The sequence below is a fragment of the Diabrotica virgifera genome, chromosome 5 (genome assembly GCF_917563875.1).
Source record: "Diabrotica virgifera virgifera chromosome 5, PGI_DIABVI_V3a".
NCBI lineage: Eukaryota > Metazoa > Arthropoda > Insecta > Coleoptera > Chrysomelidae > Diabrotica > Diabrotica virgifera.
The window spans coordinates 216263083-216382548 of record NC_065447.1 but is presented as its reverse complement, the minus strand read 5'-3'; the positions used below and the strand labels follow the sequence as shown (position 1 = coordinate 216382548).

Below are 119466 nucleotides of genomic sequence, written 5' to 3'. Positions count from 1 at the left end.
CAATTTTTGCTCTATAACTCCAAAGATTTTAACTCTACACCAAAAACACCCAAATAAAAATTCACCGCAATTAAATTCTGCATAGAGACGTGTTTTTCCCGATTCACTTCAAAGAAAACTTTCCTCGGAAAAAGCGGGTTTTTCCAACAAAATCTTTAATTTTCATCTAAAATTTTAGATAAGTAATTGTTAATCAATAATTAAATAACTTGGTAATGTAAAAGCCCTTTTCGTATAGATTACAATTCCAGAAGCCGATGGAAATTGAATAAACAGTTTAGAAGGAAAATTGAATTGTTAATTAAAAATTTACGGTCGCTATAATAACGACAATAATTATGATGCATAAGAATAACTATGATTTTTTCATAAAACGACACTATACCTATCTAATGTACTTTACATAATTGAAATTGGAGTATTCAAGTGGCCTCAGGAATATTTTAAAATTATAAACAATTTTTTGGATTATAAACAAATAGAATATCTCGGGAACTATTAAACTAAATTAAATTATGAAAACGGTATTCGAAAAAGAGTGACAGGACGCTTCTTTTAAAAGAAAAAACGTTTAATTATGATGAGTGGTTCCAGAGAAACAACCGGTAAAAGTTGACCGGAATTTACGGCAAAGATATAAACAATAGGATCATAATTTTTAAACCATCACCTTTTTATTTTTGTCCTCTTTCTCCCCACCAATTTTCATATCTTTAAAATGCTCATAACATATATTATTATAATAAAAACTATCGATAATACGCGTGAAAATTGCCAAAAATAGCAAAATTCCAATCAAAAATTAGATTGTAGAAAATGTAACCCTCAAAGTTCAAAATCGGTATACGTTAAAAAATGCATTTTCTCGGCTTCCCATGGAGCAATTTCCTTCATTCTTTTTTTATTCCCTAATAACTCGAGTAGAGCCATCGAACTAATGCATTATTAAATGTCAAACTTGCTTTTGTTTTGTTATAATAGATTAATTTATTTATAAGAACAGAAAACTACATATTCTTTCCAGTTGTAGGCTTTTTTTTTAGATAAACTTACTACAGGTGTACTTTTTAAAGTTAAAAACATAACTATTCTCATTTGAAAGCTGTATCATTATTTAAACAATTTTTATTTAAACAAATTAAAATTTTGTGTTATAATAAATAAATAAATTTATTATAACAAAACAAAAGCAAGTTTGACATTTAATAATGCGGTAGTTCGATGGCTCTACTCGAGTTACTTGGGAACAAAAAAAGAATGAAGGAAATTGCTCCATGGAAAGCCGAGAAAATGCATTTTTTTAACGTATACCGATTTTGAACTTAGAGGGTTACATTTTCTCCAACCTAATTTTTGATTGGAATCTTGCTATTTTTGGCAATTTTCACACGTATTATCGATAGTTTTTATTATAATAATATATGTTATAAGTACTTTAAGGATATGAAAATTGGTGTGGAGAAAGAGGACAAAAATAAAAAGGTGATGGTTTAAAAATTATGATCCTATTATTTATATCTTTGCCGTAAATTCCGGTCAACTTTCACCGGTTGTATCTCAGGAACTGTTTATCATAATTAAACGTTTTTTCTTTTAAAAGAAGCGTCCTGCCGCTGTTTTTCGAATACCGTTTTCACAATTTAATTTAGTTTAATATTTCCCGAGATTTGTTTATAAGCCAAAAAATTGTTTATAATTTTAAAATATTCCTGAGGCCGCTTAAACAGTCCAATTTCAATTCTGTAAGGTACATTAGATAGGTATGATGTCTTTTTATGAAAAAATCATAGTTATTCTTATGCATCATAATTATTAACGTAATTATAGCGACCGTAAATTTTTAATTAACAATTCAATTGTTGCTAAACTGTTCATTCAACTTCCATCGGCTTCTGTAATTATAATCTATACGAAAAGGGCTTTTACATTACCAAGTTATTTAATTATTGATTAACAATTACTTATCTAAAAGTTTAGTTGAAAATTAAAGATTTTGTTGGAAAAACCCGCTTTTTCCTGAGAAGGTTTTCGTCAAAGTAAATCGAAAAAAACACGTCTCTATGCAGAATTTCATTGCGGTGAATTTTTATTTGAATGTTTTTGGTGTAAAGTTAAAATCTTTGGAGTTATTGAGAAAAAATTGAAAAAAAACACGATTTTCGGGCGCCATTTTGTTAATAAAAAAGTAGCACACTATCTGCGGACTTTGCATACCTATATTATTAATACATACAATAATAAGATTCGATTCCAGAAATAAAATTGCTGGTAAATAACTTTTCCCAAAAATGGCCTATTCTCCGATAATCAGCCCAGACTATTTCTCCACAGAATTTTTTTAAGTTAGGAGAAAATACAACGCTTCCATTCACCCCTGTATAATGCCGTGCAACCAAAATTTTTGTGTTACCGGAATAATATCACACGATATCAATTCATGTACCTACAAACTGGTGCAAGAATCTTGAAAATCGGAGCAAAAATAATAAAGTTATAAATTGTCAAACTTAATCAAAAATTTTTGGTAGCGGAATTTTGTGCCGGTGAGTGTATAAACTATGTAAATCATGATTTGGGATTTACAATGCAAATACATACATTATAAATCATGATTTGGGAGTGCTCCGTGTAACATTCAACGTGTCTTCGTTTTCTAGTGCATCTTTATTGTGATTTTAGTATAGCGCACTATGTAAGATTATAAAAGAGTAAACAAAATTAAAGTTCATAAAATAAATCTTCTCGTGCGTCGGGAGTTTTCCCGGACTTGGCACTGTCTTTTCATCAGGAAGGAATTTGACTACCGGGTACAGCACCATAATAGGGCCATGAAATCAAGCGATTGCCAAACTAACTGCGAAAAAGGCTTTCAACGAGGGACCCACCAGCAGCAGGGTAAACTGCACCCATCAGGTAGTTATAGTCACTGTCTAACGCCGGAAAAGCACGGAGGGGTGGACAAGCCACCTTTATCCCTGGGGTTTACCCCCCAGAACACCTTGAGGCTGAGGTGCCCTCCGATCGCTAGACTTGCATCTTCCCCCATTTGTCATGCCTTCATCTGTAAGGTCCGTCAGCTCCACCCGGTCGCTTCGTCCTCGGACGACGACCTCGACAAGCGTTGCCACCACCACCACCACCACTACAGCCACCACTACAGCCAACCAGTTTTCTTCCTTGCAACAGGAAGGCACTGTACCCCCATCCAGAGGCTACAACCGTCTCACGGCGGAGCTGGACCTCGAGACGCTTAGCGCGGAGATGCAAATCGTCCGCGATAAGTATTGCGAGGCCTACCTCCGCATCGAGCGGGACGACGCCTCCAACCCCCTTCTGCAGCGATATGCAAACGATTTTCCGCCTCTAAGAACACCAGCACAGGCTGGTCCTCAGCGTCAGAGCGCTCGGAATATACATGGTGCTATACCAAAAATCCCAACCCAACCGTCAAAACAAGCACCCCAACATTCGCAACAACAACCCTCTTCTCAACAACAAGCATCCATCAGCACTTCAAACAATCCTGAACCCAACGATTTCGTCTTCCAAAGAAGACAACTAAGACAAATGTCTTACGCCAATGCCGCAGCCAATCCACGCCCCAAAACCCAAGCCAGAAACCAAAACGTCATTAACGCCATAAACGATCCTACACTGTCCGAATATCTAATCAAGGATCTCCCAAAAGATCTTTGTAACAAACGCACCTTCTTTCGGCAAATAAATGCCACCACTCTCTTGTCCAACAAAATTCATTCTTGCAAAGTACTCTCACATGGAATCGCACATCTTCGACTTTTCAATCCGATAAATGCAGGGGATATAGAAAAAGCTATCCACACAGCAACTGGCCAAACCATGGTTACGGATCACAACCGTAGCAGAAATGCTAACACTTCCACAAAAGAGCCCACCTACCTCCTCTGCATTACTGGAATCGACGTGGATTACTCCGAGCAGGAGGTCACCGACTTGCTCACAGAACAGCAATTCCCGGTCGAAAGACTGTGGAGAGTCAAAGCTTACAAAACAGGCAAGGACTCCAAAGTGATCAAGGTGGTGACCAAATCCTTGGAGAAATTCACGTCAGCATTGAGCCGAGGCATAACTCTAGATGGTGAAGTCTATAATGCCGAACTTCCTCATGGCTCCGACCCTACAATCCCCACCCCAAAATATTGCAGCAAATGCTGCATTAACGGACACTCCATCGACGAATGCCCTCAAAAAGCATTCGTCTGCCCCCACTGCGGCGGCAACCACAAATCCAGCGCCTGCACCAAACAGCAGGAACCCAAATGCCCGAATTGCGGCGGTGACCACCCCCCATACTCCAACAAGTGTCCACAAAGACACACCATCCCCTCCGCCCAACATGAAATACAGCCACTTACGATCGAAAGATCATTCCCCCCTTTCGAACTCCCTACAGAAACAAAGAACATCTTGTCTATTCAGACTGCTCTGTTGCTTAACTTGTTGCCCGAACTTCGTGAACATATCGCTGCAATCACGGCTAATCTGATTAGCCAAGTCTACGACCACTCGACAGTGGTCCACGGGTACGGGAGCAATGTCACGGTGACATTCCGCTCCAACCACTAAACACCCTCCCTTTATGGATTTCACCCTAGGCACAGTCAACTGTCAGGGTCTCTCCAAAAAGAGACCCCTCATCAAGAATATCCTGTCGAAGCATAACATCCAGATCCTCGCACTCACAGATACTCTGTCGAAAAACGATCCACACTTCGCAGGATATTCGATCATCCATCGAAGCCGCTGTCAGGTTTCACGTGGGAATGGTATTCTCGTGAAACACGGAATACCGCACAACACACACACATTCCCACAAAATTTTCGTCCCCCTGATGTGGACTTCCTGGCAATTGACGTGCATATCCCCAATAACGAAACCCTCACGACAGTCTCTTACTACAAACACCCGGATCAACCACTCAACAGGCATTTGCTAGAGTACTTTTCGAGGCTCGGCAAGGCTGTGTTGATGGGCGATCTAAATTGTAGACACACACAGTTTGGTGATCACCGTCAAAACCCAGAAGGCATCCGCCTCACGGATTATCTACTAGACCTTCCCATTTCAAGAATCACCAACACTGAATTCACGTTTTTGAACGCCAATGGGGCCTCTATTGTCGACCACATCCTAGTTACTAGTAACATTCTGGATCGGTTCGGGGATAGATGCCACATAGGCGATTCAATAACGTCAGACCACGTACCTCTTCTTGTCGACACCGACATACTCATTCCAAAACAACCAAACCCTCCAAGATCTATAAGAGACTATCGTCACGCTAACTGGACTGAATTCCAAAACTTCATCACACAAAATCTCCCTATGTTAGGCGAACTCGATACTAATGATAGTATCGACACCAGTGCAACCGATATCGAGAACCTCATCACTGAGGCGATCACGCACGCAATTCCACTCAAACAACTAACCTATACATCACCGGCACTTCCACAATACATCATTGCCAAAATCCAACAAAAACGACGTCTTCTACGTCAATACAAGGCCAACAGAAACCCACTAATCAAAACAGAGTACAACCGGATCTGTGCCAGGATAAAGAGGGAGATATCTGTCCTAACGGCTCGCCGATGGGAAGATGCTACCTCAAAACTGGACTACAGAGACGGAGGAAAATTCTGGCAAAAATTCAAAGTCCTAACAAAACAAAAACTATCTCAACCATCCCATCTGTTGGTCAACAATCACATAGTCAATTCCCCAGAAGGGAAAGCCGAAGCATTCAGAAATTCGCTTCAAAACAATTTTCAAACGCCAGATAACCCGAACTTTGATCGCATATTTAAATTCAACACAGAATACATAGTAAATGTTACTCTCAACCACTACATTCCAGTCTATGATCCTATCATGGACCCCCTCACAGACAGGGAAACGGAGAGCTTTTGCCAAATCGGCAAAAACAGCGCTCCCGGACCTGATGGCATCAACCGAAGGTGCCTCAAAAAACTTCCAGAGAGTATCATTCCTCTTCTAACTAAAATATTCAATGCATGTCTCAAAAACAGCCACTTTCCTACTCCTTGGAAAGTGGCCAACACCATCATGCTTTTGAAAAAAGGCAAACCCCCAACCGACGTGGAATCCTATAGACCAATTTCATTAATCAATACTCTGGGTAAAGTTCTTGAGCTAATCCTAAAAGAGAGGCTCAATAACTTTCTCGAAAACCACAATATCATACCAAAATTCCAATATGGATTCCAGTCAGGTAAATCTACTAAACATGCATTAATAGATTTCACTACCAAAGTTACTCAAACCATCAACGACGGTTCATTCGCCATAGCCACATTTCTGGATGTGCAGAAGGCTTTCGACCAGGTCTGGCACGACGGGCTTGTTCGGAAACTTCTGGACATCGGGCTACTATTGCAATTTACCAAAATTGTACACTCCTACCTCCACAACCGTACTGTCAGAGTTAAAATAGGCGATCAAAAGTCCACCCCCTTCACTCCACAAGCTGGAGTTCCCCAGGGTTCAGTCCTAGCGCCGCTGTTGTACATCATCTACAACAGCGACATCACTAACCAAAATATCCCAGGTACTCGGCTGTTTCTCTATGCAGACGACACGACTCTGCTCTCAACTACCTCTCGATACAACCCAAGACTCCTCTTCAGAAGAGCCCAGGCTCTGTTGGACGGCGTCGGCGAATGGTGTTGTAAGTGGAGAGTCACGCTGAACGCGAACAAAACAACAACAATTGTGTTTCGCGCCCCTTCTGTGTCAAATAGAATCATTTGCAATGAAGACGACCAATATCCTCTGAGTCTGTTGGGAGAAAGGCTTGTTGTTAGCCCGACTGTGAACTATTTGGGAGTACTGTTTACCAGGACTCTCAACTGGGACGCAGATCTAAAGGCAACTTTAGATAGGGTAAGGAACAGGGCCAGACTTCTCAACGCTCTCTCGGGAAAAATTGGCAAGACATACAAGAAGACTCTCATTCACACTTACAAGACCTTTATTCGACCCGTCATGGAGTACAAATCATGTATCTACTCTCTTTGCTCAAGACAAAAACAAGAGAGGTTGCTGAGGACAGAGCGTAGAGTCTTGCGTAGATGTAACTATGAGCACTGGCGATATCCCTCAAACGAAATCCATAACATCTCGAACACCCCCAAAATCACCGAGAGAATAAACTCTCTGAACAGGAACTTCACAATCAAAGTAATCAACGGCCCCCCTTCCGACACACAAGAATCTCTCAAATGTTCCTGTTCATCTTCCGGCCACGTACTCCACCGAAAGCCCAAACGCAAAAAGATTCATGTACCGTCCGCTCTAATGCAAACATGCATTGACGTACTCCCGGTGGAGTACGAAAACATCCTTGAGGCTACCCCGTTAGCCTACCGTACCCACCTCTAACATTTCCTCTTCCCTACCCCGAACAGGGAGAAGTTGGTTTTTTGCGGTTTCCCAACTTCATTGCACAATTATACCTGTTCGTCCCAAGAAAATAGCCGCAACTATTTTCTCCACTCGAACGCACACTGTCCACGCTCCGCTCAATGCCACCTCCTGACCGCCGACGAGGGACGCAGGTTCGCCTGTCGTTGTACAATGGTTTCTAGGGAGACTGGTCGAGAGCAAAGCACGGACAGTACACATAAATGTCTATGGAACCAACAACAATCCATCAAACTTTCTTCTCTGTTGACTTCTTAGCCTTCTGGACACCACCGTCCGGCATAACCCAGGATCCAAGAACACCAGGACACGGCGCTTGCCCCAGTGTGTTTTTCGGACTGTTTGCTTTTGCTGCCAACACTAAACATTCACCTCAAACCCTGAAGAGGACAAAATCCTAAACGGGGAAGCACATTGAACGCATTTCTTCTAAGCATTTTCTAGACAAGCAAATCAAACAATGTGATGATGAAGCGATTAGAAAGCAACTTGGTGGAATAAGGAGCTGTCTGATCTTATAAGACAAAAACGGCTCTTTAATAGGGTGATGAAATCAGGCGATTGGAAAGCAACTTGGTGGAATAAGGAGCTGTCAGATCTAAAAAAAACCGCTCTTTAACAGGGCGATGAAATCAGGTGATTGGAAAGCAGATAAGGCTAAACTTAAAATCTATATTAAGATAATTCTATCCGCTAAGGAAAGATCCTGGAGAGAATTCGATGAAAACATTAGAAAGGTTTGTGGCACCGTAAATGAAAAAATTCTATGGTGTTGAAGATATAACTTTAAGTTATACCAGCTATACATAGATCCAGATATTGTAAAATTTATTAAGATGCAAAGGCTAAGATGGGCTGAACACATTTTTAAGATGTCAGATAATGAGTACAAGAAGATATTAACCCTTAAAAACTCAGAGGCAGAAGAAGTAGAGGACGACGGCGTAAAAGATGGATTGATGGTGTTAAAGAAGACAGAAGACCTTATACTAAAATCACAATAAAGATGCACTTGAACTAAACAAACGACATTTGAATATTACGAGAAGCACTCCCAAATCATGATTTACAATGTATATGTTACAGTTCAAGTTGATTCTCAGTTAGAGTTGACTCCAACTAGTTGGAGTCAACTCCAACTAAAACGAGCAGTAAAAGTTGATTTTAAAAATTTAAACCAACTTTTACTAGTTGGAGTTGACTCTTCCTGGATCGATTCAGTAAATGTTGATTATACGAGAATCTCAAGTGCATTTTTGATGAGTGTGTGTTTCTTTGTTTTGACCGTTTCAACTACTTATTAGTATAATCTGTAACGTCGCCCCCGTTAGGTAAATTATTCTGATTCGATTTTTTGCACAAACTTACCCAAAGAACTACATCCGTATAACAATCCTTATAACAAATACACAGGGTGTCACGCGGTACCGCGGTCGAAAAATTGTTTAACCAATTTTTGTTAACCAAGTTCACAAAAATAATTTTTATCTACTGTATCTCATATTATGTAAAGCAGCGGTTCTCAATCTGTGGTACATGTACCACTGGTGGTACATATCATTATTTGCGGTGGTAGGTACACAAAACACACAAAAACTTAAAATAGTAGTACATAGTAAGCCTTGATTATACAATCTAAAAATATAGAAATATAATAAAAGAAACTTTAGATGGTACATGACTCAAAAATATTGAGAACCGCTGATGTAAAGGTTTTATTGTGTGAAAATTGTAAATATAGATAGCAGTACATGAAGAGTTTAAAGTGTGTCTGAAGTAACAATGTATTTTAAATGAGTTTTACTTTTTCGCACTATCTTTTAGCACACTTTCATAAAATTAAACATCCTTAACTTTCGCCTTCGGGAGGAAATCAGACACGCCCTTGCAACGGCAACTGAAATGCTCACAAAACAGCGACCACGGAAGCAAAGATGGATGACAGAGGAAATATTGGATTTAATGGATGAAAGAAGAAAATGCAAACAGCACAAAGCAATGTACAAAGCATTAAATAGAACCATTAAAAAAAATAAAAATTGCAAAACAAAAATGGATGACAGAACAATATGAAGAAATCGAAAACTTATATAAAAACATGATTACTTCCATCTGTATAAGAAACTCAAGGAATTCACAGGCACGACATACTCACAAGGACCAAATAATCTAATCAACGCAGAAGGCAAACTGATTTCAAGCCCTGAAGAACAAATAAACATATGGGAAGACTATATAAAGGAACTCTTCTATGACATCAGAGAACCTCCTACATTAAATACCGAAAACGACGAAGGTCTTCCAATACTGAAGTTCGAACTAGAATATGCTCTACGTCAACTAAAAAACAACAAATCTGTAGGAATAGATGAAATACCAGCTGAGCTATTGAAGTTAATCAACGGGGAAAACTTAGACCTTCTTCTTGGACTATTTAATAATGTTTACAATACAGGGACTATCCCTAAAATATGGCTTGGATCAGTCTTCATACCACTGCCTAAAAAGAAGAAAGCCAAATTATGCCAGGACTTTCGCCTTATAAGTATATTAAATAACATTCTGAAGCTTTTCTTGCATATCATACAGAACAGAATATATTATAAAAAATGTGATGAGGTCACCGGTCAAAAACAATTTGGCTTCAGGAAAGGTATGGGGACACGAGAAGCAATATTCTGTCTTCAAACTCTGTCACAAAGATACAAAGATCAGCAAGCAGATCTTTTTATCTGTTTCATAGATTTTAAGAAAGCGTTCGATAGGGCGAAGCACAAGACCTTGATAGAAACATTAAACGACATCGGAGTCGACAAAAGAGATTCTAAAATTATAGAGGCTATTTATTGGAATCAGACAGCAATCATAAAGACCAATGGTAATACGTCAAGGCCAATTGAAATACAACGAGGTGTTAGACAGGGTTGTATGCTATCACCCATACTTTTAACGTCTACTCTGAGGTAATATTTGCGAACTCTTTATCGCACCCTTCAGAAGGAATCAGGATAAACGGTCAGAGAGTAAATAACATCCGCTATGCAGATGACACAGTATTAATGACTGATTCGGACCATAGTCTGCAGATACTGTTGGATAGGGTTACTGAGAGTTGTGAAAAAATGGGGATGAAGATCAATACTGCGAAAACCAAAGTTATAAGAATATCAAGGAACAAAAATTTACCTCTTCCAATAAATATGTGAAACACCAACAGCTTGAATACGTAAGCCAGTACAAATATTTTGGTTGCTGGTTCAACAATCAACTTCATTATAAACAAGAAGTCAAGAGCGAGAATAGAGGTAGCCCGACAGGGGTTTATCAAAATGAAAAGCTTATTTTGTAACAGTAGCATTAATATCAGCCTTAGATGTCGTTTTCTGCATTGCTATGTGTGGTCAATACTTTTGTATGGAACGGAGGCCTGGACATAACACAACACTGATGAACAAGTTGGACGCCTTTGAACTCTGGCTTTATAGGAGAGACTTGAAAATACCTTGGACAACCCACACCACCAACGAATATGTTCTGAGGAGAATAGGTACAGACAGGGAACTGCTAAAAATCATTAAAGTCAGAAAAGTTAGCTACCTGGGACACATAATGAGAAACGAAAAGTACCGCCTCACGCAACTGATCATCCAGGGTAAGATTGAAGGAAAACGGGGTCCCGGTAGGCGCCAGATTTCATGGATTAGAAATATCAGAGACTGGACCGGCCTTGATTCAACATTTTTGTTTAGAGCCGCATTGGACAGAGACAGATGTGCCAGTGTAGTCGCTAACCTCCACTAAAGGAGAAAGCACCACAAGATGAAGAACTTTCGCCTTGTCATGGTAATGACATGTGAGCAATAAATTCCAAAAAAGTTTTGACACTTTTGTGGTTTGACAGAAGTTTGAATTTTTAAATGTCAAAATGGTGCAATGATGCATCTCACTCGCACTCACATTTATAGCTGCGTCAATACGCTCCTACCGCTCATTATTAATAATTAAAAATATGTAACCGCTTAGTAATAAAATAATAACAAAAATTTCTTCAGTATCTTGTAGGGGAGTCGTTAAAATTTTATTTGGTGACTTTCGGACTTTCATAATAATAATAATTTTTAACTGAGTTATTAAGCCTTGAAAATGGTCATTTTCGTATTTTGCAAATTTTAAATCGCGTATAACTCGAGAACAATAAATTTTACAGAAAAATCACAAAAGACCTCTTTTGCTCCGAATGACCCAAATGATGTAAAGAAAGTTGTCGTAATTGAATTTTTTTGTGAGTTTGTTTAAAAAAATTGTTTTTCTACCACAGTACCATCTGACACCCTGTGGATTCGTTATAAGGACCTCTTTTTGAGTAAGTTTGCGCAAAAAAATCCAACTGGAATAATTTACCTAACGGGGGCGACGATACAGCCTAGACTAATTTGAACATATTCAGTAACATTTAATTTCTAGAATCGGCTGTTTGTGTGAATCAGAATCAACTTTTACTAAATGGCATTGGGAAGAGTATACTTTTCCTAGTTGGAGTCTACTTTTACTAGTAAATGTTGAATATAAATCTTCATTTTATATTTATAATCAACTTTTACTGAAACCAGCCGTTAGAGTTGACTCCAACTAATTGGAGTCAACTCCAACTGGATAATCAACTTGAACTGTAACATATATACAAAATTCCAAATCATGTTTTACAAAATTTATAAATCGCAAATCATGATTCGGGGTGCTCCTCGTAACATTCAACATTCAGCGTGTCTTGGTTTATTTATTTCTAGTGCATTTTACCATGTGCAGCTTAAATTTGTTTATAATAATATTTAAATTATCTATTTAATTGTATTTTTATTTGTGTAGACATTGCTAACTGTAAGTCAAATAATACTAGAGGTGTGCGTCAGAGATAGTTGTGCTAATTAAAATATTTAACAGATCTCATTGAAAATATTTAGTGTTGATGTGTGTAAAAAGATGATGTAAATAAATATTCCGTATTCCCGTACTTATCTATTTTTAGACCGTTTTTTAATAATAAAAAGTTTAATTATGTTTAACACCATATTTTTAGAATGATAAAAATGTTTGATTTGTCATAATAGGAAATATAAAAAATATATAGTTAGGTTTTTCTGAAATCGTAATGTATACAGATATTTAGATTATTTTGCTGCGGTATTGCAGCTTTCGCGTCTTGACAGTTTCCAATATTTCCATTCTTTTGTTGACTCCCCAAGAAGCAATTGGATGTAATATTACGACGTCTTAACGTTGGATTAAATGCCCCAACGTTAATACGCGACGTTGCGACGACGGTCAGAAAACCGCTATTTGCACCTAAGTGGGGAATAGAAATACGAGTTGCCTCGACGTCCCTCTCTCGATTTCTCAGCTCGAGATATTTTATTGTCAAATTACGTCAGTTTTTAGAACTTTGGTCTTGTAAAGTAATAGTACCTATAAAATTCTCTACCACAGAAGTACGGCCGACACACTTCATTTTTACCAAATAGGTTAATAATCTTGGAGGATATTAAATCATCAGAAACTAAGATGCATGACGGCCTGTTGATACTTATTTAAGTAGGTTCCTACTCTATTCAGAATATAACCTAAGTGACTTGTATAATTATTTTATTAATCATCTGCCTCATTGCATAATGCGGTCGAAAATTTACAAACGCAAGGAAGTGTACTGTTAAACTAGGTATAAAAATTGCTAAAAACTGAAAGCGCCTCAGAAATTTACAGGTTAAATCAAACAAAACGGTAAAAATAGAAATAACCATCGTAATTAAAAAAACATTATTATGTCTAGACCCATACAAAATTATCCTTGATTTATATATAAACAAAACTCGTTAATTAAAATCAAATATTCATTAAAATCTAGCAAAAAAATTGCCAAACATTATATTTCAAAAAATGGCTGAACCATGGCGATCTTTCATTAATGGCGGATTTGACTGGCGACCTAAATTGCACTACATTTTAACTGATTTGGACAAGGACACCCCCTGCCGACCTTTAGTATAACCTATTTTTACCTTGCACACCTCGAATTTACCTATTGGTATATCTAATACGTCCTAAAGTAAGCGCAAACAACCTGGTCTTGACGACAGACTCCCGACGACCGGTCGTCGTCGTGAACACGCCTTAATCTGGTGGACGATTTGAGCTTTTGTCTGTAAAAAGATGTTGAATGTCTAAAAGCTTTTGATTTCTTTTTTCCATGCATTTCCCCTTCATTTTGAGACATTGTTTTTCTCAAAGAACAACTACATATTTTTGTAACTACTTATATAGGTTTTTCATTCAATAAATTGTTATTGTTAATATACTGTTTATAGAAAAACCAAGTGTAAAAAAGTAGGTAAAGTTATGTTATGCAATATATACCAATATCTGTCATAAAATTATACCAATATAATATATACAGGGTGTCCCGAAAAGATTGGTCATAAATTATTCCACACATTCTGGAGACAAAAATAATTCGATTGGACCTAACTTACCTTAGTACAAATGTGCTCATAAAAAAAGTTACAGGCCTTTGAAGTTACAAAATGAAAATCGATTTTTTTCAATATATCGAAAACTAATAGAGATTTTTTATTGAAAATGGACACGTATCATTCTTATGGCAGGAACATCTTAAAACAAAATTATAGTGAAATTTCTCCACCCCATAAAAATTTTATAGGGGTTTTGTTCCCTTAAACCCCCCCCCCCAAACTTTTGTGTACGTTCCAATTAATTCATTATTGTGGTACCGTTAGTTAAACACAATGTTTTTAAAACTTTTTTGCTTCTTAGTATTTTTTCCATAAGCCAGTTTTTATCGAGATCCGTCTTCTTTTTAATATGTTTACATACAAATTTTATGGGGGTTTTGTTCCTTTAAACCCCCCAAATGTTTGTGTACGTTTCAATTAAACTCTTATTGTGGTACCATTAGTTAAACACAGTGTTTTTAAAACTTTTTTCCTCTTAATCTTTTTTCGATAAGTCATCTTTTATCGAGAGGTGGCTTCTTTTTCAAAATATACCTAAAAATGTAAATTATAAATAAATTTTCAGATTATTAACAGGTCTCTAGAATCGTACTTACAGTAGGAAAAATGAAAGAATACCCATGAACGAACATATAAAACACGCTGTATTTTTCTGTCACCGTGTCACACAAAAAATTGGCCAGCGCAAATACATGTAATAATTATTGTTACATGTACTTGCACTGGACAATTTTCTTTGTGACACGGTGTAACCATATACAAATATGTGTATTCGACAAATATTCAAAATATCTCGATAAACACTGACTTATCGAAAAAGTACTAAGAGGCAAAAAAGTTTTAAAAACATGGGGTTTAACTAATGGTGCCACAATAATAATTTAATTGGAACGTACACAAAAGTTTGGGGGGTTTAAGGGAACAAAACCCCCATAAATTTTTTATGGGGTGCACAAATTTCACTTTTTTTTTTTAAGGTGTTGATGCCATAAGAATGCCACATGTCCATTTTCAATAAAAAATTTTTAAGCGTTTTCGATATATGAAAAAAAATCGATTTTCATTTTGTAACTTCCAAGGGCTGTAACTTTTTTTGTGTGCACTATTGTACATAGGTAAGTGAGGTTCAATCAACCTATTTTTGACCCCAGAATCTGTGGTATAATTTATGACCAATCTTTTCGGGACACCCTGTATAATAGGTATATACATTATAATATATATAATATATATCAAATTATACCAATATCTGTCATATTATAGTCATATAAGTCAAGATGAGTCAAGTCAGATAGGCCCTAATCAGCAAATTTTTACGTTGTTTTGTAGTTGGAAACTAAACAACCAATTGTCGAAAATTTACTTTACGACGTTGGATAGTCGTCGACGTTTTTTAGTAAATTACAGGTATCTTATAAAAAAAACTTTTACGTCAGGTTAACGTATACAACTTTACTTAAGTACTACGTTGTTATTACCTACGTTGTATTGTCGTTCTCACCTTCCCGCAAGTACACGCAGCAATCTACCATATACCTACTGAGAAAACACCCGACGCGACGTCTCCTGAACGTTGGCTTCGATACTAAATAAATACTCTGTAATCCCCGACGTTGAGCAGTCGTTAAATATCTTCCAGTAAATTACATTGTAGTATAGAGGTTATACCCGACGTCAGCTTAACGTTAAACCTTAACCTAATAATTAACGTTGGTATTCTCAACGTTGGATTGTCGTTGTCATCTTCCCGAAAAATACGTCTACCATACTCGATAAAACACCAACGTCCTCTGAACGTTGGCATATATCCTAAAAAATACGTTGTAATTCCCGACGTTGAGTAGTCGTTGATGTATGCCACTTAATTGCACTTATACTACAGATAGGTTAAGACCGACGTCAGCTTAACGTCAAACCGTATCCTAATAATTGACGTCGTTATTCCCGATGTCGGTTGGTCATCAGATTATATTACTTATTAGCAGCAAGGTTGGTCCATAGGAAAAACAGACTTTGTCCTTGGTTAAGGTTTATTGTGAACCAATTTTGTCCTTAAATTTAACGTCCCATTAGGACAAAATTGGTTGCAGGTCGTAAAATTGCTACTTGGGCTTCTCATGACTTCGTTGTTTGTTACATGCTCGGTCCATGATATCTTCAGGATTCTTCTATACACCCATGGTTCAAATGCTTGGAACTTTTTAACAGTCGACGCATTAAGTGTCCATGTTTCTATCCCGTAAAATAGAGTCATTAAAATATAACACCTTGCTAGCCTAACTCTCAAGTCTAATTTCAGTTCTCTTGCACAAAGTATACCTTTCTCATTTTATTAAAATTTGTTCTTGCTTTTTCTATTCGAACTTTAATTTCTTTGGAGTAATCGTTTGGGTGATTCATTACTGCATGCCAATATGGTTGTAGTTTTCAACTTGTTCTTAAATTTTACCGTTAATTTTCAGGCTTTAATCATTATTTTGGGATTTTGATATCCTCATAAATTTAGGTGTCTTGATGTTTATTGATAATCCATATTCTTCTCCATACTCAACTATCTTCTTCATTAGCTTTTGGATGTCTTTGAGATTGCCCGCTATTATGATAGTATCGTCCGCATATCTAATGTTGTTAATTGGTGTTCCATTGACCATTATTCCTGCTGTTTCTCCCTCAAAAGCTTTTTTCATAATTTCTTCAGAGTATGCATTGAATAGTAGTGGTGACAATACATACCCCTGTCGCAATCTTCTTTTAATTTCGAACTCTTCTCATGTGTGTTCATTAATGCGTATGTGTACCCGCTGTTTATAATATAGATTTGTTATAATTAGAAGGTCATTGTATTATAATTGTTTTGCTTTGAGGACGTCCATTATCTCTTTGTGGCGGACTTTATCGAAAGCCTTGTTGTAATCTAGCACTAAAAACACTGGAATATATCGATTTTTAAATACAGCACCTAGAGACTTGCAACTGATGTTATCATTACCCAAGTAGCACTGAACGGGTTTATTAAGTATTTTAGGCAAGCCGCACACCAAAGAAACATGAAACGAAAAACATGAAACATGAAACGAAAACCATGAAACATTAAACGAAAAACATGTTTCATGAAAAGAAAACACTGCTAAACAAATCTCAAAGTCCGTCTATCAATGAAACGAGTGTGATTCATGCTCATGACACATTTTTATTTTCGGATAGTCTCATAAATGGCCGGACGTATATTTGTTTAGCAGTGGTTTATTTCCATGAAACGTAATTTACGTTTCATGTTTCTTTGATGTGCGGCCTTAAGAATGCTTTAAAACTGTAGAATAAAACTAAAATTAAAACCATTTGGTTTTTAAGTAAACCTTAAGGTTGCAATAAAACCGCTTTCAGCATAAATGGGCCCACTCTGAAAGAGATCAATAATACCAAAAATAAAAACCTTCTTAAAACTTTGTTTTCTTAAGCAACTGGTTTTAAAGCTGCTGTGATGGTGCTTTTAAAACCATGTTAAAAGACACTTTAAGTGCAGACAGTTTTATAGCAAACTTAAAAAGGTTTCTTAAATGGAGACTTTTAAAGACAATTTACCATATTAAATGATTCTTTAAACCCATATACTCCATATAGGTCAACAAATTTTTACATGTGTTATGGTTATGAGGTACATACGCATTTGTAATCATAAAATAATAAAAAGTACTTGGTTATTTCGGACTGTCAAGGTAGAAAAACACTTGCGCACCCAACTTTATTGATAATGTTAACAAAAAGATGTCTAAATAACTCACGCGCCCTTTAATTTCTGACTTTTGGCGATTAAAAAATTTTAATGTTTAAATGTTAAAATAAATCGAATTTATGTCTTCAAGTCGCTTATTTATAATTTTTATGTAAGCCTTATTGTAATCTATCATGGCTTTCAGCATCTCCAGAAAGCAATATGGCCGAAATCCAAATAAAACTACTTGGTCTATCAACAGAGAATTGTTAAGATCAAATGGATTTATTTTATACCTTGCCAAGAGCATATATCCTACATAAAAGCAAGGTTGTCTTGGAATTAAAACCGTTTAGTTTTAATGCTGCTGTCAATAATGCCACTGGTTTTAATGTGAAACTAACCTAAAATCGAGGCGTGCGTCGTAACGCTGTGTGTGTGTGTGTGTTGTATTTTTCTTTTAAAATGACCAGTTCGTTTATATTTTAAGTACTTGCGACATATTTCTTCCATACTAACTGTAATTCCACTTTTTACAACACACTACACCACTGTCTCGCTCTAAAACAAATGGCCGACCATTTTGGACATGAAAGAAGAGGGGATGGGTTTAGTTTTATTGTTTCTAATAAGAAGCATAGCTTAGTGCTTAGTCTATACGATAACCAAATCGATTCAGTTAAGAGCGTTTGGTTTTAATAAGCAACTTTAAAGACAACAAAAAAATCTTTTTAAAGCATATGTTTTACTGACATAATAGTCTTGATATCAAGTAGTTTTAATAATAGGTTTTATTAGTCATATTAGGAGAATCTTTAAAACTGCAATAAAACTAAAAGTTAACAAATTAGAATCTAACAAAACCAAACATTCAGGAAGTTCTTTATAAAACTGCTTGGTTTTAAAGTGAACTGAGAATAAACCATTTTAAAACTACAATAAGACAAATTATCTATTAGATTAATTAGTCTTATTTGATACTCTTATTAGATACTTTAAAACTGGTGACAAATGCTTAACAGTTTTAAAGTTCTGACAGGATATCTACAAGGTAACTTTAAAACCATTATCTTCTTATTTACCCCAATAAAACCTTTATACACCTTAAATAAAACTACAATGTTTTTATTATACTACTTGGGTATGTTCAGGATGATGTCAGAAAAAATCTACTATAGCAAAATGGGTGTACATGCATAATTGCATTTTAAAGTGCATAAAATGCATCTAAAAGTGCATAAACACGTCAAAATAAGCATACTAAGGGCCAGATTTTGTTACTCTGGGGTTTTTGGGGTCGCTAAACACAACTACGCCATTAGAAACCCTCGGAGCACTTGGTGCCCAGTGTCACTGCTAAAGCACGTCATCTTCTGGAGTTTCGCGGGTTTTCGGCATTCAATTGATACAAACAGATTTCTCGGGGGATATTTAGGGTTGCTGAAAACAGAGCACCTGTCGTCTAGGGTAGTGTTGCCCAAAATCGGTCTTGGTCTTGCAGTCTTGGTCTTGTTCTTGCGTTTTCGCAAGACCATGACCAAGACCAAGACCGCTATATTTTAGCAAGACCAAGACCAAGACTGACCGTGCAAGACCTGAGCAAGAACAAGACTAAGCCTGCGAGACTCTTGCGTCTTGCCGTTAGAATTGAGTGTCATTTTAGGGAATATAGTAGTTCGGGTGTATGATTAGAGACTATGAGACGCAAAAAGATATGTAGGCCACAAAAATTTGAAAAATTTAACTTGTGCGGATTATAAACAATACAATAAACATACATAGCGAATCAAAATATTTATTAAAAGAACACTTGACATATTTATTTGACACGTACTCAGAGGTCATAATAAATTATTACAATGTAAAAATAAAATATTTTGTAATACATTCTTTCCTAGCAGACGACGGCGACGGACGCCTTCGCTCTGAAATTAATTGTATGTTAAGTGTCTAGATTTTGAGAATAGCTGTCTTTTCATAAAATAATCTTTGTTGTGACGCCGACAGTAATATCCTATTGAAACTTTTTAAAGATAAATATGTCGCCTAAGTTGATAAAAAAATAATACGACACACACTCAATTGTTTTTCCTTATCAGTTAGTAGGATTCTAAATACCACATCGTATAAAGATTAAACATCGTACTTGTAAACTTTCTGCAGAGTGTGCAATTTTATATCAATGGGTCAAACAAAATTCCTTTCTAGACAGAGAATGTTCTTTAATATGTTTAAGTTCCTGTTTATGTCATTTATTTGGTTTTTTGTGTTTTAACCATGTTTTAGCACATATGTAATATAAGGTTCTTAAATACAAATTTTTAAAGAAACAGACTGACTCCCGTGGGATATGGTAGATAGCTCAGTTAGTGAGAGTATAGGCAGGGATAGTTTAGATCGTGGGTTCAAACTCCACCCGATGTGAGTTATTTAGACATTTATTAATTTGGTTGGTTTTTAATATGTCTAGAGGGTGAGGCAGATAAATGTCCTGTTAGAAATATCTCGAAAACTAAAGGCAACAGAATCATGAAAATGCAATCGAAGGGGTTTTAAGGAGTGATGTATTTAATGAAAGTATTTTCATTTATTTCCTACTTCAGATTATACCGGATGTTGCTTATAACTTCGTTTTTTTAATGGGGCACCCTGTATATTTTTACATATTTAAATTCTCCTCGATGTCTTCATTGTTAAAATATAAGGTTTTGTAATGTTATATAGGGTAGTTTAAAAAAGAATTACATTTTTTTTCTTAATTACGCAGCAATATTCACACCCTGTAGAATTGTAGTAGTTTGACATTAAAAACTCTATTTACGTTCATATGATTTTTAATATAGTCTACTATTGTTAAGAATTGTTAGTATAGCTAAATTTTTAATTTTAGAATAAAGGGTTGGTCGAAACTCGGAATGAGTATTTTCTGAGTTTTCATAAATGGAACACCCTGTATTTTAGTATTGTAATGAAATGATATGTTATGGTACTTTTTTATTTCTTAAGCATTCCCTATAACTAACAGCTTTAGTTTGTGAGTTATTGGCGATTCAAGCCAAATATTAATTGAAACAAAAAATTAGTGAAATTTTATTAGGTTGGGGTTGAAACAAAAATTACCAATAATGGTTGAGCTATCAAAATTCCTACGTAGCTAACATTGTTGGCGCGATTAACAATTAAGCACAAATTAAAGCAGTTCTTTCTTCTTCTTCTTCGTCTAGGCATTCACGTCCACATCTGAACATAAGCCTCTTCAAGTCTTCCTTTCCATTGTTTTTTGTTGTACGCTACTTGTAGCCAATTTTTCTTGGCAGTTCCTTTCAGATCATCTGTCCATTTCATAGGAGGTCTGCCTCTGGGTCTTTTGTGTTGGTATGATCTCCAGGTTATAATTATTGTTCTGTGCTATTTGTTTCGATCGCTCCTAGCTACATGTCCAGCGTATTCCCATTTCAATTTTAACGATTTTTGTACCACATCGGTGACTTTGGTTTTCTGTCTTATCCGTGTGTTTGTCTTCCTATCCTTAAGTAATATGGTAAGCATTGCTCTTTCCATCGCGTGTTGAGTGACTCTGAGTATGTTCATATTATTTTTTGTGATTGCCCATGTTTGTGCCCCATATATTAATATCAGAATAATGCATGCATCAAATTGTGCCCCATGTGTTAATATCGCAATTGATGCATGAATTAAAGTAGTTAGGTGTAGGGAATGCTTAAGAAATAAAAAAGTATGTATGTTAAGTGAAGCTGAAAATGTACCTATACTGTTACGTTGTTCTAAGATCTAAAGCAGTGGTTCCCAAAGTGGTCCAGGTGGACCCCCAGGGGTCCACGAGGGACTCAACGGGGGTCCACGTTGGCGTGAAATAAAAATGGGGGTTCACAAGTTGCAAGTGGGGGCCCACGAAAATTTTATAGCGATTTGATATTTATTTAAACAAATTTGCATTTTTTTATTATAAAATATCAATGGAAAAAATATTATTTTAATAGTAGTGACTCAAAAATGTTATTTTAATGATTCATAACAAGTTATTTTGATTAAAAACAAGTTTTTGATCAAATTTTAGGATAGAAAACATTAAAATATCGTTTTTACATTTTCCTCTATTCCCAAAACACATGTCTTTCGATTTGACTGAAAATTTGCCCACAGATAGCCAAAACACAGGACTTTAAGTGATTAAAAGAATTTGTATCGTTTTACAATACAAAAAAATACGTGGAATAATATCAGAGTCAAAAATATAGGCGTTTACTGTAATAAGTACAAATAATTCGGAAAATATCGACCATACAAAAAAAATGGTTAAGAAAATTATAATAATGATTGTAAACACAATTTACTTGGATCAATTTCAGTTCCTACCATTTTTGTCGAAAAGTTGAGAATTGCGGAGATATTGAACAAAAACCACTGCTATCAAATCCATAAGGGCTTATGCTTGCGCCTTTACAGCATACGTACTACCTGAAATATTGATTTTAGCAAAAACATGAAAGAGATCAAAATTGTATAAAATTTAATTCTCTCCATTTTTGTATAGGTACATTTTTGTTATAAAACTAATAATAAACGAGATAATTCAATAATTATGCTGTAATTGTCACTCTTTCCCCATAACTCGGAAAATATCGACGGCACAAAAAAAATTTATAATAGAATAAATTATAGGAAATTATATTTTTCACAACTTCAGTCCGTGCACTTGTTGTCGAAAAGTTAAATATGGCGGAGATATTGAGCAAAAACGGTTCTTCTTTATTCGCGATTTTAAATTTACACTACTATTGACCCCCTTAAGATTAGAAAAATAGAATCTTGCTTGGGTAGCTGGGGCATGCAAGATCAAATGCTAACCCGACTGTACTATATAATGTTGACTCTTTATTGCATGTAACTTTTCTTGTATTGTAAAACTATTCAAGTCCTGTGCTTTAGCTATCTGTGGGCAAATTTTCAGCCAAATAGAAGAACATGTATTTTGGGAATGGAGGAAAATGGAAAAAAACAGTATTTTAACGTTTTCTACGCTAAAGTTTGATCAACAACTTGTTTTTAAAACAAAAAACTTGTTATAATGCCTAATAATCACATTTTGGACTCCCGCTTCTATTAAAACATTATTTTTTCAATTGATAATTTACGATAAAAAATGCAAATTTGTTTAAATAGATTCCAAATCATTGAAAAATCGCTTAAAATGATATTTTGAGAAAAGAAGAGACCTTCAATATCTTATTTTTACCCCCCCCCCCCCATGTTTTTTTCACTGTAAGTATGGTAAAAATGTAGCAGCAGGGGGTCCATCGAAACCAGTATATTTTTGAAAGTGGTCTACGAGAAAAAATAGTTTGGGAACCTCTGATCTAAAGTAACGTTTAATAAATAGCAATATGCTAGCGGGTAACTTCGCGACTTGCAAGACTCTTGCTGCAAGACCAGGACCGGGAGTGCAATACCAAGACCAAGAACAAGACCAGGTGTATTGGTGCAAGACCAAGACCAAGACTCTCTAAGTCTCGTCTTGGTCTTGCATTTGGGCAAAACTAGTCTAGGGTCACGTCATCTTCTGGACTTCGGCACTAAATTAATGCAAACAGCATCAAGCAGGGGTAGCTGAACAAGAAGACGTCTTCTCAAGTTTGCTATGTGCAATTAATTAGCTCTCCAGTACATAAATCGAACCATTGATAAGTACATTGCTTTGACTGTAGTAGCTATAGTCCTATTGTTACAGCTTATTGTTTTGTTGTTGTTTGCTCAAACTATAACGGGGTCTAGCAAACGGGTAGGTATCCATTGTTTTTGAATGCAGCTTTTTCGTCATTTAGGTGTCAATAATACCTGCTGATAAAAGTCACATTTTTTATACATTGGGCATGTCCGGTTTCATTTTTGTTTTTTAACAAATAATTAATATTTGTTTATGGGAATTTTAATACTGTTTAATAACAATATTTAATGCATATTTGTTTTTGTTTGCTTTTTGTCTACCAATGTTAATACTGTTTTTTACTTTTTCTTTAGTATTTTTTTAATAAAAAAAAGTAAATTGTTTTGTGTACACGTACGTTTTTTTCTACTTTACTAAGTACATAGTAACTTAACATAGTAAGGTAACCTTATATTTTAGTTATTTTGTAGATAAATTATCCAATTTGCTAATACATATAGTACAGGACACCATTTCACTTCTTATGTATTTCTTTAATTTTCTCATTTATACATAATCATCGGATTTTCTTGTACCTATATTTGAAATAAAAATAAGGTAGCGTTCAACAAATTATCTTTATTATTTTTTAATTTTTTCTCTCCATTATTTATCTTGAAAGAGTTTTTATGAACATGAACAGTCTCCCGCAAACACTGCCGATATAATAATATAGACCAGGGCGCATCTGTAAAAATATTGGCACATTTGGATGTTGAGAGGTGACTTATATTTTTTTGTAGAAATTGCTTGAAAATAACTCATATAATAATATTTGAGTTACCCTCCCACTCAAAAACGTCCGTAATATTGTTTAAATAATCAAAATGTCAAAAAATGAAGGAAAAATTAGATTTTTTTCTTGGTTTTTTGATTATAACTTTAAAAGTTTTCATTTTCGAGAAAAGTTGCACCGACATAAAAGTTGCGAAATTAAATTTACTACAATATAGGATTAACTGAAAATTTTAAAAATTGTCACCCTTGTTGCAAAATACCAATAATTTCTAAAAAAACATAAAAAACAAGTATGCGCATTTTACGCTTTTCAACCATTTTACTACACTTAGAACCTTCATATTTTACCCAAAAAAACTTTATGATATGATAAAACAATACTGTAACGTAAATATCATTAAGATCGGTTTTATAGATTTTGCAAAATAAATTTTGCAGCTTTCGCAAATCCAGCTTTCGCAAAAAGAATTTATTTCTTCAAAATGTTGCAGCACTGAAAATAAAGCAGACAGCAAATTGAATTTTTTTGTTGCATATAAAGGAATACTGTACCTTTCATTTGCAATTTGCAAAATTAAAATTAGTAAACTACCACGGCGTCAGGAATTTTTTTAAATAAACATAATTAAACATAATTTTTGGTGCTACGCGCAGGACAGCGGATACGTTCGCTCTGATTGGGCATTCCAATGACCTTTGATAATGATTGATAAATTTTAATTTTTATTACATTTCGAAATAAATAAATAAATTTGTTTATTGCAAAATAAAAACACATACATTGTCCTTTGAAATAATACTTTTTTTAGCAAAAATTTCCTTTGTTCATATATTTTAACTTAGAAAATAAAAGTGTATTATTTTTAAACATATGCAATTGTTTAAACAATTTTTCACAAACAATAATCAAACTAGTTTATAATATAGAGTAAGAAAATAATATATTAGATGATAAAGATTGGAAGAAATTTTGGTGGAAATCAACTTGTGTGAATCGAACACCGCTGTCCTGCGCGTAGCACCAAAAATTAATGTTTATTTAAAAAAAATTCTGACGCCGTGGTAGTTAACCGATTTTAATTTTGCAAATTTCAAATGAAAATTACAGTATTCTTCTATTCGTAAAAAAAAATTGTCACTTGCTATCTTATTTATTTTCAGTCCTGCAACATTTTGAAAAAATGAATTTTTTTTTTGCGAAAGCCGGATTGCAAAATTTATTGAACCGATCTTAACTAAATTTACAGTATTGTTTTACCATATCATAGAGTTTTTCTGGGTGAAATATGAAGGTTCTAAGTGTAGCAGAAATGGTTGAAAACGTAAAATGCGAATACTTGTTTTTTTATGTTTTTTTCGCAATTATTGCTATTTTGCAACAAGGGTAACAATTTGAAGAAAAATTTACCAATCTTATATTATAGGAAATTTATATACGCAACTTTGATTTTAGTGCAACTTTTCTTGGAAGTGAATAATTTTAAAGTTATAACCAAAAAACGAAGAAAAAAATCGAATTTTTCCTTCATTTTTTGACATTTTGATTATTTAAACAATGTTCCGGACCTTTTTGAGTGGGAGGATAACTCAATTATTATTATATATGTTAATTCCAAGCTATTTCTGCAAAAAAATTAGAGTCACTTCTCAACGTCCATCTCAAAACAGATCCGCCCTGGACTAATATAGCGCCCAAAGTTTGAAGCTTTATTACGTTTAGTAGCTCGATGCTTCTTATTTTTACCAAAATGCGCCCCCAGGATGATGTGGGATGAGGCTCTCGTTGTATTAGCCTAACTGTTTCCATGTTCATTTTCATAACTTAACAATATCAATTGTAACCCGGGTCGGGTTGCTTACTGCATTATAAAAAGTGTGAGCGATACTAAATAATTGATTCATTGTCTATTTACATGTTCGCTTTAAATACGTGAACTGTGTTGTTTACAAAAGACTACGTAAATATTATAATAACAGTTCTAATTTTGTGCCTTATTCGGTTTCATAACGTCTTATAACGTTGTTCGACTCCCGGGTGGTGGGTGGGGACACCTAAACTATTTTTTCAATAAAAATAACACCGGGAATGTACGTATACTTTTTCAAACGGTTTTTTAAAAATTACTTAAAAAGTTACGCCAAAATTAAATGTTTCAACGTGTCATATAAAAAAAAACTAATTCATTTTATCAGAAAAAAAATATAGAACCTTTTTTATAGTGCTTGAAAAAAATATTTATTTTAATTTTGTTATAAAAGTCTCTAGCACCAATCCTCTAGAGAGTTGTAACAATATAAGGTTGGTCCGTATTTTTTGCGACAAAAAACGTGGAAATCACTCCATCATTACCAACTTAATTAAAAATAATATACCAACCTTATTTTTGTTATAACTCCCTTAGGATTGGTGCTAGAGACATTAAAAAAATAAACATAAAGATTATTTTTAGGCATTATAGACGAGGTTTTATGTAGTTTCTTCATGTTTCAAAGAACCAAATTTCAAAATGCCATATTTTCGCTTGTATTAGGCTGGATACACTGTTTATAGACACCCACCGTTCTTCATTAATGAAAAATTATTCTGTAATAATGATTTTTTTGATAAAATACATACTTTTTGAGTAATTCACAAAAATCTGTTTGAAAAAGTATTGTTTTGTGCGTACTTTCTGTCTAAAACATACTTTAAAAGCCACCATCAGAGCATGCCAATCGTCGATAAAAGTTACAATAAAAAAATAAAGTGTATTTCGACAATTTTATAAAAAATTTAGGGGTGGCCGTTTTTTGTGCCGGTCAGTGTATTATTTCGAATAAACTCATTCGTTTATGATTGTACATATAAATCAAATGAAAATATTCTGGTAAGTTGATATCAGAAGATTGACGCCCAAGAAAAATATATGTCACGTAGTTTTCACGGTAACTGGAACAGCAGATTGATAATGCGCTTATTTGAAAATATTTCATCAATCCTTTCAAGAGCCACTTGAGGTAATATCTATTGTAATTAGCTTTAAATCAATGCTTTGTACAAACTAATGAGATATCCTCGAGAGGTTAATAAAAATAGATTTATTGTGGTCTATTATCTCATTTCGAAGTGTGCTCTGTTTGCTTTGGTAGATATTAGGTACTACCTATAAGTAATTTGCCGCCGAGGATTATAGAGCAATAAAATTTTATTGTTTTATAATAACGTACATTTATCAGGTAAGTCGCTATTAAAGTACATGGATTTAAAAGATTTGCGAATTTGAAAATTACATTTTAATCGGTTTTATATACAAGAAAACTTATTCATCTGCTATTATTTCCTCGGTTTTTCATTCAATTTATCATTCTCTATTTTTCTTTGGTCGCTAGTACTTACTACTGCGTGGGTTCCCGGACTACGCTAGAGTCCTGGAACAATACATATTCCAGTCAGTATCTGTTGAAAAACGGACCATATTGGACCATAGAAGTCTATTTTTTGCTGGAATCACTTTACGATGTACATTGTATCAATACTCACGATATGACACAGTCGCAAATCTTGCGCTTAATTTTTTATTTAACGAAATCCGAAAAAGGTCGAAAATTTTTGCTTTATGTTACCTTATTTTTACCTATAACGCGAAAGATCTTGCCCCTTACAAAAAACATATAAGGAAAAAGTTTCCTTATTCAAGTTTACATAATATTTGATTAGCCAGAAATTGAAATTTAAATATTTATTATTTAAAAAATAGGAATAATTCGGAAAAAAGTGCAAAAAATGGATTTTTTCTTTAAAACTTTTAGACCCCTCAAGCATAATTTACATATTCCGCCTAGAAAAACTTTATACAGTAAAACCTGTGTTAACGGCCACCTGCCAACATCGGCCACCCGTCCTGACGGCCAGTTTAAAAATTTCCCAAACCAATTATATGTAGACTACAAAAACTGGCAATAGCTGCCACCTTTCTATATCGGCCAATAGTTCTTTCATTTTTAGTGGCCGTTACTGACAGGTTTTACTGTAATAAGACTGAATATTTATTAAGCTCAACAGACCTAGGGCTAAAACGTTTGTATTTTTCATTATATTTTATAAATTTTATAACATTATAATTAACTAATAATTAAATTTTAATGTATAATTATAAAATTAATTAATAATAAGTCTTATAAGTTTTATTTTATTTCACTTCAGTCTTTTTATACACTGCTTCGCCACCTCCCTCCATCTCCTTCTGTCCAATGCTAGTTCTTTCTACTCTTAATGTTGCTTTTCTTCAGGTCTTCGTACACACTGTCCTTCCATCTTTTTCTTGGCCTGTCTTTTTTTCTCTTTTGTATTGGTCTTCGTGAGAGTACCATTTTTGGCATCCTTTCACTTCTCATTCTTTCGATTGGCCCCAAATATCGTATTCTCTGTGCTTTGATTATCATTGTTATCGTTGGCTCTTTGTACAGTTCTTCCAATTCTTTATTGGTTCTTCTTCTCCACTGACCCACTATTTTTACACCTCCATATATTGCTCTTTACGTTTTTTTGTATGTCTCGCATGCGTAGTTAATTCCGAATTTAAAACGAAGATTCTCAATTTTGCGGCTATCATAAAAAATTAATTGTTTTAAACTTTTAATCGTCACTAAATTGAGAATTTTCATTGTTAAATTGGGAATCAGCGCATAGAAAAACCCTAAAAAAGCTTCTATTAACTTTGGGCAAAACAATTATACGGGAATCAAATAAACATATACCGGGTGTCCCAATAAGAATGGCTCTCGGCCATATCTCAGGAACCGTTTTTAGTACAGCTTTGAGAAAAAAAAAATTTATAACAAAAGTTGTCTCGGGAAAAGCCTGGAAATTCTTTTCATAATTGTAGGTTCACCGCTAGAGGGCGTAATTGAATATCAAAAATTAAAAAATCTAAATTTTACAACATTTGCCTAATGAAAATGCACTGGAAATCCGATCATCGTATTCTTCATAAAATTCTGCGCATATCTGATTTCACAAGTTTAGGTCTACCCTTGCAAATAAGAGGAAGGGGTGAGTGGGAACCTTGTTATGAAAAAACGGCTGTAAGTCCGGTTCTGCTAAATCGAATTTTGCAAACTTGGTCTTGTTGAAAACAAATCTTTTCCGTCAATGTAAGAGTTATAATTTCGAACCAGCCTAATAAGTAATATGCCAGCTAGGAGGCGTTATTTAATTTTTTTCAAAAATCTAGTTTTTTTTTGAAAAATATTAAATACAAGTATGCATTTTTAATCCTGTATTATAAAATAAGATTAAATTATCAATAGAATAGCGAAAACCACATGTCGATACCTTTTTTGTATCTCGAGATATCTTAAGAAATGTGTAAATTTTAAACATTTACTGTTACTGTCACCGGTAAACTAAGTTAAGGAAAAGTAGTGTGCTATGGAAAATACAAAGAAACATTTTCTAGATGTTAACGTATATAAATATAATCAATTAAAACGACAATAAGACAAACAACACGAATTACAACAAAGAAATAAACACAGCTACTTAGTGACGACCTCAATGTTCAAATTGTTGCCCATCATTTTCGATGCAAGCATTTACTACATTACTCGAGAAAACATTTCGAGAGCAGAAATGGAGACTGCTGTTCAATCTACTATTGAAATAGTAAATGCTTGCATCGAAAATGATGGGCAACAATTTGAACATTTAGGTCATCACTAAATAGTTGTTTAATTTCTTTGTTATATTTCATAGTGTTGTTTGTCTTATCGTTGCTTTAATTAATAGGTATTTTTAACGCTTCTCATTTGTTTCGAGCCTCTGTCATAATATCGTATAATTCGTGTATAATATATTAATGTACCACATACAACAGAGGTTCGAAAGAAATGAGAAGCGTTGGAAAGCCCTATTATATACGTTGATATCTGAAAAATGTTCCTTTGTTGTTTCCATAGCACACTACTTTTCCTTAACTTCATTTACCGGTGACAGTAACAGTTACTTTTTAAATTTACACGTTTCGTAAGATATCTCGAGATAGAAAAAAGGTATCAATATGCGGTTTTCGCTATTCTGTTGCTAATTTGGTCTAATTTTGTAATATAGGATTTAAAATGCACACTTTTTTTTAATATTTTCCAAAGAAAACTAGATTTTTGAAAAAAAAAATTAAATAACGCCTCCTAACTGGCAAAATACTTAGTAAGCTGGTTCGAAATTTTAACTTTTACATTGACGAAAAAGAACTATTGACAACAAGACCAAGTTTGCAAAATTCGATTTAGCAGAAGCAGACTTATAGCAACTTTTTCATAACAAGGTTCCCACCCACCCCCACCTCTTATTTGCAAAGGTAGACTTAAACTTGTGAAATCAAATATGCGCAGAATTTTATGAAGAATACGATGATCGGATTTTCAGTGCACTTTCATTAGGCAAATTTTGTAAAATTTTGATTTTTTAATTTTTGATATTCAATTACGCCCTCTAGCGGTGAACCTACAATTATGAAAATAATTTCCAGGCTTTTCCCAAGGCAACTTTTGTTATACATATTTTTTTCTCAAAGCTGTACTATAAACGGTTCCTGAGATATGGCCGAGAGCCATTCTTATTGGGACACCCGGTACAGTGATGAGCGCGCTAATAACAGGCAAAATAACGCAAAAGATGGAAAACACATTAAGTTGTGAGTTAAAAAGAAATATAACTAGTAGAGGTGGGAAATTTAGCGATAAAAACCTATAAATTTACATTCTATTGATTGTTTCCCACCTTTAGACGTATTGGACGAGTTTGGCAACTGGAACTGTGACAGTTTTAGTTGACATACTCCTCTGATACGTCTAAAGGTGGGAAACAATAAATATAATGTAAGTTTATAGGTTTTTATCGCTAAATTTTCCACCTCTACTACTGAAGACTAAAATTTGAAGCCTCAAAAAATCCGTTCAAGCTGCCCACTAGCTTCTATTTTAATAAAGAAAAATATCCAAAAATACTGTCTCAATGTATTTTTGTCTGTTCTTTTTCATAGAAGAATATATGATAAATGTGAAACAAATATTGATAGATCGCAGTTTGACTTTCGAAAACCTGTACTGGGATCAAACAGCAAATACAAGCATTGGCAATGAATTTACTGAAAGTGTGGAGATCAAAAGAGGTATCTGACAGGGGTGTATATTATTCCCACTACTATTTAATATTTATTCCGAGGAAATATTTAAAAAATGTATGGAAAATCCAAATGAGGGCATGAAAATAAACGGTTAACGAACAATATAAGATATGCCGATGATACGATGATCCTTGTCAGTAGCATAGATGAATTTTAACATGCAATGGAAAGGGTTAATTTAGTTAGCGATGAATACGGCCTGAACCTCAACTTCAAGAAGGCAAAATGGATGGTGATAAGCAAAAAGCACAACAACCTGCTCGACAGTTACGGATAAACAACATACTAGTTGACCATGTAGAAATCTTTTATATATCTTGGCACCAACGTAAATACCAAATAGGAACTTCTTCTTCTTCTTTAAGTGACGTCTCCTAATCGGAGGTTGGATATCATCATCACTATCTTTACTCTATCTACCGCTGCTCTAAAGAGTTCTATAGAACTGCAAAAACCAGTCCCTTAAATTCTTCAACCATGACACTCTCCTTCTTCCTATACTCCTTCCGCCTCTTATCTTTCCCCGTATTATCAGTCTTAGCATTTCATATCGCGGTCCCCTCATTACGTGTCCCAGATATTGTAACTTTCTTATTTTTATTGTGTTTATTTCGCATTCTTTGCCCATTTCTCGCAATACTTCCTTGTTCGTTTTCTTCTGTGTCCACGATGTTCTAAGCATCCTTCTGTAACACCACATGTCAAATGACTGTAGCTTATTTATGTGTTCTTGCTTTAATGTCCAGCTTTCAAGTCCATAATATTGTAGTATCGAGAACACGTAGCATCTCAAAGCTCTTACTCTCAGTTCTAAGCTAAGGTCTTTGTTGCAGAGAACTGTTTTCATTTTTACAAACGCATTTCTTGCTATTTCTATCCTGGTTCTTATTTCTGTTGATATGCATTAAAGAGTAATGGAGACATAATACATCCCTGCCTAACTCCTCTCCTGATTTCAATTTCTGCACTGGGTTCGTTATCTATTACAATTTGTCCTCTTTTATTCCAGTAAAAGTTTGTTATTATTCGTAAGTCCTTCTTGTCTATGTTTTTTGTCTTGAAAGTTTGGACTAATTTTTCATGTCTTACTTTGTCAAAAGCTTTCTCAAAATCAGCGTAACAAACATGCACATCCACATTCATGTCCATGCATCTTTGAGCTAACACATTAAAAGCAAATAACGCCTCTCTGGTTCCTAGTCCGCTTCTGAACCCAAACTGACTATCATCTATTCCTTCTTCTAGTTTTCTATTTATACGACCATGTATTATTTTCAAGAATAATTTGAGAATATAACTTATTAATGATATTGTTCTGTATTCACTGCAATCTTTAGCGTTTGTATTTTTAGGGATAGCACAAAAGGTTGAGAGTAACCATTGTTTTGGTATGTTTTCTGTTTTGTACACTGTGTTAAACAAGTCTACGATAATGTCTAAGGCAAGCCGCACACCAACGAAACATGAAACGTAAAACATGAAACATGAAACGTAAAATACGTTTTATGAAAATAAAACACGGTTAAACAAATCTTGATGTCCGCCTACCAATGAAACGAGTGTAATTCATGCTCATAAAACATTTTTATTTTCGGAGAGTTTCATAAATGGCCGGACGTTTATTTATTTAGCAGTGTTTTATTTCCATGAAACGTGATTTACGTTTCATGTTTCTTTGATGTGCCTTAGGTTTCATCATTTATGAATTTTAAGCTTTCTACTGGGATTTGGTCTGGACTCTGGACCTACTGCTTTACCATTTTTGCTGTTTTTTAATGCCGATTTAATTTCTTCTTTTAATGTCTTTAAAACCGTATCATCTTCTACTTCGACTTCCATCTGCTCTGTTCTATTGTCTTTGAACAATGTATTTATGTATATCTATTCTGTCCGTCTCTTTAATTTTTCGTTAGTACTCAACACAAGTTTCCCATCTGTATCTTTTAGTATTCCCGGTTTTCTTTTTCTGTTGTTCTGATTTAATTCCTTAATTTTTTTATGTGTGTTAAAATTATCATGTCTTTTCTGGTGTTCTTCTATTTCTGCGCATTGTTCTTTTAACCGTTGTTCTTTAGCCTGCTTAATTTTGGATTTTATTTGCTTATCCACATTTTTGTACATCTGCTTATCTTTGTTTTTATGCTGACGTCTTTCTTCCATTAAATCTAAGATCTCCTCCGTCATCCATTGTTTCTTTTTGTATCTGGTTGGTGTAAGAATTTCTTTTTGACATTTATTTATTTCTGTCTTTATTAATAACCATTTTGTCTCTGTTTCAGTATTTTGCTTGATTTGTTCTTTAACATTCATTAAACGGTTATTAATTTCATCTGTCAGGCTTTGTTTTATGAGTGGGTTTCTTAGTTCACTACTGGATCACTACTGGGTTGTGATCTGATCCTATGTCGGGACCTGTTTTTGAAGATATAATTGCGTTCTTGTATATTTGTCTAATTAATACATAATCTATTTGGTTTCTTACAATTCTCCCTTCTTGATCTGCTGGTGACTTCCAGGTATATAGTCTTGTCTTTGGCATTTTAAAAAATGTATTAGTTATGACAAAATTATTGTTTTGGCAAAATTCGTTAAGCCTGTCACCTCTTTCGTTTCTGTTGCCCAGACCATATCCTCCTGTACATTCTTCTACTAGGAATACGTCTAGTTAAATTGTTAAATGCTACATTTTTCCGATCTTACTGTATGGTGTGGAGACCTGGACGCTGACAGACACGATCATAAAAAACTAGAAGCATTCATTCGAAATGTGAGTGTACCGACATAGAGGTAATCCACAGAATCTGAAACGAGAAAGAAATCGTGAGCACAATTAAACAAAAAAAAACTTGAATATCTAGGCCACATATTGAGACACGATAAGTAGGTACCGTCTACTGCAATTCATTATACAGGGGAAAATATACAGTAAGCGAGGGCTAGGCAGGAAAAGAAACTAGTGGCTCCAAAATCCGCGGAAGTGGTTCGTGCTCACACCAGTCGAACTATTCAGAAGGGGGGTATAGTCTAGGCAGATTATCGGAGAATTGGCCGTTTTTGGGAAAAGTTATTTACCAGCAATTTTATTGCTGTCCGAAAAGTCCGCAGATAGTGTGCTACTTTTTTTATAAACAAAATGGCGCCCGAATATGGTGTTTTTTTTTCAATTTTTGCTCTATAACTCGAAAGATTTTAAATTTACACCAAAAACACCCAAATAAAAATTCACCGTAATTAAATTCTACATAGAGACGTGTTTTTCCCGATTTACCTTGATGAAAATTTTCCCCGGAAAATGCGGGTTTTTCCAACAAAATTTTTATTTTTCTACTAAAATGTTAGATAAGTAATTGGTCAGCAATAATTAAATAACTTAGTAATATAAAAGATTCTTTTGTATATATTATAATTCCAAAAGCCAATCGAAATTGAATGAACAGTTTAGCAACAATTAAATTGTTAATTAAAAATTTACGGTCGCTACAATAACCACAATAATAATTATGATATATAAGAATAACTTTGATTTTTGTGTAAAAAGATACTGTACCTATCTAATGTACTTTACGGAATTAAAATTGGACTATTTAAGCGGCCTCAGAAATATTTTAAAATTATAAACAATTTTTTGGCTTATAAACAAATAGAATATCTCGGGAAATAATAAATTAAATTAAATCATGAAAATGCTACTGGAAAAAAATCTGCAGGGCGCTTCTTTTAAAAGAAAAAACGTTTAATTGCGATGAGTGGTTCCTGACCTACAACCAGTCAAAGTTGACCGGGATTTATGGCAAAGATATAAACAATAGGATTATAATTTTTAAACCATCACCTTTTTTTTTTATCCTCTTTCTCCACACCAATTTTCATATCTTTAAAATATTCACAAACATATATTATTATAATAAAAACTATCGATATTACGAGTGAAAATTGCCAAAAATAGCAAAATTACAATAAAAAATTAGGTTGGAGAAAATTTAATCTCAAAGTTCAAAATCCGTATACGTTAAAAAAATGCATTTTCTCGGCTTCCCATGGAGCAATTTTGTTCTCAAGTAACTCGAGTAGAGCCATCCAACTAACGCATTATTAAATGTCAAAGTTGCTTTTGTTTCGTTATAATAAATAAATTTATTTATTATAACTTTTTTTTTTAATTTGTTTAAATAAAGATTGTTTAAATAACTATAGAACTTTCAAATGAGAATAATTGTGTTTTTAACGTTAAAGGGTACACTTGTAGTTAGTTTATCTAAAAAAAGTTTACAAGTGAAAAAAATATGTAGTTTTCTTTTCTTATAAATAATTTAATTTATTATACTAAAACAAAAGCAAGATTGACATTTAGTAATGCGTTAGTTAGATGGCTGTACTCGAGTTACTTTTTGTATAAATGCATTTTTTTAACGTATACGGATTTTGAACTTTAAGATTACATTTTCTCCAACCTAATTTTTTATTGTAATTTTGCTATTTTTGGCAATTTTCACTCGTAATATCGATAGTTTTTATTATAATAATATATGTTATGAGTATTTTAAAGATATGAAAATTTGTGTGGAGAAAGAGGACAAAATAAAAAGGTGGTGGTTCAAAAATTATGATCCTATTGTTTATATCTTTGCCGTAAATGCCGGTCAAATTTGACCGGTTATATCTCAAGAACCACTCATCACAATTAAACTTTTTTTCTTTTAAAAGAAGCATACTGCCGCGTTATTTCCAATACCGTTTTCATAATTTAATTTAATTTAATATTTCCCGAGATATTCTATTTGTTTATAAGCCAAAACATTGTTTATAATTTTAAAATATTCGTGAGGCCGCTTAAATAGTCCAATTTTAATTCCGTAAAGTGCATTAAATAGGTACAGTGTATTTTTATACAGAAATCATAGTTATTCTTATGTATCATAATTATTGTGGTTATTATAGCGACCGTAAATTTTTAACTAACAATTCAATTGTTGCTAAACTGTCCATTTAATTTCGATCGGATTCTGTAATTATAATCTATACGAAAGAGTCTTTTATACTACCTAGTTATTTAATTATTGATGAATAATTACTTATCTAAAATTTTAGTTGAAATTAAAAATTTTGTTGGAAAAACCTGCATTTTCCGGAGAAAATGTTCGTCGAAGTAATCCGGGAAAAACACGTCTCTATGGCTAATTTAATTACGGTGAATTTTTGTTTGTGTGTTTTTGGTGTAAAGTTAAAATCTTTGGAGTTATAGAGTAAAAATTAAAAAAAAACACGATTCTTGGGCGCCATTTTGTTTATAAAAAATGTAGCACACTATATGCATACTTTGCATACCTATATTATTAATATATACAATCATAAGATTCGATTCCAGCAATAAAATTGCTGGTAAATAACTTTTCCTTGTATTTTGCTAATTAGCCCAGAGTAGTAAGCAAAATCAGAATTGCCATGCTAATATCCAACGTTCGCAACAATGTTTAATACATATTAAAAAATAGGGCGTCACATTTATTAACTCATGATCGCGTATAGAGTTAATTTTGAACTCTTGTAATGCGAAGAGGTGCGTTTATTTATACCAGACGACAAGTACGTTATTTCCTCAACTATGGATAAATAACGTAGTTGTTTATCGAATAATTATTTATTTTAGAAACATAGCAATCATTAACAAATAATCAAAGTTTGATAAGACACTAGTAGTATTGTAAAAAATATCAACATGTTTGTATTATATAGAATGATAATGACCCCGTATTACTCTTTTTTGTTTCTTTCAGTCGCGCTACAGACATAATTGATTTTTAGTTTTCCATAATTTCTGCCTTCAACATTGACGCTCCCGCGCCGCTCGTCATATTATGACGTTCATAAAATTTTGCGCGGTCGGTGCCATTTCATTCTCATATTTTTCCTGTGGCCTTCTTTTGGATCTGGCCCCTTGCATTATGTAGTCTACAGTTCTTCTTAGTTATTTGTCCAGCACATTAAAATGTCTGAAAAAAACATAAAGTCCAAAGACGTATCATCAATGACGATTTAAGTAAAATCCAAATCCGAGCTTATTAAGAGCTTCAAAACGATGCTTAATAGACCAAGGCGGATCTGTGAAAAAACGTCTATTTTTGGATGTGCGGATTTTTGCAGATAAAGTTAGGTGACAACTTCAACAATGATAATTGACTTATGCTCCTTCTCAAATATGCCCGGAACATTAATAGAAAAATTAAAATATTTAAAAATTTCGAAAAATATCGATTTTTTTCTAATTTCATTGCTTATAACTTTAAAACGATTCATTTTGGAACAAAGTCGTAGCAACATAAAATAAAGGTATTTGAATTTTGTATAATATACGACTGGTTTAAAATGTATCCCGAAATAACCAAAGTACGTGCCTCCTAGCGGCGGGATACGGGCAACAATACATTGGCTTATAGGGCAGTCCTTACAGTAGGGATCCTGGCCTATACAGAAAAATGCAGGCGGGTGTGGGGTAATACTGCACTTTGGTTGCATTGGTGGTGTATTGGCTAAACGTGCAGGGCAGGGTATGGTGCTGATAGAAAAGGCATTCAGGCATCAAATATCCAAAAATCTTTTCAGGCCATAATAATGAAAAGACCTTCTCCAAACGCAGTAAAAACTTATACTGAAATGATGGCATCTCCTGAGGTAAAATGTTCCGGAAGTAAAATGAGCCTCCGTTCGGATCTCCGGGTGAGGACTATCTCAGGGGGAACACCATTGCAGGTTAGAAAAATCAGGATAGGGTCTTGGAATCTTGGTAGTCTTACAGGTAAGAGTCTGGAGTTAGTGGATGCGCTCAAACGAAGAAGAGTTCAAATTGCTTGTATTCAAGAAACTAGGTGGAAAGGACAAAAGGCGAAAGAACTAGGTGAAGGATACAAATTGTGGTATGTAGGGAGTAGTAACACTAGAAATGGAGTTGGTATAATTGCTGATAGTGAAATGAAAGGTAACGTAGTAGAAGTTGTAAGAACGAGTGATAGAATGATGTCAGTGAAATTTGTAATTGATAAAGAGGTATTGAATGTTGTTTGTGTGTATGCTCCCCAAACAGGTCTGGGTGAGAACGAAAGAAGAGCTTTCTGTGATCAATTAGGAGACGTACTGAGTGATATTCCAGCAGAGGAGAAAGTTATAATAGGAGGTGATTTCAATGCACATGTGGGCCAAACCAAGACAGGATATGAAACAATACATGGGGGATTAGGCTTTGGAACTAGAAATGAAGCTGGAGATGACATGCTTGAATTAGCAACAGCATTGGATATGGCGATTGTTAACACATTCTTTAAAAAGAGAGAAACTCAACTTATTACCTACAAAAGTGGACAACATCAATCCCAAATAGACTACTTCATGATAAGGAAAGAAGACATACGTGAATGCAAGGACTGCAAGGTAATAGTGAGTGAGACAGTAAGCCAACAACATAAGCTGCTTGTTCTGGACATCGAAGTAAAAAGCGAAACTAAACAAAAATATCGGAGAGGACCACAAAAAATCAAATGGTGGCTGCTGAAAGATGAGAAAGAAGGTCTATTCAGGAGAAGAATAGTAGAAAAAATATGTTGGAACATGAAAGGAAGCCCTAATACAATTTGGAGAAAAATGGCCAGTAGTATTAGAGAGACTGCTATTGAAATACTTGGGAAAACGTCAGGAAAAAAGTTTGAGGATAAAGAGACTTGGTGGTGGTCAAACGAAGTACAAGGAAAAATAAAAGAGAAGAGAAAATTATATAAAAAGTGGCAAGAAACCAGATCCGACACAGATCTTCAAAACTATATGGTGGCGAAAAAGGAAGCGAAAGTAGCAGTAGCAAAAGCCAAAGCAGAAGCGTATTCAAACCTATATGATCAACTTGATACCAGGGAAGGCGAAACGAAGATATATAAAATAGCCAAACAGAGAGCAAGGAAAGCAAAAGATTTTAATCAGATTAGATGTATCCGAGATGAAAATAATAAAATACTAGTTCGCGAAAGGGAAGTCAAAAAGAGATGGAGAAAGTACTTTGACAGCTTATTAAATGAAGAATTTGACAGACAGCCTGTAGAGTCAACGGAGACAGTAGCAGCAATGGTCACCAAAATAACCAACGAGGAAGTGGCTCAAGCGCTTCAAAAAATAAAGAAAGGAAAAGCGGTAGGACCAGATGATATTCCTGGGGAAGTATGGAGAGCATTGGGAGAGACAGGAACAAGGTGGCTAGCAGGTCTATTTAATAGAATTATGGAAGTCGGACAAATGCCAGACGAATGGAGAAGCAGTATACTGGTACCTGTTTACAAAAACAAGGGAGATATACAACAATGTACAAACTACAGGGCTATAAAACTGCTTAGCCACACCATGAAAATATGGGAAAGAGTAATTGACAGACGGATACGTGAAGAGACCGAAATATCCGAGAATCAATTTGGCTTTATGCAGGGTAGATCAACAACAGATGCAATTTTCATTATAAGGCAGTTGATGGAAAAATACAGGAGTAAAGAAACAAACGCTCATATGGTATTCATTGATCTTGAGAAAGCATATGATAGAGTTCCTCGAGAGATTCTGTGGTGGGCACTCAATAAGAAAGGAGTCCCTGGTGAATATGTAAAGATTGTGAGGGATATGTATGAGGGAGTAACGACTAGTGTTAGGACAGGTGTGGGAGAGACTGATAAATTTCATGTGAAAGTAGGATTGCACCAAGGCTCTGTGCTTAGTCCGTATTTATTCTCATTAGTTTTGGACCAGATAACAGCGAAACTACAGGGTAACATTCCATGGTGCTTAATGTATGCTGATGATGTCGTGTTAGTAGGAAATAGTGAAAGAGACTTAGAACAAAAACTGGAACAGTGGAGACAAGCTCTGGAGGAAAAAGGTTTAAAACTTAGTAGGACAAAAACAGAGTATTTGGAATGTTCATTTAAAGATGGAGCTACTACAAATAAAATGGTATCTTTGGATGGTGAAATGATTGTGAAAAGCAATAGTTTTAAGTACCTAGGATCGGTATTACAGAGTAATGGAGAAATAGATGGAGATGCATGCAGTAGAATTAGGGCTGGATGGATGAAGTGGAAAGAAGCGAGTGGTGTGTTGTGTGACAGAAAAATTCCAATGAAGCTGAAGGGAAAGTTCTATAAAACAGCCATAAGACCGGCTATGATGTACGGAACTGAATGTTGGGCAGTGAAAAAGAAAGAGGAACAACGAATGCATGTGGCGGAAATGAGAATGCTTAGATGGATGAGTGGAGTGACAAAGAAGGATAAAATTAGAAATGAGTATATTAGGGGAAGTCTAGGTGTGGCACCAATTGATGCCAAAATGAGAGAGCATAGGTTAAGATGGTTCGGTCATGTTCAACGTCGAGACGTTAATCACCCAATACGAAGAATAGCTGAAGTGCAGATTTCTGGAAGGAGTAGGAGAGGAAGACCAAAGAAGACCTGGGGGGAGGCGATAAGGCAGGACATGTTGGTAAAGGGGATTAACATTGATATGACCCAAGACAGAATTGTGTGGAGCAATGCAATTAGGGAAGCCGACCCCGCATAGGGATAAGGCAAAGAGAATGATGATGATACGACTGGTTTAAAATGTCCTAAATTATTACCCTTACTGCAAAATAGCAATAAATAGAAAATAAGGGGGCAAAAAAGACTGTTTTTATTCAATGTTTTTCAACCACTTTGCTTGCACTTAGAACCTTCATAATTCGCTTAGTAAATTCTTACAACATACTTAAACTGTCCACCAAATTTCATTAAAATCGACCTAATAGATTTTGCATAATAATTTTGCAATCTACATTTTTTTAAAAAAGTTCAAATTTTTTAAAAACTTTCGGAACAAAAAGTAGAATATTTAGAAGTTTTCTAATTTTTTACATATAAAGAGGTCATCTACCTATCTAATACACTTTACAGAATTAAAATCAGATTGTTTAAGCGGCCTCAGCACTGTTTTAAAGTTATAAACAATGTTTTGGCTTATAAATAAATGCAGTGAGGATGTTTGAGTTGAAATAAATTTATTTTCTTGAGAATAGGCGGCTCTGGAGATAAATCCCGAAACAGATCGATTTTTATTTTTAAATTATAATTTGTTGGCATAAATATTATACTAGTGACGTCATCCATATGGGTGTGATGACGTAATCTAAATATTGGAATTAATTTAATTCAAACATTTTTTTTAATTCAAGCCCTGTATAAATAATTATGTTAATGTTTATATTAGTGAATACAAAATTGAATAGCCTTTTGATTGAGCTATCACACGGCACCTATTCTCATTTAAAAAAATGGGATGAGAGACTTCTTTATATGTAAAAAAATTAGCAATCTTCTAAATGGTCTACTTTTTAAAAAGACTAAGTTTTCACTCTAATGGCTTATAAAACAACATAATGCTATTCTACATCCCACCAGAATGAAAACAATGGGAACCTTCTCTGGTTACACCTCCGAGGCTTCTACAATTTGCAAGCCATACGGATGCTGAGACTAAGGAAGATGAGGGAATTCTACAATTTACAATTCACGTCCCATCTGCTCAGCGCGGTAAAGTTCCAACGAGAATGGTTCCCTTCATACTCCACACAGAGTAAATGTAAATCAAAAATGAATAACCGTTTTCAATTTCGTTGCAAAACGAAAATACAGCCGAACCATATTCTAGTCCAATCAGAGAGTGCTGCAAGCACCTCTACCGGTTTCGAATGAGATGAGAGACTAATAAGTTTCGAAACCGGTAGAGGTGCTTGCAGCACTCTCTGATTGGACTAGAATATGGTTCGGCTGTATTTTCGTTTTGCAACGAAATTGAAAATGGTTATTCATTTTTGGTCTACTTTTTCTTTAAAAAGATTTTAAAAATTTTAAACTTTTAAAAAAAAATTAGGTTGCAAGATTATTCTGAAAAATCTATCATATCGATTTTAATGAAATTTGGGGAACGATTTAAGTATGTTGTAAAAATTTTCTAAGCAAATTACGAAAGTTTTAAGTGCAACCAAAGTTGTTGAAAAACATTGAATAAAAACTGGCTTATTTGGCCCCCTTATTTTGTATTTATTGCTATTTTGCAGGAAATGCAATAATTTAAAACATTTTTAACCAGTCGTTGATCATACAAAATTCAATTGTCTTTATTTTACTTCCCTACGACTTTGTTCCAAAATGAATCGTTTTAAAATTATAAGCAAAGAAAGTAGAAAAAAATCGATATTTTTCGAAATTTTAAAGTATTTTAATTTTTTATTAATATTCCGGGTATATTTGAGAAGGAGCATAAGTCAATTATTATTATTGAAGTTGTCACCTAACTTTATCTGCAAAAATCCGAATGCCACCTCTCACATCCACCTCAAAACAGATCCGCCCTGGTCTATAAGGATATAGTTTCCTAGTCTAGAGAAATATTTTCTATAATCAAATTTATTTTTGATGCTTTATATTTCTATTAAACCAATAATATTCGTATCTTTATCGCTTTAAAGTTGCCAATTGTAGAGAGATAACAATCATATATATGTATATAGGATATTGTCATATACCGTAATTTTTAACAAATATTAGATAAACAGATTATTGTTACTATTAAGATATGTAGAGTGTTTTTATTGGTATTTAAATAATTGTAATAATTGTCGCCATGATAGATGTATAGATAAGATACATTAAGATAAAAGTGATATGAATACTGCGGCAATTTTTTGAGTAAATGACGCAAATAAATAAACTTACGTGCATAGAAATTGGCCCACTTAAAAATTTGGTCATTTTTTATGTCTCATATTTCCTGTTGGCTGATTTAAGTGATTTTTTGATCATGTCATAGCCTGATCCTTTATCAATACCACTGTAATAATATTGTTGCTAAACAGGTAAATTTTCATTGTATACCGGGTGTACCAATCAAACTGTGTTTTTTCTCAAAGTTCGCATCACCCTGTGGAATATTCTAGCATTTATAAAATACTAAAATTAAAGCCCAACTATAGCCTCAGGTTTACTTAACATTCTGTTTTTTGACTCATTCGTTTATGTTGGATAATAAAAAAGTTAGGTACTTTAACATCTAGACATGTTCTTCATCAATACACGGTGTTTCTAAATAAGTGCGACCAACTTTAAGGGGTAATTCTGCATGAAAAAAAAAATGACAGTTTGCTTTATAAACGTATGTTTGCAAATGTTTCGTTTCCGAAATACGGGATGTTGAATTTTTTCTTACTCACTGACGATTTATTTTATTGCTTTAAAACCGGTCGAAATATGCCAATGAAATTTGGTGGGTTTTAAGACGTAGTTATTGCACATTTTTTGACATACAATTAAGAATTTAATATTCACCATTAGCGTGCATACGGGTAATATGACCGATCATAATATTACCTGTATGCACGCAATGGTGAATATAAAATTCTTAATTTTATGTCAAACAATCTGCAATAAAAATCTCTTAAAACCTACCAAATTTCATTTGCATATCTCGACTGGTTTTAAATCAATAAATAAATCTTTAGTTTGTAAAAAAAGATTCAACATCCCGTATCTCGGAAACGAAACATTTGCGGACGTACGTTGATAAAGCAAACTGTCATTTCTTTTTCATGCAGAATTACCCCTTAAATTTTGTCGCACTACTTTAGAAACACCGTGTATTGGTGAAGAACATGTCTAGTTGTTAAAGTACCTAACTTTTTTATCATCCAACATAAACGAATGAATCAAAAAACAGAATGTTAAGTAAACCTGAGGCTATAGTTGGGTTTTAATTTCAGTATTTTATAAATGCTAGAATATTCCACAGGGTGATGTGAACTTTGAGAAAAAACACAGTTTGATTGGTTCACCCGATATACAATGAAAATTTACCTGTTTATCGACAATATTATAACAGTGGTATTGTTAAAGAATCAGGCTATAACATGTTAAAAAAGAACGGCCAACAGGTTTAGGAAATATGAGACATCAAAAATGACCAAATTTTTCAGTGGGCCGATTTCTATGCACGTAAGTTTTAAGTTTTATGTAAGTATAAAATAAAAATTAATAATAATTATAGCTACTACATGTACAATCTTCGGTGATTGCGTAAGCTCCGTTCATATTATGACTATGCAGTAGGGTGGAGTGAAAATAAAACAAAATTTTTTTTTTTCTCAAATTTTTTCGCCTGTATGCGGAAAAGTGGTCTCACGTGTAGTGTAAGTAGCTTGCAAAAAATGAATTTGATGGGATAATTTTTTCCGGTGCCCCAAGCCACCTAAAAATTAAGATAACGTGAAAATAAAACAAAAATTTTTTTTTCTCAAATTTTTTCGCCTGTATGTGGAAAAGTGGTCTCACGTGTAGTGTAAGTAGCTTGCAAAAAATGAATTTGATGCGATAATTTTTTCCGGTGCCCCGAGCCACCTAAAAATTAAAATAAAGTGATTTTTTTTGCAGCTCTTCGCTTGTTTTCCGTGAAAACAACCCAGAACTCACCACGAGGAGGTGGCTGCAATTCGAGTTCCACCCACCCACCCACCTTTAAAACGTTTATGATTTAATGCTTGAGATTAGCTAAAAACTCAACTTTTGTGTTAAATTTAGGTAATGCTTGTCGGGAAACTATTTGGGACCTTATGAAGCCATCTCTTGCTTCAGGCCCACATACTTTTAAGGATGCCTCTGTTACCAACTTAACGCAGCGTTCTATAGCTTGGGAGTGACAGGGAAAACGTAGTATCTCCATTTCTTCAGGAACATCTTTAATCATCTGTTTTAGATCTTCTGTTGAAATTTTTTTTGTCATTGGAGGTTCGCTTATCACTAATTGTTGCCAGTCAATCATTTCAATGTAGTCATTTGCGTTAAAGTTAATTTCTGGGACTTTAAATTTTCTTATTTCATGGGAGTTTCTGGATTTTAAGATTCGCCGCAAACCTAACTCTCTGATATGCTGCCGTTCATCACAAAGCATTGCTATCAACACATTTTCAGGATGTGCAAAATAACCATTAATTTGTATTATCCTGTCCACTATTTTTTGCAGTTCAGGTGACAAATACCTCGTCCTTTTTACTAAATTAAATAAATGTACTGGTCCATCAAAACAAAATGGTCTTGCTTTAATCTCGAACCACAGTGGGGCATATACGTTTTGTATATAGCATACCAAAGATTTTAGGTTTTCCGAAGGAGGATCTGTTGCTACGTAAAGACGAAGAATTCTGCTTGCAGTTGTTAGCCATCTAGCATGTGAAATTTTTCCCGGTTGTCTTCTTGCTAAGTCACTCGAGATTTTACCGTTAGATACTGAATTACTAATTTCAAATAAATATTTCTGATCCGTGCTAAGCTTCTCGATTTCCTTTGCATCATATTTGGGTAAAACTGATCGAATTTGCTCAAATTTAACTACAGGAAGATGCTCGCAGTTTTGTAGTCCTTTTCCAATTTGTCCTGAAAACTCACGTGGTCCGGTAGTTTCTCCATCCAAGTGCTTTATTAGATGGCGCAGAGGTAGTTCATTGGTATGTAATATGCAAATAAACCATTGCATTGATCGACCAATTGCAAGTTCTACTTTACGGATAACACCATTGTGAATACCTGTATTGACAGCAGTTCCGTCGCATCCAACAGCTACCAAATTATCAAGGTCTACATTTTTATTTAGAAAGTCCAACATTGTCTTGCTGATTTCTTCTGCACTACCCGACGATACACTAATATGTCCTATATATTTTGACTTGGGCTCAGAGACTAAGACAATATGTTCTTCAGATATGGTAGTTTTGTAGTATTTATTATCCTTCATTTCATTTTGTAGAGTTCTATCTTTTCTACCATCAAAATAGATTCCATGAAGAAATTTAAAAATTTTTGTATCATCAATTTTAATCTGGTTGCGCCTTTTTTTTCTCTCCCGCCTAATTTTACTCCGATCTATGATTTTGTCATGACTTTCTACCGAGATGAAACTTAGATCTTGCAACACCGAGTTTGTTATTATGGATGCTACTCTATCAGATACTCCTGTACGATCGCATGCTTGAGCTAAGTTTGGCAAACTAATTCGCATTTGTTTTGTTTTTTTTGTATTCGGTAAATCGTCTTTTGTTCCGGTTTTTGTATTTTTCTCGTAGACACTTGTGGCACTTTCATCTGAAGACTCACTTATAATTTGTTCTACTGGAAGATGTGTTTCGGATCTTGATGAAGAAGATGTAGCTATTGGAGATTGTGTTTCCACAATTTTCCGGTAAATAGAGCGTTCTAGTTTTTTGGTAATTACTTTATCCACCGAACCAATTACCATTTTTCTATCATGCCTCTGATCTTTAATGAAGTCATGCTCTCGAGCCGGTATTTTATTTTTGCATTTGCATAATAAATAGTCAGAACATTTGCATGATGCAATATCAAACAATTTCTTTTCCAATAAATCTCTAAAATCTTTAACCTTTCTTTGCATATTGGCTGAGTTTCTACTTTTCATAGGTTTTTTAATATTTCTGTATTTTTGATGTAATTCCTTTAATTTAGATTTAATTTGTTGATCGGATATTATCGGAATGGATGCTTTAACCCACAGCAATTTTAATTCAACAAGAAGAATTTCATTAATGTCACTAACAGTTGGTTCAGCATTATTTGCTGCAGCTTCTTTCATAAACTGGCGAATACACAAAAAGTTTCTGATAACATCAGCACAGGTCGGTAACATATTGTCTTTAAACTTCCTTGGTGCTCCAAAAACACAACAAGCGACGTCTGTTCGTGTTTTAGGCATGTTTTCTTTTTTTACGGATCTCACGGACACAGTTTAACAACACAGAATAAAACAACGGTTCACTGTATTGCATCTAAATTGATACTAATACAAGAAACGCAGTTTGCTCTCGAATCGAACTACTACCAAAATTAACCAAGTAAGTATTAACGAAGGCGGGCGCATCGGCGCATTACTTTAGTGGGAGGCCAATAGCCTCAAATTTCGAAGTAGTGGGGGCACCGCTAAACGAAGTCCGATCGATTTGAAATTTTGCAGGGTATTACAACAAATATGCAGACCACTTTTCCGCATACAGGCATTTTAAATTTTAAAAGTTGATTTTTTCGCTCCACCCTACTATGCAGGTTCTGGTTCTCACACCGTCTGTGTGATATTATTCTTTTTTTCCTTTTTTTAGACATGAGTGTCTGTTTTTTCAATGTGTGTCCAGTAAGTTATCGTTCTATCATTTTTACGGTCTTCCCACTGATCATCTTTCTATTGAGGAACCGTCTCTCGCCGTCTTTGTACCCTATTTGTTGTCATTCGGTATATGTCGTTCCATTCTATTCTTCTGTTTCTTACCCAGTTATTAATGTTGTCCACCTTGCATCTCCGTCGTATATCTGTACTTCTAGCTCTCTCCCCTAGTGTCTTACCATCGATGTTTTTACCGAAGAGTTTTCATCTCTGCTGTTTCTAGCATTGCTTTTGTCCTTTCTGTGTTCTTTCATATCTTAAATTTTTAGTCTGTCCCGTATAATTGTATCTGGCACTTCAAAATGTTAAGGGGGAAGTCTACTGTGACAAGGGAATAAACAGGCCGATTTTCCGGATTTTTTTTTCTAACAAAATGTGACTCGTACATTAAATTAAATTAAACCGTCATCTTTATCATATATTCAAGTATTTGTAAAACATTTTTCAAGTCGAAATATTCAAAATCGCCGTCGTGGCACTCCTTCAAGCGCAGGTCCGTTTTTATTTAGGTGCCCAAACGGTGTACATGAAATCTCACGTCTGGGTGATCTGAAACAAAAATCAAAATATGGTTATCATCTACATAGTATTGACTCTCGTCTGACGGAGGATTATTTTGATATCGTTTTTTGTTTAATTATTATAAACAATAATAACATCAAATTTGGGCAAAAAAATAGAAAAAAATTTCAAGAATTTTTTTTCGGCGCCTAAATTTTTTATCGACAAAATCCTCCGTCAGACGATAGTCAATACTATGTAGATGATAACCATATGTTGTTTTTTGTTTCAGATCACCCAGACGTGAGATTTCATGTACACCGTTTGGGCACCTAAAAAAAACGGACCTGCGCTTGAAGGAGTGCCACGACGGCCATTTTGAATATTTCGACTTAAAATTTTTTTTACAAATACTTGAATATATAATATAGATGACGGTTTAATTTAATTTAATGTACGTGTCATATTTTGTTAGAAAAAAAAATCCGGAAAATCGGCCTGTTTTTCCCTTGTCACAGTAGACTTCCCCCTTAAAACAATGCATTTTTCGAGCAGTTAGTTATTCCAGTAAGACTCAGAGCTTAGATCGCACGTCGAAATTAGTTGTAGTTTGTGGGCTGTTTTCTGATTTTTGAACCCGATCATTAATCATTTTTTAATATAGTGCACAGGTAACTAACCCACGTCACTAAGAATTGCATAAACGAGAAAATAAAATTGATTTTCTAACTACGTCATTGACACACGCTGCGAAGCAGCGGCTATAATCATGTCTATAAAGCTTTTCACGTTAAGAACAAAACGTTATGTATACAGGGTGTTAGTAAATAAGTATGAAAAATTTTAAGGGCTAATTCTACATGAAAAATTAATACCACTTTGCTCTATAAACATATGTCCGCAAATGCTTAGTTTCGGAGATACGGGGTGTTGAAATTTTTATTTCAAACTGCCAATTTATTTATTGCTCTAAGACCAGTTGGGCTACGAAAATGAAATTTGGTCAGTTTTAGGAAGTAGTTATTACAAATTTTTTGACATACAATTTAGAATTTTGTATTCATCATTGGCGCGCCTACGGGCAATGGTCTGAATTATTTTAAAGAAAAAAATAGTACGCCACTGAGATATTTCGAATTAAAAATTATTTTTATATACCACGTCTAATTTATGATAAAAAACCTTTCTTGACTTTTTTTCATATGATGCACCGTTTTTATGCAGAAAAATAAAACATCTTGGCGCGTATTTTTCATTTCTTAATACATCATCAAGAACTATCCAATATAATAATACTAAACTAGAACAATAACAGAAAATATTACTAATAAGATTTCAACTAGGTGCAAAGCTGCAAGAAATGTTTAAAATGATCTCCTTTGCAGATAACAGAAGAATTTTATATTCAACATTGGCGCGCGTACGGGTAATGGTCTGAATTTTTTGAAGAAAAAAATTCAGACCATTACCCGTACGCGCGCCAATGATGAATATAAAATTCTTCTGTTACCTGTAAAGGATATTATTTTAAACATTTCGTGGAACTTTGCACCCTGTTGAAATGGTATTAGTAGGTAATATTTTGTGTTATTGTTCTAGTTTAGTATTATTATATTGGATAGTTCTTGATGATGTATTAAGAAGTGAAAAATATGCGCCAAGATGTTTTATTTTTCTGCATAAAAACGGTGCATCATATGAAAAAAATGCAAGAAAGGTTTTTTATCATAAATTAGACGTGGAATTTAAAAATAATTTCTAATTCGAAATATCTCAGTGGCGTACTATTTTTTTCTTTAAAATAATTCAGACCATTGCCAGTAGGCGCGCCAATGATAAATAAAAAATTCTTAATTGTATGTCATAAAATTCGTAATAACTATCTCCTAAAACTCACCAAATTTCATTTTCATAGCTCAACTGGTCTTAGAGCAATAAATAAATTGGCAGTTTGAAATAAAAATTTCAACACCCCGTATCTCCAAAACTAGGCATTTGCGGACATATGTTTATAGAGCAAACTGGCATTAATTTTTCATGTAGAATTAGCCCTTAAAATTTTTCATACTTATTTACTAACACCCTGTATAGGGTTACGTATTTCTTATGGACGATACAAGCTCGTCGATTGTTTCTATCGTATCGAGAATGAATCGTATATCGGCAAACTAGTGACAAGACGTGTCTGAGAGTTTTGGCAACACTGATCTGCATAAGCCAAATGTTCCATTCTTGACAAGAAATAAAGCATAGACGCATGAGTACACATTCATTGTAACAAGTGTCACCAGACGCTTTAATCAGTGTTCTGTCGATGACGTTGTCATCTAATTACAGTGAATGTAACATATGATGTAATCGGTTTATAATTCATTTTTTATACTACGTCACGCGCTGTAGAGCAGCATCTATAATCATGTCTAGATACATGAGTACACATTCATTGTCGTGTCACCAGACACTTGTTTCGTCATCATCTAATTACAATTAACGTAACATATGATATAATCGGTTCATAACTTATACTACGTCACTGACACATAACTGCGTAAAGCAGCAACTATAACCATGTCTAGACACATGAGTACACATTCACTGTCACAAGTAGTGTCACTAGCCTTTTTAGTCATTGTTTTATCGATGACATCACCAGATAATTAAAATTTACGTAACATATATTACGATATAATGGGTTAATTCATTTTTTACACCTACTACGTCACTGACACGTGCTGTAGAGCAGCATTTATATAACCATGTCTAGACACATGAGTACATAGGTTTGTTCCAATCCGCCACCTTACCGTTCTTAAATGGTTACGCGTATGCGCAGTAACACATTTTTCGTTACTGCGCATGCTCGTAACCATTCAAGTACGGTAATGTGACGGGTTGGAACAAACCTCATAAGTGTCACCAGACATTTTAGTTATTGTTCTGTCGATGACATCGTCATCTAATTACAATGAACGTAACGTATGATAATATCATCGGTTCATAATTCATTTTTTTATTACGTCACTGACACGCGCTGTTAAGTAGAAGCTGTAACCAAGTAACCATGTCTAGACATCTAGACAAGTGAGTACCTACTCATTAATTGTCACAAGTGTCATAAGATACCTTAGTCATTGTTTTGCTGATGATGACTTTGTCATCTACTTACAATGGACGTGACATATGATATAATCGGCTTACTCAATTGATTTTCAACTTTTATACGAGACGTTTTAAGTTTTTTTTTTTAATTTTGTTATGTGACATAATATAGTGATTTTAAAGTTAATTTATTTTTAAAATAAATATTTTAGAAATAATCATGAGTGAGCCAACTTTAAAATATTAATATAGAGACGATATAGCGATTTGTCAATTTAAAACTAAGTAAGAAGAAGTAAAGAATACTTACCTAAATATTTACTGACTCACAGTACTTCGAAGTCTTGGAATTTTATATGTGAAATTTGTATAGTAGTGCCAAATTTTATTAACCTGAAGCGCTACGAAGTACTTATTAAATTTCTTCATATTTCTTAATGCTCCAAAATACTATAAGGTTAAAAATTAAAAAAACTTTTAAAGCTCATTTGGTAGAGAAAAACGGAACAAAATAGTAAGCCGCAATCACATTAATCTAGAACTATAGAAGCTTCCAAAACAGAAGTTGAGAAAGAAGGACTTAGAGAAAGTTATAGAGAAGCTAATAAAGTTGTCAAGAAGGCATAAAAGAAAGAAATTGTGATTTAGGTGTGTTTCTACTTCTTTTTTTCCTTTTGTTGCCTCGGTTTTGGACGGATGTCCAGATTGAAAAAAAAAAAGAAGTAGAAACCTGATCAGAAACATCACACAGAACCAACCTAACGCTAAAGGGCATGGACCTGCTCATTAACCTAATATTTTTTATGTTGTTCTTTTGTGTTAATACAAGGTGATTCATTAAGAATGTCCAATCTCTGAGTTGTAGATTCCAGACCTCAAAATAATAAGATTAAACCCAAATTACTTAGATAAAATGTGGCTCGTTACTGAGTTACAGGCTGTTTGACGTATCCTTGTCATACTTGGCAGAAAGTGTAAGTACTGTGTATCCTATTAAATTATGGTAAACAAACGCTTCTGCTACTACCAAAGGCGTACGACAGGGGATAGTAAATGGTTGACCCTTCCCAAATTCTACGCCACCGGCAGAATTGCTATTTTAGCTTAATATTTAGATTTTTTGATACATTCTGTGTAAATAATATACTCTTCATTCATAACGATAAAGTCGTTAGTTTTCGAGATATTTGAAGTAAAAATTAAACGGCACCAGAGTTGTAACCAGGATGATCCTAAGGGGGGGTTATAACTACTTGATGGTCTCTGGGAGGTATTGAATAGTAATGGTGTTAAGCGTATAGCCCTCAAAGTACATTTAAAAGGGGGGTTATAACCCCAAAAACCACCCTCTGGTTACGCCTATGAACGGCACAGCTATTTTGATTAATGTTTTGTGTCCCTCCATTTTTAACTTCAAATATCTCGCAAACTAATTATTTTATCGTTACGAATGAACAGTATATTGTTACATGGAAAGTATTGGATAATACAAAAATTTTCCTAAAATAGCACTTCCGTCAGTGGCGTAGAATTTGGGAAGGGTCAACAATTCACTTTCCCCTGTCGTACGCCTTTAGTAGTAGCCAGAAACGTTTGTTTACCATAATTTAATAGGGTACACAGTATTTACACTTTCTGCCAAGTATGACAAGGATACGTCAAATAGTGATAAGGTACCGAGTAAAATTAATTATTAAATTTTTAAATAAAACACCCTGTAACTGAGTAACGAGCCACATTTTATCTAAGTGATTTGGGTTAAATCTTATTATTTTGAGGTCTAGAATCTACAACTCAGAGATTGGACATTCTTAATGAATCACCCTGTATATTTACATTGTTCATATCCTAACAACGTTTAATTATTTATTAATATCTAAATCACTTAAATATTTTTTCACAGAAGTAGGTATTTAAAATCAATGCATTGATTAGCCATTGATCAATGTCAATAGCCGTTAGCATCTATGCATGCATTGCCACTAAAAAAGCTAGCTGGTTTCAACACTCTTGTGTCCTAATCTGTTAGTATTTATAAATGTACTGTTTTTTCAAACCCTAACTGATTTCAACACGCTGGTGTCTACACACGCTAGCATCTGTAAATATGCATCCCGTATGCATATTTACAAATGCTAGCGTGTGTAGACACCAGCGTGTTGAAATCAGTTAGGGTTTGAAAAAACAGTATATTTACAGATGCTAGCGCGTGTTGACACCACGGTGTGCCGCTGTGTTGAAATCAATTAGGGTTTGGAAAAACAGTACATTTACAGATGCCTAGCATTTGTTGACACTAGGGTGTTGAAATCAGTTAGGGTTTGGAAAAACAGTACATTTACAAATACTAACAGATTTGGACACCAGAGTGTTGAAAGCAGCTAGCTTTTTTAGTGGTTATACATGCATATATGCTAACGGCTATTGACCCTAATTTTATATACCTACTGCTGTGGAGTGGAAAAATATTTAAGTGATTTAGGTATTAATAAATATTTAAACGTTGTTGGGATATAAACAATAATATATTAACACAAAAGATCAACAAACAAAATAATGTTGTTCTTAGGCTATTTCCTTGTGGCATTTTTATAATTAACTATTTAGATAGGAAAAACTAGAAAATAAGCCACAATTAAATTGAAAAAAATAATTTTATTAACGTTTCGATGCCCAAATCGGGTGTCGTTGTCAAAATACAAAATACTACTAAATTAAACAAAAATGTTGTTGCTTAGTAAAAAATATTCTTGTGTAATAATTTATTTAATCTGACTCATTTATATTGGCAAGGCTATAGCAATTTTGTTAATGGCAGCTCGGTAAAGGGATGCAGAGGATCTGTTAAACCATTCTCACAGGTGTCTAAGCCATGACGGTCTTATTCGACCTGGCCTTTCTTCTTCCGTATACCTTGCCTTGTATTATTAAATGGAGTATAATACACAGACTGAGTTTTATATATGGAAAGCCTCAATTATCTCGGAAACGGCATGCACGATTTTTTATAGATTTTGGTGACAAAAGGTTTTCTAATGCGGCCGATATAATAGTGACAATTAAATTGTTGTCAGAACTTCCGTTTTTCTGTAAATCTAATGAATTTTCTTTTGTCAAATGGAACACCCTGTATATTTTTCCGTTTTGAAGTCCTTAGGAAATGCTGCTTATTTTTCGTGTTGTATTCCCTATATCTAAATACCATAATTTCGTAGTTATACATTTAATAAAAAACGTAGCTACATTTAATAAAAAAAAATTTAATCAAATTTAAAAAAATCACTTTTTTCAACCCGGGTACATTATTTTAGGTTCTTTTGATCATTGGAAACAGAAAAGGTCTTTTGTAATTTTTCTCTAAAATTAATATTTTTGAGTTATAAACAATTTAAACCTGAAAAAGACGAAACATATTTCATACCTCCTTCTTCCATTCAAGAATCGTATTTTAAATATTACATACCAACTTCATTCACTAAGAAACTCAAAATTTTAGAAAATGTTACATACCCCCTTCTTCCACTTAGGTCTTCATAGTATATTATTCAACGAGCATGCATTGATAGGCAGCTACTACTCACAATGAAATTTGCGGTACGAGCCGAAGGCGAGTGTCGTAATTCATCAGAGTGAGTAATTGCCATTACATGAGAGTAGAATACTATACTTTTTCTACGACCTTTTTGTTTTATTTTAATTAGTAAAAAATAATATTGTCAGCTAAGTACTCGAGATTAAAATTATAATATACAAAATTAAATGTTGCTTTATAAAATTAAAAAAAAACGGCAAATACTGTCTTATGTATTCTAAAAATACAACAAGAAATATTCAATTCAAGTTCTATTCGTTTACGAAAATTTTAAGCACTTTGTACCTATTGTCAATGTAATAAATAAGAAATGGCTATTATTGGTGGACGTATGTTATAAAGTTATAATGTACGTTTTTAAATTTAACTATATAATATAATAATATAACTATGTTATAATATATTTAAGAAAATATAACTTTATAAAATAAACACAATAAGTGTAAGTTATAAATTCCAATAAACACAGCAAATGCGCTAATGTCACTCTCACTAAAAATGATAAAGGTCAAAATTCATACATATTAAACAAGGTATAAACGTAAAAGTATACTCAACCATTGTTACATTTTTTATAATTCTGTATAATTTTAATCTCGAGTAGTTGATAATCATGTTTTTACTAATTAAAATAAAAAAGGTCGTAGAAAAAGTATAGGATTATACTTGCACGTAATGGCTATTATTCACTCTGATGAAACTTCATCATCGTGAGTAATAGCCATCATTACATGATGAAGCTCGTTGAATAATATATGCTATTATCTGCGGTTTATATGCAACTAATATACTAAAAGTGGCATGCACTACTTGAACCTTACTTCAGCCCGTGAGTAATGACCCGTGAGTAATGAAGTAGTCCTCACGGGTAAAGTCTTGGGTGTTATTATCTATTCATATTTCCCATCTAAATAGTTAATTATTATAAAAATGCCACAAGGAAATAGCCTCAGAACAACATTACTTTTTATGTTGTTCTTGTGTGTTAATATATTAATGTTTATATCCCAACAACGTTTAATTATTTATTAATACCTAAATCACTTAAATATTTTTCCACACCAGTAGGTATATAAATTCAATGTCAATAGCCGTAAGCATCTATGCATGTATAACCACTAAAAAAGCTAGCTGGTTTCAACACTCTGGTGTCCAAATCTGTTAGTATTTGTAAATGTACTGTTTTTTCAAACCCTAACTGATTTCAGCACCATAGTGTCAACACACGCTAGCATCTGTAAACGTACTGTTTCTCCAAACCTTAACTGATTTCAACACCGCGGCACACCGTGGTGTCAACACGCGCTAGCATCTGTAAATGTACATACGGGATAACTTTAATGTAATAAAAGCGTTTTGGCAAAAATGTGGGTTGTGTGGTAGGCCACTGTTGCTCTGAGCGCTTCAATTTTGCTTTGCCTATTGTCATTTCAGTACGACGTACGTTTATGAAGAAATTTTTTTAAATATAAACTAATTTAATTGCACATACGACATACGAATAACATTTCACACACAGAGAGTGGCACACTATCAAAAAAAGTTGGTCACTTCCAACCATATAGGTTAATAAAATTATCCTCCTCCTCAGTCGTTTCTTCATTGCTGAGTGTCGTGATTCCCTATAATAAGAGCAACTATCTCTTTCCATCGGCTTCTGTCCTGAGCTTCCCTCATGGATTCAGAGAATGTTTTTCCACTGGCTTTCTGTACTTGATCCGTCCATCGAGTAGGTGAGCGACCTCTACTTCTGCGCCCTTCAAGGTTTCCCGAAATTATATAAGTCTCTCAAGATTATCATCACTTCTTCTTGCAATATGGCCGAAAAATTTTAAGACGGTGGAGAGGCAAATAGAGGAAAGTCGAGTCTGAATATTAAGCTCTTGGAGGATTGAGTGATTTGTTCCGAGTTCCGTCGATGAGATCCGAAGCATTCTTCTCCAGCACCACATTTCAAAGGCGTCAATCCTTTTTCTGTCGTCCGATTTCATTGTCCATGTTTCAGATCCGTAATTAAATATGGGAAAAATTAAGGCACGTACTAATCTTATTTTGGTGTTCTTCGACAAGGATCGATCTTTCCAGATTTTCGATAATCGACTCATAGCGTTTTTGGCAATGTCTATTCTCCTACGTATTTCTGTTTCACAAGATCCTGTATTACTGATGTAGGATCCTAGATAATTGAACTCGTTAACCGCTTCAAACTGGTCTAAGGCTCCTGTTGTCTGAGGTGAATTTTAATAATCTACTATCATAATTTTTGTTTTTTGTTTATTGATCTTGAGACCACATCTATTGCTTTCGGCTTCCACTAGCTGCAGCAGGCTGGACATTTCTTCTTCGGATGCAGTTATTAATGTTGTATCATCTGCATATCTGAGATTTGAGATCTTTCCTGCGATAGAAATACCGCCATTCCATTTGTCGAGTGCTTTTCTCATTATATATTCCCCATAGAAATTAAAAAGACTTGGAGATAGAATACATTCTTGTCGGACTCCTCTACCTATTTTAAAAGGATCGGACTTATGGTTTTCAATTCTTATTCTGGTTTCACTGTTCTCATATAGGCTTTTCACCAGAGCTGACAGATGGTCAGGAACCCCCATCTCATGTAGAACTTTCCACAAAACTGTCCAGTCTACACAGTCAAACGCCTTCTGATAATAATATAAAATAGTTATACAGGGTGTCCCGAAAAGATTGGTCATAAATTATACCACAGATTCTGGGGTCAAAAATAGGTTGATTGGACCTCACTTACCTATATACAATATTGCACACAAAAAATTACAGCCCTTTGAAGTTACAAAATGAAAATCTATTTTTTTTCATATATCGAAAATTCTCAGAGATTTTTAATTGAAAATTTGCATGTGGAATTTCTATGGCAGCAACATCTTAAAAAAAATTAAAGTAAAATTTGTGCACCCCATAAAAATTTTATGGGGGTTTTGTTCCCTTAAACCCCCCAAACTTTTGTGTACGTTCCAACTAAATTATTATTGTGGTACCATTAGTTAAACACAATATTTTTAAAACTTTTTTGCCTCTTAGTACTTTTTCGATAAACCAGTGTTTATCGAGATATTTTAAATATTTGTCGAATCCACTACATATTTGTATATTGTTACGTACGATTATAGAGACCTATTAATAATATCTGAATTTTTTTTTTACAATTTACATTTTTAGGTATATTTTGAAAAAGAAGCTACATCTTGATAAAAGGTGACTTACGAAAAAAAGACTAAAAGGCAAAAGTTTTAAAAACACTGTGTTTAACTAATGGTACCACAATAATAGTTTAATTGGAACTTACACAAATATTTGGGGGGTTTAAAGGAACAAAACCCCCATAAAATTTTTACGTAAATATATTGAAAAAGAAGCCTCATCTCGATAAAAACTGGCTTATCGAAAAAATACTAGGAGGCAAAAAAGTTTTAAAAACGTTGTGTTTAACTAATGGTACCACAATAATGAATTAATTGGAACGTACACAAAAGTTTGGGGGGGTTTAAGGGAACAAAATCCCCATAAATTTTTTATGGGGTGGACAAATTTTAATATAATTTTGTTTTAAGATTTTCCTGCCATAAGAATGATACGTGTCCATTTTTAATAAAAAATCTCTAATAGTTTTCGATATATTGAAAAAAATCGATTTTTATTTTGTAACTTCAAAGGGCTGTAACTTTTTTTATGAGCACATTTGTACTAAGGTAAGTTAGGCTTAATCGAACTATTTTTGACCCTAGAATGTGTGGTATAATTTATGACCATTCTTTTCGGGACACCCTGTATAACAGTAATTAAAACACTGCGCATTGCCAACAAATAGAGTACCCAGACAGAGTTATGACCGTAAAAAGGAAGTACATATTGGAACTATGCTAAAAAACACCTAAGGGTATTTATTATCAATCCGACACCGCAAAATATCTTGTTTATTCTCCTATCACATGCACCGATAGCTTATTGAATTACAGAACCTATTTGCGACAAATATCAACAATAAATAAACATAGATCATAACAACATTTATTAATTAAGTCGTTCGTACGCTAACAACGGAAATTTTAAAAGGTCAGGAAAGTAAATAAAATGGGCTAATTCCCAAATAAACCGGTCAGTACGAAAAAAATTGGAACGCATTGAAGTTAATTTTTATTGACACTTAACTTAACGATTGCATAGAGTTTTTTATTGAAAAGTCAGTGCGGAAGATTTACAAGATGACGAAAATAACCAGGTAGGCTGAATATATGTATATTTTTTTATTTGCAAACTCGCATCAGCCTATTAATCCATTGAAATGTTACATTTAGTGTGCATTTCTTAGAGGAGTCAATTTTATTTTTTTAGTGTGTAGGGGGGTTCAGTAGAAGCTTAAGTTCAAGTTTTTGGGGTCGCTACCCTTGTCCCCCGGCCGCCATATTGGAAAAAGGGCTGCAAAGGGCTTTCGCGCTGTATCTCCTAAACTAGCAACACTACAGAAAATTTAGTTACACATAAAATGTAGCAAATTAAATTTTCTACAATTTTATATCTATTACTTTTTATCGTCAAGTGACCAACAAAAAAGCTATAAACAAAAATAAGAGAAAATTTTGTAAGGTTTCCTTTTGGAGGTTATAACTTTTTCTCCGTTCATTTCACAATAAAATAACATAATAGCTATTTTGTAGAGGATTTTTCGATGAACATTTTTCACTATACACTTGTTTTATTTTATTTATTATCTAGGTTTTACAGCGCTCCAAACTTGACCAGATTCTCTAATTCTCATAGGAATACAAATAAAAACAATACTTAAATTAAAATTACGTTATGTCGACCACGAAAATCAAATTTAAGGTGAATGACGAATGTTAGTCATTTTTTATGTTTTCGAGGTCGCTGAATCCGAATATGAAGTTTATTTTTATCTAGAGTTGGTGGAACATGTTCAAAAGTCAAATTTTATACAAAAATGCCAAAAATTAATTTTTATTATTTTTCAAATTTACCTCGCTGTATCATTTGTCGCTGTAAATATTTCCTTTTGAAACTTTTACTGTGTCATCTTTGAGGTATTTAGGTGACAATGAAATTTGTACAAAATGTTTAAACACATTACAAAAAGGAGTTTTTAATTTTTAAACATTTTGTCACCATATTTGGTTAGTTTCATGTTTAGTTAAAAAAGTTGAGTGACAAACTTTTTAGTTTATAATTTTGCCAACACAGTAATAAAATATGATTCATGAAGAAGTTTATTGGAAAATTTTAAGTCAAAATATACAATAGAAAAAAAGTTATGTTACTTAATAGACAAGCGGCACAACCCAAAAAACGCTTATATCTCGAGATTCTGGTCAAGGTGTGGTGGATGGCTAATTTTGATCATACTTTATAATTTTGATATCAAAAATCGTTTTTTGTTCTTCTTAAGAATTTTGTATTTTGCGGTTGCGTCATTCTTCTTCTGGACCGGCGAATTTGTCCTCAAACAACTTCTTGGGCCTTTTCTATATATGCTTACGTTATAAGTTTTATAGTGGGGAGAAAGGTCAAAAATACATTAATAATAGCATAAGGATGTTAAAATCATAATAAATTGTATGAATAAGAAATTTATATAGATAGAAAAGTAAGCCTAACCTTTTTTTTATTGTATCCCTGTGAGCATTCGAGCATCTGGTCAAGTTTGGAGCGCTGTAAAACCTATATACATAAATAGAATTAAATAACCTTATAGTGGAAATTGTTCGCTGAAAAACCCTCTACAAAATTGATATACTGCTATTTTATTTTAAAATGAACTGAAAAAAAGTTATAACCTCCAAAAAGAAACTTGTTAAAAAATTTTTACTTATTTTTGTTTATATCTTTTTTGTTGGTCAGTTGACGATAAAAAGTACTTTACTTTACTTTACTTAATCAGTAGACCCATTAGTACCTTTCGGTGTAGGGTCATTTATAATACAATTCATTAAATTACAATTCAATAAATTACAATATTTTACAATCTTCTGAATTGTCCTAGCTCTTAACGAACTTTCTCCATTCCTTCCTATTGGATGCCATCTGTGTTGCTTCCTGCCAAGTCTTACCCTTACTCTGCAGTATCTGCGAAATGTCACTGTTCCATTCTTTGATGGGCCTTCCTCTTCTATTCTTACCTATTGGTTTGGCTTCCCATACTCTTTTCACTTGTCTATCATTGTCCATCCGGGTTAGATGTCCGAACCATGCCAATTTTTTCTTCTTGATTGTGTCGAGTATCGGCTTGATTTTGAGTCTTTCTCTTATTTCTTCATTTCTGATTCTATCTGTTCTTTTTACTCCTATCGTTCTTCTGAGGTATTTCATCTCTGCTGCCTGTATTCTGCTCTGGTGTCTTTTGTTTAATATCCAATTTTCTGCTCCATATGTCACCGTAGGTCTATATATTGTTTTGTATATTGTCATCTTGGTCTTTGTTGATATTCCTTTATTATTAAGGAATCCTCTATTTAGTGCTTGGAATAGTTTTCCTGTGTTTTCCATTCTTTTGTTAAGATCGTCCTCTATGTCTCCTTTGTTGTTGATTACTGTTCCTAAGTATTTGTATGAATTTGTCTGTATTAATTGATGTTGGTCTATCATTATTTCTATTTGATCTTCCGTCCCTTGTTTCCTTGATATTTTCATTATCTGAGTCTTCTCTTTGTTTACGTTTAAGTTGTATTTGCTTGCTTCTAGGTTCCATTTCTCTAAGTTGTATTTCAGTTTTTCTGCTGTTTCCGCAATTAATACTATGTCGTCTGCAAATATACACATCTCAGCGTTTATCATTTGCATTCTGTTCCAACCGATGCAGTATTTCTTGAAAGTTTTCTTACATTCTTTCACTATCTCATCTATTACATTTATGAATAGCACTGGGCTGAGACTTCCCCCTTGTCTAACTCCTTGAGTTGTTTCAAATGGTTCTGACTGTATATTTAACATTCTTACTGTATTTGTTGTTTTCATGTATATACTCTTTGTTGCTTCTATCAGTTCTTCGCTTACTTCCTTCTTCTTTAGGCTTTCCCATATATCTTTTCTTTTGACTGAGTCGAAGGCTTTTTCCATGTCTATAAAGCTCAGGTATATTTCTCTATTTTTCTTTAATGCTTTTTCTATTACTTGTTGCATGGTAAATATATGGTCTTGTGTGTTGTGTCCTTTCCTGAATCCACTTTGTACGTCCTCTAATTTATGTTCTATTTCTTTTCTGATTTTCCTTTCTATTATGGTTTCGTATACTTTTGCTGCTACACATAGTAGTGATATACCTCTATAGTTCTTACAGTCTCTTGTGTTTCCTTTTTTGTATATAGGTATAATTACTGCATTTGTCCATTCTCTGGGTATTACTTTTCTCTTCCATATTAGGTTATATATGTATAACAATTTTTCTTTTGCTTTTATTCCTATATATTTCATCATTTCTGGTGCTACTTCATCGCTTCCTGGTGCTTTTCCAATCTTTATCTTTCTTATTGCTTCTTCTAGTTCTTCTTTTTCTATAGTTTCTGGATTTTCCGTGTTTCTTATGGATACTCTCTTTATGTGGCTTTCCTTCTCCATTGTGTTCACTTGATTTCCATTCATTAACAGCTGGAAATGTTCCCTCCATCTTTCCATTATTGTTTTATCGTCATTTATTATTATTCCTTCCTTGTTCATTATTTGTTTCAGTTTCGTTTCTTTGTTGCTTCTTAGGTTTTTCAGTGTTCTATAAAATAATTTTACGTTTTCTGTGCTGTTTTCTTCCATTTTTTCTCCGAATTTTTCCCAACTTTTCTTTTTCTCTTTCCTAACTATCTCTTTAACTTTTGTTCTTTTTCTCTTATAATTTTCATATTTTTGTTGTGTTTTGTCTTGTATGTATTCTTTCCATAATTTCTTCTTTTCTTTTATTTCTCTTTTCACTTCATCGTTCCACCAAGACGTTCGTTTCCCTCTGTTGTTATTTCTTGTGGTTCCACATGTTGATTTAGCTGTTTTTATCATCGCATTTTTAAATTTTCCCCATTCTTCTTCTATTGTTTCTGTTATTATATGTTCATTGTCTATTTCTTTCTCTAGCCCTTCTGTGTATCTTATTTTCGTTGTTTCTTCCCTTAGTTTATAAATTTTTATTATTTCTTTGTGTTCTCTGTTTATGTTCTCATTTCTTTTTATTTCTTTTCTTTTGCTTTTGAATGTGGTTTCTAGTAGATAGTGGTCACTACCAATTTCATAACTCCTTTTCACCCTTACGTCTTTTATCCAGTTCTTCTCTGTTTTTTGCACTATAGTATAGTCTATAATTGATTGTTCGTCTCTTGATTTGACTTCTCTTGTGATCTTGTGTATCCTTTTATGTTGGAAGTGTGTGTTCATAATCACCAGGTTATTGTCTAGACAGAATTCAAGTAGTAATTTTCCATTTTTGTTTATTTTTTCCTCCCCATACGGTCCGATGACATTGTTCCATTTTTCTGCTTCTTTCCCCACTCTACTGTTCATGTCTCCTGTGATCACCATTTTCTCTGTACAATCATTTATCACTTCTTGTAATTTGTCCCAGAACTCATTCTTTTCGTTTTTTGTTGCGTCTTCATCTGGTCCATAGCATATGATTAGGTTTGTATTGGTTTCCTCTGTATCCATATATATGTCTACTCTTAGTATACGTTCGTTATAATATATCCAATTTTTACTTTGTTGATACTCTCCTTCTTAATCAGGCACGCTACTCCTGCCTGAGCTCTCTTCGTTTCTTCCACTCCACTGTATATTAGTAGCATTCCGTTTTCTAATATTATTGATCCTCTTCCTTTTTTCTTTGTCTCTGTTATAGCTACTATTTCAATGTTCTTATCTCTAATTTCTTCCCCCAGTTCTATTTCTTTCCCATTTATACCTCTTACATTCCATGATGCCATTTTCAAAATTGTTCTGTTCTTTTCTATGTTTAAGTTGTACTTCAGTTTGTTTTTCCTTACGTTTGTGTTATTATCTTTAAATCTGGTCATGTCCCTGTTCTTTGCCTGTTTTGTTTCTCGGTCCATCATTGTGTTTTCTACAGCTAGTTTTTTGAACAAGTTGGTTCTGTATTGTATGTTACTTTTTCTATCCGGCTTGTTTTTTGGTTCCATTTCCACTTAATGCCTTCAATAATTATGAATCCATATCCAATTTTTGTCCTTTTCCCATTAGTCTTTTCCTCTGCTGCTATCTTCCTAAGGTTTCTTTGTATTTCTATCTCTTTTAATGTTAGGTCACATTCTATATATACTCTATGTTGTTTATAGCTCATTAGTTTACCCTTGGCTTTCAGTATTTTCATTTTATCTTCGAATTTTTTACATTCTATAACACACATTGTTTCATTTATCTTTTGTACCCTATTTATTTCTGATTTTACTCCCATTTTTGCTTCTATGAAGTTCTCTATTTGCTCTGTTCCTATTGTGTCTAGTGGTAAGCCTCTCATTATTAGGTTATTTTTCTTCTTTTCTTTCTGACATGCTTCCAAGGTTATTTCTATTTTATCTATTTTTTGTTTCATCGTAGCCATTTCTTTCTTTAGATTTTCATTTTCTCTTATTATTTCTTTCATTTGCAATTTGTATTCATTATTTTCCTTCCTAATTTCTTTTAGTTCCTCAATCATATTACCCATTGTATTTTTTATATCTTCCAGGTCCTTGTTTTTCTTTTTGTTATCGCTTGCTAATTGTCTCATTAGTTCCATCATTTCGTTCTGGCTGCTGGTTTCATTCGTTGATGGTTTCGACCTGTCTGGTGTTCGGTTCACTTTTCTACTCCTGCTAAATATATCTGGCTCCTCTTTGCTTTTTCTTTTACCGTCCTCATTAATGCTATCATTACCATCCGCCATCTTTCTTCCTATTCAAATTATTAAAGTAGGTATGTATTTATAAATACAAATATTAAATCAAATTAAACCTACTTGATTAAATCAAATTAATTAAATTTTTTACTTTAATTACAAAATATTTATATATTATTCAATTTTTTACTTTAATTATGAAACTATTTAAATACCATTTAATATCTTATTTATTTATTTATATCAACAATTAATGTTCACTTGAATAAATTAGATTTATCAACAATGTCTTCTTCTTATCTTCAATATCTTCTTATTCTTCGATATCTTCTTATTCTTCAATATCTTATTATTCTTCAATATCTTCTTGTTTTCGTTCAGAAAGCCGACTCTGTATTTTTCGATTGATAGATACCGAAGTACCTTAATTATAATTAAATCAATTTATTAGTAATTACCACTGCTGAAAGCAGCTTCGGCTAGTCCACCCATAGGACCTTGACTTCTTATCAGTGCCAAAAATCTTGACTATGACTGTAATTATTTTACTGTTAGTAGTTAAAATATAATTTTATTAAAACTAGGTTAGATTAATAATGTATGGATCTTACTTTCAATATTCTTTTTAAATTTACACTGTAAGTTTCTTAACTCACTTATTTACACTTTGCAAATAATTTGGTGATTTTTCTGCTCGCAAAGTTTCAGTATTTGAAGTTTTTTTGCGGAGCGGATTTAAATATACCTCACTGTCTCTTTACCAGAACCGGTCTGCGATAAAAAGTAATAGAAACAAAATTGTAGAAAATTTAATTTGCTACATTTTATGTTTAACTAGATTTTCCGTAGGGTTGGTAGTTTACGAGATATAGCGCGCAACCCCTTTGCACCCCATTTCCAAGATGGCGGCCGGGGGACAAGGGTCCCGACCCCAAAAACTTGATCTTAAGCTTCTACTGATACCACCTACATATTAAAAAAATAAAATTGACTCCACTAACAAATGCAAGGTATGGCCTAAAAAATGTAACATTTTAATGGCCATTAAATATTAACATCCATAAAATAGTATGTACAATAAATAATTTGTATAAATTATGGTAGGGGAGCCCAAGCGGGGATTTTTGCACTTACTCGAGCGCGTCAGATTATCATATGGGGAGAAACGTGGTACCCTGCAGATGTACCTCTGCCATATATTGGCTCTTAACACAGGGGAGTTCGTTTAGGGGGGCCCGAAAATAAAAATCTATCCTTAAAAATACTCGAAATTGTCAGATTAAGATAAGGTAAGTTAAGTACATGCAAAACAGTGTATATTTAAAAAATCTGACGATTTGAGCGGGGTGTAAGGAAATTGGCGAGTCACAAATTTTCACAAGAAAAAAGCTAATATTTCGCGAAATGAACGTCAGATCGAAAAGCTAAAAACTGCACGTTCAATATTTTTCAAAAATCTATCGAAAGATACCAAACATGACCCCTCACAGAGAGGGGTGGGGGTAAATTTAAAATTTTAAATACAAATCCCGCGATATTTAGCAAAATAAACATCAGATCGAAAAACTGCAAAGTACACTTATTTAATATTTTTGAAAAATATATCGAATGGTACCAAACGCGACCCCCACAGATGTAGGGTGGGGGGTTACTTTAAAATCTTAAATGGGAACCCCCATTTTTTATTGCAGATTTGGATTCTCTGCATAAAAATAAGAAACTTTTATTCGAAACCTTTTTTCGAATTATGGATAGATAGCGCTATAATCGGAAAAAAACAATTAATGGAAATGGAAAATTAAATTAAAAAATGGCAAGCGCCCGCTAAAATGGAAAATTTTACTTAACTTTTTTTGGTTTTAGGACCTAATAATAATAACCCAATAGGTCCCCAAAGCGTTCGAGTGACTGCACATTTAGCATACTTTGCTCCCCTACCATTAATAATTTACTGCCTTTAAATATTGAATAATCACTTTTGGCACCGCACTTTAAATTTCACTCTTCAATCCTGACCCCCCGAGGGAGTGTAGTGGTCAACGTGATGTCGTGTATTGTCCGTCTCCAAAGATCTCTGTCTCTGGTCATTTCTTTTAACTCATGCATAGGTCTTTTGCATATTCCTGTAATCTGATCGATCCATCTTGTTGAGGATCTTCCTCATGATCTTCGGCCTTCCACCTTTCCTTGTCTTTCCATGTTTTCTGTGTTTTCTCTCATAACATGGCCAAAGTATTTTAATTGTTGGAGATGGACTTTACTGGAGAGTCGTTGGCTAACTTTTAGCTCACTTAAAATTGAATTATTTATCCTGTGGTCGATCCAAGCAGTGGCGACGCGTGACTTTTTCTAAAGTGTTACCAAAACCAGATGCAAAAAATCTTATTTAAAAAAATGAGGATATGGCTAAATGTATATACATATAGCTTCAATAATATCATTTTGTATATCACTTGAAACTCTCGAAAAAACAGTTGATGTTTCTAGATGTTGGCAAAATTTTTGATCTTTTTTGGCAATTAATGTTAACAATTCCCTGTAATTGCCTCGAATGTCAGAGCCGTCGCCCTCAAAATGACCACGAAACGCTAATTCTTGTTCGGCTAAAAAACATACGGTACATATCTATTATAAGTGAGCTAAGGATATACGAGTACCTATCTATTTTTTTAACAAACTCATTATATGTTTAGCAATATTTGCTTTAAATGCTTGGTTAAGAGAACTTTTGATTCTTGTTTTGCCAAACTGAATCAAATTGGGTATACATCTTACATGTAGGTAACGGAGAAATTTCATGTCTCTTTTTTAAAACTCTAAAACTATTTAAATCGTGAACCTGGTCCACCCATTTTTCTGTAAAAACCAGAAGACATGGCCAACAATACAGTTTATTTTTCTTGCAACCACATAACCAAGGATTTTCACTGTACCAACTAAATTTAAAATATCGAGCTAAATTTTTAAATTCCTTTTTTAAATTGTTTAAAATAGGTCTTTCATTTTCAATAATCTCATTTTATTTTTCAATCAGAATTACTTTTCAAGTAGTTGATCGATTACGCAGCGACACTCATCCATGGTGAACTGCACGCACACTTTTTATTATAGGTACTGTTAGCAAAATTAAATCTGGTAACAGCCCTACTGATATACACAGCGCGCTTACGCCCATCGCTCCTTCAAAATTTTCAGTACTAGCCGGTCCCGAGCCGCCCGAGCGACAGCGAGATAACAACCATTCATTATCACCACAAATGAGACTGGTAACAGAATATAATAAAGTGCAACTGAGTCACATAAACTCGCCAATGTTTTCGTGTGTCTGGCTATTTATTGAATTAGGTACTATTAACACATAATATAATAATATATTTCTATTGGTAAAAATAAAATAAAATAATAAATGGAATTATTCATCGTCATAAAATACATATTTATTTGCAAGATTTTTAACTGTTACCAATGGTAAATAACAGTGGTTACATAGACGCTTCGCCAGTGGGTCCAAGGAATTCGTAGAATTCGTAGCAACAAAACATTTCAGTAGCGTCTATCTTTTTCAATACAGAATATTTCAGTGGCGTTCTTTAAAGACCGCGTCCCACCATCAAATAATTTGATCAAACTGGTTTGAGCAAACTGAAAGTGACAGTTAGTGACGTCACATCCTGAGTGTTCATTGTGGATATTAATGAAAAATTTTAATTTTAAATAAAGTACAAACAAGTTAGACAACTCAATACAAAAAATTTGATCAAAGTAGACTGATAGTGAGAGCACAGATTTTTAGAATTTCAAAAAAACTGCAATTGTGACGTCACTTTGACGTACTTCCTCAAGTACGTCAAGTTTGCTCAAACTGTTTGATCACATTATTTGATGGTGAGACGCGGCCTTCAGAATAGTTCTTTCAAATTCTCCGAGATTCAGAATTCACCTCTTTCCGCACTGTGTAACGAACAATCCACTACAGGCCAGGGCGCATCTGTAAAAATATTAGTACATTTGGACGTTGAGAGGCGACTCAAATTTTTTTGCAGAAATTGTTTCAAAATAACTCAAATAATAACATTTGAGTTATCCTCCCTCTCAAAAAGGTCCGGAACATTGTTTAAATAATCAAAATGTCAAAAAATGAAGGAAAAATTCTATTTTTTTCTTCGTTTTTTGATTATAACTTTAAAAGTATTCATTTCCGAGAAAAGTTGTACTGACATAAAAGTTGAATAATTCAATTTCATATAATATAGAATTGGTTAAAAATTTAAAAAATAGTCACCCTTGTTGCAAAATAGCAATAATTGCGAAAAAAACATACAAAAACAAGTATTCGCATTTTACGTTTTTCAACCATTTATGCTACACTTAGGACCTTCATATTTCACCCAGAAAAACTTTATGATACAGTAAAACAATACTGTAAGGTTCATTAAGATCAGTTCAATAGATTTTGCAAAATAAATTTTGCAATCAGGTGAAAAAAATGAGGTCTGGGGTGCAGCTGCACCCCGCACCGCCTTACGAGGGTTAAGATAAAACACGAACTTTAATATATATATACTTATTTTTTCCTCTGACGAGATTTGTTTATATTTTCATATTTTTAATAATTTCGTTTTACTTTCTCATGGCATATGAGTAATCTTGATAGTCATCTTAAATTCTGCCTGTCTCGTATAAGTCATTTAACAGCATTTAAACATTTATTTTCAGTAAGACTCAGCATAGTTTGCATGTCTGAATTAGTTTTAATTCAGCCAAAAATAGGCTCATATGGAAAGTGTCAATTATAATAATAATAATAGCGTTTATTTTCCATGAAAGTATACATTTAATAATAATACAATACTATGCTTACATCACAATACAATAATTTAATATTACATTTATTTAATTGTTCTCTACGTTGTTCAAGGTAAATAAAAAATAGTGCCCATTAAAACAATTAAGTTAAGCATGGGCCAATTTTTTTATATTGCTTATTTATATTGAGCTTACATTAAATTTTTATTTAAGCGATTAAGCATTTTTAAATAATTTAACATTTCTAATTTTTTTATTAATCGATTCTAATTAATTTAGCGATTCTTTAAAAAAAATTGACAAAAAAAATTTTTTACAAAGGAGAGATATTTCATGCTTATAACAATTTATGCATAATTATTATTTAATCTGAGTCTATCAACTTTATTTATTAATTGGTTTCAAAAAGGTGGCTGAACATTTGACTGATTTTGTTTCGAATACCTACTAAATAATTTCTTAATCATTTTCAGGGAATTTATAGTGATTAGGTATGTTTTGTAAATTTCAGGGATCAAATTGTAGATTCTTCCTTGTAAATACTCAAAATTTTGTTTCCCAACTGCTTTCTTTACAATATTTAATCTAACATATGACTGTGCTCTAAGAGAACAAGACTTGTTCTTGTATTAAACGTATGCTCTAATGGTGTGAGTAAATGTGTATTTTTGTATAGATTGGTAATTATGGTAAGAATATAATATAATTGTCTTGTATCTAACGTTTAAGAATCGCTACATAGATCATTAGTAGAGTATCTCGAAGATCTATTGTAAATAAATTTCAATACTTTTCTCTGGATAATGTCTAATTGGTTTTACAACTCCACCCCAACTAAGGATTCCATAACGTAGACGCGATTCTACCAAAGAATAGTAAATAACCTTTAGATAATGGATATCCAGTATGTTACGTAAATATCGAAATTTGTACAACAGACATCTCAATGTTTTACACGTTTGGTTTATGTGTACTCTTTTATGTGTACTCGTAGATATGAGTCAGTGTGAACTCCAAGGTATTTTGTATTGGTTACTGCATTAATATTCAGATTTTGTATTTTTATAAATTTATAATCTGGTAGACCTCTCTTATAGCTTGTAAATGGAACATAAACCGTCTTATTCATATTTACTGTAAGAAGTTTGTGGTTATATATCAATAATTCTTCCTACTTCATGTTCCATTTTTCTCTTTAGCTCCATCCACGTATCTGCAGAGTACAAAATTGCTGTATCTGCAATTTTTATAAATTTATAATCTGGTAGACATCTCTTATAGCTTGTAAATGGAACATAAACCGTCTTATCTATATTTACTGTAAGAAGTTTGTGGTTAAATATATCAATAATTCTTCCTACGTCATGTTCCATTTTTCTCCTTAGTTACATCCACGTATCTGCAGAGTACAAAATTGCTGCATCATCTGCAAAACTTAATATATCACCTTCAGTACGGCAAGTAAGGATGTTATTTTATACATTATAAATAATATGGCTCGTAGTACAGTCCCTTGTGGTATAACAAAATTTATGTTTCTTGCACTACTCAATTTCCCTTCTAGCCGCACTCTTTGATATCGATTTTCTAAGTAGCTTTCCATTAAGTTAAAGGTGTTTCCTCTTATACCCATGTCTGCCAATGTATCTAATAGTTGTGAGTGACTAACCGTATCAAACGCCTTTGCCAGGTCTAGGAATACACAGGCTGTTGGTGTACTGCTGTCGACTAAGTTGTAAATTTTGTTTGATAGGTATGAAATTGCATTCTCCGCGGATACTCCCTCCCTAAAATCATATTGTTTGTTTGATATTAAATTATATTTTTCTAAGTATATTGCTAGTTGATATTTTATAGCCTTTTCCAATATTTTGCTAAGTGAAGTGATTAGTGAGATTGGTCTGTAATTGTTTGTTAACTTTTTATCGCCTTTCTTATGAACGGGAATCACCACGGTTTGCTTACGTTGTTCGTGCCATTTCCCGTAGAAAATACATTATTTATTAAATGGGTAATGGGACCAGTTATTACTTGTGATAGTTCTTTAAGTACTTCAGATTTAATACCATCTATTCCTGGTACTTTGTTCGATTTTAAGGAGGCTATAATCTGGGCAACGTTATTTTCATTCACAGGTGATAAAAAAAGGAGTTTATTGCAACGTTTCTCTTTGGTGGTTGAGAAGAGGGTTTTATTATTTTCTGAGCATATGTTTCTCCAACTTTTGAAAAATATTCGTTGAATTCCTCAGCAATATCATTTGGATCGGTAATAGATTGGTTTTTTGCAGTAAGTATTTCTTTGATATTTTGAGTATGAACATCTGAGTATGAGCACTATTATAGTTATTCACTATTTTCCACATATTTCTTGAAGGCTTGTTAATTATCATAATTTCTTCTTTAAAGTAATTTTTCTTTGTCGCCTTAATAAGTATGTTCAATTGTTTAGGTAATCTATGTATGCTTCCTTTTTTCTTTATTTGTTGGCTCATTTATGTAATCTTTATATAGTTTATTTTTATTATTAATTGATTTGACTAGTTCTGCCGTAATCCATTTTCGCTTTTCATTTGCATGTTTTATTTTGATGGTTTTAGTATGTTTAATTATATAGTTATTTAATGATTTTATTAGGTACATATTCCGTTATGTGGTTCGTATTTTTTATATTGTAATACTCAGTCCAATCAAAATTTCTGATATCAATTTGTAGGGTTTTATAATCAATTATTTTATATTAGGCCAGGGTAATAAGACCAAAATATACCCTGTTCGTGACACTTCAGCAGCCAGGGTACTGAAGCGTTTTTTTCGACAGGTAATACCTATAGGAACAAATTATAACTATTTCCTGCGTAGGATCTGACGGCCATTTTTATTTATAAACAATTAACTGTCAAAAAATGGCATTTCCCCTTTTTTTCAAATGAACGGAAAACAGCGAAACTTATGATTTTTTTAGTACAAATATCTTCGGGATTATGGAAAAAACTTTAAAATGACGTATTACAAAGTTTGATACACTCATTTATTGTTAATATAATTGCGAAAAAAAGTCGGAATTGCAAAAAAAAATTTTCTCAATAACTGTTGTAAAAATTAGTCTACAGCTTTGAAATTTTTGTCAAATGAGGGTTGTTTGGTGCTTAATATGTGATAAAAATTTCAAAGCGACTCATTTAATTGTTTAAATTTTATTCAAATTGTTTTCCCAGAGAGCATTTTTTTGCAATAACATAAGTCAAAAAAAAATGACCTTAAAACCATTCAACAGGTGTCAAATGAAAGAGCATGAGCTACATTTTTAAAATGGTTTAAAAAAGTGAATAAAAAAATGCATTTATTGGCAATAAATAATTATGCAAAAGTATCGTCAATTTTTCTTTATAAACTTTTTGAATAACTTTTTACAAAAAAATTTACTTTTTTACCCTGTTTTAAGTGCACAACTACCAAGTAATGTTATCTATATCATAATTGACAAAAAATTGTAATAAATATGTATAATTTCTTATATAACAAAATAAAAAGTTTATAAGGAAATATTTACGATACTTTTGCATAATTGTCGGGTGTATGTGAAAAGGGATATAAGTCGAAAAATGCGAAAAATGAGCTAAGTACACCATACATTCCAAAAATGGATATTACACTTAGAGGAAAAGAGATATAAGTCATTCTACACATATTTACGAGCGATTTGGTATGTGTAAAATGATATATCCGACTAAAAATGAGATTTTTAAAGTAATACGGGCTTATGTAGACTTATATGTGAAATATATGAAAATAAATGAAATATTTTGTGAATAGAGGTATATGTTCACATATGATCAAAAGCGTTCTAATATTTTTCTGAATTGCGTTTGGGTTAATAAATATAAGTCAGATAGTGTAAGGGATATTTTGCCAGATGCATCTGACCACGAGGATAACTAACAGAGGGTAATTAACAATAATAAATTACTAGTAATAATTAGATATGTTTTGTTTGTACCAAGGTTTTAATAAAAAATGTTTGTGAAAAGAGGTATATGTTCTATTTTTTTCAAAAAATATTCGATATACTCCATATTTACTACAAAAAATGTGTTCTTGCGACATAATGAAGTCATACACAGAAGATAATACACATTTTATTGAAAAATAATAATGTATTCCATTTACGTCACAAAAATCACAAAAACCCGTTTTTCCAAAACTATACTTTTTTGACTTATATCCCTTTTCACATACGCCCGCCAATTATTTATTACTAATAAATGCATTTTTTATTCACTTTTTTTAAACCAAGTTGAAAATATAGCTTATGCTCTTTCATTTGACAACGTGGAAAGGTTTTAACGTCATTTTCTTCTGACTTATGTTATTGCAAAAAAAATGGTCTCTGGGATAAACAATTTGAATAAAATTTAAACAATTGAATGAATCGCTTTGAAATTTTTATCACATATTAAGCACCAAAGAACCCTTATTTGACAAAAATTTCAAAGCTGTACACTAATTTTTACAACAGTTATTGCGAAAATAATTTGTTTTGCAATTCCGACCTTTTTTCGCAATTATATTAACAATAAATGAGTATATCAAACTTTGTAATACGTCATTTTAAAGCTTTTTCCATATTCTCGAAGATATTTGAACTAAAAAACCATAAGTTTCCCTGTTTTCCATTGATTAGAAAAAAAAGTGAAAAATGCCATTTTTTGATACTTAATTGTTAATAAATAAAAATAGCCGTCAGATCCTACGCAGGAAATAGTTACAATTTGCTCTTGTAGGTATTACCTGTCGCAAAAACGCTTCAGTAACCTGGCTGTTCAAGTGTCATGGAAAAAACTTTATTACCCTGTACTAGTTCTCTGATTTTCTGTTTTAAATATTTTACACTGTTTACAGGTATGCTGAATAAAGTTGCTTTATGATCTGTAATTATAGTTTGCTTTTCGACAGATCCAGCCTGGTTTATAAGAAATATGTCTGATTTTGTACTTAGGGTTAGGTATGTTTTATTGCTGATAAATATTCTCAAAGTTGTCATCATCATCATCATGTACCGCTACAACCCTGTATAGGTCTTGGCTGACTATACAACTTTTTTTCCAAAAGGCCTTACATCAATCTGATGTCATACAGGATATTCATTTCTTGGATTTCTGAGGATGTTGTCTCTTCACTGTATTCTGAGATGACCAGTAGGTCTTTTTCCTGTAGGAACTCCCTTCAAAATCAGTTTTACAATTTTTTATTACCTACTAAGTCTGTAACCTATCTGTATTTAAATTTGTAACCTTAATCAACTATTTCCAATGGGAAATAAGCCACAGTTTTACCAAAAAAATGATTTTATTTACGTTTCGCAGCCCAAATCGGGTTTCGTTTTCAAAATACAAAATACTACTAAAATAAACAAAAATGTTGTTGCTAAGTAAAAAAAAAAGGATGTGTGTCTACTTTGTACGCACGTAAGAAGTTATACTTCTACATATGATTTCAACAAAATCAATATAATCTACTTTAAACAGTTTTTTTGTATTGTATAAATATTAAATTAATTTTAAAAAATTTAAAAACTCATTTTTTAAAAGAACTAAAGGAATACAAGAAAAAGAATATGCATTGTCCGGGATTCGAACGTGGGACCTTTCGATCTCTAGGCGAATGCTCTATCGACAAGCTATCGACGTTACCTTTACGTACGATTATTTCCCGGTCATAATAATGACAATCGCGGTGACAAATAGATAATTAGATAAACATTTTCAATAATATTTATTACCTTACTCCCAAAGACACAAAAATTATAATAAATATATTTACTAAAAACACTAATATATTCTTTTCACGCACACCTTTGTTGCGCTACATAATTTAAAAGATTTAGCGACTAACACCATACTGTCGTTGTGCGCATGCGCCGGGAATGTTAAAATTTCACCCTCAATCGAGGCTAAAAAAGTATAACTTCAAAAAATTCTTCTAATAATTTATTTAATCTGACTCATTTATATTGGCAATTTAGACGTATATTATACATTTTAAAGTAGAAGACTTTAAAATGATATCGCCAATATTTATGAGTTGCGTTCCTGGGACAACTTTACTAAAAGATAGTTCATTCGATTACATGAAATCAATCCCAACTCAAGAATGAGTCACAAAAAAATCATAGCATATGATCTGTCTTTAAAAAGACAACCAAATGCAACGATGACAGTAAAATTCTCGCGTTAGAGATTCCATAGTAAATCACGAGGGAAAACCAGGAAAAAACCTCGTGATACTATCCCGACATCGTAAGTATTTGGTCTTACATTTAATTTACTTAAAAAAAAAACTAATACCAAATTCTGACTTTATTATGTTTAAATTATAAATAATATTAATAATACATATTTATATACAATAATTAATACTAAAATATAAAATTTGTACTAACTCGATATAAATGTATCAACTATAATGGAGTTATTGACATTATGTACTAATAATACCTATTTTCGACTAAATAATGAATTTTATAAACAAAATTTTGGTCTAGCAATGGGCTCTTCTTTATTTCCATTATTGGCTAATATATTTATGGAGGATTTCGAAACTAATATCATTTCTATACAAAATTTAAAACCCACAGCATGGTGGAGATATGTAGATGATGTGTTTTCAATATGGCCTCGTGGATCAGAATTGTTGGATACATTCCTGAATATTATAAACGATCAAGAAGAGACAATAAAATTTACAATGGAAAAGGAATATAATAACACTTTGCCTTTCCTCGATGTTTTAGTCTCAAAGAAGGATACTGGATATGAGACCCAAGTGTATAGAAAACCAACACACACCAACAGATATCTCAATTACAAATCAAATCACAACATCAACGTTAAAAAGGAATCATTAAATCCTTATATGATAAGGCCAAAATTACTTGTTCTATCGAAAATTCATTTTTAGAAGAAAAATAATTGTTAACATCTGTTTTATTAAAAAAATGATTATCCTTTATCGTTTATAAATAAGGAATTGTCAAGATTGGATCGAAGAGAACAGAACAACTTAGAACGGGATCCTATAACATTCACAAGAAATAATACGAGGAAAATATCAATACCATATTTAAAAGGACTATCCGAGAACCTTTAAACAATAGGAAATAAATTCAACATTTCAACAACATTCAAAAAAACAAACACATTGAGATCTATTCTATCTAAAACTAAACCTAACAGCGAACAAGAAAGAACAAAGAATTGCATCTATAAAATACCTTGTGAATGCGAACAATTTTATTTAGGTGAAACATCAAGACCATTAAACGTTAGAATAAGTGAACATCAGTCTTATATTAAAAATAGAGAATTTGATAGGTCTCAAATATGTCAAGACGCATGGGATAATGAACATAGAGTTCAGTGGAGAGATTCAAGTATAGTCCTGAAAGAATCAGATAGTAAAAAGGGAAAAATCAAAGAAGCGGCTCTAATTGTGCTAAATGAAACCACTTGTGTCGCAAATTCCTCGGTATAATGTAGTAGGATGTGGTTACCCATATTGAAAGAGGAAGTCAATAGAAAGAAAATACCACGATTAGTAAGTTAATAACATATCGAGTTAGTACATATTTTATATTTGAGTATTATGTACTTATTGCATATCTATGTATTATTAATATTATTTATAATTTAAACATATTAAAGTCAGAATTTGGTATTAGTTTTTTGAAAGTAAATTAAATGTAAGACCAAATACTTACGATGTCGGGATAGTATCACGAGGTTTTTTCCTGGTTTTCCCTCGTGATTTACTATGGAATCTCTAACGCGAGAATTTTACTGTCATCGTTGCATTTGGTTGTCTTTTTAAAGACAGATCACATGCTATGATTTTTTTGTGACCAATATTCTTGAGTTGGGATTGATTTCATGTAATCTAATGAACTATCTTTTAGTAAAGTCGTCCCAGGAACGCAACTCATAAATATTGACGATATCATTTTAAAGTCTTCTACTTTAAAATGTATAATATACGTCTGAATTGCCAGTATAAATGAGTCAGATTAAATAAATTATTAGAAGAATTTTTTACTTAGCAACAACATTTTTGTTTAATTTAGTAGTATTTTGTATTTTGACAACGGCACCAGATTTACGTGTGTCGAAACGTTAATAACATTATTTTTTCAATTTAATTGTGGCTTATTTCCCATCTAAATAGTTAATCATAAAAATGCCACAAGGAAATAGCTTCAGGACAATACTAAATCTGTAATCTGTATCTGTATTTAAATTTTTGTAACCTTAAATTATGTCAAGTGATTATCTAAAGTTGCGGCATGTTTACGTTCTATGCACTTTGTATCGTCTGTTGATTTCCTCCCTTGGTGTAAAAAGTTTAATGACTTTATCAAGCGCGAAATTTTTGATCACGCATTCGTTTGTTTTGTCAACAAAGTTATCAATAATATGTTATTAGCTGGACTATTGGTTTTTACGTTCTTTATGAGGTGAAGTAATTAATTTTATTTATTGTTTACTTTGTTTAATGAATTATCAGTAACCCATAATATATTAATTCTGGTAATATTCAATCACATTTTAATATTTTTTCCTGTTTAATATTTTTTGTGTATTTGTTTATTACTTGTTTTTGTTTCCTGTGTCTAACACTTATTATTTTCTTTTAAATTATCGAAATAAATAAAGATTTTTTGTCATAATATTAATTTTTTTTATTGAGCTCTGGACTTAGACTGACAATATAGAAACTTAGTCGATGGTGTCCAATACAGGGTGAGGCAAATAAAGAGCCTATTAGAAACATCTCGAGAACTAAAGGCAACAGAATCATGAAAATTGGAATAAAGGGGTTTTGAAGGATGATCTATTAAATGAAAATATTTTCATATCTTTGCAACTTCCGGTTACCGGAAGTTGCTTATAACTTCGTTTTTTTAATGGGACACCCTGTATATTTTTACATTTTTGGATTCTCTTTGAAGTCTTCTTTCTTAAAATATGAGGTTTTGTAATATTATACAGGGTGTTTTAAAAGATAATTACGTTTTTTTATTAATTTTGTAGCAAAATTAACACCCTGTAGAATTGTAGCAGTTTGACATCTAAAACTCTACTTACGTTCAAATGGTTTTAATATACTCTACTATTGTTAAGAATCATTAGTATAGCTAAATTTTTGATTTTAGTATACAGGGTTGGTCGAAACTCGGAATGAGTATTTTCTGAGTTTTCTTAAATGGAACATCCTGTATTTTAGTATTGTAATGAAATGATATTTTATGGTAATTTTTTATTTCTTAAGCATTCCCTATACCCGACTGCTTTAATTTGTGCTTAATTGTTAATCGCACCAACAATCTTTATTACGTAGGTAGGTATTTTGATAGCTAAACCATTATTGGTAATTTTAAGGACCAGTCTGGATTAATATGCATTTATTTCTGAAAAATTATTTGGGATTGAGTATTTTCACGACCAACCTAATAAAATTCTACGTATTTTTTGTTGCAATTAATGTTTAGCTTGAATCACCAATAACTCACAAATTAAAGCAGTTAGGTAGGTATAGGGAATGTTAAAGAAATAAAAAAGTACTATAAAATATCATTTCACTACAATAAAAAAATACAGGTGTTCCATTTAAGAAAACTCAGAAAATACTCATTCCGAGTTTCGACCAACCCTGTATACTAAAATTAAAAATTTAGCTATACTAATGATTCTTAACAATAGTAGAGTATATTAAAAATCATTTGAACGTAAGTAGAGTTTTAGATGTCAAACTACTACAATTCTACAGGGTGTGAATATTGCTACGAAATTAATAAAAAAACGTAATTATTTTTTAAAATACCCTGTACAATATTACAAATTCTCATATTTTAAGAAAGAAGACATCGAAGAGAATCCAAAAATGTAAAAATATACAGAGTGTCCCATTTAAAAAACGAAGTTATAAGCAACTTCAGGTATAACCGGAAGTTGCAAAGAGATAAAAATATTTTCATTTAATAGATCATCCTTTAAAACCCCTTTATTCCAATTTTTATGATTCTGTTGCCTTTAGATCTCGAGATATTTCTAATAGGCCAGTTATCTGCCTCACCCTATATACGCTGTACGTAGCCTATGGCGTCTATTGGATACTACCAGCTAAGTTAGTGGTCACTTTAAGTCACCCCGTAATTTAAATTTGTTTTAGAATTTCTCGTTTTTAACTATTTTTGGTTGTAAGATAATTTTTGTTCTTCAAAGTTTATTAAAAGTAACGAAAATGAACTATTTCCTATGGCGAGCGTGACGTAGTACGCAGCCTACATCATCTATTGAAGACCACAGCCTTAGTGACTTGCCTTTTATCAATTATTTTATATAAAAACTTTCTTCTTTTAATTCTTTTGATTATTTGTTCGGCAAAGTTTGACAATTTTTGCAATATTATAAGTCGCAAAATGGATTTTTTGTTGGTAATTTTCATCTAATTATAATAACATTACCGCTATCAATCATATTATGATCCAACTCTAGTTATATTCCATATGTGACGTAGTTATCATTTGATTGTATTTAAATTAACATCTGGTTTGCACTAATTTGGTTATATATACGTTATCTTATACGTTATATAATTTAAAATCAATTTGATAAGTAAGATAATATTAACTATCCATTTACTTATCCTATATTCAAGGCCTTCAATAATCTCGAGTGCCTTTAATAGAAAAAAAACCAAAATATAATTTTTAATTATTTGAATTACGGCAGAGTTTCAGTTTCTACTGTCACTAGTTTTTACTACATACTCGTATAAATCAGAATATTGCATTGGTTGCATTGAATCTTGTACCATTTTTAACTCTGGATGATTTTTAATCATCTCTCCAGTTTTGATCCAGGTATTCTTTTGCCCTGCTTTTTGGCATCTTATCTGCTTTCTGTATGCTTCTACTTTCGCCTCCTTCTCCATCCATATATTTAATGGAGAGAGGTCAACCATCACCTCCATGTCGGTGGTTGGAGTAGTCGACATCGTTACTGTTATTAAGCATGTTATTATTAAGCTTGCTTGTCGTTGAAGCTTATTCAGTTTCTCTCTGGTGGTCTTTAGTTGACATTTAGCATATCATTCTCTTGGCAAGATTTGCGGTCTTCTTTTTCTTTTGGCATCATAACCCTTCATGGTTTTCAGGTCGTCTTCCACGTCATCCAACCATTTCGTCCTGGGTCTTCCTTTTTTCCGCCTTCCTATCGGCTTCCACGGCAACATCTTCTTTGTCGTTTTGATGTCTTCTGGTAGCTGAACATGTCCCAACCACGTCAGTATTTGACTTGTCACAAACCTTATAATGTCATACCCTTCATTCAGTTCATTAACCTCGTCGTTTCTCCAGATTCTCCATGTGCCTTCTTCCCCTTGCACCGGGCCATATACTTTTCTCAGTATTGTTCTCTCGAATGTCCTGAGTTGGGCTTCATCTTTTTTCGTCATTCAAAAATGTCAGCTAGATATGCCAACCGTGACAAACATTCTTCATAATAGGACAGTTTGTTCACGTCATTTTTTTTTTCAGTTAAAAGCATTAAAACTTCTGACCTCAGTTCAAAGAGAAGGGTGAAAATTTTTCCTCGAGATAACCATCACACTTATATTTGCAACAGAAGAGTTTTGAACTTGCCACCCATATCTTCACATATCAAGGAGAATAATCTTGAATTAAGAGCTTGAATTAACGAGTATAAAGTATGCGATAAAATAAATATCATATTTTCTGGCACACTTTTAGCAGCTTATTCTTCTCGATGTAGACCCAATGTGTACTTCTGCATTCAGAAGCAACTTTCTTTATCTTTGCTGCTAGTCCTCTCAATTTTCCTGACATAGCTTTTGCTCCATCTTTACATCAACCAATACACTTTGACCAAGGAACGATTAATTTGAGCACATATTCATTTCTTGTATTAAAAATGAGTTCCGCTGTAGTGTTCGATTCCTATCCTATGTAGTGATAAGTGGTTTGCATAACAAAAACTCTTCTACAACTTCTTCATGAAAATAAAATCGTACAAATACGAGTAGCGCTGAAGTTACTATGGAACCTAATTCTAAGCAAAAACTGTTCTATAATTTTTTTTCGAAAACTCAATACCTTTTGAGTTATTCATGGTTGAAAATTGGCCATTTTCATTGAAATATAACACCTTTTCAAACGGTTTTTTGCGAATACCTTAAAAACAATGCATCTAACTAAAAAAATTAGGATATTAAACATTTTTGTAGCTCATAAAAAAACAAAGAGATTCGTTCCTTCTTCAATCTTCTAGTTATAACCCAAAATAATATATGGTTGGCAAAAAGAGTTTGTTTTTTTGGTGCATGCTCAAATCAGTGTATTCAACTTGAAATAACAGAGAAACGGTCGATTTTAGGTGTATAATGCTACCAATACCTTTGCTTGAAAAGTCCTTTCAAATAAGCAATATTAAATGTCGATTACATTCAAACTAAGCGAGATATGCCGCAAAAAATTGATGACTAACGAATTTTAAGAAAAAAATTGAGAAGTGTATTTAACCCCTCATCCACAAGAATTTAAATGCATCGTTTTCCTTCTACAATAAATTTTACTACAGTGTTATTTTTGTGTTCAAAAAGTTGAGCGGGTTTAAAATGAATGGTTTTTGAAAAAAAATAAGATCAAATTATAGAGCGCATATTTTAATTTTCTTGAAAATCTTCCTTTTTCTCCATGTAACTTGAAAATTATAAGAGATACTGTCATAAAAAATAAAATCAAAATGTTTATTTAGAAAAAACCTACATTTTTGTATGGCATCTTTTTTGGCATCTCTTACCATTTTCGAGTTACATAGAGAAATAAGAAAATTTTTAAGAAAATTTAAAAATGCGCTCAATAATTTGATCTTATTTTTTTTAAACCATTCATTTTAAACCAGCCCAACTTTTTGAACATAAACAGAACACTATAGTTAAATGTATTGTAAAAGGAAAACGATGCATTTAAATCCTTGTGGATGAGGGGTTAAATATACTTCTCATTTTTTTTAAATACGTTAGTCATCAAATTTTCTACAGTTTATCTTGCATAGTTTGAATGTAATCGACATTTAATATTGCTTATTTTAAAGGTCTTTTCAAGCACAACAAAAGTTATTGGTAGCATTATACACCTAAAATCGACCGTTTCTCTGTTATTTCAAGTTAAATATACTGATTTGAGCATGCACCAAGAAAACAAGTTTTTTTCACTTACCATATCTTTTTTTGTGTTATAACTAGAAGATTCATAAGGGAAAGAATCTCTTTGTGATTTTATAAGCTACAAAAATGTTTTATATGGTTTTTGTAGTTAGATGCATAGTTTTTAAGGTATTCGCAAAAAACCGTTTAAAAAGGTGTTATGTTTCAATGAAAATGGCCAATTTTCACCCAGGAATAACTCAAAAAGTATTGAGTTTTCGAAAAAAGTTATAGAACAGTTTTTGCTTAGTATTAGGTTCTCTAGCAACTTCCGTAGTTATTTAAGCAAACAATTTTCCACCCGCGAAAAGGGGTGGGAACAACCCCCAAGACAAAAGCACACATCGGCATAGGGTAGACTTTGTTTCTTGGGCTATTCCCTACTTACTGTGAAAATATCACGTAAATCGATATAGTAGGATGGAATTCGGAGCCACATAGCCTCATTGACTGCCCTATGTCAATATTTTTGCTATTTAATATATCTACAAGCTTTTTATGTTGAACTTTATCAAATGCCTTTTCAAAGTCTACAAAACATAAATACATATCCTGATTCATGTCCATCCATCTCTGGGCCAGCACATTCAAGCCGTACAAATCATCTCGTGTGCTCATACCATTTCTAAAGCCAAATTGTATGTCACTGATTTCATATTCGAGAGTTTTAACAATTCTGCTGTGTATTATTTTCAAAAGCCCTACGACTTATTAAAAAATAATTTATGGAAGCAAAATCATCGAAATATTAAAAATTAACAAATGGTATCCAGGTAATTTTTAAAATAAACAGTAATCTTTAACGACTGACACGTCTCACTATGCCTTTTTTCAAAATGGGTCAAAACACAAAAGCAAAAAAAACTGTATTTCCCATAATGATAAAATGATTTACAACTAAAATTAAAAATATTAAACAGAAACGTTTATACGATTTAAATAAACATGCTTTCCAAGAAAAAGATCTACACAAGACGCAAAGTTTGTTCTTAGATAACTTAAACAAATAATATTCGACTTAGTTTTATCGATGATGGTGTCTCGGAACCAAAGAAGCACTATTCGCGCATAAAGTCATGCTGCAGATCTATCTATTTCTATCTATTTCTTGGTAATAACCACCTCAGTTTAGAATTAAGACAAAAAAAAAGATGAAGTCTTATGTTTGGTCAGAATTGCTGTATGGAGTAGAAATATGGACAATAAAAATGCCAACGATAAATCAAATTGAAGCATTAAAATGTGAATATGTATGCTCTACGTGGGCAGTCTTGTACTACGTGCATGTACCTGATCGCCTGTATAGCAATGCCGCAATCACAAGAAGGCGAGAAAAGTTTACTTTGTCTGTAAAGGTAGTCGACGCATATTCCGCAGTTTGTTCCGATTCGATTGAGGTCTTCCCAAATCTTACAAAGACGTTCAAATTCGTGAGGTTTGTCTGAGATGTAAAGTAGTCTATCGTAATGGGGATTTGTCTCACTTTTTATCTCCATCAGTCATTTAAATCAAAATTGGAAAGATGTAGCGCTTGAGTGGATTTCAGAGGGGGTAACCTGGATTTGAGACGATTTCCAAGAATATCGGAAATGCCATTGTGGACTAGAAAGGGTGGGTAGCCCCAATGTGAGGGTAGATATAATTGTGCCCATTATCATGGATATAGCATGGTTTAGCTGAGGGTGCACAGTAATCTGCCACTGGGTATATCAAGCCAAGAATGGAGCAGAGTTTATGTATTATATTGTTCTTCTTCTTCACGTGCCATATCAGAATTATTTGACGTTGGCGATCACCATTGCGAAGGCTTCTCGATCTTCTGCAATATGGAATAATTGTCCTGCATTTGATATTTGAGTCCACTCACGAATGTTTTTCAACCAAGAAACTTGTTTTCTTCCTACACCTCTACGGCCCTTTATTTTGCCTTTAAGGATCAGTTGTAATATTTTATATCGACTTCCCCTCACTATATGTACCTGATGGTATTCCGGGGTATATATTTAAAGCATGTCGCGACTACCTTCCAAAAAATAGTAGATAATAATTATTTTCCGAAATTGTTTAAAGTGACTAAGGTAACTCCTATCCATAAAAAAGGTTCAAGAAATGATTGCAAAAATTACAGACCTATTGCAATTTTGAATTGTATAGCAAAAATTTTTGAACACATCTTACATGAAAAAATGTATGCACATGTATAGAAAATGATATGCCCACAACAATATGGATTTTGTAAAAATAAATCTATTGAAGCTAATTTATTATTATTTACTAATTATATTAATGATGTCATAGTCAACAAGAACCAGGTAGACGTGGTATACACTGATTTCGCCAAAGCCTTCGATAAGGTCAACCATGATATTCTATTAGAAAAATTATTGTACTTTGGGCTAAGCAATTCATTGCTAGAACTTTTTGTAACATACTTGACAGATAGATGGCAATTTGTATCATATAAAGGAGATAAATCGGAGGTTTTCCTGGTGGAATCAGGTATACCACAAGGTTCAAATTTAGGACCGCTATTATTTTTACTGTTTGTGCATGAATTACCTTCTTTAATTACATCTCGGTGCCTTTTATATGCGGATGATTTAAAAATATTTAGAGAAATTAAAGATTTGAATGATTATTTTCAATTACAGTACGATTTAAACGAGATTTATGATTGGTCAATACGTAATAAACTGTATTTTAATTTGAACAAATGTACGATCATGACATATAGTCGTCAGGCAAACCCTAGTTATTTTATGTACAATATGGGAAATAATAACTTACATAGGGTCAATGAAGTGATGGATCTTGGTATTACGTTTGTAAATAATTTAAGTTTCAACTCACATGTGCAAAATATTATGTCTCAGTCATACAAAATGATGGGACTTATTAAACGTGTAACATATAAATTTCATAATATCGACTCAATTAAACGGCTCTTTAATTCATTTGTTAGAAGCAAATTAGAATTTGGGAGTATTGTCTGGAGTACCTTAATAAATAGTGGTCACATGAGCCAAATTGAATCAATTCAAAACAAGTTTATTAAATATTTATTTTACAAAAAGCATAAAATATCGCCAGAATATGATTCGTGTCAACCATTAGGAAAAGAATTTAATATAAAAAAATTAGAGCAAAGAAGACTTCAACGTTGTTTAATTTTTCTCTATAGACTATGTAATCACTTAATAGACTCGCCTGATCTTTTGGGGCAAATACAATTTTATATCCCGGATCACAGAACCCGTCGAAGAAAAATATTATTTTTTGTAAATACTTCTAGCCCACTTAATAAAATGTGCCAAATTTACAACGATTTAACAACAACCACTCGTCTGGAATTATTTGGAATAAACTTGCAATTATTTAAACGTCTATTGCATGAATAATATAAAGAGAGGTTTTTTTATTATTATTATTTTTAACGTTTTTGCTGGTAAGCATCTGTCGTTTTTGTCTGTATTACCTCGAATTATTACATTATGTGCATGTTGTACTAAACTGTTGTCATTGTAGATACGGATACATGTAAGTAGGGAAACCTGTTTGTATCTGTTATTAATAAATAAATATGTCCCAGATAAGACATTTTTCGATGTTTACCAGTCGTTAGCAGTTCTCTATCTTTGTTGACCTTCCTTAGTACTTCTTCATTAGTTTTTCTTGCTGTCCAGGGTATCTTCAGCATCCGTCTATGAATCCACATTTCCAATGCTTCAATTCTGTTCATAATCGATACTTTTAGCGTCCACACTTCTGCACCATACAAAAGTACGGACCAAACATAGCACTTGACCATTCTTTGTCTTAGTTCTAAACTGAGATGATTATTGCAAAGAAATGACTTCATTTTCGTAAAAGTGGTTCTAGTCATTGCTATTCTACGTTTTATTTCTATGTCTGGATCTAGTTGGTCCGTTATCACAGTTCCCAGATATGTCATTTTGTGAACTTTCTCAACTTGGACTCCGTTTAATTGAAGCTTTGCATCGGGATGTGGGTCACGACTAAACACTAAAAATTTGGTTTTGTTTGAGTTTATTTTAATGCCCATTTCCTCTCCCACCTCGTGAATACGATCAAGCAGAATTTGGAGACCTTCAATATTATCTGACAGAATTACTGCATTGTCTGCATATCTTATCACATTAAGTAGTTCTCCGTTGATTTTTATTCCATATGGCTGTCTCTCAAGTGCCTTTTTAAATAACTGGTCCGAGTAAACATTAAACAATGTTGGTGACAAAATGCAACCTCGTCTGACGCCTCGTTGTATGGAGATTTCATCGGTGTAGTTATCTCCAATTTTGACCGTAGCAGTTTGATTCCAGTACAAATTTTTAATGACAAGAATATCTTTGTCATCTATTCCGATATTTTTTAGTATTTGCATTAATTTTACATGCTGTACTTTATCGAATGCCTTTTCGAAGTCCACGAAACATGCAAATACATCTTTTCTTTGATCACGGCATTTTTGTAATAGGATGTTAAGCGCAAAAAGTGCCTCCCTGGAACCCATAGCATTTCTAAAACCAAATTGGGTATCTTCGAGATCTTCTTCGCATTTCCGTCTAATTCTGTTGTGAAGTATTCTTAGGAAAATCTTAAGAGTGTGGCTCATTAGGCTAATTAATCGATATTATATTGTTAGGGGTTTTTAGTTTTTCTACTGTTTTTGTCAGACGTTCTTTAATTGTGAGCGTTCTGTCTGCAAATAGGATAAAAATTGTAAAGTCAATCAGCGTTATTTACACGAATTAGTATTAATCAGTTAACAAAAATCAGCACGTATCCTTATTTTTGCACAGCTTCAACCAGATAGGTGGTAGCAGTAACCACGACATTGCAATTTGTTAAGAACATCAGCCATTAATAGCTATTCGGCAATATTAAAGATCAAATACACTTGAAGACAAATTCAAACCCTAAAGTTGGTTGAATGCACACTAAGAAAAGTGAGGAAATTCTAAATTATTATGTTGTTTCTTTTTCTTCTTTAGGTGCCGTCTTCTTAGTGAAGGTTGGCGATGACTTCTGCAAAGTCTTCTCCATTTTGGGCTTTTCTTATTAAACTTTGAAAGTCTAATCCTGTCCATTCTTTGATGTTGCGCCGTCAGATCATTTGTCGTTTATCCGGGCAGCATCTGCCTTCTATTTTCCCTTCTATAATAAGATGAAGGAAGTTATACCTATCTGTCCAAATATCTGTCCAAGATAAGATGTTTTATGTTTCTAGACAATCTCTGCGAGTTCACGTTCTCTATTCATACGCCTTAAAACTTCTTCATTTCTAACGTGGTCGAGCCATGGAATTTTCAGCATACGACGAAATACCCACATCTAAAAGTTCTCTTAACGTTGTAACGATCTGACTGTTAACGTCCAAGCTTCCATGCCGTGTAATAGTACACAATATACATAACATTTTATCATCCAATATCGTAGGGACAAGTCAAGATTACGGGTAGTGAGTAACTGTCGCATCTTAAAGGAGTTTCTTGTCTAAAATAAGGTGTTAGAAAGAAGGTGTTTCTTGTGTGTTCTATTCTACATTTAACCTCTTGTTCTTGGTCTAAAGTTTCATGTATCCAACATGCTAGGTACTTAAACTTTTTCACTTGTTCAACGAGATTGTTGTTGACTAGAATGTTTACAACTGGTGTGTGCTTGTTGTTTACATTATACAAGAATAAAAAACCGCTAAACGCCGTAAAAATGAGTGGCGCATACGATATTCCAGCTAAAAAATATCTGATACCTATGAATATTACGTGGCGCGAAAATATATTTTCATTTTGATGCAAAACAAAATTCTAGTTTTATTTTAAAATATTTTTTATAATATTTTCTTTATTTGAAGTAAAACGTGCCACAAACTTTGATACAGTTTAAATTTTGAAACTTTTTGTGGCGAGTTTACTTCAAATTTAGCAAATATTCTGGAAAAATCTTTTAAAATAAAACCAGAATTTTGTTTTGCATCAAAATGGAAATACATTTTCGCGACACGTAATATTCATATCAGATCTTTTGTAGCTGGAATATTGTATGCGCCACTCATTTTTACGGCGTTTAGCGGTTTTTTAGTCTTGTATCAGGAGTTTTTCAAAGTTATTTATAAATTAAATGTATGAAGTTGAATGCAATGTTTCTCGATTATACGTTAAGCTTTATAAATGGTCGCCTTTGTCGCATTATCTCCCAAATGATCTAATGTCCATCGAATGTACACTCGATTGTTTTTCTATTCGAAATAGATTGAAAAACAATATTGGGATGGCCGGTAAATGAATTCGGATTACCCGTTGCCAGATCAAATTTAGCGTCGTAACCACTACAACTACATAAACCATTTCGGGAATAATCGTTAATTTAATTATATTTTGTAGCTTAATAACTTCTAAAAGGCTTAACCGATTTTGATCACTAAACATGAGTTCGAAACGTATTGACAAGTAGTATCTGATGCACATAAGGTCAAGTATGATAACTAAAGCTATTACAGGAATTATTGAGCTTGAAAATCCGTTTTTCCCATATGAAATAGATTTGATCATACTTATGAAGCCTATAACTCAAAAATTCGAATTTTCCCGGATATGAGGTATACACCGTTAGATTTGTCTAGAGTCCTTCTACAAACGCTCAGTTATTGACGCAATTCTTAGGTTGAAATTTTGAGTAATTGTCGAATAAGCAAAATTTTCAAAGTTCAGTTTTTCAGTTTTTTGGCTATGCTGAGCCGTGTGTATGTCTGTTCCTGACGGCTTTAACACCATTTGAAAGCTTAACTCAACACTATTGATTTGGTGTATTTGCGGTTCTCCTGTCTCTTCTTGAACTGAAGATATATACCCCCAAAATATGCAGTTTTGTACCTACCAAGTCCTATAGCTGGCTTATTGGGTGGTCAAAAGTCACAAACTAGACCGGTTCTGAATCGGACCTGACCCCTTCTTCAAACACAGAAAAAAACATTTAGATTAGTTTAACTTTTCCACACACATACATACATACATATTCACACACATTTTTCCTTTTTAAATAGAAATTGAGTAATATTTCTAAACTCGGTAACTTTTGAAAGGTATAAACGATTTTCAAAATTAGACATGCGTTGGAACGGTAATGAAAAGTACTATTATAAGCCGCAAAGGTCGAACTTAAATTTTCGAAGTTTTTGGGAGTTTTGGGGACGAGAACGAAAAACAGACCCTAAATAGGTAGGGCCGTAAAATCCACACCCTTGGACCAAAATGGATGGTTGAAATATGAATGGGTGAGTCTTTTCCTGATTTTTAAGATGGGAGTTGGTCCAATTTTCAGTTCAGTCAGATTTAGAAAATCGAAAATTTCGTGTATACATAAATATAGTGTCGCGTGTAGGGGGGTTGTGCGCCACTAGCGAGAACTGCCGTTCTCTGGTAATAAACGTGACAGTAAGAAATTAGACAATTTTTTTTTATAAACAAATGAGTATCTGTCACTTAAACACTCATAGTTTCTTTAAAAAATGATAACAATAATAAACTCCAATGTTGGTTATTCCCGTTTTATACAGACATTCTAAATATACTTCTGACAGGGCACCCGTTTTAGAATTCTTTTCCCCATTAGAGATTATAGAGTGGAATTTACCATAAATTCTAATTTGGGGGTAGTTGCCAACATCCTATGACGTTAGTCCGATCTGGATAAAACTAGTAGTGATTCACAAATCAATATCCAGAAGAAGTTTTACTCTTTTGTTGGGAGAGCGCGATATAGTTAAGTTAAATGGAAAAAATTTTTGAAAAGAAAATTTGTGAGTAAAAAACTGCAGAAGAGAAAATGGGAATTATTTACAATTCTTTGTGTACACGTGTTTATGTTGATTATAAATCCAGGCGTAATGGTGAATTCAAACAGTGTTTTTTTCATGTGAGTTTTGAAATTTTTCGATTTTTATCTTAATTTTGAGCAATAGAAATTAAAAGTTTATTTATACTTTTATCAATGTTTTTAACTTTTAGATACGGTGGCTCCATCTACTACTTGTTTTAATAAATTGATAACATTCTGTTTGTTTAAAAATAAATAGTACTTCAATCACGCATATATATTAAATCATATCTGAAAAAAAAGACTCGTGGATAGAATGATCAAATATTTAATTTTTTTTCAGATTTTTTTAGGATAACTTAATTAGAGTAAACTAGATAAATCACTTCTTTATTAAAAAGAACTTATTATTTGATAGATGTTTCCGTGGAAAAAAAATGGTTATTATAATATAAGATACTGACTAAAAAAAGATTATTCTGCTTAATCCTAATTACTAGAGTTCGGATTTAAAAGCATAAAGAAACGCAAAAAAGCGCTTAAAAAGCATAAAAATTTTACAAAAAAAAGCATTTTATTATACAAAAAAAGCATAAAAATAAGTATATAAATTTTGACAAACCATTTTTTTAAGAAAATATAAATATATACCTAATTATCTCTAGGCTTAGCTTAAGAACTAGTCAAGACCTATTATAAATTTAATAATAAAATATAATAAACAAAAAAAAATAGATAACTGAATAAAAAATGCTTTAACTTAATTTTTATATATGTTTAGATGACGGAAAATGTATCATTTTTGTTTAAAGCATGAAATAACTAATTACTCATTAAATGTTCCATTGTAAAGTTTCGGCACCTATCACTCAAAACATTTTTGTATATCTAAAAGCTTCTTTCAACGTCCACACTGGTTACCGATGCATACTTATACTTTGCCCCTACTGCCGGATCCATATCTATAATCCTTCAAGGTGTTCTCAATTTAAAACTGAATATATTTTCTTCATCTTTTGAAATCCTTCGTTTTTTTAATACGTCTTTGAATTTTGTTAATACTATCTGACCAATTTTTCCAGGGATACCTTCCATCTTTTTTTCAAAACTGTTTATTTTTTGGATCGACTCAACTAATGAAATTTGCTGTTTCTCCAAATATTTTATTGTTTCGCTCACAGAACAAAAGTTGCTTTTGATAAAAGCAAGATTGTTTTGTAATTCTGTTTCACCTAAAACATCCTGACAATATTTTATCGATTTGCTAACAGTCTCTTTAAGTTTCAATACGAAGCTTTTAAAATTTTCGAAATATTCGGCGTTGTATAAAGCTGCATCTAACTATCTAACCATCTACCCCACCGAGTTAACACTGGTTCCGGTGGGAATGGAGTGTTAGGGAATCTGTCTCCAAAAAGTTGCATCCTTAAATGAGCTTTAATGAATTTTTTTTCCATTTTTTATCAACTCATTAACAAGTGGAAATTCGTATAGTCTCAGCAACGCGATTCAGGCCGTGTGCTAGACACGTACAGTGAATTATATTTGGATAAAACACTTTAAGATTTTATGCTGTTTTGATCATATATGGTGCAGCGTCGAAAAGCATTAATATTATTTTGTTGGTGGGCAGTGGGCACAGCCTCGGGAAGATAAAAATTTGTTAAAGCGCCATTTACGAATCTTGGAACTGTATTGTTATTTATTGCTTCTAGTTCTTTTGAGCATACTAAATAACCCTTCGTCAAGATTTCTTCGTGAAGTACGCCTATAATTAAATTGGCGACATATATTCCATAAATATACGTAGTCTTGTCCACTGCAAATCAGATGTAATTGTTTCCCACTAGTGTTTTTACTTTTTTTCTGGCTTTACTGTAAATGCAATTAACATATTTTTTCGCAGAGTACTTTCATCTAGCACATGTTTTCGATAGTAGGTACTTTTCCAAAAATGATTTAAAACTTTCATTTTGCAATTTATTTAATGGGAGTTGAGTCCACAATTGCACTACATAGATCAAAATAAATTTCTGATGTTCGCAAATGCAAAAAATGATAATAGTATATAAAAAAGCACCAAATAAGCACAACAATTCAAAAAAGGCATAATAATTAAAAAGAAAGCAAAAAAAGCATAAAAGTCAAAATGACTAAAAAGAAAATAGTCCTGCCTGTATTATTTATCATAAGCATTATGCTTAGAAATCCGGACTACTAATTACTAATTACTCAAGAAAATTAAAATTAAAATTACAGTATAATTGATAAGATATCAATACCGAATAAAAATACTCAAAATGTATCCGATTTACCAAAATTTGATCAGACTCAAAATGGATACTATATCTAAGGTGCATTATAGCTACGAAATAAATAACTTGGTTCAGTTTTATCATTTTTGTTTATATTCAGTTTTTTATAATAGAATAGAATAGAAATATGCGTTATTGTCATGAAAAAATTTAACAATTTTATAGACAAAGCTTACAAGAATCATAAATAAAAACAATAACTAATATAATTTAAGACTAAGTTTTCACTCTAATGGCATATAAAACAACATAATGCTATTCTACACCCCACCAGAATGAAAACAATGGGAACCTTCTCTGGTTACACCTCCGAGGCTTCTACAATATGCAAGCCATACGGATGCTGAGACTAAGGAAGATGAGGGAATTCTACAATTTACAATTCACGTCCCATCTGGTCAGCGCGGTAAAGTTCCAACGAGAATGGTTCCCTTCGTACTCCAATCAGAGTAAATGTAAATCAAAAATGAAAATGAAAATTGAAAATGGTTATTCATTTTTGATTTACATTTACTCTGATTAGAGTACGAAGGGAACCATTCTCGTTGGAACTTTACCGTGCTGAGCAGATGGGACGTGAATTGTAAATTGTAGAATTCCCTCATCTTCCTTAGTCTCAGCATCCGTATGGCTTGCATATTGTAGAAGCCTCGAAGGTGTAACCAGAGAAGGTTCCCATTGTTTTCATTCTGGTGGGGTGTAGAATAGCATTATGTTGTTTTATATGCCATTAGAGTGAAAACTTAGTCTTGTTGTAGCAGTTGCCGCTAGGGCATCTATGCCATTTCGTTCGTTGCAATCCGGGACTGCACGTTGGGGTTTGTTTTGGTTGGATCAGGCAGAGCAGCATATGTGCCTCCTGATGAGAGACTAATAAGTTTCGAAACCGGTAGAGGTGCTTGCTGCACTCTCTGATTGGACTAGAATATAGTTCGGCTGTATTTTCGTTTTGCAACGAAATTGAAAATGAAAATGGTTATTAATTTTTTTTTTTAAATATAATTTACTAAAATTATACAAATCGTCAATATAAATAAAACATAATAGTGAAATAAAAATCAGTAACAATCTATTGCAAAATTAAAAAAAAATTGCAAATTGCGTAATCTACCTTAAGAAATTTAATAAGTAATTTAATAAGTTATGCTGCTCCATATGACACTCAAATATAGATTAAGATTCTACTTTTACATAAGAATACTAGTTATTGGTTAAGAAACTCTGCTATTGAATAATATGGTCTTTCAGATAAATAGGCTTTTGTCATTTTACGGAACTTGGGGAAAGATGTTGTAGATTTAAGTTGTAGAGGGAGATGCTTGTATAGTTTTTTGCAGAATATAATATAGATTTCTTTACAAACTCACTGTAAAGACATGTAGATGTTTACGAATTAAGCAAACAGTTTCTAAAATATATAAAGAAGGTAATGTTAGAATCCTGTGATCTTTGAAGTCGCTTCTGCAATGTGTTGTTCTTCTGAGGCCAAACAGATATCTTATTGCTCTTTTTTGTAATTTAAAAATAACATCGGATTGGGCAGCTGTACCAGTACCCCAAAAAGGCAGACCATATCGAAGATGGGACTCGAACAATAAAAAGTATGTTATTTTGGAAGAGGCTAAATTCATTTCCTTCGAAACAGATCTTATTGCAAAGCAAGCTGAGGATAGTTTCTTGCTTTACACATCGATATGAAGGGACCATTTAAGATTGCTATCTAAAAAAATACCAAGAAAATTTACAGAATCAACGATACTGATCTGACTGTTATGAAGAGGTAAGGGTTGAAGAGTTCCTTTATAGGGTAATGCTACTGTTTTATCTACGTTAAAAGAGAGTAAATGAGAATCGGACCAGGATTTTATTGTGAGTAGATCAGAAGTTATAGTAGCATGAAGAGTTGCGATATTTGAGTTGCTCCAAGTGATACTGGTATCGTCAGCAAAAAGTAAAACTTTTCCATCGATTTTTAAACTAGTGATGTCATTCATAAAGATAAGGAAAAGTAGAGGACCCAATACTGAACCTTGTGGTACCCCACATACAACATTTTTTAGACTAAAGTCTGTATCATTTGCTCTAACCAGTTTTTTCCTATTATCCAAGTAAGATTGAAACCAGTTCAAAGAAATACCTCGAATTCCATAGAAATCTAGTTTTTTTTATCAAAATGTCGTGATTTACACAATCAAAAGCTTTCCCATAATCACAAAAATCAGTGGCAGTGTGAAGATTATTGTTTAATGCTTGATTAACCTCATGTAGTACAGAAAACATGGCATCGGTGGTACATTTATTATACTGATTTTGTAATAAAATCTTGTTATCAACGAGAAAGGACATAAGTCGGGCTTTTATGAGTCTCTCAATAATTTTTTTGGAGAGTACCGGTAGTAATGCAATAATTTTTGAAACACTAGTATGTTCTGTAAAAATAATTTCATAATTATATCATTAACTGACCTTACCTACTAATAAAATATTCATAAGTTTACTTTACCCTTAAGTATTGATTTCTTTCTTTCAATCGAATTACTCACAAACAGCCTACTTTGGGCTGAATAACAAGTAATGGTCCCTGTTATGTGTAGGTATTCTAAAAGTCTAATTGTCTTTGATCAGAGTAAAATAATTTCCGATATTTTTGATTTATTCATTTCTTTCTTTCAATCGAGTCTTATCCACACATAAATCAAGTAAAAGTTAGCGTTTTTGTATGTTGATTATAAGAAATTTGTCGTCAAAGTTGAACTATATTCAATAATTTGATATTTTGCTTTCAGAAAAATGGAAAACAAGGAGGATCGTGGTTACAAAAAAGTACCAGTTCACGAAGAGGGCGTAGTTGAAGCAGCGTATGCGGCTGAAAGAGACAGTGTATATGTGACCACCACTCTTCCTGGGCCTACCAGTAGAAATTTCCTTTACATAGCGGCAAGTGCAGGTAAATGTCTAGTCTGAATAAGTAAACCAATTAGACCAGGTCATTTCGAACTTAAAGTACCGGAATACATCGATTTTTAAATACAGTACCTATCGACTTACAACTCTTTGCATTATGTTTGGGGTGACGTCAGGAAAAAAGTCTACAATAGAAAAATGGGTGGAAATGCTTAATTGCATCTACGGTGTATAAAATACGGTTCCATGACATCTCGTAACGCGACAGTTCGTAACCGGACAGTTGGTAACGGACAATTCGTAACAGCGACAGTTCCAGTGGCGGCTGGTCCTATGAGGCAGGTGAGGCAGTGCCTCACCAGTATACCAATCGACTATTTACGTTATTTCGTTATTTCATCATCAATTCTTTAAATACAATTTAACTGTTTGAAATTTGCTAAATAACTTATTTTCGTTATATCATCATCAATAATTCTTTAAATACAATTTAACTTTTTGAAAATTGCTAAATAATTTAATTTTTATTATAAAACTTTTTTTATTAACTTTATTTTTATGATAAAAAAAAATTAGTACGGCCCTGACCCGTTCTTCATAACACACCGATATACCTACTCTACAAGGTACCATTAGAGGCACTGCCTCTGATGGTACCTCGTCTAGCATATTACGAAGCCGACGGAGATCGGCCGGCAGCATGACTGAGAATAATTTTTGGAAGCGGGATTAAGTATCCTTTCAGAGGCAGGCAAAAATATGCCTCTAGCGTGGTTTTGCAGTTTTAGGTAGTTTGTTAGAGCAGTTTGTTCTAGTTACGTGTACTTACTATTAGTATAAGAGATACAATAGATGTTTAGAATATGTTATTATGCTCTGACTGACTGAAAGTCATTTGCCAATGTCAATTAAATAAATAAATTAATAAAAAAATTAGAAATTATGATTTCTTTCATAATAATTCATTTACTTTTAAGTACGCTGTTTATAAAATAAATAAAAAACCAAAAAAATAAAATTTAACCCTTAGTTTATTTAACATAAAAAAAACAATCTTATAATATAACCGTAATTTGCTTACTTGCTTGTTTCTATTTGCATATATGCAATACATTTACAATATAATAAAATTGGTTCTAAAATGAAATTATCACGTGTTTGCAGGTATATTGTTTGCGTACCATAATTTCATTTTGGCAAGTGATTAATAATAACAGAATCAGTCAACGGCCAAACCAGAATGATCCTAAGGGGGGCTACAACTGGTGGGTCTCTGGGGATATGGATTTAAGGCTTTAAGGATTTAAAGCATTTAAGGCTTATAACCCCCCCCCAGTTACGCCACTGGAATCAGATGTCCGTTGTTTTCATGTAGTATATAATGTAAATTTTGCTTAATATGGCTGTTCAAGTGTTCAACGCTGATGAGCCAACGACGAAACATCTGATTCATGCTGTTTTGATATGTGGTATCATATTAATTATTATTTTTAGCTAAAAAAACAGCTGCTATGAGTATGAACCTGTTAGAGACTTAGAACTTTCGTAGCTATTCTTTTGCGAATAAAATTGTTATTTAATATCGTTTGCAAGCCTTAAAATAAATACGGTGCCGTTCTGTGACGTTATGACGTCACAAAATCGACCTTCCGGCTATTAAAGAAAATCTAACCATAATAATAATAATCCTCAAGTGTAGTGTGCCTCACCATCTTGTACTATCACGAGCCGCCCCTGGACAGTTCGTAACGGCGACAGTTCGTAACTATACAAATTCGTAACGGGACAATTCGTAACCTCCAAATTGAATTATTCTGTTTATTGTTGTTAACGTGGAAACTAACTGTTATTACAGTTATAAATGAAATTATGTTTATCAATTTAACGAATCAGTATCAGGATAAACATTTTTAAGGCATTTCATATTTCGTGTTTCAGAATATAATAAAAGTAGTTAAACCAAGTATTAAAGTATTACAAGCCATCCCTCTTATCAACTATAACCGTTGATTGAATGCCCCAAAGCTATTACCAATCACAAGGTTTATTTTAATAACAGGTAATTATAATCTTTCCTTTACAAAATGTTTATTTAAAAAGTTTGGAATGTCTAAAGACGGTTGTCAGATTAAAGATTTATTAAATTTAAGGAATAATAAGAGTGATACAATTTTGAAAATAATGTTAAAAGTTTCTATGTACTTATTTAAATATATTTGTTTGTGTTTAAAGAATTTTAAATAGTCTTAAACACATATAAAATGTCTTAAACATGTTTATCCATACTGATTCGTTAAATTGATAAACATAATTTCAATAACGTATTTTTTATGGGAAATAAGCCACAATTTTACTAAAAAATGAATTTATTAACGTTTCGAAGCCCAAATCGGGTTTCGTTGTCAAAATACAAAATACTATTAAAATAAACAAACACGTTGTTGCTAAGTACAAAAATTCTTCTAATAATTTATTTAATCTGACTCATTTATATTGGAAATTCAGACGTATATTATACATTTTAAAGTAGAAGACTTTAAAATGATATCGCCAATATTTATGAGTTGCGTTCCTGGGACGACTTTACTAAAAGATAGTTCATTCGATTACATGAAATCAATCCCACATCAAGAATATCCGTCGCAAAAAAATCATAGCATGTGATCTGTCTTTAAAAAGACAACCAAATGCAACGATGACAGTAAAATTCTCATATAAACAAAGGATAATGAACATAGAGTTCAGTGGAGAGATTCAAGTATAGTCCTGAAAGAATCAGATAGTAAAAAGAGAAAAATCAAAGAAGCGGCTCTAATTATGCTAAATGAAACCAATTGTGTCGCAAATTCCTCGGTAGAATGTAGTAGGATGTGGTTACCCATACTGAAAGAGGAAGTCAATAGAAAGAAAATACCACGATTAGTAAGTAAATAACATATCGAGTTAGTACAAATTTTATATTTTAGTATTACTTATTGTATATCTATGTAATATTAATATTATTTATAATTTAAACATATTAAAGTCAGAATTTGGTATTAGTTTTTTGAAGGTAGATTAAATGTAAAACCAAATACTTACGATGTCGGGATAGTATCACGAGGTTTTTTCCTGGTTTTCCCTCGTGATTTACTATGGAATCTCTAACACGAGAATTTTACTGTCATCGTTGCATTTGGTTGTCTTTTTAAAGACAGATCACATGCTATGATTTTTTTGCGACGGATATTCTTGATGTGGGATTGATTTCATGTAATCGAATGAACTATCTTTTAGTAAAGTCGTCCCAGGAACGCAACTCATAAATATTGGCGATATCATTTTAAAGTCTTCTACTTTAAAATGTATAATATACGTCTGAATTTCCAATATAAATGAGTCAGATTAAATAAATTATTAGAAGAATTTTTGTACTTAGCAACAACGTGTTTGTTTATTTTAATAGTATTTTGTATTTTGACAACGAAACCCGATTTGGGCTTCGAAACGTTAATAAATTCATTTTTTAGTAAAATTGTGGCTTATTTCCCATAAAAAATACGTAATTATAAAAATGCCACAAGGAAATAGCTTCAGAACAACATAATTTCAATTATAACTGTAATAACAGTTAGTTTCCACGTTAACAAAAATAAACATAATAATTCAATTTGGACGTTACGAATTGTCCGTTACCAACTCTCAGGTTACGAACTGTCGCGTTACGAGGTGTCTGGTCACGATAAAATACATCCAAAGTGCATAAAATATCAAAATCAGTATATTAAGGGCCAGATCTTGTTACTTGAGGGTTTTTGGGGTCGCTAAACATGAATACTCCACCAGAACCAACCCCCAAAGCACCTGATACCCAGGGTCACCTCTAATACACGTCCAGAAGTTGGTCCTGATGGCGTATTCGTTTTTAGTGAGCCCAAGAACCCCCGAGTAATCTGCATCAATTAAGTGTCGAAAACCCTCCAAACTATAGAAGATGACGTGCCTTAGCAGTGACCCTGGGGATTAGGTACTCCGGAGCTCGGTTCTGAAGGCGCGTGCTCGTGATCAGCGACCCCATAAACTCCCGGATAATCTGTTTTATCAATTCAGTACCAAAAACCCTCGAAACTCCAAATAACGTGTCTTATTAGTAACCCTGGGCACCAGGTGCTTTAGGTGGCCGGTTTTGATGACATTCTCGTGTTCAGCGACATAAACATATCAAAATCAGTATATTGAGGGCCAGATCTTGTTACTCGAGGGTTTTTGAGGTCTCTAAACATGAATACTTCACCAGAACCAATCCTCGAAGCACCTGATACCCAGGGTCACCACTGATACACGTCCAGAGGTTGGTCCTGATGGCGTATTCGTTTTTAGTGATCCCAAGAACCCCCGAGTAATCTACATCAATTAAGTGTCGTAAACCCTCCAAACTATAGAAGATGACGTGCCTTAGGAGTGACCCTGGGGATTAGGTACTCCGGAGGTCGGTTCTGAAGGCGTGTACTCGTGATCAGCGACCCCAAAAACTCCCGGATAATCTGTTGTATCAATTCAGTACCAAAAACCCTCGAAACTCCAAAAAAACGTGTCTTATTAGTATCCCTGGGCACCAGATGCTTCGGGGGGACGGTTTTGATGACATTTTCGTGTTTAGCGACCCCAAAAACCGCCAAGAAACAAAATATAGGCCTTAATATACTGAATTTGACATTTTTAGCTCTTTTGAATGTATTTTACGCACTATAGATGCGATTATGGTATGCATTTCCACCAATTTTTCTATTGTATACTTCTTTCCTGGCGCCTTCTCGAACACAATGCAAAAAGTTGCAAGTTAAAAACCGCTTTATTTTTCCTAAATGTCCTTCCAGGGCTTGTTCTTATCAATAGCACTAGTAAACGTATATTTGGTTGCATAACTCACTGTGTTTGGTTGGAATATTGACTGTGAAACTTTATCTACAGTAAAAATGGAATATTATACGTCTTGTGGTAGACGGATATGTGATTACAGCAGGATCCACCATTTTCTATTGCAGATTTGTGTTCTTCGTAAAAAAGTTAGCAAATTTTATTCAAAACATTTTTGTCGAATTGTTGATAGATGTCGCTATAAGTGGAAAAAAGGTAATTCCTGATACCCTTGGAAAATTATGGAAACGGTTTAATATCTCGAGAAATAAACTTCTAAATGATTCTTTATTTTTCAAGAATCTATCGAATGATACCAAACAAAACCTTCACCCCTACCTCCTGGTGGAGGACGTGGGCAACTTTAAAATACTAAACAGAAAACTCTATTTTTAGTGCATATTCGGATTCGGATTCTACGTGAAAAAGCAAACAAGTTTTATCTGAATTTTTTTCCATTCACGATAGGTGTCCCTGTAACCGCAAAAAAAAACAACTAGATATCAAAAGTCAACAAATTAATGTATGCAAACTTAAAACAAATTTTATGGTACTTACCCAATACAGTTTTTACGTAGAAAATGAATCTGCAATATAATGAAAAATGAAAAATCACAATCGAAAAATTATCTCTAATAAAAGTTACTTTATGTTTGCAAAAGAAATCCAATTCTGTAGTAAAAAATGGGGATTCTTATAAAGATTTCAGAGTTGGCCCCTTCATTACCATAGGGGAGTTGGTATGGGGGATTGTGTTTGGTGTCATTCCAAAGGTTGTTGAAAAAAAAATATAGCGTTTTGTGATGTGAAATATTCGACAATCCCGCTTCTTTTGACATATAAGGTATCAAAATTTATGCAATAGGGAATATCATATGAGCGTATCTACCTATATGTATTTCTATAATATTTTAATATTCTTCTACTAGGTGTCATAAACTGAAAATTTCTTAGTATATGTTTATTTTTGTATGTAATTCTACTCTATTGGATCTTTACTCCTAATTTCAATTTTTTGCTAGTCCTTTTGACAACATCTCATTAAATTACAAACTGAGCCATTTTCTTTGAATCTGTAAATATTAGCAAGCTCTTCTTTTTCTTCTTCTTCGTTTTATGCAGATATGACTGTCTGTTTTTCAAGGTGCCTCCAACAAGTTGACAAGGTGACTCCTATTGGAGAACCGTCTCTCGACGTCCTGACTACTCTATTTGTTGTCATTCGGCTTATTGGTCGTTCCATTCTACTCTTCTGTTCTTCACCCAGTTATTAATGTTGTCCACCTTGTATCTCCGTCATATAATCTGCACTTCTAGCTCTATCCCATAATATCTTATCGTCTCTGCTGTTTCTAGTATTCTTTTTGTCCTTTCTGTATCAGGTCGTATTTCTGCCGCGTGTGTCATTATTGGTCTGATTACTGTTTGGTAAATTCTGCCTTTCACTTCTTTTCCGATATTGATATTTCTCCATATTGTTTCATTCAGACAACCTGCGGCTCTGTTATTGCTTTATCCACCTGATCTTCCACTTCTGTTTCGAGCTTTTGAGCTAGAAGCTCTGAGGTGAAATTGTTGAAATTTCGGGGTCTATCGAGTAGCTCTGTGGTTACCACAGCCGGTCCCAAGCACAGTATAAAGATGGACAGTAGAACCACTCTCCGAAAAATTGGAAGTAAAATCTTCAGTCGCGCATGGCGACCACGCAATGTTCCCAGTCGCTTTTGCCCCACTCTCGCATTGCTAGTCGCGTAGAAACGTACGGGTTTTAACAGGGAAAACCCGCATCCACCACTGCCGGTATTACTTCTTGAGATCAAAGTGCCGACATGGAAGAGGTTTTACTGTCCCTCCTTATACTGTGGTCCCAAGCCCGGATAAAATGTGGAGGGTGATTGGCAAAGATAGCAACCTACCAATCGTAAAAACGAATACTGCTCAAAGAAACAATGTAAAGCCTCGGGAACGGATTGATAATATTAGCAAGCAAGCAATAGAAATGAATACAGTCTGTGAGGCACGCATATCTCTTTAAAATGATATATGTTGACATGAAATGAAATGACATATATATAATGTTCTTGAACTCCTAAGTGGAGCATAGAGCTTCAGTGAAGACGCGCCATCGGGTTCAATTTTGCGCTAGGGCCTTCACCTCATTCCAAGACTTTCCTTGACTTCTTATCTCGTCCATGATGGATCTTCTCCAAGTTTGTGCTGGGCGACCTCTTTTTTTTCCTTGGGGATTCCACTCTAGGGCAGTTTTTGCAATACTGCAACTATCTTTTCGGAGTGTGTGACCTATCCACCCCCACTTTCTGGATTTTATTTCATTTTCTACCCTATTTTGTTGGGTCAGGTGTAGCAGATCTTCGTTTCTGATGGTGTTTGGCCAGAAAATACGCACAATTCTTCGTAGACATTTGTTAACAAAGACCTGCAATTGTCTGTAAGGGATTTTGTCACTTTCCAGGTTTCACATCCATAGAGTAGAACAGATATAACATTTGACTGGAATACTCCCCAGACCTCCACACAGGGTTAAGCATGCTGAATGCTTGTTGAGCTTTTCGTATCCTCATACGAATATCGTTTTCTGTACCTCCGCTTTCTGTTATGACACTTCCAAGGTACGTGAAGTTTTCCCCATTTTCAATCTGCATGTTGTCAATATTAAACAGCGTGTTGTTCCTTGCGTTTATTGTCATGGATTTGGTTTTACTAATATTGATTTTTAAACCTATTTTATTGGCCTCAGTGGATAGTGTTTCCAATTGGTCGGCCACATCCTGGAACCTTTGTCCTAACAGGCAGATATCATCGGCGTATTCCAGATCACTTAGGCGTGTGGTTAACGTCCATCGTATCCCTTTTGTGTCGAAGTCTAGTTTGGAGAGAACATAGTCTAGAGCTATGTTAAACAGAAACGGAGAAAGCACACATCCCTGTCTGACTCCAGTAAGTACGTCAAATTCGTCACTGTTGATCCCATTGTGTCTCACGCTGCACGTCGCCTCAGTGTACAGTGACTTTACAATCGAAATTATTTTATGTGGAATGTTTCTTAGCTCTAAAATTTTCCATATAGCAGCATGAGATAGGCTGTCAAAGGCACGTTCGAAATCAACAAAAACCATGTATAGAGGTGTGTTCCATTCAACCGATTGTTCCATTATTACCCTCACAGTATTAATGTGATCTATGCAGGAAGATTCTGGTCTAAAACCTGCTTGATTTGCTCGAAATTCAACCTTGTTTGTTAATCTTTTGTGTACGATGGTCGTAAAATTTTTATTTATGACGGTAAGCAAGGTTATTCCTCTCCAATTTTTGCACAGTGTGAGGTTGCCCTTTTTTGGAAGCTTAATAATGTTACCTTTTTTCCAGCCCGCTGGAATGCGGTTTGTTTCCCACACCTCTCGGACTATGGGGAGCAAAAGTTCAGCGGTTAGATGCGGGTCAGTTTTAAGTAGTTCGGCAGCAATGTTATCGATTCCCGGGGACCTGTTATTTCTCAGAGATTTGATAGCTGTTATTATCTCCGTTTTGGAAGGGGACTCGCAAGATATATGCAAGTCTATATTCTGAGGGTGTTCAACAATTTCATCTGCGTTATCCCTGGGTGTGCCTAGCATCTCCTGAAAGTGCTCTTTCCATCTCTCTACTTGGTCATCCGTTGTAGTAAGTAATTCACCTGTCTTGGATCTTACAATGTTCGAACAGTTAAGCCCATTTTTTGTTAATCGTCTAGTAATTTGATACAGCTCTCTAGTCCTGTTGTGTTGTGCAGCTGTTTCTGCTTGTTTTGCCAGTTCTTCAGCCCACCTTCTTTTATCTCTTCTTGCATTTCTTTTAACTGCGTTATTTACTGTTTTATATTCTTATTGTCGGTTCGTTCTTTCTTCTACAGTTCTTGCTTGCAAGATATCTTTTTTTAGTTGTTTTCTTTCCTCGATAAGATTCCCAGTTTCATCTGATATCCATTCCTTCCTATCTTTCTCTTTTTTACCCAGTTTGTCTTCAGCTATTTCTGTCAGAATATTTGCCAAGTCTTCCCAGCTATTTACTTCACGTTCTCTTGTTTTTTCTTGAAGCTTCTCCCTAAACATGTGTTTTCCTGGGAGCGTTTTTAATATGTTTAGATTATATGTGAGTCTGTTGGTATTTCCTGTGGTTTTGTTTTTTGCCATCTTGATTTTAATGGTACCAATTAACAGATGGTGGTCACTTGCGATGTCTGCTCCTCTTTTATTTCGTACATCAAGAAGGGATGATCTCCATCTTTTTGATATGGCGATGTGGTCTATTTGATTTTCTCTTGTATGACCAGGTGCAGTCCATGTTACCTTGTGAATATTTTTATGTGGGAAGATGGTTCCACCAATAACTAAACGATGATTGGAGAAAAAATTTGTAAAGCGCTCTCCATTTTCATTCATCACTCCCAGGCCATGTTTGTCCATTACGGTTTCTAAATTAATATTGTCTTCTCCAACTTTAGCGTTCATATCGCCCATCACTATTAAGATATCGCCTTTGTTTACTTGTTGGGTCGTTTGTTCTAGTTGTTCGTAGAAAATGTCTTTATCTTCGTGGAGAGATGTGTTCGTAGGAGCATAGCACTGAATAACTGTTATCTTACGGTATCTGGTATAAAATCTGGCAGTCATAATTCTGTCATTAATGGGTTTCCATGAAATGAGGCTTTTTTGGCTTGTTTACTGAGTAGAAGACCTTGTTTAAAATGATATACAGCTGGTGAAATTCCTTGAGGTGAGGGGGTTGATCCGAACAGAACAGGAACCCTATACCTCGCCTCATTACTCCATTATAGCATGCTGATGCGCTATAGAGCCTACAAATAGGCAAAATGCTTGTGGGCTCTCACTTCTCACATGAAATACTTCTCTAATAGTTAGGCTGGAGAGCGTGAGGCGCTATAATCCTGGGGTCACCTTAATTGACTTATCAACATTGTGCTTTTGCTTGCTGGGCGCCTAGTCCCCGCTCAGAACTATATTACTGTGCTTGTTAAGAACTACACACACCCAAACTTATAAGGAATCACCTGATATTTCTTATTATTTCGGTGATTTTAAAAAAACGAACACACGAAGTCAAACAATATTTATTTGAAAGCAATTTAATAACAAATACATAACATACTTACTAATGAAGTAAAAACCTCACATGTAGGTAGGTGGTATATAATTTATTAAAAAATTTTTTCCAAAAATGATCCAAGATGGATAAAATCACAAACGTTTTCGGACCAATCAGTCCATCATCAGGTGGTAGGAACCTAAAATAAGCAAACCACTGTATTAAAAAAGCCAAGATGAAATTTGTCTGTCTGAAAGTTAGGAAAATTACAACATGTGGTTACTTACTTCAGATCCAAAGTAGTTGGAACTAGCTACATATTTAGGTCAAAAGACCTTAATGTAATAATAATTATGCCATTTAGGCTACAAAAATGTCGACAATAAGTCGATGTCACAAGAAATTAAATTGCAACGGTATTACAAAGTGGTCTTCATCTTGGCCTCAAACTGACAGACTAAAATATGACATTGAACGGATATTGACAAGACCTTCTAGGGAATTTTGTGTGTATGTAGTTATATTGTATTTTAGAAATGCGAAAAATATAAAAAATATTTTTACTTAACTGAATGAATTTAATTAGATATTAAATAAATGAGTAAGAATAAACAATTTAAATTAATAGTCACATAAAATTATTTATGAAAATTTCATGGCGGTGAAAGCGAAAATTTTGCCAACAGGTAATGACGTCACTTGGTAAAAAGAAGAACAAAAAGAAAAATAAACTGAAGAAAAATAAAAATAAAATAAAAAGAAAATTATTAGATAATAATTATAAGGTAAAAGAATTAGTGAATAAATCTGGAATTTGGCTATAATGAAATGTAATATAGTTGATAGTCATAATGTAACAGTATAACTGGTTGTCTAATTTCAAGTAGATGTAATAGGGTGAATAAAACACAACTAAGTAAAATACTATGGTACTACTTAGTTGTGTTTTATTCACCCTATTACATCTACTTGAAATTAGACAACCAGTTATACTGTTACATTATGACTATCAACTATATTATTACATTTCATTATAGCCAAATTCCAGATTTATTCACTAATTCTTTTACCTTATCCTTATAATTATTATCTAATAATTTTCTTTTTATTTTATTTTTATTTTTCTTCAGTTTATTTTTCTTTTTGTTCTTCTTTTTACCAAGTGACGTCATTACCTGTTGGCAAATTTTTCGCTTTCACCGCCATGAAATTTTCATAAATAATTTTATGTGACTATTAATTTAAATTGTTTATTCTTACTCATTTATTTAATATCTAATTAAATTCATTCAGTTAAGTAAAAATATTTTTTATATTTTTCGCATTTCTAAAATACAATATAACTACATACACACAAAATTCCCTAGAAGGTCTTGTCAATATCCGTTCAATGTCATATTTTAGTCTGTCAGTTTGAGGCCAAGATGAAGACCACTTTGTAATACCGTTGCAATTTAATTTCTTGTGACATCGACTTATTGTCGACATTTTTGTAGCCTAAATGGCATAATTATTATTACATTAAGGTCTTTTGACCTAAATATGTAGCTAGTTCCAACTACTTTGGATCTGAAGTAAGTAACCACATGTTGTAATTTTCCTAACTTTCAGACAGTCAAATTTCATCTTGGCTTTTTTAATACAGTGGTTTGCTTATTTTAGGTTTCTACCACCTGATGATGGACTGATTGGTCCGAAAACGTTTGTGATTTTATCCATCTTGGATCATTTTTGGAAAAAATTTTTTAATAAATTATATACCACCTACCTACATGTGAGGTTTTTACTTCATTAGTAAGTTTTTATTATGGTATACAACCAATGAGAGGAATCTTTTCCTTTATATTTTAAATACTCAACAATTAAATAAAACAATAACGTATTTAACAAACAAATTGAAAGTATTGTCCTTTTCATGAGCATTTTTCAGTGCGTAACAAATGATAGGAAAAAGGGTAAGTCCGTGATAATACACATTTATGACATTTATTCTAACATGACATTTTAGTTAAATCTGACAGTTGTCACATTTTATTTTCAATTTGGAATAAAAACAAATCAAATGTGTTTCTTGCATTTATAAAATGGTACTTTCTTTGATTTGTATAGTCTTATAAATTCTACAGATTATATTTGTAATATTATTACCTAATTTAAAAAAAAATAATTTTTTTTAATATGGCGCCATCTATCGACCACTAGAATAACTAGAATAAATGTTATAAATGTCACCGACGAAATGTAATCACCGACGTGCGTTTTTTTCTGTCACATACAATTTAATGCGTTAGAAAGAAATCGAAAAACTGTGACGCACTGAAAGATGATCATGAGAAAAACAATAGTTGTTTTAAAGTCAATAGCATACAAAATTTCAATGGAAAACGAATAATGTTTAACTTGTTTTTATTTATTTTTTTGTATTGTGTGGTAGTCAGTGTTTTCACCTCTAGTCCTTATGCAAGCTTCAGTTTGCGTGGGCACGTTCCTAATCAAATTATCAACATTTTATTGTGGTAGGTTGCTCCATCCTTTAAAAGCAGCTTGTACTAGCCGTGCGGTGTTTTGTGGATTATCCCGGCGAGCTCTAATTTTTCTTTTAAGCATATCCCACAAATACTCTATAGGATTAAGCTCGGGTGAGCAAGCAGACCACTCCAAACAAGGGATACCTTTTGCTTCAATGATGTCTCTAGTCACTCTAATGGTATGTAGAGGTCCATTATCATGAAATAAAATTAAATTTTCTCCTGTTGCGCCTCTCCAGAGCCTGACTACAGATTATCAACATACCTGTGAGCAGTTAAAGTTGGTTGGATGAAAATTAAAGGAGTTTTTTTACGGATCACAATTCCTCTCCAGAACATTACACTTCCCCTTGTACATTTGTGAACAGATCTGACAGTTTTCACTCTTGCTTGTCTCCCTCGACCTCTAAGTACACGATTTCGTGGATCATCTGATTTTTCATCTGATTACATTAAATTCTGACTGTTTTTGAAAATAGCACATTTTGTCAATTCCCAAATGTTCCAGTTTTGATGGTGAAGACACCAATTTTGGTGATCAATCTTATGCTGCCTGGATAGCTCGGGAACCCATAACTGTCACCTGCTGTATACTTCTTGGTACGAACTCTTCTTCTTATCCTTTCAACTGAAACAGTTACACATGTAGCTTCCAAAAGCTGCCTTTGGAGCTGCAGGTGAGAAATGGTTGGGTGTCTTCCAGCTGATTGGACAATTAAACGATCGTGGAGAGCCGTTACTACTTTTGGTGACTTTCCCTTGCTTTATTTTTGAGCTTTCCTAGTTCCTGTTACCTAGCATATGTTTTGGACAGAACGCCCTGTATTACGCCTAGCCCTGCAGCTATGTTCATCTGAGAACATTACTTTCTCCACAAGACCAATAACCTTTCCTCGTTGTAAGTTCTATAACCCCACTTGAGGCATATTTTCGTTTTTGGACGCAAAAGTTAGTTTATTTATTTTCGTTCAACTATCAACTCAAGCAAATAATCTATACCGTACCGGGCTGTACTATCCGATTGTCTTGTATATTTATTTATTTTCAATAAAAACCTTTAATCTTCGCAACAATAACAAGTTTTTTCAAAAGAAATAAATATTACTTTGAAATACATGGTGATTCCATATAAGTTTGGGTGTGTGTATTTATCATTTATTTCATTCCGTGTCTGCCCAGATTTGTTCACATTATATAAATATTTTATACAACAAACATGAGTCGTTGATTTATAACCAGTGTCAAGGCCGAGCGTAAGCCTTATTTACCTAATGTAGATACTTGATGTAGTGATGTTATTTCAACGTACAATACAATAAATCTGCATGGCAATATAATGATAACTGATTTGGGCCTACAATAAATTACCTGAAGTAATCTTCTTTCACTTTATCTTGTACGATTATGACAAGTAGTTGTGTTGGGACGGAATGCTTTGTGATGATAAAAGGAAATAATGTAGTGTCAGTAATGAAATAATTGTTAAATAAATAGTCTTAACATTATCCATATTTTGCATAATTTGAAGTAACTTTAATTAGGTAGATATCTTATCATAAGAACCATTTATATTTTAATACAATTAAATAAATTTTTCACACAAATTAACAGCACATACTTTCCGCATATATTACCAGTGGTCCAATAAAAAAAAAAGATATTTAAAAACAAAAATTCATCGAATCTTTAATGGTTCAGTAGCGTCCATTCTTCTTCTTATAGTGATTACTCCATTAACCTTTGGATCACCAATGGGGGTAAATTTGGACCCCAGCGTATGTTTTTCTTTAATAAATTCAAAACTGTTTTCAATTTTTAACTCATTATTTTTTTATTTGACTTTAATATCATTCTAGATATCCTCATCTTTTGAAATAAAAAAAATTCCCTATATTTTACGAATAAAAAATATATTCTGTTGTTGTTCTAAATGAAGTTGATGTTTAGTAAAAAATTCCGTGTATTATGTGGAATTCCAAGTAGTTTTACACTGCGCGTTATCAAAATCTATTTTTAGACTGCGGGGCCTGTTATGTACGAATCATGACATTCCTGTCTGCTACAGTTAGTCATTATTATTATTTCCTGGCGTATATTATTATAGTTTCTTAGTATTTTGTGTACATATAAGATATGGCCCGCAAATATCTTACTGAGGCTGAGTTACAGGAAATTGTTACTGCTAGCGATTTTTATGATGATATAAAAGATGAAATAGTATCTGAAAACGAGGATGTATTGTTAGCTGAAGATTTAAATGCTGAAAACATTCATTCCAGGTCATTTTTGACCTGGGGTCATTTTTTACCCCCGTTGGTCATCCGTGTAACAAAAAAAGGTTGGTCACCGGAAAATTAATAAAGGTTGGCTATATAACCATTGCAAATTCGTCTCTATCTTCTGCTTTTCTTTTATTAAGGGCGTCTGTGTATTCAACTCAACCCAGTTCAGTCGCGAATGTTTTTTAGCCAGGATATTTGTCGTCTACCAGGACCAAGGGCGGATCCAGGGAGAGGGCCATGGGGCCATGGCTCCCTCCGAGAATTTAAAAAAATAGAAGTTTAAATATTTGCAGTTGAAATATTTTTAGTTTTAAACACATACTTATATATGTACAAAACAGGGGATACATATTATATCTTCTGAACTATAATTGAACAAAAGCAGTAACGGAAGCTTCAAGAATGACATAGGATTTTTTGTAAATAAAAATGTTGATAATTTTACAAAGTCCCATTTGTTAGAACGACTTTGGCAGCCATCAATCGTATCAATTTCAAAATTCTGTACACACAAAAAATAAAAAAGAAATTAAGCATTACTTGGGTCACCGGCACTTAGAACAAAGGAGTTGGTTGGTACTTTCGCACATTAAAAATTTTGCAAGTACTGCGTTTTATTTTTCTAATAAAAAATATGGTTACAATAAAGGGATGACAGCCCAAAGCCGTGTCACGAAACCTTTAACATCTTTCGCCAAACTCATGGGCAAGGACGGAGCCATACAAAACCATGAAGTTATCTCAACCCGCAAAAGTCAGACATTAACCAGATAGACCAGGTATTAACCAGATAGGTCTTTAAATATTTATTCTTCTTGATAATATAGTGGTCATGTTGTGACTGGCTGATTTACATAAAGTCCATGCAATTACAAAAACAGATAGACTCTCAGAGGTCTAGACAGATACAAGCAAATAGAGAAAGACTACGACCAATAGTAGAGTCTATAGTGTTCGTAGGTCGACAAATTATTGCTCTAAGAGACCACCGTGATGATGTCTTTCTGCTTCTGGGAGAAGCTGCTGGACCGAGTAATGAGGGAATTGTTTAGGATTAAAATAGCATCAGGGGATAAGATTCTTAAACAACACCTATCCACAGCATCCTCCCGAGCAACATACGTTAGTGGCACCAATCAAAGTCAATTGATAACATGTTGTGGTGAACAAGTAATTGAACAAATAATGAATCAGGTTCAAAGTGCAAATTTTTACCCTATCATATTTGACGAAACGACCGACGTATCCCACGTGGAAACGCTTTTTCTAAATTTGAGATATGTACATATTATGCAGGAAAAATGATAGATTACCCAGGAGCGATCATACTAAACACATATTTTCTATGTTCCAGAAAGTAATGAACTATAGTGCCAGTACTATAAGAACAGCTTATATAAGTATTATTCATGCACTTGCGTTGGCCAATTTTTTTGTGACACGGTGACAGAAAAATACAGCGTGTTTTATATGTTCGTTCATGGGTAATCTTTCATTTTTCCTACTGTACACAATAACAACATTCGTGAAGACTTTGTCAAGTTCATTGACGATTATGAGAAGATAAAAATAATTAGTGAAAATCATGAATGAGGGGAAAAAGAAGGCCTGACAGGAGAAGCATTGGGAAAGATAGTATTAAACTTGTTGAAAGAACTGCATTTGGATCCGAAAAAATGTGTAGGAATCGGTACTGACTTTAATAATACTTTAAAAACGATAAGTTTTGAATGTCTTTATGGCACTCAATAGTATGTGAAAAGTGCCTTAAAACTCACCATTGTAAAACAAATTTTTAAAAATTACCCCCAGACCCCCGGTCTCTCTCCCAAAAAAAGTTCATGGCACGTCCCGAAAATCGGTCCTGGATCCGCCCTTGACCAGGACCCCTTTTGCCCTTCATAATCAGCTGCAATAGCTCGTACTTATCATTTCTAAGTATGTGCCCCAAATATGCCGTCTTTCTCATTTAATGGTGCTCAAAAGTTCTCTGTCTCTTCCCATTCTGTGCGACACCATTAAGTTCGTAACATGAACAGTACAAGCTTCGGCACCATACAGAAGAATATATATTACTAAATTGAGTACACAATAAAGATGCACTAGAAATAAACGAATAAAGACACGTTGGAGCACTCCCGAATCATCATTTACAATTTTTTGTAAATCATGATTTTTTATTTATAATGTGTATAAATTGTAAATCATGGTTTGGGAGTGCCCCTTGTAGCATTCTTGGTGTCTTGGTTTGTTTATTTCTAGTGCATCTTTATTGTGATTTTATTATAGTGGATATAGCATTTTACCATCCGATGTCAGATTTGTAGATTGAGCATTGGTTACTCAGATATTTATTCATCTTCAAAAAGGCTGCTTTTGATTGCTCTATTCTTTATAGAATTTCTGATTTCGAATTTAGATCTTCAGTAATCCAGACTCCTATTTCACTTTGTTCCCTTGTTCAATATATTTATTTTCTATCTGGATCCTTATTATGACTTTACCCCTCTTACTGTTGACAATGCTTTCTGTTTTCTATTGTTAAACCAAACTGTGTTATTTGTGGTATTTGTATAATAATTGTGTTATTTAGGTCCATATATTATATTAAATGTTAACGGCCACACAGTTTTTGAGATTCGGAAATTGAACCAAATTTTGGCTCAATTGCACTAGTTTTTGCTATTAGGATTTTCACTTCTTCGTCGTGGCCAAATTTACTATTTTGGCTAACTTCAAGATAACTAAATTTCTCAAGTTTGTCTATAAGTTGGTTATTTATTTTCAACTGTGCTTGCATATGGGATTGTCTGCTGATTATCATTAATTTCGTTTTTGTGACGTTAATGTTGAGACCATATTCCTTTCCCACCGTATTAATATTATTTACTATTTCTTGCAATTCTTTTATGTTCTCTGCTATGATTGCGGTATCATCGGCATATCGCAAATTATTTATGGGAATTCCATTTATTTTGATACCTTTTTCCTTTTACTGTGCAAGTGGACAGATCTTTTTGACATAATTGTCAAATAGCAGAGGGAAGAAGATGCAGCCCTTTCCCACTCCCTTACTTATTTCTACTTGTTTTTTTTTTATTAACTCCTAGGCAGATCTGCAATCTGCCAGCAAGCAAGCGTTTTTTTCTTACAATGAAGCTGATGATATGTAGAGTATCATTCCAATGAATAATCTCTTTTAAATATATTGTCTAAACCTAAGTTAAACACTGTGGGTACGAATTTAAAAACATTTGCCTTAAAAACTAAGCTAAAGTTTGTGTGATGTAGATAGGTCGGATGACAGCAGACGTTTTAGCCTACGGATTTCATTGGCATCAAGCACGTTTAGTTGGACGGCTAACCCATTTGGGTGCACTGACACTCTTTCACTATAGTTAACACTAAAACGATGTATGGCATCTTTGATGGATTCTAAAGGGATAGCATGCTGAATGATTTCGTAACTGACGTAGTAGGGAGCATCAACAATAGTCTACAGTCTACACAACAATTTCTACTTGTTGTGTAGAAGATCGATCTTTAATTCTACCATTTTTATTCCAGTACAGCTGGATTGATCTAATATCTTTTCCATCAATACCAATATCTAAATAGACCAATATCGTTTTCTGAAGGTATTTGTTATTTCTTTGAATTTTTTATTGAGAAAATAAAGTTGAGAAAAAGTCATGCCTTACAACTAGTAGTGATTTCTTTGTCTATGATTATTCTAATTTTTTTCTTTCTTCAATCTTATCCAGTATTTCTTCTGTCATCCAATATTTCTTTGCTTGTGTTCTTTTGGAACCCAGAACATCTTTTGAAGCTTTATATATAGTATTTTTGATGTTCTTCCGTTGTTTTTCTACGCTTTCTTTTTCATTATTCATTCATTATTCATTTTCGTATTCATTTTCTAGTTACTTTTGTAATTTTTCTGCAGTGTTTTATTTTAAAAAGTTTCAATATTATATGCAATGTGTTTTGAAGCCTAGATATAATTTTACCTTTAAGCCTAAAGTGGCTAATTGGTGTCATACGGTCAGAGCCAATATCTGCTCCAGTGTAAGCAGTTATTCTTTTAATGCTATTTTGGAATCGTTTATTTATTAGGACATAATCCATTTGGTTTATAATTTTGTGTTCTTCATTATCTGGTGGAGATTCCCATGTATATAATCGTCTGGGTGATTGATTTTAGTATTGGTAATTACCACTTTTCCTTCCTGACAGAAGCGTACTAATATATTTCTTCGTTGATTTATTTATCCCAAGCCAAAAGGTCCGATGACTTCTTCTGCTGTTTATTTTCCTACCTTAACGTTATAGTGACGAATAATATTTTTTATTTCATTAGATTTTATTAATTTTATGGCATTCCGTAGTTCTTCATAGAACTGTTCAGCTTCTGTATCTGGTTTGTCAGCTGTAGAAGCGTATATTTGAAGAATATGTATTTACATTTATGGGTTTGATATAACAATATGATTCTTTCGATTATAGGCACTACGTTGTTGAGGTATTGCGTGAGCGAGTTCTTTAAGAGAATACCTATTCATTCCATGTTATCAAATTTATTATATTATTTATTATTATTATAATCAACGAGCTATGTAAGACCAGAACTCTAATCAATCGTTTTTTTTTAGCTAACATAGCATCATTTGTTTGCGGCACAGCTTTTGGATGGACATCTCCAGAAATTCCAAAACTAAACAATTTAACAACAACTCCACTTGCAGATGTTTTGACTCCTTCCCAAGAAGGTTGGGTCGGCTCATTCTTACCATTAGCAGCAGCTATTGGACCAATTGGAGGAGGAATTATGGCAGACATGATTGGAAGAAAAAAATCGTTGCTGGTGGCTACACTACCTTTCCTACTAGCCTTTTTATTGAATGTTATGGCCAGCACAGTTTTCTATTTTTATGTTTCTAGATTCTTGTGTGGTTTGGGAGTGGGTATGATTTTTACTGTCTTGCCGATGTATATTGGGGAAATATCTGATGATGAGGTCAGAGGCTCACTAGGGTCATTTATGCAACTGTTCATAGTAATTGGACTGCTGTTTTCTTATGCGCTTGGACCTTATTTACCAGTAAAAACGTTTAATATTATATTACTATTCCCTCCAGTGATATTTATAGTTCTATTTTTCTTGTTCATACCTGATAGTCCTTACTACCTCATACAGAGTGATGATAGCGAAGCTGCATTAGAAGCTCTCATTAAATTAAGAGGTGGAAATAAATCTTTAGCTCAAAAAGAATTAGAAGTGATCAAACTTCAAGTAGAGGAAGATCTTAAAAGTAAAGGTAGTTTTACAGGTACTTTTAAGACAATTTTTGATTCGAAATCATTAAAAATGGCTTTGTTTTTAGCTCTTGCTTTAGTAAGTTGGCAACAGCTTTCTGGAATTAACGTGGTGTTGTTTTACAGTCAAAACATTTTTACAGATGCAGGCGTGTCTATAGCTCCAGAAATATGTACAATTATCATAGGAGTTGTTCAAGTTCTAGCAAGCGGTGCTACTCCTCTTCTTGTAGAGAAGTGGGGTAAGAGGTTCCTATTGATGTTTTCTGGTATAGGCATGTTCATATCTCAGGGTGTATTAACATACTTCTTTTATCTTAAAGATAACCAGCACAAAGATATCTCTAACATCGGGTGGGTGCCAATTTTAAGTCTTGTAGTCTTCATTATTACGTATTGTCTTGGTTTCGGACCTCTACCATGGGCAGTTATGGGAGAATTGTTCCCAGGAAATGTCAAATCTGTAGCCTCTACAGCTACGGCTTCATTTTGCTGGATCCTTGGCTTCTTGCTAACTAACTACTTTGGTGCAGTTGCAGGAGTTATAGGAAAATCTGGATCTTTTGGTTTCTTCACAATTTGCTGCCTTTTGTCGGCTATTTTTACCTTCAAATTTTTACCTGAGACTGCGGGAAAGAGTCTTAACGAAATTCAGGCTCTTCTGGCCGGAAAAAAATAAATGACAATTAGTATATGTTGTTATATTTTGATTTCTATTTTTTCAATAGGCTGTCCAGGTTAAGACTGCTAATCATTCCAAAAACGTTACTTACTTTACCTAAAAGAGGTTATTCTTTTTAGGTGCAAATAAATTAACATTACTTTATACAAGTGCTTTAAGAAAGTCTTATAAATAAAAATAAATAATTTTGTATCCAACCAGTACCTCAATGTTTATGACTTGTGGTAGACAAGGAAATGAATGCAGGATTTCAGAAATAATAAAAGGTCTGTGCCAAAAGTATCTGACTTTCCAATTCCACTATGCTTTTACTGAGTCACCCAGCTCGGGGTATAGTTAATATTTCCCAATAAGCTGAACAACACTTCACCTTCAAGATATATAATTTCATCGTAGCATTTTTGAATAACGATGAAAAACGATGAAAACAGAAACTGTTTGGCGTGAAATTATGAACGAAGGTCAGATAATTTTGGAATGGCGCAGTCTGTGTGTCTCTTACCTCATCACCTATATTGGGAGTATTTTTTCAATGCACTATAGCAATATTTTAAGATTACGATATTAACAATCGAGAAGTTTATCTGTATCAACTACTATAAAAGTGCTTTGAAGAAATGCCTTTATTTTTATAACCACAATAACCTATTTTCTATAGCTATCCTTTTTATACATTACTTTTGTTTTATTTTTATTAACACATTTGCGTTAAAACGTTCAAATATGAAGACTGAAAAAATGTTTACTGATTTATTCATTTCATTTAACGTAAATCACTATGTTACTTACATCAAAGTATTTATTTATTTATTACCTATTTGTAGCCATTTGTACATAGTGTACAGACACAAAGAACTGATTATTGTAGTCGATGATGATTTGTAAATATGTATGTTTTATTACAATAAATTTTGTAACCACATAGTTTTTTTATTTTTAATATTTTGATCAAAAATTGAATATGAAATACCCTAGGAACCAGAGAAAACCCATGTGAAATATGGATGGATAATTGAGGATATGACCTTAGAGCAAAGAAGAGGGGTCTAAAAGCAAAACCAGCAATCTCCACTTAGACAAATTTTTCAGGAAATAGAATTTTTTAATAAAATTTTAGCGTTTTATTGAAGTTTGTTTTTTTTTGTTATTTATATTTATTTGTACATTGGCTTTTATTATGCAAAAAAAACTTAATTATTTACATTAAATTTTAAGTAATTAACAATTTAAGTTTGGAATTTTCTGGTTTTGCTTCAAACACTTGGAGATTGTCGATTTTGCAACAGAGAAAACAATATATGAATTCAAAAAACACACATCTTCTTTGAAACTAAATTTTTATTGAAAAATACAAATATTTATGGAACAAAAAATTTTTAAAGGATCAAATCTGAAATTTCATCACAAGCATCAGCTTCTCCTTCAATATGTTCAATAGCTCCTTCATTTTCTTCGGAATCAATAATGTTTTCTAACATATCATTATTCCTATTTAAAGCGTTATGGTAGAGCTCAAAATTTTCTTAGTTTTTTCACTCTTTTCCAAAATGTTTTGTTAGGAGTTTATTAACGTCTCGAAGTTTTAAGGGGCTAACCTTAATAGCCCCCAATTCAATAATACCAGGATTAATCATCCTGATATTTTTTCCAGCCTTACAAACACTTTTTGGTTGTTCAATATCGCTTCGATAGTGCGGCTCTCCCCGTATCAAAACGTTTCATCCATTCGTCAAAGACTGAAGCATGTTATAGGTTGTGAGCTGTGATTGGTGAAAATGGAGATTGCTGGTGTTGCTACTCACGCACCGATGGAGATTGCTGTTTTTGCTACTAACCCTATTTTTTGACGTTAAATATTCACAAGATATTGGGGGTTTTGCTACATAATATTTTGTGAAGTTGTAGAAATGAACACAAAAATATAGATGGCAGCAATAACTCAATTTGATGAACATGTGGAGATTGCTGGTTTTGCTTCTATACCCCTCAGAAAATCTTGGAGCCTAGAAGGAAAGTAGTTTAGGGAAGACTTCTGGCTAAATTTATACGTGTCTTTCATTTATTTATTTTTCACATTGGACATTGGACCTGAAGAAGAAACCTCTTTATCTTGTACCATACGTAGATGGTCTGGATCAGTGTTTTTCAATCTGTGGGTCGCAACCCCCAGGGGGGTCGCCGACTGAAAGAAACAGTTGAGGTTCTTAAAACACAATTTTAGTGGGAAGGATGTGCTTGTTTGTTTTCCAAAAGTTTATCAAATTGTGGTACTATTTTTGAAAGGTTACTAATCAAATCATTTTCTAATTGCAGTCTATTTCTCTTTTTAGTTTTAATGTCTACCATTGAAGAAAATGTCAGTTCACACAAGTTTGAAGTGGCGAATTGCATTAATCATTTAAGAGCTTCCCTTGCCAGCTCTGGATATTGGTGTTTTATTTTTATCCAAAATACGTTCGACATTTTGAGAATAAAATTTCATTTTAAGCATGCCATCAGCAGCAAAATCTAGAAGACATTCTTTCATTTTTTTTGTTGAAACCAGTCAGATCTATTGATGTGCCTAGCAAAGGGTTTAGAATTTTGAATCCATCTACGCCTATTGTCAGCTTCAGAGTGCAACTCTGGAAAGTATGTCAAAAGTAGCTCTTGTAAATTATGCAAGCTCTGTATAATGCAAGGAATGTAAGCCGATACTGCAAAACTTGGTATGTTGCATTATTTTGCATTATCTTCATCAATCTTCCGAAAACATGGAAAAGACTGAAACATTTTGTTTTGCAGAGAGGTTGACCACAAACGAAGTTTTGCGTGAAATGCTTTTACTTTATCTTTAGCTGTTAAAAT

General features: G+C 33.3%; 1 protein-coding gene across 1 annotated transcript; it reads left to right on the top strand.

Annotated features, from left to right (window-relative positions):
- The first annotated feature begins 27158 nt into the window (after positions 1-27158).
- Positions 27159-117543, top strand: LOC126884613 (facilitated trehalose transporter Tret1-like). Its single transcript, XM_050650670.1, has 3 exons — positions 27159-27401; positions 95695-95855; positions 115274-117543. The coding sequence occupies exons 2-3, from the start codon at positions 95699-95701 to the stop codon at positions 116614-116616; spliced, it is 1500 nt and encodes a 499-aa protein (XP_050506627.1). The 5' UTR covers positions 27159-27401; positions 95695-95698; the 3' UTR covers positions 116617-117543.
- The last annotated feature ends 1923 nt before the right edge of the window (positions 117544-119466 follow it).

What these genes read in the sequence shown, in the direction of transcription:
- LOC126884613 (XM_050650670.1), top strand. Translation starts at nt 95,699, where the DNA reads ATGGAAAACAAGGAGGATCGTGGTTACAAAAAAGTACCAGTTCACGAA. An exon ending in TTACATAGCGGCAAGTGCAG is followed by an intron (nt 95,856 to 115,273) that starts GTAAATGTCTAG and finishes GTTTTTTTTTAG; the next exon opens with CTAACATAGCATCATTTGTT.